The sequence below is a fragment of the Canis lupus genome, chromosome 27 (genome assembly GCF_003254725.2).
Source record: "Canis lupus dingo isolate Sandy chromosome 27, ASM325472v2, whole genome shotgun sequence".
Lineage (NCBI taxonomy): Eukaryota > Metazoa > Chordata > Mammalia > Carnivora > Canidae > Canis > Canis lupus.
Window position 1 is genome coordinate 8,314,555 of NC_064269.1, and position 114,397 is coordinate 8,428,951.

Consider the following 114,397-nt stretch of genomic DNA (forward strand, 5'->3'; position numbering starts at 1 on the left):
GCCTCTCTCTCTCTCTCTGTGTGACTATCATAAATAAATAAAAAATTTTTTAAAAATTAAAAAAAAAAGACTATTACTTGCCTGATGAATTGCTTTTGTACCTTTGTTACTCAGTTGACTATATTTGTGATATTCTATTTTTGAATTCTCTATTCTGCTTCATTGAGTTATGTGTCTATTATTTTGCTAATGCCATCCTGCTTGATTATTATAGCTTTATAGTAAAGTGTTGCAATATGGTAGTTTGAGTTCTCTAATTTTATCTTGCTTTTCAGTTTTGTGTTGTTTATTTTATATACTCAGATCTGTATCTTTGTCCTTAATTATCTTTTTAAAACACACCATAACAAAACAGCTGCCAGGCATGGTGAACTTTAAAGTATGTAATATTAGGTAAATGTATTTGAGAAAAAGGAATAGAGATGTTCCAAGGATCTTTTGTTACACAATCATGAAAAGCAGCACAACAGTATATTGAAAAGACGTGAGGAAGGACAGAAAATTTATGAGGATTACTACTCTACACCATTGGAAAATGTACAGTTATTAACACTATGATCCTAGATCCCCAAGTTGCATATACTATTATCAGTCAATGTCTCAATTTGTGAATCTACTCTCTATCACCAAAACCATTTATAACACCTTGATCATGACAGAGATCTAATTTTACTAGAATTAACATACAAAATCTTCCAAATAAGCCTATCCTTTAAAAATAGAATGAGTGTTGGGATTTTTATCTAAAAGTAATGTATGTGACAAAAAGCATGTAAGAGATAATCTGTCATATTCCATTCTAATTTTTCCAGTGAAGAAATTTTAAAGTGAATTCGTTGCTAAGATGAACAAATGCCCTATACTTACTACTGATGTCTCTGGAAAACTTGAGTAAATCTGAGAAAAAGAGCCAATGTGATAGAAGATTCTTCTAAAGGATTGTAAAAGGTTCTTGAGCTTAAGGGGCAATTCAAGACTGCCACAGAATTAATGTTCCTGATTCCAAATTAGTCCAAGTACTCAGAATGATGGATTTTCAAACAAGCAAGAAAGCTCAGGAAATTTTATTTTTATCACCATTTAAAAAGAAGAAATGCTCATTTCTTCCCTTGAGTAATATAAATTTTAGTGTCTTCTCTTTAGTACTAAGTGTTTCAGAATCTTCAGGAAATGTTAAATGTTAGAACTAAAACAATGTGATATTAAAATAATCAGTGGGGATTCCACTTGAAATCGCTTGGTCTCTACTTAAGGAAAACCATGTAGCCAATATCTTCCTCAGGAGAAAATATGGCAAAATAGCATTACATGGTCAATTATCTAACATCTCATTTCACTGTTCCTCCAAAACACAGGAACTCTTTGTTATAGGTTCTATAATGAGATAACTTCTTTCCGTTGAATGCTATTAAATTTTCCTTTGTGTGTTTTAATTTGAAAGGAACAGTGTTAATGTTGGTGGTCTCTAAATTAAGATTGCATTTATTTTAAAATGTGTTTGCAAGTGGAATGAGTCATTCTTCAATTTGTTTTAAAAAGTTAGAATATGTCTTTTCTTTAATATGTATTAATATAAAACTCATTTTGAAAATGGTATATTGTGATTTATGGATAATAAATACTGGCTTGCCTTATCCCTTTTGACACTATATGTAAGCCAAAATGAGTTTTACTTTATCCTCTTAGCAGTTGAGTGCATTTTAGCAGAGGTTCTTTTATTTATTCACTTCATATACTCACTGTTAACAACTTGAAGACTACGAAAAAAATCTGCTGCTTCTCACTAATGGTAATAAGGGTAGAAAAGGCTATGTGTCAAGATATTGAATGGATATTAGTATAATATAGCCAAATTTCACTTGGCACCAAAAATTATGCCACACTTTTCTTAAGGTCCAAATTTTACTTCCCAGTGGCTTCCTAGTGATGATATAGTATCTCTGATCCCTTCCAAGGTATCCCCTAAGTATTCCTACAATGTCTCGCTTGCCCTAAACTCCCACCATATTTGTTCTACCATATTTGACTGCAAAAAAACTCTCTTACAGTTACATCTAACAAAGCAATTCTTCACTGATGACTACTGCTGCTCTGTTGAGCAATGGTGGGAACTTAACACCATCACATGCTGTTCCTCTGCATGTCATAGTCCCTCCTGAAGACTTGCCAAGCAGAATAGTTTTCCAAAGACAATGACACTTTTTCTCAAGGTACCCAAACTGCATTGTTGTCTATAACAGGGGTGGGCAGATGGCTCCTCAGATTTCTAACTCTGAGTGCAATACCAAAACTTGGGGCCTACTGGGTTAAAGATTTTATTGAAACAGCCCTTTTGATTTTTTACTTAAAGCCATTTAGTTTTTTCTCCCTAGGACTCAGAAATGTCTTTAGGAGGCTAGACCTAATACAGATTGAGTAATAATGAACTGAACTATACTCAGAATCCTTATTCTACCAGCAGAAAATATGGCCAAATATAAAGCTGAGAATCTACTACACTTAAGTAGAGAGAAGCAGTAACAGATTGCTTTTTCTTACTAAATATACAGGGGAATAATATTTGAGCTAAATATAGATGACATTTGAATTGAAATGTACAGAGAGACAATATTTGAACTTTAAACTATTTTATTTTTCATTCAACAATTCTTTGTTACTCCCTTGGTTTTTTTTTTCATCATTAAAATGATATGGTTCTTCTAGTTTCCAGTCTGGCATATAAGCAACATAGAAGTCATCACTCAGTTCTGACAAGTAAAAGCTGAACAAATCGAAAAACCAAAACCTTTTCTTATGATTGTCAGAGAAGTGAAATCATGAGGCAAATACCCATTCCCCCCAAATTGGAGAGACACAGATGTGAATACAAAGAATCATGACTTACCAGAGAAGAAACACAAGCAGAAACAAGGAGAGCCAGGGCCAAAGTAGGAAAGCCTAAACTGTCACTGATGAATTTCTGGAAACTCAGTACGGACAATTCTGATAGTTAAAAACTCCAGGAAGACCCACTCATAGAAGGGCTCCCGTATTTTGGTGTTTTAATTCCTGGAGCTCTACAGTTCTCATATCAGAGAAAAATACACTCAAGCTTCAAATAAGCCAGAGCATTCTGTTCTTAACAAGACCTATCCTTAAGAGAAACTATTTTAGCACAGCATGAACTATTGGAGTTTCATCAGAGACTAACTGGCCTAGAGGAAAGGAAATACCTAACTCCAGCCCATTCTTCCCACCTAAAGAGGAAATGGGAGCACTGAGAAGCACTTGTGAGGTCCACAGTTGAGACATGCAATCTTCACTAAAAGACCAAGACTTAACTGGGGTGCCTGGCTGGGATCAGTTAGTAGAGCACGTGGCTCTTAAGCTCAGGATTAGAAGTTTTAGCCCCACGTTGGGTGTCAAGATTACTTAAAAATAAAATCTTAAAAAAATATATTGAGATATAACCATAGGATTATCAAACATTTCCTACTCACCCCTCCCCCCATAACTTACTATCATATTCTATTCCTAAAGACCTACTTAAGGCAGTTACTTTCACCTAGTATGCCTCCGTCCATTGAGGCTACTATATATTTTTTTGTAGGAGCTTATAAACTGGGTGGATTCTAAACCAACAAAAATTATTTCTCACAGTTCTAGAGGCTGGATAGTTAAAGATCAAGGTACCTTGTAGGTGCCTACTTCCTGGTTTATAGACAGCTATCTTCTAGCTGTGTCCTCAAATGGTAGAAGGGGCAAGGGAGCTCTCTGGGGTGTCTTTTATAAGTGTTGTAGTCCCCTTTGTAAGCATTCCACCCTCATGAACTAATCACCTTCCAAAACCCTACTGCTAAATATCATCCCATTGGGAATAGGTTTCAACATTTTGGGGGGAATTTTAAAGTTGGGGACGATACAAATATTCAGTCTATAGAGAGTACATCATGAATGGCTAACAAGAAAAATATCACAAGGCATACTAATACTAAAAGGCAAAAAACACACTTTGAAAAGACAAAGCAGGGCAGCCCTGGTGGCTCAGTGGTTGAGCACCGCCTTCAGCCCAAGGCCTGATCCTGGAGACCCAGGATCGAGTCCCACGTCGGGCTCCCTGCATGGAACCTGCTTCTCTGCCTGTGTCTCTGCCTCTCTCTCTCTGTGTCTCTCAATGAATAAATAAAAAAAATCTTAAAAAAAAAAAAAGACAAAGCATTAGGACAAGACTCAAATATGGCAAAGATAATGGAATAATCTGACCAGGTATTTAAAACAACTACAATTAGCATGCTAAAGGCTCTACTGCATAAAATAGACACATGCAAGAAGAAACGGATGATGTAAGCAAAGAGATGAAAGTTCTAAGAAAAAAATCAAAAGAAATGCTAGAGGTCAAAAACATTGTAATAGAAATGAAAATATAGCTGAGAAAAGGATAGCTGAGATTGAAGATATCACAACAGGAACTTCCAAAAATGAAAGGAAAAGAAAAAAAGAATACCGAAAAAAACAAAACAAAACAAAGCAAAACAAAACAACCAGAACAGACTTTCCAAGAACTGTGGGACAATTATTGTGACCTAATAGAAAATATATGTATATTGGTCTTTGCCCCTAGTTCCTGGTACCTTGTAAATCTTGTAATTTTCTAAGTGATAAGAACGTTCGGAACATCTTCCTTTTAATATTTAGTCTTTGATCCCAGTCAATAACATAAAGGTCCTAAATTCCCTGGAATTCCTGGGTGACAGCTGTGTCTTTTGCTCTAAGGAGGTGACTCTTGATGGGCTCCTGGACAGCTTTAGGATGGGAGTTGTTCAGCAGAAATGGACAAGGAAATTCCAACCCACTCCCTATCCTCCAGGTAGGGATGAGGTACTAGAGACTGAGTTACTGACTGATCATACCTATATGATGAAGCCTCCATAAAACCCCTCAAAGAGAGCTTCCAGGTTGGTGAATACATCCAGGTACCAGGAAGGTGGTGCACTCAACTCCATGGTGACAGAAGTTCTTGCACTCAAGACTCTTCAGGACCTCACCCAATGTATCTCTTCATGTGACTGTTCATCTGTACCCTTTTTCATATCCTTTATTGTATAACAGACACATAAGTAACTGTTTCTGTGAGTTCAGTGAGCTGTTCTACCAAAGACTGAATCCAAGTGGTACGGGGCATCAAACCATACAATTTATAGCTGGGAAGAAGAAGAAGAAAAGATGACAAACTAGGACTTACAAATGACAGCTAAAGCTGCAAGGGCAGTCTTCTGGGACCAAGTCCTTAACCTGTGGGATCTACACTAACTCCAGATAGTGTCAATATTAAATTGGACTATAGGACTCCCAGCTGGTATTGCTGAAAATTGTTTGGTTTTGTGGGTGTGTAGGGGGGAAGTCCATCAGGATCCATCACCATACACCAAAAGACCTGAGAGGAGTATCACCACCTCATTCCTTCAGTAGTAGACATACTGACCTTTGTCTTGGCTATGGCCTCTCCAATGGTCCATAAACCAGCTCCAGTCCCTCTTGGCTGTGGTCTGGAAGACCACTGAACTTGGCCTTAGAAAATCACCTGCAGAGCCTTTGTGAAAGTCCAGGAGTTTAGGAGAGAAGTTCCAGCACACTGCTAGTACAAAAAAATACAAGTTTGGGGACACCTGGGTGGCTCAGCAGTTGAGCACCTGCCTTCAGTTCAGGGCATGAAACTGGAGTCATGGGATCAAGTCCCACATCAGGCTCCCTGCTTGGAGCCTGCTTCTCCCTCTGCCTGTCTCTGCCTCTCTCTGTGTGTCTCTCATGAATAAATAAATAAAATCTTTTTAAAAATACAAATTTGGACACATTAGAGAGGGTAAGAAAAAGTGACTTTACTCATGTCATCCTTCATCTGAGGTGGCACAGTTCAGTGTCAAGGGAGAACTAACTGGCATATGATTTCTCCTACAGGGGAAAGTGAGTGTGTGTGACTGTGCAGGATGCAGCCCAAGAGGTTTATACCTTTCTCATCCCACCTAAAGTAGTACTGAGTCTTAAGCTGCACAACTGGCAGGTGGCTAAAGGCTTGAAGGGCAGCAGATAGGACTCTCTGAGGGCATTAAAGGGACATGGATCCTACTAACAGCATCATCAACTCCATCAAGAAGCCTGCCCACAAGCCACTGAGGACACTACTTACAAATCACCTCAACTGCACATAGGTACCCCCAGCACTCAACTTGCCTCACCCACGTACCCCACTCTGTGGTTGGCTCCCTATGTGAACTCTCAATGGCAATGAGAGTAATTTAGTGAGTATACACAGAAAACCAGACTGAATCCATGAGTCAAAGAGAGACTACAAATTTGAGCTTTAGCATTATCCTAAGAAAAGCAAAATGTAGGCTATTGGCACCTGGCCTGGTATGTTGCAGGATTGAAAGAAAGCAAAGAAGCTTAAGAATTCTGTCACAAGATGAAGTAAGAAATGTTCAGCAGGCATATCCATAAAAGGTCTGAGAATGCCTCAGAATCTGTAGCAAGGCTGAAGGAAGATTTTCTTTCCCAAAGTCACCCAACAAAGACTGAAGGAAGTATGCGAAGACAATGGTGCAAGACATCAAGGAACATGAAAAATCAAGGAAACAAGACACTATCAAATGATCACAAAACTCATTTGTCATCAACACAAAGACATGGAAATCTGTAATTTACCCAATACAGAATTCAAAATGGCTGTTTTAAGAAATCTCAATTAACTACAAGAAAACAAAGGAGGAGAATGCAATGAAATGGTGAAAAGAATACATGACTAAAATGAGTAGTTTAGCAAAGAGATATAAATAAAAAGAACAAAACAGAGATTCTGGAGCTGATTAATACAATGAATGAAATGAAAAAATGCAACAGATTACATCAACATCAGAATGAAGCAAAAAATCGGAATCAGAAGATAGGACCTTTATATTATCCAGTCAGAGAATAGAGAAACAAAATGAAAAAGAATGAAGAAATCCTATGTGATCTATGAGTAACACTAAAAGACATGATCTGTGAATTATTGGAGTCCAAGAAATAGAGGGGGGCAGAAAACTTATTTAAAGAAATAATGGCTGAGAACTTTCCAAATCAGGGGAGAGATCCGGGCATCTAAGTTCATGAACATGAAGGAAGTTTATCGCCACTAGAACTGCCTTACAGGATATGCTGAAAGGAGTTTTTCAAACTGAAATGAAAGAACACTAGTAACACGAAAACATGTGAAAATATACAACACATAGGTAAAGGTAAAGTTATAATCAAATTTAGAATACTTTAATACTCGATTATGGTGGGGTGTTAACCATTTGATGCTAATAAAGCTTAAGCAACAAAAATATAAAAATACACAGGGTGCCTGCGTACATCTCTAGTCAGTTAAGCATCTGCCTTTGGCGAAGGTCATGATCCCAGGGTCCTAGGATCAAGCCCCACGTTGGGTTCTCAGCTCAGTGAGGAGCCTGCTTGTCCTTCTCCCCCCAGTTCATTCTCTCTCTTGCTCTCTCTCAAATAAATAAATCTTAAAAAGAAATACATGTAACTACCTTACACTATTAATGAATACATAATACAAAGGAGATATATTGTGACATCAGAAGCATAAACAGAGAAGGAGTGAAAGGGTTGGGTTTTTTATGCAATCAAAATTAAGTTTCAGGGCAGCCCCGATAGTGCAGCGGTTTAGCTCCGCCTGCAGCCCTGGGTTTGATCCTGGATCTCCAGGATCGGGTCCCACATCGGGCTCTCTGTGTGGAGCCTGTTTCTCCCTCTGCCTGTGTCTCTGCCTCTCTCTCTCTCTCTCTCTCTGTGTTTCTCATGAATAAATAAATAAAATATTAAAAAAAATAAGTTTCAGCACTGTGGAGAACAGTATGGAAAGTCCTCAAAAAATTAAATATAGAACTATCTCATTATTCATTAATTCCTTTCCTGGGTATATATCAGAAGGAAATTAATTCACCATTTTGGAGAGATAGCTGCACCCCTATATTCATTGCAGCATTATTTACAATAGTCAAAACATATATTCATATTCAGAATATAATACCCAGAATGAAATGTGCTGGCATTGTGTTTAAACAAACTGGTAGATCTCAGGAAAAAGTGTCATATCTCTGGAAGAGAGCTAAAGCTTTATATGATCAAAAGAAAAAATAAATGTGTTATAAAGATCTCAACTGATGTTAGGTTTAGTAAAATTTATTCCTTGAGCTCTTCAAGTGACAACATGATTAGATAGGCATCAGATAAGATTGTTTTATAATTTGCAGCTAACTATTCCATAAATGGCTATAAAATCATCTGGATTTTAAAAATCTGTCCTATTATTCTTAGTATCCTATTTTATCGTGGAACTACTCTTAGTTGACTCTAATGACGCCACCATCCAAGGGAAAGAGAGAATTATATAAAGCTTTAGAGTGTTGTCATGAAAAGTGCTTCATCTGTTGTTTTAATAATGTAAAATTCTCTGTGTTTTGCTCTGATTATTTATAATACTCTCAGGAAATTCTCTTTGCATGAAGAAGACACACTATACAATTTCCATCTGTAGTGATTCTAATCTGCTGTAGAAAGAGACCTCCATCTTCTTTAACCCAGAAAGATTCTAAAACTAGTATTGAGGTTGCTGGGTCTTCCTCTCTGCTAATCCAGACTGGGGCTGGGCTCTGAGCTCACACGGATTGATGGGAAATATTACTTCTACCTTCAAGACATTATTTGCTAATGTTCTATATGGACAGTCAAAAATCTAGACTTTTGGGGCACCAGGGTGCCTCAGTGGTTGAGCATTTGCCTTTGGCTCAGGTTGTGACCCCAGTGTCCTGGGATCGAGTTCCACATCAGGCTCCCCAAGAGGAGTCTGCTTCTCCCTCTGCCTGTCTCTGCCTCTCTGTCTTTCATTAATAAATAAATAAATAAAATCTTTTAAAAAAATCTAGACTTCTGAAGTTATTGAAAATGTATTAGATATGTATGTTAACCTATAAATCTGTTCAAGACACACTAAAAAAAGCTACATAGTAATAAGTATAGTTTGATTCTTTTTTTAAAAAGGGAAAATCCTTTATATCTTAATATAAGTTTGTGAGTCTAGGGATGAGTAAGGAGGGAGATAATAATGGATACTTACAAGTGGGTGGGAGTTGATTAGGAGAGAAAAAAGGGAGTAATTTTTCCTTGGCAAATTGACCATGTTCTTTTCCAGTTTGTAGAGGGCACTTGTGAGAATTTTTTATACATCTTTTCAAAAGAAAAGAACTGAATAGAGAACTAGATGGCAGAGTCAGCTCCTAAAATACTAACTCTTCTAAGGATAATAAACTTTGGACAAAAGACAAAAATTACTTGAAGTTTCTGGAGAGTAAGCAAAAAAAACAAGACGCAGTTTTGAGAGAAAAACTGAAAAACTGGAAGAAGAGAGTGACACAAGGTACTTCACATTTTGGGTGGAAGACCATTAAGCCTGAGGTTAGGCCAAAGTTGTGGCACAGTGTGGGGCTCCAATAATCTGTAGTTTTTCTGGTGCGAAGATCCAAAATACAGAGTTCAGGGCAACCTGCATCATTATAAGGTGAGATTGGAAACTTAGAAAAGAAAGAACCAAAGAAGAATGTTGAGGCTCCTTCTACAGTTTGGCTATTGCGGACATTGCTGCTATAAACATTGGGGTGCAGGTGTCCTGGTGTTTCACTATATGTGTATCTTTGGGGTAAAAACCCAGTAGTGCAATTGCTGGGTCATAGGGTAGCTCTATTTTTAACTCTTTGAAGAACCTCCCCACTGTTTTCCAGAGTGGCTGCACCAGTTTGCATTCCCACCAATAGTGTAAGAGAGACTCCTAACTCTAGGAAACAAACAAAAGGTAGTGGAAGGGGAGGCGGGCTGGAGGGATGGGGAAACTGGGTGATGGGCACTGAGGAGGGCACTTGATGGGGTGAGCACTGGGTGTTATACGTTAGCAAATTGAATTTCAATTAAAAAATTGTAAACAGGGATCCCTGGGTGGCGCAGCGGTTTGGCGCCTGCCTTTGGCCCAGGGCGCGATCCTGGAGACCCGGGATCGAATCCCACATCGGGCTCCCGGTGCATGGAGCCTGCTTCTCCCTCTGCCTGTGTCGCTGCCTCTCTCTCTCTCTCTCTGTGACTATCATGAATAAATAAATAAAATCTTTAAAAAAAAATTGTAAACACAATATTAGCAAAACCCAATAAATGAAATGAAGTAAAATAAAGTATGCTTGTATAAATGATTTTATATGTATTATATATAAAATAGGGATAAAGATTATATGTAAAAAAAAAAAAAAAGAACCAAAGAGAGATCCCTAAATTCTGTTTCTAAAATATAACTTTCTAGTTGATCCTTAAACTATGAACACCCTGCAAATAGCTCAGTATAAAAAAACTAAACTGGAATTAGAGCTGTCGCCAAAAAGAGTTTGCTGTATATTGCATGCTCAAAGAAAAAGATACGCACTCTTTGGAGGACTATAACACAGAACAAAATCTCCAAAATATTAAATTCAAAATACTCAAGATAATATCTAAAATTATATGACATGCAAAGGATCAGGAAACTGTAATGTATTCTCTAAAGAAAAGATAATAATGGAGGCTAATCTAAAGATGACTCAGATGTTGGTATTAGCAGACTGAAGCTAGCAGACAAGCACTTAATCAAGCTATTATAGTTATGCTTAATGAGGTAAAGAAAAATGCACTGTAATAAATTAAAAATAGAAAGGCTCAGAAAAGAAATGAAAATTATAAAAAAGAACCAAATGTAAACTACCACACAAAAAATAATAAATGAAATAAAAAATTTACTGGATGGTCTAAACAGTAGAATGGCGATAACAGGAGAAAAAAAATATCAGTAAACTTGAAAATAAATCAATAGAAATGCTCCAATCTGCAAAATAGAGAAAGAATGACTGAAAGAAAATAAACAGATATTCATGAATCAGTGTAACAAGGTCCAAAATTTAAGAAATTGAAGTTACAGAAGGAAAATAAGGAAAGGATGAAGCAGAAAAAAAAAGTTTGGAAAAAATGTCTGCAAATGCACTCAATTTGTTGATACAAACAAAAAAACAGATAGAAGAAACTCAGCAAATCCCAAGGATAATAAATATGAGGAAAATGATGACTCGGCATAACACAGTCAAATTGATGAAAACAAAAGATAAAGAGAAATCTTGAAAGCAACAACAGAAAAATGATATGTAACATATAGATGATATGGTTAATGGTTGACTTTTTAAAAGATTTTATTTATTTATTTTAGAGACAGAAAGAATAAGGGGATGGGCAAAAAGAGAGGGAGAAAGAGAATCCCAAGCAGACTTTCCGTTGAGCATGGAGCTTGATGCAGCACTCAATCTCATGACCTGAGCCAAAATCATGAGTTGGATGCTCAGTTGAGCTACCCAGTTGCCCCAAATGGATTACTTCTCATCAGAAATAATGGAAGCCAAAAGATATTGGAACCACACAGTCAAACAGTAAAAAACTCGTTAAAACTGAATTCTCCATCCAGTGAAAATACCCTTCAAGAAGGCAAAATAAAAACACAGATAAAAGAGAACTCGTGGAATCCCTGGGTGGTTCAGTGGTTTAGCACCTGCCTTCAGCCCAGGGTGTGATCCTGGAGACCTGGGATCGAGTCCCACGTTGGGCTCCCTGCATGGAGCCTGCTTCTCCCTCTGCCTGTGTCTCTGCCTCTCTCTCTGTGTGTGTATCTTTCATGAAAAATAAATAAAATCTTTAAAAAAGAAAGATAACTCAGAAAATTTATCTCCATCAGATTTTCAATATAAGAAATGCTGAAGGAAGATTTTTACATTGAAGAAAAATGGTACCAGAGAATCTTGGATCTTCAGGAAAGAATGAAGATCATCAGAAATGCTAAGTATCTAGATACATATAAAGGGCTATTTTCCTCTTAATTCCTTTAAAATACATAGGATGATTCAAAGCAAAAATTATAACATTTTCTTACGAAATTTTTAATATATATAAATAAAATACATGACAATTATAGCCAAAAGAACAGTAGGGAGAAGAAAAATGGACCAATACAATTTCAAGGTTTTTACATTTTATGTGAAGTGATATACTATTAATTCAAGGTAGACTGAAAAACTAAAAGTATATATTGTAATCCCCAGAGTAACTACTAAAAAAAAAAAAAAAAAAAAGGCAAAAAGGTAAAAATTCTAAAGAGACTACACAAAAAAAGTCTAGCTAAAATTTCCTAAAATGCTAGATAGAATTAAGTGAAATTTTAAAAAATAACTAAATAAACCAAAATAAGTCAAAAAAGGAGAAAGAGAAGAACCAAAAATGGGGAGGACAAGTAGTAAACAAAATAATAAAATAGTAGACCTAAATCCAATCACATCAATAATTGTATTATATGTTAATTGACTAAACCCAATTAAAGACAGAGATTATCAGAATAGATTTTTGTAACAGAATACCCAACCAGGGACACCTGGGTGGCTCAGTGGTTGAGTGTCTGCCTTTGGCTCAGGGTATAATCCTGGGGTCGTGGGATTGAGTCCCACATCAGGCTCCTTTCAGGGAGCCTGCTTCTTCCTCTGCCTATGTCTTTGCCTTTCTGTCTCTCATAAATCAATAAATAAAATCTTAAAAAAAAAAAAAACCCAGAAGATCCAACCATATGCTCTCTATAAGATATTTTAAATATAAATATACAGATGAGTTGAAAGTAAATGGGAAAAAAAAAACCATGAAAATTGCAAGTATAAGAAAGATGGAATAGCCAAATTAGTATGTTAAATACTAATAAATAGCTTCAAACAGAGTATTTCCAGAGGCCAAAGGGGGCATTTCATACTGATGAAAATGGGCCAGTTCACAGGAAGATAAAACAATCATAATTGCATACCCATTCAATAACCAAGCTTCAAATTCATGAGGCAAAATTGACAGAATTAAAGAAAGAGAAAGATAATACCCTAAATATATTTGGAGGTATTAATATCTCTCTCTTACAAATTTATGGAATACATAGGTAAAATATCAGTAAGAATACGGATGACCTGAATAACATGATCAACCATCTGGCCTAATACAGAACACTACACCCAACAACTGCAGAATAGATGTTCTTTTTAAGTGCACAGGATACTTTATATCAAGACAGACAAGTATACTTGGCTATAAAAAATGTCTCAAATGCTGTATGATTGACATCACACAAATTATGCTCTTGGAAAACAGTGAAATTAAATTGGGAATAAATAGCAATAAGATACGTATATTATTGAAGAAACTTCCAAATATTTGGAAATTAAATAACACCTTTATAAATACATGGGTCAAAGCGAAATGACAAAGGAAATCAGAAAACATTTAGAACTGAGTAAAAATTAAAGCACAATATATCAAAATTTGTGGGATGCAGCTAAAGCAATGCTCAGAGTAAAGTTTATAGCTTTAAAATGTTTATATTAGAAGAGAAGTTAAGGGGCCCCTGGGTGGCTAAGTCAATTAAGCACCCAACTCTTGATTTCAGCTCAGGTCATGTTCTCAGGGTCATGAGATAGAGCCCTGCATCAGGCTCCACTCTTAGTGGGGATTCTGCTTGAGATTCTCCTTGGCCCCTTCCCCTGCTCATGCACATTCTCTCTCAGTAAGCAAATAAAATCATTTAAAAGAGAGAGAAAGATACAGAAGTTAAAATCAATGACTTAAGGATCCCTCTTCAAAAGTTTTTTTTTTTTTTAAGAGCCAATGAAACCTAAAGAAGGAAATAAAAATAAGCAGAAATCAGTAAAATAGAAAATAGACAAAATTCATAGAGGCAAATGCTGGTTCTTTGAAAAGATCAACTAAATCACTTAAAGTCCTACTTACCCTGATCAAGATAGAAAGACAGCACAAATTACCAATATAAGACATAAAAGAGGGATCCTCACCACAAACTTCACAGATATCAAAAGGAAAATAAGAGAATATTTTTAAAAAACATTTTGCCAACAGGGGCATCCCGGGTGGCTAGTGGTTTAGCGCCGCCTTCAGCCCAGGGTGTGGTCCTGGAGACCAGGGATGGAGTCCCATGTCCGGCTCCCTGCATGGGGCCTGCTTCTCCCCCCGCCCCTCTCGAATAAATAGATAAAAATTTTTAAAAAACATTTTGCCAACAATTTCAACCACTTAGCCAAAATGGACAGATTCCTTAAGAAATCCTACTTACCAAATTTGACTCAAAACAAAAAGAAATATCTATTATCTATTTGTTCAAAGAAAATGCCAAGCTTATATGGATTCACTGGTGAATTTTATGAAATATTTAAGGAGGAAACAATACTAATAGTATACAAAACTTTCCAAAATTAGAGAATAAGGGAATACTTTCTCAACTCATTTCATGAGGCTAATATCACCAAAATAAAAAGTCTGGCCAAGATAGTATTAAACAAAATGAAGAAGCTTCATTTTTTTAAAGCAGCTGGAAGTAAGTATTTCTGTAAAAAAATTTACTTCCAAATGTTTGTAGGCTTACACTTTTCTACCTAGGTTGACTTATTATAGATACAGCTGTTTGAAAGTACTCTGGAATAAAATTTAAAGCTGTTTAATTAAATCACACAGATTTTTAACATATTTATTTATTAAATGCTTTATAAAGCTTTCTCTTTTTTTTAAGATTTATTTATTTTAGAGAGCTAGAGAAAAAGCATGCAAGTTGCGGGGGTCGGGGTAGGGAGAGGAAAGAGAATCTCAAGCAGATTCCACACTGAGTGGGATTCCTGATGTGGAGCTCGATCTTACAACCTTGAGACCAAGACCCGAGCAGAAATCAAGAGCTGGACATTCAACCAACTGAATCACCCAGGCGTCCCTACAAAGCATTCTTTATATCTACCTCAATTATCTATTTTCTACTTTTATACAGCCTCAAATTCTTTGTAAAGTATGTGTAATATAAACAACTGAAAATAATAAGCTCTAGGGAAATGGTACTTAAGAGAGTGGCTGTTTTATTAGGCTGATGCAAATTTTCCTATATGTTTTTCCCCATATGTTTTAAAAAGGAATTTCTCAAGGGTGAGTATATATTTGTTTAATAAATCCTACTGTGTCTTTAGGATTATTAGTGTTTGAAAGAGTATTTTCTTTTTATTTCCTAAAAGAGCTTCTGGAAAATTGCCAGAATTTTTAAAGGGTGAAAATCTCATTTAACATAAAAAAAACTTTTAAAAATTAAACAAAGTACCACTCTTTAGAACTGCTTTGAGAAGGACTGCCATCTTTTCTGTAGACTATTCCTAACTTTAATTAGCTGTATGACTATGGGTAAGTCATTTTATCAATATGGACATTGGCTTCTTAATTTTTAATGAATTATGGGTGGAGAAGAAAAGACAGGTAAACATTTATATGATCTCAGGGCCAGAGGCAGTGAGTAGGAGAAGCTTTTCTAAGCATACCACAATATAGAAGTCATAAAAGAAAAGCCTAAAAGGTTTGATTTTATAAAAAATAAACCCAAAATTTCCACCAGGTGAAACAAAGAAAACTTCATCATAAACAATGATGATGACAGGGAAAGTGTTTGAAACAAACTTGATCATGTATATAAAGAGCTTCAAAGAATTTATAAAACAACAAGAAAAAGACAAATATTCCAGTAGAATAAAGGAGTAAAATCACAAGCAATTTCCAAAAGAACTCAGACTCCAAATTATTTTTTTAAAATGGAATAATCCAGGAGCACTTGGATGACACAGCTGGTTAAGCTTTGGTCTCTTGATTTTGGCCTAGATCAAGATCTCAGATTGTGAAATTGACCCCTACTTGGGTTGGGTTTCCCGCTGGGCATGAAGCTTGCTTAAGATTCTCTCTCTTCCTCTCCCCCTGCACCTCCACCACCACTGGACCACTGGTGTGCACCTGCACATACTATCTCTTAAAAAAAATCTGATGAGGGATCCCTGGGTGGCGCAGCGGTTTGGCGCCTGCCTTTGGTCCAGGGCGCGATCCTGGAGACCCGGAATCGAGTCCCACATCGGGCTCCCTGCATGGAGCCTGCTTCTCCCTCTGCCTGTGTCTCTGCCTCTCTCTCTCTCTCTCTCTCTCTGTGACTATCATAAATAAATAAAAATTTAAAAAAAAATCTGATGAATGCAAATGTTTACAAGTGTGATATCCTTTGTTAATTGTCAGATTGGTTATGACTAAACAATGTGGAATATCCAATGTGGGGGAATGAAAAAAATTGTAACTGGTTTATTTTAGGAAAAGAGTTATCTTTACTTACAAAAAGATCTTAATAACTTATTTGGGATTGGTAGGAAAAAACAGAATTAGATAAAAAATGAACAGGAATTTTGGATGGAGTAGGGGGAGGAATAAACAAAGAGACTGGAATAAAGCTACTGTGGAAAGCTGGAGCTTATTTTAGGAGAAATGGCCAAGGTTCTCTTAAATTTATTTTTATTATTTTTTAAAAAAGATTTATTTAGTTATTTTAGAGAGAGAGAGAGAGTGAGCCCATGAGCAGTAGGGACAGAGGGAAAGGAAGAGAATCTCAAGTAGACTCCCTGCTGAATATGGAGCCCAGCATTGGGCTCCATCTCAAGACTCTGAGATCATGATATGAGCTGAAATCAAGAGGAACACTTAATCAACTAAGCCACCCAGGCACCCCAGCCAAAGTTCTTTTTTAAAAGGAGAAGTCGGGATCCCTGGGTGGCGCAGCGGTTTGGCGCCTGCCTTTGGCCCAGGGCGCGATCCTGGAGACCTGGGATCGAGTCCCACATCGGGCTCCCAGTGCATGGAGCCTGCTTCTCCCTCTGCCTGCGTCTCTGCCTCTCTCTCTCTCCTCTCTGTGCATTCTCATAAATAAATAAAAAATCTTAAAAAAAAAAATAAATAAAAGGAGAAGTCAAGGGGATCCCTGGGTGGCTCAGTGGTTTAGTGCCTGTCCAGGGTGTGATCCTGGAGTCCTGGGATTGAGTCCTGCATTGGGCTCCCTGCATGGAGTCTGCTTCTCCCTCTGCCTGTGTCTCTGCCTCTGTGTGTGTGTCTCTCATGAATAAATAAATAAAATCTTTAAAAAATATAAAAGGAGGGCAGCCCAGGTGGCTCAGGGGTTTAGTGCTGCCTTCAGCCCAGGGCCTGATCCTGGAGACCCGGGATTGAGTGCCGCATTGGGCTCCCTGCATGAAGCCTGCTTCTCCTTCTGCCTGTGTCTCTGCCTTTCTTTCTGTATCTCTCATTAATAAGTAAATAAGATCTTAAAAAAAAAAAAAGGAGAAGTCAAATATTTAATTTTAAATTATTTCCTATATTAAATATTTAAATTATTTCTTTGAAGCATTATCTAACATAATCTCTTAAATCAGAAATACAAATAACAGTAACGCCTTGCCTATATCTGGCAAGGCTACTAGTTGCTGTTTATAAAAGTGGACTCTGGTTGAGTTAATCATAAGGGGATTTAACAGAAGGATATTGGGCAGCTTACCCAAGGAGAAGGAGAGCTAGAGAACTAGGCATGGGACTAAGCAGCTGGTTAAAACAACCAAATCATGTCCAAACCTGGTTTTGGCAGGGAAACACTTAACAGTCTGCAGAGAAAGAGAGAGAGCAAGAGAGAATTTTACCATACTATCAGTGTCATTAGATCCCAAATTATACACAAACTAAAGCGTTTCTGGCTGGTCATATTCCTCTGATGTAGCACCAAGGGAGGTTACAAAAGTGAACTGTTGTAATTCCTGTGGTGAGAATGGACTTTGACTCCTACCAAAACTCAGAGAGTTCAGATTCTAGGTACCAGAATAATGAGAAATGGTCACTGCTGTGATATTTGGAGAAAAATCAAGGAGAAGCAGTTGTGCCCCATATTTGGGCTAATGCCTGCACATTGATAAAGAATAAACTGCAAAAAAAAAAAAAAAAGAATAAACTGCTGGGCAGCCCGGGTGGTGCAGCGGTTTAGTGCTGCCTGCGGCCCAGGGCGTGATCCTGGAGACCCAGGATCAAGTCCCACGTCAGGCTCTCTGCATGGTGCCTGCTTCTCTCTCTGCCTGTGTGTGTCTGCGCCTCTCTCTCTCTCTGTGTCTCTATGAATAAATAAATTAAAATCTTAAAAAAAAAAAAAGAATAAACTTCAAAACACAGAGATGAATTAGTAAACTGAGTCCAGCAACATATAAAAAGGATGGCACACCACGACCACATGGAATTTATTCCACAAATGTAGGGTGGTTGATATCCAAAAAATCAATTCATATAATATACGATATCACTAGAATAAAGGGGAAAATAGCATGATTGTCTCAACAGAAAGAGTATTTGACAAAATTCAACACATGATAAAAACATTCAACAAACTAAGAATAGAAAGGAACTTCATCAAGGTAAAGGACTTCTATGAAAACCCGTGGTTAACATCATACTTAATGATGAAAGACTGAATGCTTTCGCCCCTAAGATCAAGGATAAGACGAGGATGTCAGCTCTTACCATTTTTATTCGACACTGTCCTGGCAATTCTAGCAAGGGCAATTAGGCAAGAAAAGGAAATACAAGGCATCAGATTGGAAGGGAAGAAGAAAAACTATTTCTATTCACATGTGACATGATCTTGTATGCCAAAAATCCTAAGGAATCCACCTAAAAACTATTAGAACTAAAATGTTTTCTGCAAAATTTAGAATACATGATCAATACACAAAAATAAATTTTACGTCTATGTACTTGTAATGAACAAACTGAAAATAAAAGAAAATTCCATTTGCAATAGCATCAAAAAGAATAAAATAGGAATAAACTCAACCAAAAGAAAAAAAAAAGAAAAGGAAAGAAAAACCTATGCTCTGGAAACTACAAAAACTTCATTGAAAAAAATTTAAAGAAGACCTAAACAAATAGAAAGGCATTTCATGTGCCATACTGGAAAACTTAATACTGTTAAGATGGCAATAATTCCCAAACTGATCTACAGATTCAATCTGATCACTATCAAAATCCTAGCTGCATCTTTTTTTCAGAAACTGACAAGCTGATATTAAAATTCATAAGAAAACTCAGGGATCCAGGATAACCAAAACAATTTGGAAAAAGAACAAAGTGGAAGGACCCATATTTTCCAATTTCAAAACTTACTACAAAGCTATTTGTAATCAAGACAAGAGATCAACTGGCACAAGGACAGACATAAAGATCAATGGAATAGGGATCCCTGGGTGGCGCAGTGGTTTGGCGCCTGCCTTTGGCCCAGGGCGCGATCCTGGAGACCCGGGATCGAATCCCACATCGGGCTCCCGGTGCATGGAGCCTGCTTCTCCCTCTGCCTGTGTCTCTGCCTCTCTTTCTCTCTCTCTGTGTGACTATCATAAAATGAAGAAAAAAAATAATTAAAAAAAATTAAAGAAAAAAAAAGATCAATGGAATAGAACTGAGGAGTCCAGAAATAAACCTTCAAATTTGTGGTCAATTGGTTTTCAACAACAATGTGATGACATTTTAATAAAGAAAGGAAGTCTTTCTGGACTGCAACTGGATATGCACATGCAAAAGACTGAAATTGCATATACACAAAATTTATGCATATACACATACAAAAAATGGATCAAAGGCCTAAATGTATGAGTTAAAACTTAAAATCTTACAGGATAAGATAGGCATATATCTTCGTGATGCTGGAATGGGCAACAGTTCATTAGATATGACACCAAATCACAAGCAACTAAAGAAAAGATAGATAAATTGGACATCATCAAAATTTAAAAATTTGTTCTTCAAAGAACACCATCAAGAAAGTGAAGATAATTCATAGAGTGGGAAAAATATTTACAAAGCAAATATATGATAAAGGTTTTTATCTAGAATATATAAAGAATTTACAACTCAATAATAAGAAAAATAGTCCAATTAAAAATGGGCAAATGATGGGATCCCTGGGTGGCGCAGCGGTTTGGCGCCTGCCTTTGGCCCAGGGCGCGATCCTGGAGACCCGGAATCGAGTCCCACGTCGGGCTCCCGGTGCATGGAGCCTGCTTCTCCCTCTGCCTGTGTCTCTGCCTCTCTCTCTCTCTCTCTCTCTCTCTCTCTCTCTGTGTGACTATCATAAATAAATAAAAATTTAAAAAAAAAATAAAAAAAAATAAAAATGGGCAAATGAGGGGCACCTGCGTGGCTCAGTTAGGTGTCCAACTCTTGACCTCGGCTCAGGTCTTGATCTCAGGGTAGTGAGCCCAAGCCCCTTCTTGGACTCCATACTGGATGCGGGGCCTACTTAAAAAAAAAAAAATGGGTAAATGATTTGAATGGCCATTTCTCCAAAGATATACAGACAAATTAACACATGAAAAGATGTTCAGCATCATTAGCTATGAGGGAAAGGCAAATTAAAATCACAATGAGATACAAATTCACACTCAATAGAATGGTTGTAATAAAAACACAGAAAGTTACAAGTGTTGTAGGGTGTGTAGAGAATTTGGAATCCTCATACATTACTGATGGGAATATAAAATAGTGCAGCTTCTTTGGTAAAGAATTTGGCAGTTCTTCAAATAGTTAAACAGAGTTACCATATGGACCTAGCAATTCCACTGATAAGTATACACCCAAGAGAAATAAAAACATATGTTCACACAAAAACTTGTACATGAATATTCATAACAGTATTATTCATAATAGCCAAAAAGTGGATACAACCGAAATGCCCATCAACTGATGAACAGATAAATAAAATGTGGTATATCCATAAGACAGAATATTATTCAACAAAATAAATTAAACAAGAATAAAAAAAGAAATGCTGTTACATGCTAGAACATGAATGAACCTTGAAAAACATTATGCTAAGTGAAAGCCAGTCACAAAAGCCCACATCTTTTATGATCCCATTTATAAAAACTATCCAGAATAGGCAAGTCCATAGACATAAAGTAGATTAGGGGTTGCCTCGGGCCAAAGGGTTGCAGCTAGGGAGATGAGGAGTGAATTCTAGTGGGTATAGGATTTAGGGGAAGAGGGTGATGAAAACAATGCTCTTAAAACATTGATTTTTGAAAGGGGCATCTAGGTAGCTCAATTGGTTGAGTGACCAACTCTTGATTTCAGCTCAGGTCATGATCTCAGGGTCCTGGGATTGAGCCCTATGTCAGGCTCTGTACTCAGCGCAGAGTTGGCTTGGTATTCTGTCTTCCTCACCTTCTCCCTCTGCCCCTCCTGCCCCACTCCCGCCGACACACTTTCTAAAGTAAATAAAATCTTTAAAAGAAACAAACATTGAGTAGCACCTGGGTGGCTCAGTGATTGAGCAACTGCCTTTGGCTCAGGTTGTGTTCCGGGGGTCTGTGGACTGGGTCCCACATTGAGCTCCCCACAGGGAGCCTGCTTATCCCTCTGCCTGTGTCTCTGCCTCTCTCTCTCTCTCTCTCTCTCTCTCTCTGTGTGTATGTGTGTGTGTCTCATGAATAAATAAATAAAATATTTAAAAATAAAAAAGAAACAAACATTGATTGCAAGGATGCTTGCCCAACTCTGAATACATCAAAAACCATTGCACTGTATACATTAAATGGGTGAATTGTATGGTGTGTAAAGTATATCTCAAAATAGCTGTTGCTAAAAACAAAACAAACAAAAACACAGAAGAGAAAGAGAAATTAGGTAAATCAGAAATTAAAATCAGAAGTGACTAGGAATAAAATAAATTACTGCAACTTTCAGAATCATGGGGAAGATTCTAGGTTTATCCTAGAGCATAAAATCTGAGTTTTGAGAAAGTTTTATCTAGCTTTTGTAGAAAGAGCAATCTCTTTAATGTAGCAAACCTACTCCAAAGGATGAATGTGTGTGTATATATATATATGTATATATATATGTATATATATATATATATATTCATTAGAGCCTGCTTTGTAATATTGAAAATTGGAAGTATTCTATGTCCATCTATAAGTAATGCTTCTCAATCCATCCTAGCTGACTCAGTCCCCTTTATATAATAAATATTTTGTTAAGACTTCCTTTACAGTCCTGAAATGGAAGTCATAGATATCTAAAACAAAATATACCTAATTGTAATATTAAAGAGAAATAAAAGGAAAGCAATTTGTAACAAAATTCGTATTTAAAAATGTAAATACTCTAAACACAAAACATACTCTAGAGGGCAGTACCATCCAGGTAAGAACTCATTATCTACAGCAAGCTGGTTAGATAATTTATGATATATCCAAACAAAGAAATGATGTATTTCTAGATCCACTGACATATTATTGAATCAAAAAGCAGAACAGCAATCACATTGATAGTTTTGTTTATGTAAATATACGGAAAAAGGTCTAAAGAGATGCTTACTAGGATGCTGATGACAAGAATTGTCTCTAATGATGAGATTCATAAAGATTTTTGCTTTCTCCATATATATTCAAACTTCTTTGTCTATAAATAAATTTAATAGTTTATGGCAAGTCCCAGTGGGACCATCACAACACAGATCCCATGGGTTCTGGAGTGAGGTCATATCATCTGCAATGGAGTCTTAAATATCTTTTGAATAATTTCTGGCCTTTTCCAGTCAGATGCCAAAGACAGTATTGGGGCTAGTCACAGTACATGGATAGCCATGGCCATCTTCGGTGTTGTCAGGTGAGCATCATGGCTAAGTAGTACTGCCCACCAGGAAGTTGGTAGTCATGCACTGTGAGGGCATCCACATTTCTGGCAATTTCTACAGAAACAAATTGTGGTACCTGGTCTTCTTCCACAAATGCATGAACACCAACTCATCCTGTGAGCCCTACCACTTCCAGTCCCCTGTTACTTCTGGGCCACTGGCTATATCTTTTGGTAGAATGGTACAAGGCATTTTGCTGATCAAGACCAGGTAAGGCCTAGCCACCTTGGACAGCCTCGTGGTATTTGATGGGATCCCACTCCTGCTCCTGTGACCCCTTCCCCATAAGAAGAAAAAGCAGATGGTGGTTTTTATTGCCCTCAAGGTTGTATATCTGAAGTTTACTCAGAAGTTTGCATACCTGGGGCACCTGGTTTGCAAGATTCCCTGGAGGTATAGGCCATGATAGCTATGCTAGAGGAGAAGAGAAAGAAGGTCAAGTTCCATTATGGGAAGAAATAGTAGCTCATGAGGTAGCAGAAACAGGCCAAGAATGTGGAGCAGACATTTAACAAATACAAAGAAGTCTTCAAGACCCATGGACTCTTTGTTTGGGTCCCCAAAAGACTATTTCTCATGCTTGGCTTGGCCTTTCCATCTTCCATTGGTATCTAGGATGTGACAGTCCCAATGTCCAGGTGCCACAGGCAGCCACTTATGAGTGGCCCTGAAAGTGAGGGAAATATCTCCGTCTGGGTAGAGATTTGACTTGTGCATCGGGTAGTTTGAGTGGAAAGTTATGGGCATTGGCAAAAAGCTTCTCTGCTTGGTCAGAGTCTGGAGGGAGAAAGACAGGAGATAAAGAGGTCTGGGAAAAAGGCGTGTGGTTCAATCTGTAAAAGTAGATATGAAATGTGAAGATCTTTGCTTCACACATTAAAGCCCAACAGAGCTTTCATCACAGAAGAGCACTAAACAACTACAAGAAATAGTAACTTGTCCAGATAACATCACCCAGTCTTTTGCCAGCTACTTGGTGGCAAGTTGTCTACCCTGGATTCATTCCATCCTGGAAGTAGTACGTATCTTGACTGGAATACAAAAAATATATTCCAAGTTAGACCTCTTGCCTGAATGGTCTTAACCAGTACCATTGAGGATTTAAAGTGTTTGGTCCAATGACCAGGGAGTTAATACAGTAGTGGACACATGACCATAGGATCCACTGATCTTTTCATAAACTATGCCACCTAGACCAACTATTAGTCTTACTTGTTGAAGATTCAGTTGAGGTGCTAGCTTGCAAAGGATACCTTCTGAGAAGGGACATCATCCTCTAGGACTCAAGGTAAACTCTAAATTGATATTCATTATATGGTACAGGTTCCTCAATAGGGAGAATATATGGGGGTCCAATAGCTGAAGGGTGGAAGTAGGATTATTTCTCTACATTGGTTATCACTGATCCACGTGGGGAATTTTTAACCTTTTTCTCCCAGAGGTTAGGGATGTTGGCTTCAGGAAGAGTCCCGTTAAACCCCCAGCTACTGCTAGGTCACTTTAGAATCTTCATTTCAAGAAACCAGCAGGAAAGAATAATTGACCCTGATCTTCACAGCTTATACAATGCAGACAGGAAAGAGTATGTTTGATAATCAAGTAATCCATTTGGGTGTCTTAGTTTCCACTTGACCAATGTAGATGGTACATGGGCAAGTGCAACAGCCACAACTTGAGAAGGACCTGGTGATGAAGGGCTAAGTTACTTCAGAGAAGATGGTCTAGGTCATTGCACTAAAAAAGCACTAAATAGGGACATCTGGGTGGCTCAGCTGTTGAGCGTCTGCCTTTGGCTCAGGACGTGATCCCAGGGTCTGGGATCGAGTCCCACATCGGGCTCCCTGCATGGAGCCTGCTTATCCCTCTACCTATGTTTCTGCCTCTCTCTGTGTGTCTCTCATGAATAAATAAATAAATAAAATGTTTAAAAATAAATAAATAAATAAGCACTAAATAAACAGCAGGCGAGGGGAATCTAGAACGGGTGGCAGAGAAAGGAGATACTAGCTTCAATTTGGGCCCCCAAAGCAGCTTCAAGGACTGTAGTTAATCCCACCAGCCCTTTTCTAGTGAATTTTTCCAGGAAAAGGGACCCAACAGAACTTCGGAAGAGCTGCTTCTAGAACTTATTATATGTAAAGGGGTGGATGGTCATAAATATTGTGGTGTACTGCAGAGATCACCCCATCCAGGACCAAGGTCATTCTATACCAGCTGCTAGAATTACTGGAGGCTGATAGCTTTCAACTGATCATACTCTAGAACTTACCTTTGGCTCAAGGAGGACCTCCTTACTTCTCTGGGTTCAGCCAAAATGATTGATCACTGAGGTAGCATAAAGTCTTCAAAGCTGTCTGTAGACAAGGCTGACACCTTTGCTGGACTGCATCATAGTTTGACTTCTTCCTGTGTCCAATCTTACTTCTTTCACTCATTCCAGAGGTGGATCCCAAGAGCAAGGCCAGTGAAATTTCTGCACCTGAATCTTCATGTCAAAGAGTATTTCCTGGGGAACTCGATCTGTGATGGATTCCCTTCCCTGTGTACCTCATAACTAAGACCTTTTGTATTGTAAGTTTTTTAAAAAAATAAAAGTTGCTTAAATGACAAAGGGGATTTATTGGCTCACATAACTGGGCAGGTATCAGGATTGATTTGATTCAGTAGCTGAATGATGTCAAGGCCCCAGTTTTGCTCCATTTCTCTGCTCTGCTTTAGAATCAGCATTATTCTAAAGCCAGCTTTGTTCACAATGACAGTAACTGCAGTAATTCCAGGGTTTATATTCTCAACCTTCACCATCCAAATGGAAAGAGAGCAGGCTTTTAGCAGCTTTATTTAAAGAATAAGGAAAAATCTTTCTCAGAGTCACTAGCAATTCAAGGTTCACAGACAAATTGGTCAAAGTCTGGGTTTCCTAATCCACTCACTGTGACAAGAGGTATGGGATTATCTTGAGTGCTGGAATTGTTGGTTTGTTTATATCTATGCCTTCCAAAATCACAGGGATGCTACACAAGGGGGAGGTATGAAAGATATGTTGTGGAGACAAACTATATTCATTTGCTAATGCTGCCATAACAAAGTACCACAGACTGGGTGCTTAAACAAGAGAAATATATTTTCTCACAGTTCTGGAGGCTACCAGTCTGAGATTAAGAGGTTGGTAGGGTTGTTTCTTCTGAGGCCTTTCTTCTTGGCTTGTAGATGACCATCCTCTCCCGCCTTTGCATGGTTTCCCCTCTGTGTGCACACATGTCTATGTCCTAATCTCCTCTTGCTGTAAGGATATCAGTCACATTGGGCTTGATACAGTAGCTGAATGATGCAGGCCTACCCTAAAGAACTTATTTTAACTTAATCACCTCTTTAAGAACCTTGTCTTCAAATACATTACGTCCTGAGGTATACTAAACACATGAACTTTTTTTGGGGGCATGATTCAGCCCATAACACAAACTCAACATCATCAATTACATACTGAAATATGTTCATTTGATTGACCGTTGCAATAAACTGTAAACTCTTTAAGGGCAAGAACAATATCTCATTTATACCACCAGTGCCCAGCACAGAGTTTGGTACACAGTAGGTAGTCAAAAGAAGACACAACTGCTTGCTAAGGACTATAAAGAGTTCGTCATACTTGGTAAGTATGAGGTCACTGGTGATTTTTTCCTAGAGCAGTTTCAATGGAATGGTGACCAAATAACCTAATTGTTGTGGGTTTAAGAGTGAATGGACAGGTTCGACGATACAAAAATTAAAACCTTCTTATGACAAAAGGCATCATGAGGAAAGTCAAAAGAGGATTATGAAAAAAATAGTATCTACATATATGGAACACCAGGAGTTAATAAGGCCTAATATAAAAAAGATCAGAAAAATATGAAGACAAACAACTTAATATAAAAACATAAAAAAGACCATGTACAGCCCAAAATATATGAAAACAAGTTCAGCCCTATTAGTCATCAGGGAAACACTAATTAAAATAATAGTGAGAGATCATTTAATGCACATTGTATGAACAAAAATGTTAGGATTTGTGCTTCAGTCCTGGTCAGAGAATAGACATTCTTCTACCTTTTGACTGGAATGTGAACTGCAATAATTCTACAGGTAATCTGGCAGTGTCTCACTCAAGACATCTTCGGTCAAAAGTAACAGAAAATCCAATTTACAGGGCAGCCCGGGGGTGGGGGGGGGGGGGGGGGGGGTGCGGCTCAGAGGTTTAGCGCCACCTTCAGTCCAGGGTGTGATCCTGGAGACCCTGGATGGAGTCTTGTTGGGCTCCCTGCATGGAGTCGGCTTCTCCCTCTGCCTGTGTCTCTGCCTCTCTCAGTCTCTCTCTCTCTGTGTCTCTCTGAATAAATAAATCTTAAAAAAAAAAAAAAAGAAAATCCAATTTACAACCCCTCTGAGCCAAAAGTTACTTATAGAGTCACATAACTGAAAATCTAGACATAGCTAGATGGAATCTATTTAAATGTTATTAGAATCTAATTTCTTTCCAAGTCTTAGTTCTATCTTCTTCTTCAGTCTGTCTTCATGAAGAGAGCTTACATCCTTACAGCAACAAGTCTAGCAAAGAAGAAAAGTCCTTGATCTCTTATTGTCCTGAAATTGAGTCATATGCTCATCCCTGAACTGCAGAATATTATACCTATGTGATATTATGCTCTTATTGACCAAATGTAGAAGCCAAAGGAGGAGTCAATACCATTGTAACTGCACAGAGTAATTAATAGAGGAGGACTAAATCATCTAAAGAAAATGAGGTGCTGTCACTAGAAGAAGAGGGATGGATGGATGTTGGGTGTCAAAACAAACAAGACAAACAAAATCCATATAGATCTTCTACTGGCAGTATCTATTCAAAATGTACACATATCTTTTGCTTCAACAATCTCACTCTAAGGATTTGAGTCTATAGAAAAAAACACACAATTTAAAGAAGCTACATGTATAAGGATACTCATTCTAGCAATGTTTATAATGGCACAAAATCTGGACAAATCTAAATGATCTATTAATAAAGAAATGGCTTAAAAATTATGGCACATTAATAGTATATTGTACAGCTAGTTAAAAGAAGGAGCTAGATAAGAGTATCCATGATAAACTTCAGGAAGAAAAAGTTGCAGAAAAATACATACGATGTAATTCATTATTTGCAAAAATCAAAATTTCTATTAATGTGTTTCTATTACCATTGGAAAAAGTATGGAGAGAGACATTGACCTTTTAACCTTGATTTTACCTAGGATTGAGATAGGGAAAGGAAAACTATCTTTTTCTTTATTTGCTTCTGAGGTATACTTTGTTATACTTCCGTGTTGTCTGAGTTGTTAAAATGAATGTTTGCTGCCTTTTAAACAAGTGAGTAGAAAGTGAAATGAGGAAGTAGTTTTAGATATAAACTATTTTTAGATTTGGAGAGAAGATAAATTAATCTTCAGTAAAGCAGAGATTGAAAATATTGAAGATAGAATAATCCATAGCATGGGCCCTGAGGGGATGGAGAGGATTCATTTCAGAGCAGTCCCCAAAGTACCAGTCCTGGGATGGCTTCACTGTTCCACAGGGAAATGCAAATAAACAGTAAAGTTCATAAAACTTTAGGGTTGAAAGCGCATTTTTAAAAAAGGAATTCAGAGTGATAGGAGATGGGAGGATTTTAAAAATATATATATACTGTTGTCAAGATTAAAAAGTTAGCAGCCCTATGTCAGTTCCTAAACTGTTGGAAATGCTGATGGTCTATAAATCCCAAAGTCTGTAAAAAAACAGATCTACAGAGCAAGTAGAAAGCTAAGGATTAAGCAAGAGAAGAGCTAGGGCTTCCTCTGTTGTAAAGGAAACAAGTGTGGGCAGACAGTTACAGACAGACTCGGCAGGTATAGGGGAAAGACGTAAATAAAAGACTATGGTGAGATCTTTTGCTGGGTTCAGGGTTGAATGGCTCTGCAGGAGTGATTGTGAGGTTGAAACTTGAGGGAAGTGGTAAAAAATGGTAAGAGGTGCTGTGGGGGATGGGAGACCAACCTGAGAGAAACTTGTAGAGTTTTTATATGGAATAATAATATCTGGCTATATTTTGTTCAGATTTGCTCTTTTATAAAATTGCCCTTGGTCCTTTTTGTATTCTCTCCCTCATTTGACACCCTCTTTCCCAACCAGCAGTTTTGGTTTTATTTCTTTGATGACACATTCTTCTTTAGATTGTTTTTGTACTTCTCTGTACTTACTAACTTGTCTCTGAGACCCTGTTCATTCATCTATAACCACCTGACACCACCTCCCAGATAGTAGACACCCAACTGATTGGTGCTGTAGTAAATTTAATTCCACACAGAAAATGATTGGGTAAAAATCAGTATCACCTTGATTAAAATTCTTCACAGTTGTGAAAATAGAGATAAATCATGGGCTTTTTTTTTAAATTTCTGCAAAACTAACTTTTCCCTATAGTATGTATTTTTCATTCCTTAAAAAGACACTATATATTTGGTCATATTTTCCTTATGAGTCTTAAACTGTACACCCTTGGAATTCATACACTCCTGTTATAAAAATGCCACAGAGATCATTAAAATAAAATTTTCCACTATAATGGATATGAAAACTGAGGACCAGAAAAATTAGGCAATTTGTTCAAAACTGCAAGGGTATCATGTGCAAGTCGATATGAGAATTGCTTCCAACTTAATTCAGAGTCTTTACATGGTGATTCCACCTCTTAATTTCAATTTTATTTTGTATTCAACTTATAGCAGTTAAATTAATAATAGTTATTTTTGGTAAAGCTCTCTTAAAACCAATAGACTATTACCCTTCCTTTTTTTTTTTTTTTTTTTTTAAAGATGCCAGTATGTGTTTCTGCTGCTGTGTGACATGTTTGATATTTTAAGTGCCTAGTAACGTACAATAAGCCAATTGGGCATTCAGTTGAAGGTTGTTTTATGATGCGTAACATTTGTGTTATTTATGATTATAATCAAATCTAAATGTTGACAGTGATGATTGCTATATATCAATCTTTACTCCTGCATTTTATAGTTCATCACTTATTTAAAACTGTATCTCTTTATTACCCTGTAAATAAAAAATATTGAAACCACAGAGAGAGTAACAAATCCTCACATGCAAACATAACTAGGAGGATGCTGCAGGTAAAGAAATACAGTGTTTTCCCCGGGGAGGCAAGAGATGACCTATTACAGATCACCACCCTCTTTTCTATTTGCACGTGAAAGTAGAAACCACTAGTACATTAGCGTTAAGAGCCTTTTTTTCGCTTAAAACATTCTCACATAATACCTAGGAGTCCAACTCTAAAAAAAGTGGAAAATTAATTATCCGCCAGAGAAAATATTTAAGAATTCATATTCTTCAGTATGGAGGTTCCTCCAAAAATTGAAAATAGAACCACCCTATGATCCAGTAAGCACACTATTGGGTATTCACCCCCAAAATACAAAAACAATAATTCAAAGGGACACAGGCACCCCTATGTTTATTACAACATTATTTACAATAGTCAAACTATGGAAGCAACCCAAGCGTCCATCAACAGACGAATGGATAAAGAGAATGTGGTCCATATACACGATGGAATATTATCCAGACCATAGAAAATAATGAAATTTTGCCATTTGAAACATGAATAGAGCTAGAGAGTATAAAACTAAATGAAATAGAAAAAGAGAAATAACATATGATCTCACTCATATGTGGCATTTAAGTAAGCAAAGGAGCAAAGGGAAAAAAAAAAAAAGAGACAAACCAGACTCTTTAACTATAGACAACTAATTGTTACCAAAGGGGACGTGGGTAGGGATTAAAAAGTATATTTATCATGATGAAAACAAAATAAAATAAAATGATAAAACAAGGGAGAAATGGCCTGGGGGGCGGGGGGTGGGGTGGGGGAAGTATTCCCATCGTTTAGTTTTGTGGAAATGGTATGTTGTGGTCCTTTTTAGAATTATAGTTTTTTTTTTTTTAAAGGATTTTATTTACTTATTCATGAGAGACACACAGAGAGAGGCAGGGACACAAGCAGAGAGAGAAGCAGGCTCCATGCAGGGAGCCCGATGGTCTCCAGGATCACGCCCTGGGCTGCAGGCGGCGCTAAACTGCTGGGCCACCCAGGGATCCCGAAATTATGTTTTTTTTTTTTAATTTATTTATGATAGTCACAGAGAGAGAGAAAGGGAGAGGCAGAGACATAGGCAGAGGGAGAAGCAAGCTCCATGCACCGGGAGCCCGACGTGGGATTCGATCCCGGGTCTCCAGGATCGCGCCCTGGGCCGAAGGCAGGCGCCAAACCGCTGCGCTACCCAGGGATCCCGAAATTATGGTTTTCTATTGGCAGATATGATCGTTTGACCTTTAATTGAATTTTAAGGACTACTTTTTTTAAACAAATAAATAGATTTTCACATAAAATACCTACAGGAGAACGTTGCCCCGTTAGCCTCCACCTGGAGCTACACTCCTGGAGGTCCTATCCTCTATACACGACAAAGCTACACTCATTCTGTTGGGAGGGCTCGTCACTGTCCTCGTTGACCTTGTAATTTTAGGGCATTCTTCCCTCTGAGAGTGACAGGGAAAGACGTTTCATAAAAATTTTGTTCTTCCAGGGGGGGGGGGAGGGGAGGGGGGGGAAGTGAACTCCTCTAGATCGCGATTCCTTCACATTTTCCAAACACAGCAAAGCCCATCGGAAGCCCCACACCTCGTATCAAAAAAACTGCACAACGTGAACCCCCCGAGACTTTGAGATAGGGACAAGGCTGCCGTTCACACACTCCTCCAGCAACTCCTTGTCGAGTTTTCATGGAGTGACAGGCCCTGGGCCAGGAGCGGTTGTTATCAAAGTGAGACGCTGTCCCCGAGCCCACAGTGGGGTGGTGAGGCGGGCAGCGAGACGTCCGCGGGGGGTGCGCGGGGGGAGGGCGGGGGAGGGCGCCTGCCGGGGGAGCGGCGCAGCGGAGCCGGGCAGCGAGCGAGCGGGGTTAGGGACGCGCGGCGCAGCTGGCCGGCCCGGCTCCTGGGCTCCGCCCCGCGGGGCTGCCGCCTGCGCCAAGAGGCGGCGGGCGCGGGGAGGGCGCGGGGAGGGCGCGGGGAGGGCGCGGGGAGGGCGCGGGGAGGGCGCGGGGAGGGCGCGGGGAGGGCGCTCGGGCGCGCGCAGACGCCGCCCGGAGGGACAACCACGAGGTTGAAGAGTCCGGAGCTTTGAAAATAGCCGCCGGTGCGAGGGTGAGGCCGCGGCTCCCAGGCCCCGGCGGGGGATCCACGAGGCGCACCTGCTCCCGTCGCGGCGGCCGACCTGTCGCCCTGCGGGGCCCGGAGCGCACGGCCCGCCTCCAAGTTAATCATCAGCAAGTTTCTTTGTTGTTGGAAATAAGACGCGCGGTCGCGCGTAGGCTCGGGGGGCCCAGGGGGCCCGGGGGGAACCTGTCCCCCCCGCACCTTTTAAACGCCCGCCGGGAGGGAAGGAGGAGGCCGGGGCAGGGGGGCTCCAAGTCTCCCGCACGCCCACCTCCCCGGAGGGCGTGTCTCAGGTGAGCAGGACTCGCCCCACCTCCCAGCAGCCGAAGGACGCTCTCCGCTACCCGGTTACCATAACGACAGGGCGGCAAGCGCCACGCAAACCACCTCGCGCCCAGGCCCCCAGGGGCCGCCTGCATTGTCCGCCGCCCGAGCAGCGCCTCCCTCACGGCGCCTGCGCACAGTCCGCAGCGGGGAGGGGGCGGGGGAGGGAGGATGACAGCGCGCGCGAGACGTTTCCCAGAAGCCCGCGCCGCTCGCCGCCCTTCTCCCTCCCGCTCACAGGCCGCGTGACGTCACTCCGCCCGCCACGTTCCTGAGACGCTAAGGGTGGTTTGCCGGCGCCCCCCAGTGGTCCGGTGGAGCGTTGCAGCGCCGCGCGCGGGGGCCCAGCGAGCGAGGCAGGGAGCGCGGCGGGTTGGGCCGCCGCCGCCGCCGCCGCCGCCGCCGCCGCGGCCGCCGTCGTCACCGTAGCGCGCCGACATGTGGCGGCGCGGCTGAGCGGAGGGGAGGGGGGAGGAGGGAGGAGGGGGAGGGCACGCGCGGGGAGGGGAGGGGAGGGGAGGGAGGAGGCCAGACAAGGCGGGGGGAGGGGGAGCAGCGGTGGCGCAAGTCGCGCGGAGCAGCGCAGCCCGGGGCCGCTCTCGCCGCCTCCCGACCCGGCGCCCCCGGCGACAACTCCGAGCGGGCCGCGGAGTCCATGTTGGGGAACTTGGCGTCGTGACGGGGACCCGCCGGAGCGAGCGCCTCCACCTCGGCCTGAGGTAAACGCGGGCCGGCCGCGGGGGCGGGCGGGCTCCGGCGGGCGGGGGGCGGGCGGGCGCGCGAAGTTTGCGGGTTGCGCGCGGCCCAGGCGGCGTCGCGCGCCGGGAGGAAAGTTGGAGCCGCCTGTGGAGGCGGGGGGGCCCCTTGGTCGCCGCCGCCCCGCCGGGAGGCCCCGCTCCGGCCGCCGCGCCGTCCGCACCCCGGGGCCGGGGCCTGGCCCGCGCCCGCCGCCCGAGCCCGCGGAGGCTGCCCGCGGCGCCGCGACGCCCGCCCCCCCGACTTGGGAGACTTGGGAGACTTGGCTTTTGTCAGCCGCGTCCCGGCCCGCGCGTGAGACCAAACTTCACGGCGCCGTGACCTCCGCGCGGACGGGCCGAGGCGGCGGGCGAGGCGGCCGCGCTCCCCCCCTCCCCTCCCCCCCCCCCGCCCCGAATTTCAAACTCTTCTCCCCCCACCCCCACCCCCACCCCCTCGACTTTTCAGCCCGTTTCCTGGGCTGACAACAAAAGGGCCGGATCTGAACTTCTCCGGATGCGTCGCCCTCCCTTCCTCGCTCGCACCTACCGGGATCCCGTTTCTTTGGGGATCGCGCGGGCCGTCCGGCCCCTCCCCCCCCCTCACGTATTTTGGAAAACCTGCTTTGGAAGTAAACGCCCGGTTGAAGTAGTCGGGTTAGAATACAGATGGAAGTGTTGAAATCGTGAGAGTTCCCCCCCACCCCCGCCCCCCCTCAGCGGGTTTCTGTGGAGGATTTTCGTAGCGTCCACACCGCGCGGTCTTCCTTAATCCCGGGCCGTGTTAGCAGCTAACGTCCCCGCACGCCCTCCGTGAGCCGAGGGGTTTAGGGGGAAACTGCTCAGGAGGTCCTTAAGGTTTGGCCGGTGGACGCTGGCCTTAGGTTTTCCCATTGTGGGGATTTTTTTTTTTTTTTTTTTTTTAAATCCCCCACTGGAAAATCAGGAAAAGCCTAATGAAGGAAGAGATGCAGTTTTCATTCTAGAAACTTAATTCAAGCATGTGGCTCCTTCCCTCAGAATATGGGACGCGAAACATTCTTCAGTAACTGGTGGTTTTTGTGTTGTTGTTTGTTTTTATTGGTAATTAATTGTATTACAATTTTGATAAGGTTCAAATCTCTAGACCGCCGCTTTCTCTTTCCTGTTTTTTTGGCAGTTGCCTTAAATCGTCCCCCCCCCCCTTTTTTTTTTTTCTTTTTTTTGGCCGTTGGTTAAAAGCTGCAGTAAAGAAGTTTGTGGGATTTTAATTTTTGTTGCTTTGATTGATTGAGCAGATAAAGATTTGGCATTGGCTTTGAGTTTGTTTTATACTCTTCTCTGGAAGATAATCTGAATTTACTTTTTATATGCTTAGTTTATGCCATAGGAGTTTTTAAAGTTATTCTCAACTGTAGCTGCACTTTTTCATTATAATTTTTTTTTTTGGTGCAAGTATATTAATCAGTGTACGTTCAGATGGTGACCTTTCTGCCTGAGAGTTTGAGTATGCTTTTTTTTTTTTTTTTTTTTTTTTAAAGGATTTTGAGTACATTTTAAGATTTTGGTCGGATAAGATTAGGATGTTTGCTTACTTCCAGTGTACTCACGCTGTAAAAACATTTTTCGATATGTCAAGGGGGAATAAAACTGTAGAGGCAAAGAGAAAATTGTTGGTAAATATATTGCCTGCCTGAAACGTGTAATGGAGAAAACTTTAAGCGTGATTTGTTTTGTCACGTCTTTAGGTAATGGCAGTGGGATCCATGAGTTAAGACTGAAACTCTTCAGGGGTCACCCAGCTTCCCCATTATTTTTTGGGCACTAGCCTGTGTTTAGGCAATTTTCCTGAAAAGCTGTGCTGTTATAGGAGGAAACCGTGCAGTTGGCTGATGTTGATTCACCATTAGTAGCATGTTTTAATAGTAGGAGAGTACACTACTACTCACCGACTTAACACTGAGCTTTTTAGATACACCAATGAGATAATTATAAAGCCTAACTAAAGAGAGTGGCAGAGATAGAGGTAATAAAATCTCAGCCTTAGAATGATTTTCATTTTAACTTCCCTTTTGCAAGCTCTACCATCATCATCTACCCTTACCTTTAAGTGATGTGTGTTGGATCTTGACTTACCTTGCCCACTGAAATAAAGAAGCTTCAAACCTAAATTCTTAGTTATACTCTCTATCTGAAAGAATAAATTAGCAGGTTTGCACCTTATCTTGCATCTGTATTCTAACTGGTAGTAGCACTGAGTAGGGCTCAGAGTTAAAATACCTAGTATTCTCTTGGTATTATTACCAAGACTCATTTTTGTATTGTCATTGTTGTCTTTCTTTAAAAGTCGTAGATTTGTTAATTCTAGTACTTAGGCAGATATGGTTCTACTGTAAAATGTGAAAACAGTACCATCCTCTCTTACTTGCAAAATAGTTTCCTAAAAAGTCTCACTATGACCTTTGCTTACCTATATGGTCTTTTACGCTCAACTGCCAGAGTGATCCTGATGAAATTTGTCAAATCATGTTACTTTTCTTCTTAACTGGCTTCCCTTCTCATAGTAAAATCCAAGTCCATGGTTTACCAGGCTGTGAGTGTTTTGAGTCTCGTCTTCCTCTCTCGACTTGATTACCTCATTCTTTGTCCAACTGACTTCTACTCTCCTACATAAGTTTTCTCTGACTGCTCTGTCAAAACCAAACCTTCCTCCCGCATTTCCTACCACTTTTTAAGCCACATTTTCTACATAGCATTTATCACTTTCTAACATACTGTATAATTTACTATCTTAAGTTTATTGTATTTCTTCTTCACTTTAATGAAAGTTCTGTGAGAACAGGGTTTGTCAGTTTGGGCCATTGTTTTGTCCCCAAATGCTGGCACAATGCCTAATACGTAGTAGGTGCTTAGTAAATATTTGATTAATCTCCTTTCTGCTGGAAACGTTAAAACTTTAAAGATAGTAATTATGGTTTGAAACATTACCCAGCTCTCACTCTTTTGCATAGTTACTTGGGTCTCTGCTTTATATTCAGTTCAGGGGACATTTTTAAAGAAGCATATATAGAATGTGAACTTGAAACTGATTTATCAGGATATAGTTGGAAATAAGAATACTTAGCTAAGGGTAGAGTGGTATAATTGTCTTTCTGTTTAAAATCCATTAAATATTTACTAAGCACCTACTACGTATTAGACATTGTGCCAGTATTTGGGGACAAAACAAGAGATCACCAGGCCTCTGTTGATGAATGGAAAGTGAAGGACAGAAATTTGAACCATCAACTCAAGGAAACAGCTGGATTGATGGTAATACCACATAGGGTTCAAGGTTCTTTTGATTCTGACATCTTGCATTTAAAGTACCTCTGGAACTTTTCAGATGGAAATTTCTGTAGGCAATTAGATAATATGGTTCTAAATTTCAGAGGAATTGTGCTTGGAATAGAAAATTGGTGTCACTTATGTAGGTAGTTGAAACTATAGGTGGAATTGCCTAAGGGAGGGACTATAACTGGAATGGAATCACAGTGGCCTATAACATTAAAAAAAAAAAAAAAAAGTTTGCTTGGGTGAATGGAAGTTCCCCAAAACTACTGTGAAGATCAGAGAAGTACAAGGTGAGTGTGATATTACAAAAACTAAAGGAAGAGAGTATTTCAAGGAAGAGTAATCAGTAGATTCCAGTGTTGATGAGAGTTGAGTAATGTAAGAGTTTTAAGATTTTGCTTTTTTTTTTTTTTTTTTCTTTTTTTAGAGACGAGAGAGAAAGAGGGGAGGTGCAGAGGGAGATAAAATGGTAAGCAGGTGCCATGCCCGGTGTGGAGCCTGGCGGTGGGCTTGATCTCACCTCCCTGAGATCATGACCTGATACGAAATCAAGAGTGGGGATGCTTAAGCACTTAAGCAGGACTCAGCCACCCAGGTGCCCCAAGAGCTAAAAGACTTTTCACTGAATTTAACAAGGAGCTCATTGGCCTTTGAATAAGCAAGGTAGTAAGTTTCTTATTTTCCAATTGATGCTCCTGTAATTGCTGAAGTAGATTAAAAAAAAAAAAACAACTGAGATCAAACATTAAGAAATTAGCTGTCTACATTACAGAAGAGACCTAATGTTTGTTGGATATTTCCTGTGTACCACCCTCTCTGTTTTAGACATTTTACATAAATTTTCATTTGACCTTTTCAGTAGCCTTGCTATGTTGGGTATGTTAATCCTTTTTATGGAAAGGAGTCTGAGGCTCTAGAGAAGTTATATGACTTGCTAAGTGTCAGAGCACTTGTTAAGAATATACACTCAAGTCCGTTTGACTCTTGGGCCTTTAGTCTTTAGTTATTCATTGTGTCTGTGGGTTGGCCTCTCAAACTCTAGGTCAGCGCTATCTAGTAGTAGACTTTTCTGTGATGATCGAAGTGTGTGTACTGCCAATACAGTAGTAGCTAATGTGGCTGTTGAGCATTTGAAATATGGCCAGCGCGACCAAGGAACTGAGTAGTCGTTATGGTGCAGATATAGATCAAAAGTCATTAAGAACCTCATAAATAATAAAGCAGAGTCATAATTAGAAGAGGTGGAAACATATTTATTTGGGAAGAGTACTGTTTTACTTATATGCTAGTTTTAGGTGCTATAAATGAACATTGTAAATTAACTTTTTCTTTTTTAAAAACAATTTCAAACTTTCAGAAAAGTTCAAGTAGAATACAAAAGACTTTTTTCCCCGTAGCCATTTGAGAATAAGTTTCAGACACCATCCCGCTAAGGCCCCAGTACAAGTACGAAGTTTTTTTCAAACCCTGAACCATTTGGGAGTAAGTTACGATGCCTTCTCATAGCCCCAAACCCAGGATAAGGACTTTCTTTTATATAAATATATCAAAATCAGGAAATTAACATCACTATATTATTACAATTTAACTCTCAGACCTCATTTAGGTTTTGCCAGTTTGCATAGTAGTTTCATTTAAGAAGAGGATCCAGTCTAGAGTCCTGCGTTGCATTTAATTGTAATGTCTTTTTACACTCCTTCAACCTAGAACAATCCCTTGTTTTTCCTTAAATTTCATGACCTTGACACGTCAAAGGATTACAGGTTAGTTTTGTTGTTAAATGTCTCTCAATTTAGATTTGCCTAGTATTTCCTTATGGCTGGGTTCAAATTGTGCAGGAGTGTCTCAGCAATGATGCTGTGTTCTCATTGCATCCTATTGGATGGCATACAATTTTCTTTTTGTGCCATTACTGATGTACACTTTGATCATTTGATTAAGATGAAGTTTCCCAAGCTTCTTCACCCAAGTTTTTTTTTTTTTTTTTCCTCTTAGTAATCAATAAGTATTTTGTGGGACGCATTTTCAGACTTTATAAATAGCCCATTCTTCATCAGATTTGCTATTTATTATCAAATTGTCCCAGCTTTGACCAGTGAAAGCCCCTTCAAATGCTTTCTTTGTTCTTTTGACTTGCTTTGAGCACTTCCTTACTGTTTGACACAAGAAAATGTTCCAGGGTTACCTTGTACGTACTTTCCCTGTTGTAACCCTAGAATCATCCATTTCTCCAAGGAGTGATTTCTTTTAGTGGAGAAAGATGTTTAGAAAGCCAAGATTTATTTCTGTATATATATAAAAAACCATGGGCTATTACCAATTTTTCCAGTTCCGGTGTTTTCATTTTCTCCCTTTCCAGATTTATTGCTTTCTTCTAAGGGGAAGCCTGACTTCCAGTATCCTTAGTGTGTTTACTTATGATCAGTCACCAAGGTGTAGCCAAATTCTATTGTCACTGTTGCTTCTTCTCCAGAGTTGGGTAATATTTTCATTCTTCTCAAGGCTCTGCTGCCTTGTGCCAAGATGCATTCCTCACTCTAGGCCCCTCACCATACCTCATATTGAGGATCTCACCATTCTTCTTGAGTTCCAGTACCTCTGGGCTCCCTCAACAATCTTCACATGGACACCTTGCTCAGTAACTTGGGCTCCAACACCTCCAGGCAGACTACCAACATGCAGACATATTTTTCTTAAAGATTGTGCTCATTTGTTTTTATAAAAGATTATCACACCAAAACTTGTGAAAATTATGATCAAATATGTCCTCACCTTTAAAATTTAAGTCCTCTTGAGACTCTCACATCTGTTAGTGATAATACTAATCTTCCTTATTTTCCCTTTTACCAGAGAGTTCTCAGATGTACTTTCAGGAGAGTCTTTTTAATATAATTTTGACAGTAAGGTAAAAATTAGTTCTTTGGGGTCAGTCAGACCTAGCTTTGCATTCTAGTTGTCCCATATACTGATTCTCATCTTTTATTGGTGACTTAATCAGTGTCCTCATCTATTTTAAGTAACATTTACCTAAATCTAGTGGTAATAGCTTAACTCCAATCTCGTTTTACAACTTTAAGTTAACTCTAGCAATTTTTAAACCTTTTCAATGCAGTGTTAGTTGTGCAATGTTGGTGGTATTTTAATTTTTAAAATTGTATGGTATCTTGAGGATTAAATGTACAAAAGCATGTCAGAGTTTATTGCCTAATATAAAACAGGCATTTCCCCTACCCATAATCTTCTGCTATAGGTTTGTTGATAGCTGTGTGTCTCAGAGGTCTGGGGATGAAACATGGCCTTTGCCCTTGAGGGGCTTAGTCCTAATCAGGCCTTCTTTATTGCTCCCAGTGTTCTTCATTTTTTCCTGACGAGTTTTCTATATCTTCCTCTCTTTCTCCACTTTCTGCTGCTGCATTATTTTCAAAACCTCCAGTTTAAACATGTCAAAGTAGATAAATGGGATAGAGGTGGACTTTTCCTTAGTGATTTCCTACTTTTTACAAAACACAATTTAAGTCCTACCTTGGACTTAAACTTTAAGTCCCTTTACATTCTGGCCTGTAATTAAGTCTGTACCTTTATCTCCTATTGCTGTTCTTTTTTTTTTTTTTTTTTTTAATTTTTTTATGATAGTCACAGAGAGAGAGAGAGAGAGAGAGGCAGAGACACAGGCAGAGGGAGAAGCAGGCTCCATGCACCGGGAGCCCGATGTGGGATTCGATCCCGGATCTCCAGGATCGCGCCCTGGGCCAAAGGCAGGCGCCAAACCACTGCGCCACCCAGGGATCCCTCTCCTATTGCTGTTCTAAATGAATTCTTTCTGACTAAATTAGTCCTGAAAAATGCCTGTAGCTCACATTTGGCACTTAGCGTGTTCATCACTTGTTCATCTTTTGTATGCTAGTACTCCAACTCTTTTTTGCAGCAGAAAAGGTTATAGTATCTTAGTCTGTTTTTCTATTATAGTATCTTAATCTGTTTTTGTATTCCAAGCCATTCTCAATACCCTGGCCAAAGTAGTAGTTCAGCAGCTTAAAGTAAACGAAAACAGAAATATAAATATTAAAGAGAGCAGCCACAGCAACATTGCTTTGAAAATTCTTTGGGATCATGGGATCCCTGGGTGGCGCAGCGGTTTGGTGCCTGCCTTTGGCCCAGGGCGCGATCCTGGAGACCCGGGATCGAATCCCACATCGGGCTCCCGGTGCATGGAGCCTGCTTCTCCCTCTGCCTGTGTCTCTGCGCCTCTCTCTCTCTCTGTGACTATCATAAATAAATAAAAATAAAAAATTTAAAAAAAAAAAAAAAAAAAAAAAAAGAAAATTCTTTGGGATCAGTGAAACAGTTTACAAATGATAAATTATCTGTTAAGGTACATATACTTGTTAACACTATTTTGTATGCCTGGATGACCTGTCAAGAAAATTGTTTCTTCAAATTATTGCTCTAATGGGGAATAAATATTAATAATGTAAAAATTTTGTAAGCTGTCTTGCACCTGAAAACCTTATCATGGAAGAGCCTTTAGATAGGACAGCTTTAATGCATTAAGGCTGTATTTCTTTAGGAATTGTGTATGTCCAGTTAACTTAGACATCAACATGAATAATATGAGGGAGATGCATGAAACGGAAATAGCTTTATTGTTTCAAAGCTGCTACAGAAGTAGATAAAATTAATAAAATTAAATGAAGGAGAAACAAATCTAGTCAAATTCTTAAGAGAAGTTTAAAATATATTTTAAATCAATATAGCCATCCCAACTTTCTTGGATTACTATTTGCATGGCATATCTTTTTCCAAACTTTCATTTTACCCTGTGTCTTTATATTTAAAGTGAGTTTCTTAAAAAGCAGAACCAGGGATCCCTGGGTGGCGCAGCGGTTTGTTGCCTGCCTTTGACCCAGGGCGCGATCCTGGAGACCCGGGATCGAATCCCACGTCGGGCTCCCAGTGCATGGAGCCTGCTTCTCCCTCTGCCTATGTCTCTGCCTCTCTCTCTCTCTCTCTCTCTCTCTCTCTCTGTGACTATCATAAATTAAAAAAAAAAAAAAAAGGGCAGAACCAGACTTACAAATACAGAGAACAAACTGATGGTTGCTGGCAGAAAGGAGAGGGTGGGAGGCTGGGAAAAATGGGTAAAGGGGAGTGGGAGGTACAAGCTTCCAGTTATATAATGAATAAATCACAACAATAAAAGATACAGCATAGAGAATATTGTCTTAATATTGTAGTAGCATTGTGTGATGAGCATAGCATAACCTACAGAGAAATTGAATCACTGTGTTGTACACCTGAAACTAACATTGTCAATTATACTAAAATAAAATTAAAAAAAAAATTGAGTTTCAGGACACCTGGGTGGCTCAGTGGTTGAGCATCTACCTTTGGCTCAGGGCGTGATCCTGGGGTCCTGGGATCAAGTCCTGCATCGGGCCTCCCATAGGGAGCCTACTTCTGCCTATGTCTCTGCCTTTCTTTTCTGTGTCTCTCATGAAGAAATAAATAAAATCTTAAAAAAAAAAAAAGAAGTTGGGTTTCTTGTAGACATTATGTAATCCAGTGTTTTTGTAAAATCCAATCTGACGATCTCTCTGTTAATTAGTGTGTTTAGGTTGTTTATATGTAATTATTGATATGATACACTGTTTTGTTTCCCATTTCCTGCCCCCTTTTTTGATTATGGGAATATATTTAATATTCTCTAAATTCACCTATTGACCTTTTGACTATATCTCTTTGGATTATGTTTTAGTGGTTGCTTTAGGACTACTCTTGACAACTAGAAATGTGTCTAGTTTGATTTGAGATATGCTGTAAATGTAAAATATACACCAGATTTCAAAGACAATTGCCACACAAGAAAGAATATAAAAGTCACATTTAATAAGTTTTTTACTGGTTAATGTTGAAATGTTAATATTTGGACATATTGGGTTAATAAAATATACTAGATTGATTTTAGCTTTCATAGTATGGCTACCCAAAACTTAAAGTTATGTATGTGGCTCACATTATATTTCTGTTGGACAGTGCTGCTCTAGGAATGATAATATATACACTGAAACATTAACAATCTATTCAGAGTTAATATTTACCACTTGAAGTGATGGTAAAAGCCAAACAACTCTTCCAGTGACCTTTATGTTAAAGTCGTATATATTACATGCATATGGAATGAAAACCCCACCAGACAATAATACAATTTTTGCTTACAGCAATCATGTATTTTTTAGAGAACTTAATAGTCTCATGTCTATACATAGCTGTTGACTATCTTCTTTGTTAAAGAAATTTCGAGTTTCTCTCCTATCATTTCTCCTTAGCTGGTAGAACTTCCTTTAGCATATCTTTTAAGGTAGCCTTGCTGGTGATAAATTCTTTGTTTTTCTGAACTGAAAACGCTTCTTTCCACTTTAATTTCTGATAGGTTTCTTTACCAGATACAGAATTCTGGTTTAACAGTTCTTTAGTACTGAAGATGTCCTACCTTCTTGAATCCCATTGTTTCTGATAAGCTTGCAGTAATTTGAATCATTGATTTCATCTTTATGTTTCTCAGTCTATTTTAAAGATTTTTTTTTCCTTTTTTGTGCTTGATTATGATTTGTCTGGGCATGTTTATCTTTATTTTGAGTTAATCTTATTACGTATCTTCCGAAATTTGTGAATTTTTAAATTACGAAAGGTTTTGAAGATTATTTCTTCAATACTTTTTATAATGTACCAGTCTCTTTCTCTTGTTTTCCTGGAACCCAGATGGCATAAATAGAACTTTGGATGTTGTCCACAGGACCCAGAGACTTCATTTTCTTTCAGTGTTCCCCTTCTCTCTTCTTCAGATTAGATCATTTCTTTGATGTATCCTCACATTTTCTGAATCATTCTTTTGTATTTCCAGTCTGTTATTGAGATCTTATTTCAGATACTGTATTTTTCAGTTTTAAAATTTCCATTTGTTTCTCTATTTTTTATAGCCACTATTTCTCTCCTGAGAATCTGTGCCTTTCCATTAATTTCCTTTAACATCTAGTGACCCGGATTAATATTTGTTTTCTGTTTTTGTTTTTGTTTTCTGGCAAAGGGCTAGTGAGTTCCTATCCTGATACTTAAAACTGGCTTTGTGACCTTAGGCAAGTTACTTAATTTCATTGTATATAGAATGGAGATGTCTTCACAAAATATTGTAAAAGTTAAGTGAGATAACATAGGAAATGTCAGAAAGTAATATCTAGAGATAGTATGGAATGCATACTCAATAGTCCAGCTCTTGGGGCATTTGAAGCATTTATAATAAGATTACGTTTAGGAAAGAATCCCAGTATCTTCTTGATGTCAGTGTAGAAGAATGTTCTTTTTTATATTTTAAGTTAAGTTTTCATAGTAAGTGATAACATATTTCCAGATTAGTAATGTTTTACAGAAGTAGGACTGTGAAATGTCTCTTTAAATGTGAAATATTGGGATCCCTGGGTGGCGCAGCGGTTTGGCGCCTGCCTTTGGCCCAGGGCGCGATCCTGGAGACCCGGGATCGAATCCCACATCAGGCTCCCGGTGCATGGAGCCTGCTTCTCCCTCTGCCTGTGTCTCTGCCTCTCTCTCTCTCTCTGTGACTATCATAAATAAAAAAAAAATTTAAAAAAAATAAAATAAAATAAAATAAATGTGAAATATTCATTTGGGAATACATTGATCATATACATTGTAACATAAAATTATATTTATCTGTGATAACTACCTAGGTGAGTTTAAGAAATTCAGATAATAGAGCTGCAATAGAGCACTTTTCTTGCTCACTACACAAAACAATTGCTTTTTTCTTTTCAATACTAGTTTCACTATAGCAATTTGTACCAATTTACAAAGAATTAGAGAATGACATTTCTTGAGGAACCAAAGAGTGACCTTTAGCATACGTGTAAAAAAGAGTCTAATTTCTGGAGTTGAAACTATAATTAATGTTTTTAAAATCTTTTTTAAACACAACACAGCAATATTTCAGAAGCAGTGTTTTAAATGTTGTCCTTTTTCCCCCCTCTTATAGATGAACTCCATTTCCATTCTCCTGTACCAGGCATTTGTGTATGGTCATTTATTGTCATTGATTCTTCTTCAATTCTTAGGATTTATTTGCAAGTGTTCCTATGCTATGTATGTTTTTGGGAGGTGGCCAGACTGGGATTGCCAGTTCAGGTTGGGCGTCTTTCTAAGGTAGAACAAAGGTTACATTAAAGATATAATTGACAATTTTTCTGTTTTGGATTACAAAAAAAGATGAAGAGATACCGGTTCCTCTACTTCCCACACTTCCATCCAAGATCACTTTCTTTGGGCCTTTCTGCTTGCTACGTAAGAGGTTATGGTGCTCTTAATCTCAAGGGCTCCTGTAGCTAGTCCTGAGAAGTTTGGTTTAGTTAGAGGAGTCTCTACCACCTCACTGTTCTTTTGAGAGTTGGTTTTTTTTTTTTGTCTTTAATAAGCATAACAATCTTCTGAATGTAAATTCTGCTTTTCCACACTTACAGCTCTTCTGTTCAAGGGACCTGTAACAGACATAGAGGAATTGCTGATGGAAAGAAACCCAAAAAGGAAGAGCTTTAGGTTTGCCTTTACCATTTGAATTAATTGTCATCTTGTTTTAGTAAATAGGGATGAGAAAATGGAGTTAAGAATCTTGAAGACAAGTGAAGATTGCACAATCAGCTCCTCCTTTCTGTTCCCTCCACCATACCTTAGGGTGGGGTTATTAGAGAAGAATTGCATAAAATATATATTGAAATTATTGAAGGACATATAACATGATACTGCTTTTTTATATTATTTCTCATTTGGAGAAATAGTGGAAGCCTTTCATATGATTTTCTTTCCTTATCAAACTCTTCATGAAAGTAGACAGGCACATAGAAGGCTCTCACCTTTTTATTTATTTTTTTTAAAAAGATTTTATTTATTCATGAGAGACACAAAGAAAAAGGCAGAGACATAGCTAGAGGGAGAAGCAGGCTCCCTGTGGGGAGCCAGATGCAGGACTCGATCCCAGGACCCCAGAATCATGAGCCAAAGGTAGACAGATGTGCAACTGCTGAGCCACCCAGATATCCCTCGTTCTGTGAATTTTAATACACGTGTGGATTTGTATTATCACCACCAGAGTCAGGATTCAGAATGGTTCTATGTATGACCTCTAAAAAGCTCCCTGATGGTATCTTTGTAGGTAAACCTTACCCAAACCCAAGTGACAACTGATGAGAATTCTTTGTTATTACAGTTTTAGCCTTTGAGAATGTCATTATATTCATTTGTGTAGGATGTAACCTTTTGATGTTGGCTTGAGTATATTGCCTTTAAGATTCATTCAGGTTGTTGAGTAAAGTGCTTTTTCTTTCTTTCTTTCTTTTTTTTTTTTGGCTGAGTAATATTCCATTATATGGCTGAATATACTGTAGTTTATTTTGATTAAATCTAATATTTTAATTTCTCGTACTGTCTTTGGCTTTTCTATCAAAATAAATCTAGGCTCAAAATGGATTAGGAAAGTATCTTCCATTTTTCTGGAGGAGATTGTGTTGAACTGGTGTTATTTCTTTAAATGTTTAGTAAAATTCACCAGGGAAATTATCTAGGCCTGGAGATTTCTTTTTTGGAAGACTACAGATTTAATTTCTTTATAAATAGTACTCATGCTATTCAGTGTTGTTTGCTAGAGGTTTAAATTTTACTGATTTGTCAAAGAACAGGCTTCTGGTTTCATTGATTTTTCTGTTTTTCTGCTTTCGATTTCATTGATTTCTGCTCTCTTTATTTCCTTCCTTCTGTCTGCTTTGTAGATCTTTTTCTTTTTTTTAGTGTAGGTTTTTTTTTTTTTTTTTTTTAAGGATTTTATTTTTTCATGAGAGACACCGAGAAAGGCAGATTCATAGGCAGAGGGAGAAGCAGGCTTCCCACAGGGAGCCCAGTGCGGGACTCGATTCCAGGACTCTGGGATCACAACCTGAGCCAAAGGCAGACTCTCAACCACTGAGCTACCCAGGTGCCCCTGTTTTTTAGTTTTATAATGTAAAAGTTAGATCATTGAGATCTTTTCTAATGTAAATACTTTGATGTAGTCATGCTTTTGCTGCATCTTACATATTCTAACTGTTGACATGTTTGGATTTAGTTTTACTATTTTTTTTTTTTAAGATTTTATTTATTCATGACACACATACACACACACACAGAGGCGGAGATGCAGGGAGCCTGACATGGGACTCGATCCCGGGTCTCCAGGATCAGGCCCTGGACTGAAGGTGGCGCTAAACCACTGAGCCACCCAGGCTGCCCTACTATTTTATTTTTTAGAGAGAGAGAGAGAGAGAGAGAGAGCATACATGGGAGCAGGGGTGGGGGCAGAGGGAGAGAATCTTAAGCAGGTTCCATGCCCTTGACCAGGGCTTGATCTCACCACCCTGGGATCACCACCTGAGCTGAAATCAAGAGTCAGATGCCCAGCTGACTGAGCCACCCAGGTGTTCCCATTTTATTTTTGTGATTCTCTCTTTGTTCTTATGTAACCTGTTTCTTTGGGTTATTTGAACAGTTTTTAGTAGTCCAGTTTATTCTCTTTTTGCCTAGATATCATTCTTTTTTTAGTGATTGCTCTAAGGATTATAATACATTTTTATTTTCACAGTTTCCTTAGAATCAATATTTTATTACTTCAAGTGAAATATAGAATTCTTATTACCATTTGGGGTCCCTTTACCCTTTATGTTGTAATTGTCTTCTGTTACATCTACATGTATTGGAAATCTTATTAGAAAGTTTTGTAATATTTCCTTTTAATTGCCAAACATATTTTAAAGAATTCAAGAGGAAGGTAGTTCATTATATTTATCCAGATATTTATCACTTGTGTTGCTCTTCCATCATTTCTTGTGTTCTTTTTAAGGATAATTTTACTAGATTGAGGATTCTAGGCTTACAGTTCTTTTCTATCTTAGCACTTCTTTAAGTGTGCTTTAAGTGTGAATAACTAATAATTTAGTTATTCAAGTCATTAGCCCACCTTCTCCTCGTAAGTAATGCACTGTTTCTTTCAGTCTGCTTGCAAGATTTTTTACTTTGTAATTTTCGGTAGGCATGGATTTCATTATCCTATTTGGGGTTTGTGAGCCTTTTGAATTTAGAGGTTGATATCTTCTACTAAATTTGGGAGTTTCTAGAACTCATTTTCTTCTCTTTGGGCACTTGACATGAATGTTAGGGTTTTAGTGTTGTTCCACAGGTCTCTGAGGCACTATTTTTGTTTTCAATATTTTTTTCCCAATATTTTTTCTATTTTTCAGATTGGGTAATTTCTGTTGATGTGAGTTTCCATTCTGCTATTGAGTCCAGTGTATTTTCTCTTTCAGGTATTGCATTTTTTAGTTCCGAAATTTCTATTTGATGATTCTTTATATCTTGTGTGTTTTGTGGGTGGTTTTTTTTTTTTTTTCCTGTGACTTTCTGGTTTTCCATTTGTTTCAAGAGTATTTGCTCTTATTTGTGGAACATTTTTATACCTGCTTTAAAGTCTTGTCAGGTAATTCACCCAGTGTTCTAATATCTGTGTTGTCTTGGTGTTGTTTTCTGTTGATTCTCTTTTCCCACAGGAGTTTGAGGGTTTTTTGTTCTCCCTGCCAAGTAATTTTGAGTTGTGTTTTGGAGATTTTAAACATATGAATTTTACTGTCTTGTTTAAATGCTATGGAGAATGTCGATATTTTTGTTTGGACACGTAGTTGATTCAGTTGGGTTTTAGACCACAAGTTCTAGCCACTTTTCTTTAGGTTCTAGTTTTAATCTCAGTTCTATTTTCAAAACCATTGTACTACATTTGGATTTTTCTCTTATTGTGTATTATCCAGTAGCCAATCTATGACCTGTATACGGAGGTTTAGTATTAAGTCTATGGTATGCTGCTTAAGGTTAAACCTATAAATGTACAGTTCAGGGGTGAGCTGGGAGTTCATAACTAACTTACAAGTTACTTAAATTTTCCCCTGTTATGCTCATGGTATTTTCTAGATCCCTGGGACACCCTCCTTGCTTTCTTCCCCTGGCTAGAAACCCCAGTCTTCATTTCATTTATTTCACTCTGGTGCATATTTTCTACAGTTGCATCTGGAAGCAAGTGACAGGAAGACAGGAGAAAAACGGAGATTAGTCCAGTTTCTTTACTCAGTGAGGATGGTACCTTTCCCTCAGAGTTTTAAGCTCCTGCTGACTATGCTGCTGCCACAGTTGCAACTCTCACCACAGGATTGCTTGGAAATTGGGTCATGGGGAATGAAAAACGGAAAAAGAAGAGATTCCCCTTACTCTTTCTGAGCAATTAGGAGACCCCCCTTTCCACTCTTTGGACAGAGATAGAGGGCTTTTCCTAGAGCTAGCTTTCTCCCTCTCTCTCTCTCTCTCTCTCTCTCTCTCTCTCTCTTTTACCAATAGCCACTTTTGGGTTTAGGTTCCAATTAAGCCCAGGGTGGGGGCAAAATAGGATGGAAAAATTATAAGTTCACCACCAACCTGATAATATATCAGATTCTGGGCTCTTCCCCAATTCACCTGTTGTTACTTACTTTCAAAATTTCAGTTAGCTGCTGCTTTTATTCTGTCTGGGTTTTATAGTTTCAGTCAATGAGATAAACAAGGTGGAATGTGCTTACTCCATTTTACCCAGAACCAGAACTCCCCAGATTACTTATTACCAGTTTTAGAATGTAATGATAATCTCCTTATTTAGATTTAGGATCTCCTTATTTCAGTTAAATATGGTCTCTCAGTTACATTTCTTTAAACATATGTGTGATCCTCTGTGTAACAGTGCAAGCCCTATTGCGGAGATGCTACATGTAATGTAAAACAGGAAAATTAATGTCTCTTTTAGAGCATAGTCTTGATGAACTCTCATTTTCTGTAATTATATTACATTTGAAAACCTGTTTTCCTATTTTCAATCTGTTTTCTCTCTAAGGATTTCCAGTTTCCCTTCACTTTGGAAATATTTTATTCTTTATGCATTCTAACCTTTTACAGTGATTTACTTCAGGGGCATCTGGTGGCTCACTCAGTTAAGTGTCTGCCTTTGGCTCAGATTATGATCTCAGGGTCCTGGGATTGAGCCTCACATTGGGCTCTCTGCTCAACTGAGAGTTTGCGTCCCTCCCCGCAGCTTGTACTCACATGCATGTATGCGTGCACATGCGCACTCTCCCTCCCTCTCTCAAAATGATTTGAGGGGCACCGGGGTGACTCAGTCAGTTGAGTGTCTACCTTTGACTTGGGTCATGATCCTGGGATTGAGCCCCGCATCAGGCTCCCCACTCACTGGGGAGTCTGCTTCTCCCTCTCCCTCTGCCCTTCCCTCCCCACTTGTGGTGTCCCTTTCTCAAGTAAAATCTTTTTAAAAAATGATTTTCTTTAAAAATTAGGCTATTGGTTATTGTAGAGTTAAGTATGAGGTGGTATGCTTCATATTAGTGGACTCTTGGCTCTCACGTGTTGTTGCAGACACTGCACAAAAATTATAGAGACGTTCTGAAGCATATCTTCACTTCTTTAATTGATATGGGAAGCTGATTTTATTATAAGACTGATAAGTCTGGATGACTTCACCTTTTTTATTTTCAGTTTGTTTGAAACAACAAGATATAAGATTATTTTGTTCATTGATGAATGGTGCTTGGAAAACAAGCTTTTTTTGGATATAGGTCCAGAGTGAAGGAATTGAATATGAAAGATTCTCAGAAATTCCTGTGGTTGATCAGTTGCTGATAAGCAACCACATCACTGAAAATCTTAGCCAACATTAAATATAGGAAGTATTTCCAGGGCCTGATGTGGAATAGTAACTGAAAGAAGAATATGTGTCTTATATGTTCAGGTTGCTATAACAGAAGTCACAAACCAAATGGCTTATAAGCAATAGAAGTGTATTTCTCACAGTTCTGGTGGCAGGATGGTTGAGTGAGGGCCCTCTTCCGGGTCACAGACTATCTTTTGCGTCCTCATGTGGTCGAAGAAGGGGCTTGGGATCTCTCTGGAGCTTCTTTTTATAAGGCACTAATCCCATTCTTGAGGGTTCTACTTATATGATTTAAGCACTTCCCAAAGGCCCCACTTACTAATAACATCATCACATACTCAGCATTTTAACATGTAAATTTTGGGAGATAAAAACATTCAGACCATTGCAACATATAAATGAGTCCGCAAAAACTAAAACTGATTGAAAGTCTTAAGTTTCATATCCATTTCAGTAGTTATAAAGTTGGGGTGAAATTGAAACTATTGGTAGAAATGAAAATTTTGTTGCTGTTTTTGTTACTACATATAATTTACTGGTTCTTCATTCTGAGTAAGAATTTTATATTTAGGGTTGCTGGGGGCTTAGTGGTTGAGTGTCTGCCTTGGCTTGCATTGTGATCCCGGGGTCCTGGGATCGAGTCCTGCATCAGGCTCCCCATGGGGGAGCCTGCTTCTTCCTCTGCCTGTCTCTGCCTCTCTCTGTCTCTCATGAATAAATAAAATCTTAAAAAAATTTTTTATTTTTTAAAAAAAAATGTGATGTTGAAAAAACATTGTGTTAAAGGGACATTTATTAAAGACCTATTAGTGTTTTTATATATTTTTTTAAAGATTTTATTTATTCATGAGAGACACACAGAGGCAGAGACATTGGCAGAGGGAGATGCAAGTTCCCTTCAAGGAGTCTGATGTGGGACTTGATTCCAGGACTCCAGGACCATGCCCTGAGCTGAAGGCAGTCGCTCAACCACTGAGCCACCCAAGCGTCGTCCCCTATTAGTTATTTTTAAAAAAAAATTATAAAGTAGGCTTCATCCAATGTGTGGCGCTTGAACTCATGACCTGAGATTAAGGTCTGAGGTGAAAAAGAAAGATCTGAGTTGAGATCAAGAGTTGGACAATTGACCAACTGAGTCACCCAGGCCCTCGGATTATTTTTTTTAATTGTGTGGCAGATAATTGTGTGAAATACACTATTTTATAAAATTTGTAGAAAGAGAAAAGATACTTCTATTTCTACAAAGTAGAATGTCCACAGGCAGTGTGAATGTCCATCCATTATCTGAAAACCTTTTTTGGAAGATAAACCTTCATGGTGTGGGGTCTGGCACAGTGTTATCTTTTATGTTTGCCTAATGGTCATTTCCATATAGGAAGTTGAACATAGAACATCAGTTTACCTGTGCTCTGATTTACATGTATCCTTCCTTTGTTTTGAAAATTAAAATTCTCACTGTCACGTTAAAATTGATAGTTCCAGCTCTGAGTCCTTTAAAGATGGAAATGTCACAGTGGTACAGAATGGTCAGGGAGTTAGAAAAATGCGTTTTTAATCTGTTTGGTCTCAGTTGGAAAGCCTTTTTTACAAATGCATATATGTTGCAAGGATTTTGTGCTCATTATGTGCTCCTGTTACATTTTGTGCTTAACCCCATTACAGCACCTGCTGTACTGTATTGTAATTTTTGATTTTTTTTTGTTTTTGTTATTGTCAGGTGTGTCAGTGTGTAAGGCCTAATGGCACCTAGGAAATAGGGGCACTGACTAAATATTGAGTGAATAAATAAAGATAGGCTGTAGCAAGGTAGAGAGTCTGGTATGGGTCCTATCTGAACAAAGAGGAAAAAAAAAGAAGTGACTGCTGGTTAAGCATATTTCAGGTCTGGAGTTCAGCAAGTAATTTAAATTCTAGTAGTTGTTGAATTTTCTGTATCTTTTTCAAAATTGTCTTCTTAGGTGATGAGACCAGTCTATTTGTTGAGGTAGATCTTTTTCTAATTCTCCATTACTTTGTTTTCAGTTGGTTTTTTCCTGTACGCTAAAATGTGACTTCTTGTGCTTTTTTTTTTTTTACTAAACAGAATGTTTTCATTGTTGTTTGCTTCCATTACCTGTGTGCATCTTCATATATGAAGGCATATAGTTACTCTGTCAAAAATGTCCTATATTGTAAATAAATTGTATTCACTATTCAGAGGCCTCTGCAATAAATCATCTTTTATGTTTTCCTGTTTTCTTTTTTTCTGAACCCAAGATAAATAGGGGAGTAGCTAGGTGAAAGTAAAGTAAAATAGGACTAATTTTCATAATTCCCTCCCCAGAATAGTTTGCTGGAAAACTGATTACGTGACCCCTTGTCTTCAAGAATCTTAAAGGTAAGAGGGCTTGTGAATATTTGTATACTTATGAAAAAATTAAAATGACACTTTTAGGTACTACCCTGGAAATTCTGGTTATAGCTTTACTTACATATAACCTCTTCTTTTTTTCTGAAGTTGCCGTGTTAAAACCATTTAGTGTTTTATTTCCTATACCTATATAAAGTAGGATAGGATGCAAAAATCCTAGGATTGTTTTCTTTTTGATTCCTAGATTTTTTTTCTTGCTTCAACATTTTTATCTCCAGATAAATAGGAATCTTGATAAGTACTATCAGTGTAGAATAGAGAGCATGTTTATTTTTGTATTATCTATTTGAAAAGCTATTTGACAGATTTAAATTTTGTGAATTCTTTACTCACATTCTTTATGTAGATATTCTTTGAAATACAGTAGTTTTTAAAATAATGGAAATCTCTTCTTAGTGAGAGTCCTAAAGATTTATCAATCTTCCATCCTGTGATATACTTAAGATCCTCTTAGGGTGGGATGGTGTTCATGTGTTTGTGCCTGTGCGTTAGTTGTTATTTCTTTTGTGCTAGTTTTGGTGCTAAGCACTTTAAAAGGATTATGTGATTATATAATTTAGTCTTCATAATGACCAAAGTGGTTATTAGTATTATCTCCATTAGCTAGGTGAGGAAACAAGCTTAAAGAGGTTAAGGTCACACAGCTAGTAAGTGGCAGACTAATTGCAGTTTGAACTTAGTTTTTTTTTCTAAAACCTGTGCTTAAAGGGACATTCTGTCTATATACTGAAGAGTACTAATATTAAAGCTTCAGCAACAAACATGCAGGTGAGGGATATTGTAAACAAAAACATGTCAGAACAGGCCATGTGAAGCAAAGAAATCTACTTACAAACTCCAATAAAACTGTTATACAGGTAGAAAAAACAAAAAACTTTGAGAGCCTTTTGTAAGGGTTTTACAGATCAACAGTTACAGAGCAGGACTGAGTTGATTATGTAGCAGAGACTTGGAAAGGAAATATTTATTAAACTGAAGGAGTTAATTGCCTTAACCTTACTCTGAAGTGAATTAGCTGAGGGCACTAGAGCAAATATCTGTGATAGTTTAAGCCAGATTGGTAAAATAAATGTAGATATAAATCAACAAAATCACATAGCCTTCAGGGGTGTTTTAAAAGGAACCCAAGGACAGGGTTGTAGAACCATGGACTTAAGATGTGTAGTAACTGTCATGCCAGAGTACAGGTTGAATATAGATGTAGGTAGATGCCTATACTTTAGAAAACTTGAAGAGCCTTCTGCTGTGAGAGACTGAAACACATCTGTAAACTTTTTCTGGAAAGGGCCAGGTCATAGGTATTTTTATTTAGGCTTTGCAGTGTATATGGTTTCTTTCAGCTACTCATCTTTGCCACTGTACTGTGAAAGAAGCCATAGGCAATATGTAAATGAATGAGCGTGGCTGTGTTCAACAAAATTTTATTTACAGAAAACCTTGGCCATTTTTTTGACCACTGGCTTATGATAATGCACACTATCCCTCCCGAGATATTAGTAAAAAATAGCTTTGCTATGGTTTCTCCCAATGAAAATAACATTCTTAAAGGGAGGATCAAATTTCTGAATAGGTAATTGGGAGGCAGTTAATGGCTTTATATAAGACTGGGATTGAGATGAAAAATTGTGCATTTAATTGTAATGGTTATTAACATTTGAGTGTTTATTACTGCTAGATAATATCATAAACACAGGTTTGCCTGACTGACACCAGTGCCCAAGTCATTAATCACTGAAATATACCACTCAGAGTACCTTACTGAGTGCCCCTTCTTTTTAAATTGAATTTTTTTGGACAGGGGATTGAATTTGGGAACAGTGTATCTTGGATAGAGGATTGGAAATGAAGGAGAAAGAATAGATTATCTGAGAGTGGTTCTGGGAGTCACTGGATACTCTGAAGACTTTAGCCATGTGAATCAGTATAGTATTTAGCATCTTCATGAAATATGCTTTGTCCTTGGCATAAGTATGTCCAACACAGGGATAGCTCTTAACTTTTTCCCAGTATCCCTTTCATTCAGCCTTGGCTCTCATTTATCCTATCTGTTCTCTTCTATGGTAGAATCTGTAATGGCAGGATTGGGTTTGGGAGTGGGGTGGGAAATAGAGTTAAACTTCCTCATGGCCTTTTATATGTCTTTGTGTGCACAAAAGATCTGAGGTACTCTTCTGACAGAATATTAGTGGACTTGATCAATTTAGTTGTTACTCAGAAATGTTGATTTGTATTTTTTCAGTTCGGTGTTTGTCTTTGTCTTTCCCTCGTGTCTAGGGAAAATAAAAAAAAAATGGGCAGTTAACACTTTTATTACCCTTCCCTATTTTTATATTCTTACTAGCACTAATAATAACAATAGGGGCACCTGGATGGTTCAGTTGCTTGAGCATGGGCTCTTGATTTCTGCTCAGGTAATGATCTCAGGGTCCTGGGACCAAGTCCCACATCAGGCTCCGTGCTCAGCAGGGAGTCAGGTTGAGGATTCTTTCTCCCTGCCCCTCTTCATGCATGGGTGTGCATGCTCTCTACAAATAAATCTTTTTTAAAAAGTAATGATAATAATAACAGCTATTTAATGCATGGCAGTGGAGCTGGGATTTGAAGTTAGGTCTGAGTCTTAACTAGGATGTTCATATCTTTAGATACAATGGACTTGGCCGGAAGGACAGTAGGAGGGAACAAGGAGAGCAAAGTTGAAAGTGTGAACTGGATGTCGATGGAAAGACTTTGGAAGAGAAAAGGAGAAAAGAAAAGGAGAAAAGAAAAAGAGAAAGGCTTTGGAAGGCTTTGGAAGAGAAAAGGATGGGGGGAAGGGAAGGATAGGAATTTTAAGTAGAGCCAGTCAAGGCTAAAATGTTTAATTTCTGTTACCAGGAACCTCTGTTCCCTTCTCTGATTCCTTGAAGCTTGAGGTGCTTCAGCAACCACTACAAGAGAAAATACATTATTAGCATCTTAGGTGTAACTTGAAACAGTTTTCTTTTATAGAGGATGGTAGTTATATCCTAGAATTTTGCTGTGACTGGAGCCAGTAACCACACTGAATTACTTAAATTTAATTAAAAACCTAAAGAAAATGAAAAACTTAGTTCCTCAGTTGTACTAGCTGCATTTCAAGTACTTGATAGAACAATTCCCTGTTGGACAGTCCTGTTCTAGAAAATTGAACTGTCTTCTACACTACTGTTAGTTGAATGCACTATAATGGCTGGCCTAGGATTCTCATTTCCATGTATTCCAGGGTTTGGGAGAATGAATTCTGAATTCTGAAAACTGATTTGTATTAGTGCTGTTTTTTGTTTCGTTTTGTTTTGTTTTAAATTCCACATCTAAAAGTTGATGGCTTTTATGATAAAGAAAATTTTTAAGTTAGGCCATTCTCCCCCAAACTGTTTTTATGAACATATTTGGAATAGTATTTCTAATACATAACAGAAGCAATTATATAATGAAATAAGAAGGGTAACTTGGAAGATACAAGTGCTTTAAGATCGTTCTGTTAGAGATAACAGACTTAAGAGATACTGTACCTTGGAAAGGTGGAGCCTGGGAAGAGATATTAAAAGATTGAAATCTGTAAATTAAAGTCATATGAAAAGTAAACAGAACTAACTTAAAGTCAAGAATGAAGAACCATTCTTCGAAATTTATTGAAGTAAACCAAAATTAAAAGAAAATTCGGTTTGGTTTATAGGTAATTACAGAACTCGGTTGAACTATTAAGTAGCATAGGTAGAATACGGCATGATTCAGAATCATAAATAGCATCATAAACTCAAGTTATATTTAACTTTTTGGATAACCACAGGAGGGATAGTCCTGCCCACCCACGGCTTATCTCTTAGGTTTTTTTTTTTTTATGACAAATATTGGCCTAGGACTAAGAGTCTGCATTGTATTCCTATGCTCCTGTTACTGGAAATTTAAAACAAAACTGATATTAAAAACTATGAATCCTTAGATTAAAAATTGGAATCGAGGCAGATAGAACAAATAAATGTGAACAAACTGTAAGTTTCTAAGTTGTTGAACTAAAATTTGTGACTTTTATCTAGTGAAATGCCTGAACCCTATCATTTTGAGCGAATAAACTGGCAATGTAGCCTAATTGTTTTAGATATGGCAGCAGTTAATACATGATGTACTCAAGAAGCATAGAACTTTTAAGAATTTGGAGCACTTAGTTTTTTAAGCAGATTTCTAACAAGGGCAGTCTGTAACTTGATTGAGGCTTCTTAGTTTCTAAGTGGTAAACTATTGCTTATGTACTTCATTGCATGAATTAAAATAGAGCAGTATTCACTGTAAAATATTAGTTATAAATTGTAATTTATATATTAATACAAGCTTAATATTCTTAAGGGAGGAAATGTGAAAACAGCATAAGGTTAGACTACCCAATGGGACATAAATTATTTAGCTACGTAAAGGAATGGTATATTGCACATTTTGATAACTTCCTAGATTTTTAAAATATGTTAATTTTCAAATTGATGTTTTATCACATTTAATATTTTTTATTCTTAGATACTTAGGATACCAGGGGAGTTGATGTGGTATGAATTTCCCCACATAAGGATTACACTCAATTATAGATCATATCAGGAACACAGTATGCCTCCAAAATCAATTAAGTTGGGAAGTTGCCTAGAGCAATGTTTCTCAGGTTTTAACGTAGGTAGGTATAAATCATGTCCAGATCTTTTTTTTTTTTTTAAGATTTATTTATTTATTTATGATAGAGAGCGAGGCAGAGACACAGGAGGAGGGAGAAGCAAGCAGACTTCATGAGAGAGCTAGAGAGAGAGAGAGAGAGAGAGAGAGAGGCAAAGACACAGGAGGAGGGAGAAGCAGGCTCCATGCCGGGAGCCTGACGCGGGACTCGATCCCGGGACTCCAGGATCGCGCCCCGGGCCAAAGGCAGGCGCTAAACCGCTGAGCCACCCAGGGATCCCATCATGTCCAGATCTTGATTAAATTCTTATTCACTAGGTCTGGAATGGTGCCTGTGGTATCCTGCGTTTGTAACAAGTTCCCATGTGACACTGATACTGTCCTAAGTGAATACCAAGTAGAGTAACCTATGACTGACAGAATATTTTAAAAGTAATCTTCTGTCTCAGTAATTCCGTTATTGTAGTCGCTCCGGTCAGAATACTTTGAAATTATCCTGGACTCTTGATACTTTGGAATTATCCTGGACTTCCGTTCTCTCTGCAAATCCTGACGGCTGTATTTTGAAAACACCTGGAATTTGAACCCTTTTCATCACCATTGCTGCTACTCTGGTACAAGCTGCTGTCATCTTCCTCCCTAGATGATTAGTGTCCTTGCTTTTTCCTTTGCCACCTCCTCTGCTTACAATCTGCTACTGGCCCATGTCATTCAAAGAAACAGGTGTGTTTACCTTAGCCCTTAAGGTGTTGCATGATCTTATTACCTTTCTGTCTTTTTTTATTACTTTTCCTCTTTTTCATTCTATTCTAACCACATTTACCTCCTTGTTTTTCCTTGAACACATCACACATGCTGCTCTTCTCTGCCTTTGGACTTTGATATTTACTGTTCTTTTCTGCCTAGAATATAGGTCCTCTCAGTATTCACATAATTCTCTCTTGATTGTTTCAGATTGCCATTTCAAATTTTACTTTATCAGAAAGTCTTTCACTAAATACTTTGTATACATAATGACTTCTTCATAATTGTGGGTTTATTTTATAATTATTTTTTTCAACATCTCAACATACTAGATATTTTAGTGTGTTCATTGTTTCTCCCCTACTAGAATGTAAAGTCAGGAATTTCTGTCTCTTATTCAGTGCTATATTTAGAGCATTGCCTAATTGTATACCTAAGGCACTTAGTAAATCTTTGAATTAAAAAAAAAAAAAAAAAAAGCCCACGGAAGTGATTGGATCTCTGTTTGAATGTCTTCATTGATAGGTTAGTTATTCTACCTCCCTTTAGTACAGCCCATTCCATTTGAAAGTAACTGCTAACCTCCTTAAGCTTTTCTGTTCTTCCAGGCTAAACATTCTTACTACTTTTTACCTTTTTTTATTTGATACGATCTCCAGGGCTGTCACCAGTTTGGTCATCTTCCCTGGACATTCATCATTTTGTTGTTTGTCCCCTAAAGGGGAATAGCATCAGAACTAAAGTTTTGCAAATGTAGGCTGAAGGGAAGTTTTCTTTTTGTTTTTGACAATCTTTTTATTAAGGGAGACTGATTAAATTAACTTTTTAAAGTAACTCTAATCCTTACTGATTTTGACTTTTTAATGTACGAAAACCTTTAAATCCTTTATCTTTGTGCTGCTAAGTTTCTTATCTGCTTTACATTTGGTTTTTGAACCAAATTATGGGTCTTTGCATTTCTCCTTATTTAGCTTAAAAAAATTTTCCTAGGCAATACGTACTTTAAATGTAGAAACTAGTATGTTTAAATTATTTAAGAAACTAATAGAAAAATTCCTTTGTATAATTGCGGGAGCATTATAACTGATGAAAAAAAAAGAATTATAACTGATGAAATTGGGGATTTCTTGTGCCTAGATATTCCAGAATGTTTTTGAACAGCTCATTAGAATCATGTGTTTTGTATCAGTTCAAGAAAGAATTTTGGGTTAACTTACAAAATAATTTTACCTCAAAAACTTATTCCCCTTTACTAACAAATTAATTTTCTTTCCCACGTTTCTCTTTTTGCCTTTTGGAATCGCCATTTTCTTAGTCCTTTAGGCCAGAATAATCTTTGACTCCTTCCCCGTATTTATTTAGTTACCATATCTCAGAAATTCTTGTTAATTCCAAATCTGTCTGCTTCTCATCTCTCCCTGCTATAATCCATTTCTGTGCTTTGCTGGCAGATCATTCTTTTAAAAGATGCATTTATATTCCTTTTATCATTTCAGTCTTCTTCAGAGGAATCTGTAAGATTGCATCTGAACTTCTCCATCATTGGTGATCGATTTGTAATCTGTCCCTACTTGATTTACATTGCTCTGCTTATTGCTTTCCTTACTCATGACTATAGTCTTTCAGATGAACTTCTTGGCATATATCCCTCTACAGTACACACACACAACACTCACAACACATGCTCTTTCTTTCTTTCTCTCATACTTTTTACTCATTCTTGTCAGATTGGCCTAGTTAAATGTATTTATTACTTTATACTGTGTTGTCCCTTAAATGCCTTAAACTCCTCAACACACATAACCTATCACCTTCAGTGAAAACTCCAGTTCAAATTGATTTCTTTTCCCTAAACTCTAATTATTTTAAGCCTGTTCCATAAAATCTATCATTTAGTTTTTGTTGCTTAGTACCTATATAAGGCTTTCCCTTTCAGTAAGACTTGATGGCAAGGAGTATAAAAAACTACTGGATTATATGTAAAATTTACTGACTTGGCTTGTACTGTGTTCTTTTATGTATAAAATAATTTCTTATAGTTCTGGGGGTTTTCGTTTTTCATTGATACTGGGAGAAAGCAAACATAAAAATTCTCTGTTATAATTCATCCTATAGGAAACCCTTTCTCAAGGAGAAATGAAGAGGAAGACTGTATATACCTTAAATGTGGGAGATCGGGAGTATGAAGATATGGAAGGTAACTTTTTATTTTTTATAAAGCTTGTGTGTTGAAAGCAAAACTTAGTGTTTCTGAACTGTTCATTTGAATATATTTCAAAATACCAGAGTGGTTTTTTGTTTTGTTTTGTTTTCACTTCTTTTTATTGTTCTACCTGAATATGCTACCTGAATAAGATGTGTACACATTTTTTGTTCCTCCTCCCATGTCTTATTTTTGCTTTTCACATTGTTAATAGCATATCTATAGGATAAATTCCTAAAAAAGGAATTATATAAAAATGGTCAGCCGAAATGCAAACAATATACACCAAGCAAATGGAAAAGTGGGGATCATCCTGGGAGGTTTTGGTTTGTTTGAAGTTTCTTTTTCTTCTTAAATTTTTATTTCCTAATGTTTTCTGAATATACTTTTCTGTTTTTGTTGTTGTTGTAATCTTCTGTTAGGGTTTTTAAAAATATTTGGCATTGATTTTTTTCTTCTGTTTCTAAAGTTAACTCTGATCATCCTACTCTTGATTTATGGGTTATAGTCACCCTTTCTTTTTGAAACACCACAAATTAATTGGTATTTTAATATAAATAGTGGTTGGGGGAAATTTCTTCTCCCATTTCTTCTTTTCTTCCTGAAAAACACTTTAAGTTCCTTTAGTGAAAGTCTATTAGTGGTAGATTCTTAAGTTTTTGTATTCAAAATTATTCGGAGATACACAATTCTGGATTGATAGGGTTCCCCTCCCCCCCTTAGCACTTTGGAGACATTATAACCATTTTCTGGTTTTCTTTTGCTATCAAGAAATCTCTTTTCAGCCTAATTGTCAATCCCCTATAAATGATCTGTCTTTTCTGTCATTTTTCTTCTTAGATCTTATTTTTATCTTTGATGCCTTGATGTTGTACAGATCTGCTATGTTGGGGATGCCTGGGTGGCTCAGCAGTTGAGCATCTGCCTTTGGCTCAGGGCATGATCCTGGGTCCTGGGATCGAGTGCTGCATCGGGCTCCCTCTGCCTGCCTCTGCCCCTCTCTCTCTCTCTCTCTCTCTCTCTCTCATGAATAAATAAATAAATCTTTAAAAAAAATAAAAAGATCTGCTACATTGTTTCTGGCATGGATAATTGTCATTTCTCTTGGTTACTATCCCTTGTGTATGTCCTTTATCTTTTGGATCTTTTTTGTTTGTTTTCTCATTTCTCAGCCATTACTGTTTTAACTAGTGTGTATTCTTTATTTTCTTCTTCTGGGCTTCAATTAGTATGTTAGACTTTGTTCTGACCTCATTTCCCACTCTCCTTTCCCAGGTTACATTTCCTTGTATGTCTCTTACAGTCTAGGTAGTTTTCTCAGATCTGTCTTCCACTTCACAAATATTCTTTTCATCTGGGTCTAATATGCTAATTATTCTCTGTAGTGTTTACAAATTCTGATATTTGAAGCCAGTGGGCATCTAAATAAATTTATGGTTAACATGTGTAATATATAAAATGAAAAAATCTAAGTCCTTGTTTCTGCTGATTCTTACTCAAGGCAGCTTATTTTCTTAGATTTGGTAATGTTTGATTATGAATGCATGTTTGTTAAACTTAATCTATAGAATTCTCAGGGTCCATATAAGGGATGTTTTCCTTCAGAGGATTTATATTTGCTGTTTCCTGAACCCATGCTTTACTTTAGCCTCATTTGGGGTCTTTGACTTAGTAGGGAAGTCTCTTAGGATCAGTTCTGCTTCCTGAGTTGGTTGTAAGGGTTAGTCTCTAGATGTGAGCACTAATACAGACATTTGCTCCCAGGATGATCCCCACTTTTCCATTTGCTTGGTGTGTATTGTTTGCATTTCGGCTGACCATTTTTATATAATTCCTTTTTTAGGAATTTATCCTATAGATATGCTATTAACAATGTGAAATGACTTTTTTTAATACATAATTTTTTTTAAGATTTTATTTATTTATTCATGAGAGACACACAGAGAGAAGGAGGCAGAGACACAGGCAGAGGGAGAAGCAGGCTCCATGCAGGGAGCCTGACATGGGACTCCATCCTGGGTCTCCAGGATCATGCCCTGGGCTGAAGGTGGCGCTAAACCGCTGAGCCACCTGGGCTGCCCGAAATGACAGTTTTTCATTGTAACATGTTTGTAATAGCCAAAAGTTGGAAATAAGTGAATGTCCATCAATAAGTTAAAAAAAAAAAAAAAAAAAGCAGACTTAGTGTGTATAGAGTTCTAGTATTTATGTGAAGAAGGAGCTTTAAAAGGGTGTGTTTTAAGAGATGCTTATGCATTAAAAAATCTTTGGAAGAACACAGAAGAAACTTAATAGTTGTTATACGTTGCATTGGGTGGATGGGTGTTATGCGTTGACTGGATGGATGGGAGTAGGTTTGAGTGGGAGATTTGTCACTGTAATCTTTTTTTGCTTTTAACATTTTTGAACCATCTGGCTATTATTTAATTCTTTTTACTTCCCTACTAAAAAATATAGATGAGTAAACGTTGTGCTCAAGGCATTGTACTCAAGGAGTAAGTTTGTTACACTGTAAAATCTAATACTTTTGTAGTAGGGAGTCTCTTTAGAATATCTTATTCATGATACTGCCACAAACATGTCATTTGGTTTCGAAAACTTGAAAGCATATATGGCTGCTCTATTTTATAGGTGAAGAAAACAAAGATAATACTGCTACCACTGGTCTGTTGTACAGTGAAGCTGACAGATGTCCGATATGTCTTAATTGCCTATTAGAGAAAGAAGTTGGTTTTCCAGAAAGCTGTAATCATGTCTTCTGCATGACCTGTATTCTTAAATGGGCAGAGGTGAGTCTGAGTATAAATTAAATATTGTATTTTAATTCCTTAGCCATGATATCATTCTACCTAAAGATTTGATAATGCCTTTTGTAAGTTATTTCACAGTAACAACTTTTTTCCTTACTCTGGACAAATTTCCCTGTATTACTCAAATGCTGTCAGTATATTTTCTTCTGTATTTTTTTTTTAACACATCTTTTTTGTTCTTTTATAATTAAACATTTTTAAGTGCATATCTTTAAAAAAAAAAAAAAAAAGGCAAAACAAAAAAAACAACCTTACAGGAATAACAGATTTGGCGGGGGGGAGGGTGGGGGTGGGTAGTAGAAATGCAGTAATTCATCTTTGGTGTACTTGACCCTCTTGGGATAATATCTGTTTACTACTAATAACACCTTCTGTCTGTTTTGTGTTTTATATTTTTCAGAGTAGTATTACATAGATTATTTGATTTCTTTTTACATCAGCCTTGTGGTATAATAAGAGCAGATGTAGTATAGTAGTGTTCTTCAATTTTATAAATGAAGAGCTTGGATTTGTGTTTTAGAACTTGACCAAGACTTCATAGCTTAAAGAGGCAGAAGTGAATATTGAACTACCTTTTCTAATTCCTGTTTTTAATGTAATGTGAACTAATTTCAGAGTCCGAGTTAAAGATATTACTGAGATTCTTCATAGGTAGTAAGGATATTTTAGATTTTTAATGTATTATATTGACTTAGTTCAGGCCAAGTAGATCATGGTACTGGTACATTGAATCATTGAGTATGCATTATAAGCCCGATTGTTATGAATTATGAAATAAAAACTCATCATAGGAGTCATGCTGTATTTTCTGAGTTAGTAGTCTTTCAGTGTGTAAAAATAAATAAAGGAGATAAATCACAAAAATATTTTTAACAGCTGCATTCAGATTGTTTGATGTCCTTAAGCACATTGGAATTAATTGCTTGTTACATAATTGGGGTTTTCAAAGTTCTGTGTTTTATTTACATTTTCATTAACAATGTAGAAAGGAGAATATAACTGTATACTGACTTTTTGGCTGAGTTCTGGAAGGAGGAAAAAGTTCTGATTCACTACTATGAATCAAATTCATAGTAGTATACTTGGAAACAGTTGTAATTAGATTAAAGCCTAAACTGATCTTGGCAAGAAGGGACTAAGCAGAAGTAAAAATGTATTTTGGGAAAAAATATGTTGAGTTTAATTTAATTATTTAATATAATTATAAATCTTGATGTGTTTGCAGGAGCATTGACTAATGAATGCATATTTTTCAATGCCATCCAATTAAAGATTTCATCTGTGTTGAATTTAACGCACCTTAGTTTGCTTTGTGATTAAATATTTTAAAAATAGAGATTTTGCTTCCGTAGAGAGGCAGTGTTATTAGATGGGTAGAGGGTTTCAATTCAGTGCCTTTATAAGATTAGTGATCACATAATTGTAAGGTTCAGCAGCATAGTCTGAGCATATGCTTTTCTCTGAAATTAGAATGTATAGAATAGACATGATTCTCCATCCTTGTGCTCTACATGCAACTTCAATACAATCATCTACTTTATCATGGTGTACATGTTCCAGGTTTCTCTAGGGTATGTACCTAGAAGTGGAACTACTAGTTGATTGTGTACTATGCACATTTTCAACTCTATCAGACAGTTCTAAACTTACCTTTTTTTTTAAACTCTTGCTGAGAATTTTTTTTTCATGATTCTATTTGAGGGAGAATGGCAGTGCAGGGGGGGAGGGGGGAGGACAAAAAGAAGGAGAGAGAATCTCAAGCCAGCTCCCAGCTGAGTGTAAAACTCCATGTAGGTCTTGATCTCATGAGCCTGAGATCATGACCTGAGTTGAAATCGAGTTGAAGGCTTTATTGAGCCACCTAGTAATTTTTTTTAAGTTAGAAATACTTGATAACATTAAGTGTTGAAATCAATACCTGTCTTGTATGTAATATTTTCTCTTTGTGTTATTCCTTTGGATATAAACATTTATTGAAGCCAAACTGCTTTTAAAAGAAAGTAGGTAGGGCATTGTAATATTGTTTAAACAGAAGTAATTAACCTTGAAAGCAGAGAATAACCAGAGGTTATTCTGAATTATTTCATTGTCCCTAATCAGGATAGCAGCCATCATTAAATTGAACAGTAACAAGAGCACAATCCAATAAATTGTTCATTATAAATAATAAATGAATATTGGTTAACAGAATCACTTAGGCTTTGAATTAAATTTTCCATTTAAATCTTTTATTGGTAAGATAAAAATTTGGATGTGTTTTGAAGCATATATGTGCTTTGACAAATAGAATCAGATTTCAGATTCACTGGTGGGTTTTTTTTTTTCATTAGTTGTCATTGGCCTCTCATTTTCCTTAGCAACCTTTTGTTTTCTTTTTTCTTTTTCCTGTTTTTTTTTTTTTTTTTTTTTTTTTTTTTTTCTTTACAGATTTTACTTATTTGAGAGAGAAAACATGAGTCAGGGAAGGACTGAGGGAGAGGGAGAAGCAGACTTCCTGTTGAGCAGGATCCTGATGTGGGGCTAGATCCCAGACCCTGGATCATGACCTGAGCCAAAGGCAGACACTTAATGGACTTAGCCACTTTCTGTTTTCTAAAGAGGGACTTGCAGTTTATGTTGGATTTCATGATTAGGATATACATCTGTATTTAGAGGCTCCTAACCAGCCAGGTCCTATACTAAGGCTTTTTAAAATATTCTTTCATTTAAATCAGTGTTTATTTAATATTCAAGTCAAGGATTCTGAAACCGTGTTTGTTGCTAAATACTTCAAGGAATAGCCTGAAATTAAAATAATTTTTAAAAATTGATCCATAGTAAAAAAAAAAAAAAAAAAATTGATCCATAGTTCAAAATTTTACCAATGTTTAACTTTTAGTAGGAAGGTAGAAATCAAAGTGAGATTTATAGTGACTAGAAATCTACATAATAAGAAAATAGTGCAAAATGGGTTGAGAATTATCTTCCTAGTGTATATGTCTTTCAGAAATTCAGCTAGGCTATCTGAGATTTTTAATGAACTCCAAGTTCATTAAAATATGATTCAGAATAGATATCAAGAACCAAAAAGAAGTACTTATTTATTTTCACCTTAATATTTGAGGCCTTGTAGAAATTCTCTGTAAGAAAAAAGTAAACTTGGGCATATAGTAGCACAGTATATTTATTTCAGACACCCTCCTGAAATTTTTCATGCTCCTAAAATACCTATATCCAAAGTCAAGGCCGTGTAGATGATCAAGTAACTGAGCTTTAGTCTGCAGGTATTCTATACAATTCACCTTACCCAGGGCAGAAAGATTCAGGGTAATGGAACCCGTAGTGGCCTTCATGGCCCATATCGTAATTTCTTGCCCTTGGGGACATTAGAACAAATGAAGCATGTCCACTAATTTCAAGAAATTCTTGCATGATAGGCCTGTATTGAAATAAACAGTAATTGACACTTTCAACTTAAGGAAAGTTGAAATTTTTATTAAAGCATTAATATTAGAGCTGAGAATCTATACCAAACAAGGAAGACCTTTGTACTGATGAAATATGTACAGAGCAATACACTGAAGTTTATCAGACACTCAAAAAGTTAATTTTACTTATATATATGTACCTATATTTTACTTATATTACTTATATAAATTTTATCTCTTATTATACCTTTATAGTCTAAGCATATTGACAGTTTTTACTTTGCCCATAAGTTTAATCTTCATCCTCTGAGTTTGCACATTTTAAAGTAGATAATCAGAAAGGTGAAGGCTACAGAAGTCTGACACACAGCTGCAGTCATGTCAGCTGATCATAATTGTGATTCCCTTTAGATACTGCTTTCACACACACACAGGTTGAGAAAATAGGGTTTATGATTTGACAGATTGCCAAGAAGTGGTTAAAATTTTGGCCCTAATACAGTTAAAGTTTAAAGCCTTGGAAGCATTTTTATGTGTGAAGTATTTAAGAGTTATTATTTTGTTTAAAGGGACATACAATATATGTGATCAGGAGGTTTTGATAATCCACTAGAGTTTTTTTTATCTTAAAGTAAGATATTTCCCTTGTAAGTAACTTTTAAAATGTGATTAACTTTTCTGCTATAAGCAAATTATCCTCCTTCAACTTATTTATCTCAGCCCTCCATTTTATATCAAATGCTCACAGCTTCAGTTTGAGAAAGTAAGGTTAAAGAAATCAAAATTGAACAGCTGGCAAAGGTATGTTTTCTCTTCTGAGACTAGAAATGAAGAGGGTCTTACTATGATGAGTACAGTTCTTGAAGAAGTCAAACAACAGTGCCCAATGCAGACAGGTGAGGAATATATTTTTGAATTAATATAAACCAAGAAATTAGAATTTGACTAGTTGACTTACATCTTGACTACTGATGTGTTTTATGTACAGATATTCTTTTATACAGCGATTAGAAATTTATACATTCTGGTGATTAGAATGCTTTTAAAAGCTGTATTGTCTGGATTTCTTAAATTTTTCCTGGAATTTTAATTTTTATTCCTGAATTAAACTAAACCTCTCTGTTATATAGTTCTCCATAAACAAAAATTTAAACATCTATGGAACAATACTATTAGTCCTTATCTTTAAAACTTATAAAGCATGGTCAGATACATTTCATTTAATTATTACAACTTGTGCAATAGGTGATTCAGCACTGTCTTCATCCTTAAAAGTGAGAGAGGTTGCTAGTTCTGGGTCCTCCAGAACTTAAATTTGTGACTAATTATTCCAAATCCCCTGTTGTTTTCACCTCATGAATTAAGCCTTTGGTAAAACCTTTAGTAGAGCAAAGAATATTTTTAATTGTGAACATTCATTGAAGCATAAATGTAATAGATTTTTATTTAATACTGCTTTTACCCATTGGGTAAATTAATGCATATCGTATATAGCCTAGTTTTAAATGTCAGAATTTTAAAATGATTTGTACAGGTAGTTTGTGGAATTTTCTTTTTTTATTTTACTAGGAAAAGAAAATATAAACTATTAAATGTAAAAATAAATTAGAATTAAATGTAATTCTTACCCAACTGTTGTATCTTCAAGAACATGAAAGGGTTCTTGAGTAGTTAGATAAAATACTTTCTTGATGTTAATTTTATCACTGACAGTCATTTGTCCTTTAGGAATACATTCTTAAAAGCTGTTATAAAAAACTCAGGAGTTTCATTAATGTGGATTGATAAGGACTGTCTTGAAAGAATTGGTTTAAGTGTGATAGGGAACATGTAGTCTGAATACAGGTGAGCAGTTTCTTTGGAGGTCCAGGCTAGGTATCTTGGAACCATCAACAAGAAAAATAGGTTCTTGTAAATAGTTTTTAAAAATAGCCTCTAATGATATGCATTCTAAATCCTTTTTATTTGTTTTAGAACTGTAGTTATATATAATGTGCTCTGTTTGTTAGTAGGAAAGATAGATGTTCTAGAGATTCCCATAAACAGACAAACCTACTTATGAGCATAGGTACTGAGATTTAGTCTTTAAGCACTTACCTTTAACACTTGCTTCTCTCTCTCTAGGAGGGGCTATCTGTAGGCAGCCTTTGTGATTGAGGATAGAGCAGCAACAGGAAGCAAGAAATATTAGAAATCAAGAATCCTGAATTCCAAATAAGGAAGGTTTCCTGTTCTTACATTTAAATATGGGTTTATCTGAGCTGGGAATTTACAACGCTTCAGAATACTAGGGTATGTTTTACTGAAATCATTAGGAAGATTTTTTTTTTCCTATCAAAATTGCCACCTTAAATGATACAACCTTAGTACAGAGCTTTCACAATAAAATATATGCTCTACTTTTTAATACATGTTACATTGTAAAGCAGTGATCAAATTCTATTAATTTTGTAGTTGTATCAAGTTGAATGGTGATATTGAACTACCTCGATTATGAAACTACTTTACAAATTACTTAAATGAAAGCCATATTGGTTTAAATAGGTGATTAATTAAAGAGTATTTTTGTTGTATATAAGGAATCAAAATGGTGAATAATCAAGGGGTATTTTTTTGTTGTATATAAGGAAAACAATTTGGGACAGTTTTCAAAACTAAAATCACATTTTTAAGCATGATAAGTATATTCAAAATTTTCTACATTGGTTTTAAATATGCAGTTTTAAAACAATTTAAAAATTATAAATCAATTATATTAGTAACACAAACTATGAAAAGTAAGATTAAAATATCTGACATTTTCTGAATGGGTATCTCTTGGATTTATAAGGGTGAAGTACCCTTGGGAATGCCTTAAAATTAGGCCAACGCAAACCATTTTTAATTTGATCATCGCATTATGTGTAATTTTATGCATTAGTTCCTGCTAATGATGATGTCTTTCAATTCTGCCATGTGTTAATGTAGCCTTGTACTTTTCTTACGATATACATTAATACAAAATTAATGATCCATTTAATTTTTAAGAATCTGTTTTTGATTTTTTTTATTCTTTAGTCAATCTTAATTTACTGAAGTATGCAATGAAGACTTAACTCAGGATACCGAAATTCTTTTCTATTTCCCCTTTGAAATGTTTGTTAAACTGTTGTAAGGTCAGAAATGGATGTTCTCATTTCTGAGTAGCCATAGCAAAGATAGTTTATTCTATCTACTATAGGTAGCTCATTTTCTTCCCTATGCTTTCCTTAACTGGAGAGGATAACTTGGTTCTCAGCATTTTTTCTGATGACTGAGTCTGAGCTAAAGAAAACCTATTAACTTAATTTTCTAGTACTAACTAGATTTAGAAAATGTAAGTATACACAGATTGTGAGAATATATAGCAGTGGTTTTCCAACTATTTTTTTGTTTTCTTTTTGTTTTTGTAGTAGCAGTTGCAACCTTTTTTTCAAATGAAACCTTAAACAAATCTGTGGCAATTATGCTTACGGAGAAGAGAACAAAACCAAAATCTTACTCAGAACCCTATTATTTGAAACAGATCAAAATGGAATGGCTCAGGTTAAAACTGTCAGTTTTAAAGGAAGGAGTACCATTTAGCTGGTGTCAACCAAGGAAATTTAATAAGGAAGAAAATAAGGTTATGTAATTTCAGAGGTTTTGAAAGATTCAGTGCACCTGATATAGAGTAAATTTCTTGAACACTCTGGCTTTATCATTAGATCTTAAGTGTTACAAATTGAAATAGATACAATGAAATATATTAATTTCCATATGTGTCATGAGCTTTGCAAATTCCAACAAAAAATCTTTAGGAACTTCTCTCCCCTGGGTGTAAAACAACATATTGTGGGTTGTCTTTTTCTTAACAAACTAAGCTTTTTGTTTGTTTGTTTGTTTGTATAGTGGAGTTAGTTGATATTTGGAAGACTTTACACAATGCTTAGTATATGCGATACACTCTTAGAGTAATTCCATTCATTCCCATAAGAACCATAGAGAGAGGTTCTATTATCTGTATATTCACAAATGAGGTAGCCAAGACACACAGTCTAATTTGCTCAAGGTTACTTATCAGGACAAGATATGAAAGTAGGTAATAAATTCAGAACTTCCCTTTGTTAGTAGTTCTTTAAAAAACCTTGACAGAGACAAAGTTTACATCTATCATTGTTTTTTCTTTTTTTGAATGTCTATCTAAATTTACCTTTAAAATAGAAATAGGTATATTCTGAAATTTTAGTTATTTGTAAGAACTTGAAAATTTTTATTTTTTTAAATTAAAAAAAAATTTAAACTAGAGAGAGGTAGAAAGAAAATCTTAAGCAGGCTCAACACCCAGTGCAGAGCCCAACATGGGGCTTGACCCCACAACCATGAGATCATGACCTGAGCTGAATCAAGAGTTGAGCACTTAACCATGCAGACGCCCCGAAAGTTTTTACTTTTAAATATTATTTTGAATTATAAATATATTAATACAACTTCTAGTTTAAGAAATTTCATATAGTAAAATGCTAATGTGGTAAACAACAATCACATAGTTGAGTTCCTTGAACTTAGAATTGCTATTTGCAATGCATTATTAAAAAGATATGGACAGCTTTGTCACTACTTGTCGCAAAGCTTCTTAAGGTCAAGTTTTCTGTAGGGAAAGTAATAGCATCCTAAATCTATAAAACTTGGAAGTAAGCTGAGCTGGCTTTTACCAGTCAGAACCAATTTAATACAGGAAGGTGACATTTCCTAATTCAGATGTGGTAAAGCATTTTATTAAGACCTATTTACTTAACAGGAAAAGAAAAATTACTTTTTAGCAGAGTAGTGAAAAGTAACTCAATTTATATTTTGACTTCTCTCATAGGCTTTGTGAAAATGTATTTTATGATCAAAGTCTACATATGGTCTGGTCTTCCTTTGCTTGTATAAACATATCTTGATATGTTCCAAAGTCCAGAAAGGCAAAAATGACATTTTTTCCACTAAGGAATATAAGATAATTTTATCAAAATTCCATTTACTATCTTGTGGTCTTTTAGACTGTTGCTATTATGTTGTTAAAATCCTGTTTTACTTTTATAACTGTAAGTATTAATAATATCATCTTTTGGCATTTTTATATGGTACACAATCTTCCCTCCTACTCTAGTGGACAACACACTCCATCTCAAATTATTTAAATATAGACCTATTCCTGTATAAATAGTTAAATATATAATGAGAGAAACTCCTGTAGTTGATCACATTAGTTTTGAAAGTACAGGAAATAATTTTATCAGAATAAAGTTCATTTAGAACCAATTAGTGATCAAAAGATGATTTTCCTTAATCTATAAAGAATGCCTGCAATTCAGTTTTCTTAAAGAGACCAGCAACCTAATAAAAAAGTTAGGCAAAGGGCATGAATAAACAATTTAAAGAAAAAGAACTTTGAAGAGCTCTTAAAGATAAGAAAATATGCCCACTTTTACTTATTTGAAAGAAAGTGTAAATTAAAACTCTTAGGCATACCATGGTATTAATTAAGAATAGGGCCTACTTAGAAATAGTAATATAAACCAATCTAAGATACATAATTAAAAGAAAAACAAAATTCAGTTCAGCATATGAATTAATTATCTTGTATGTTAAAAAGATATACCATATATATATGTATATGCATTGGATATTCTCTGAAGGATATATAAGAAACTTTCCGGAGAAGTTATTGCTGATATAACTGTTTATTCAAAATAATTGATTTGGAGAGAATTATTAAGTCATAGAATATTGAAATCTGTACAGGACCTGTCTCAGCCATTCCTTCTATAGCTGATTTAGAGTTGCCCAAGTGCTTTAGATCACAGAGCTGTAGTGATCTAAAGGAGTGTAGTTCTCCTTTCAATATACCAGTAGTTCTCAGCTGTGTAAGCAGGTCTTTTTTTTTTTTTTTTTAAAGATTTTATTTATTCATGAGAGATGGAGAGAGAGAGAGAGAGAGGGGCAGAGACACAGGCAGAGGGAGAAGCAGGCTCCATGCAGGGAGCCCGATGTAGGACTCAATCCCGGGACTCCAGGATCAGGCCCTGGGCCCAAGACAGGTGGCTAAACTGCTGAGCCACCCAGGGATCCCCATAAGCAGGTCTTAATAGATATTATCTTGATAACAGATTTTTATCTCTCATTGATTGTTATAGTGCACTTATCTAGCATATAGTAGGTGCTTAATAAGTGTTTGAATGAATTTAACAAATTTAAGATATTTATTACTCTCTGACATGGTACAGATGGAAAGTATTTTTATATTTGAAAGAAGAAAAAAGTTATTTTTCTATTTCCTTTTCCAGTAGAAAACTTATTATAAATGCATTTGTTATAGTTTAATTTTGATCTTTCCTAAAGAAACACTTGTAAAGTTATAATTTGCTAATCATTTTTCAGATACTGGCTTCATGTCCTGTTGACCGAAAACCGTTTCAGGCAGTGTTTAAATTGAGTGCATTGGAAGGTTGTGTTAAGGTAAGACTCAAGTTTTATTTTGTAGCATGAATTGCATAAACTTAGTTGAGATGATTTTGCCTTCATAGATTGCCAGTTTGAGTATATTTATGAATTGTTCCACTTTAGATTTAATATATGATTTATCATTTCTCTTTAGCATGGCAAGCCCAGACTTACCTACAAGGATACAAAAATTCTGAACCTTTTATTTCTTTGCCCTCTTAAAGAAGACATATCCATGTTAGTTACCTTATGATTTTCCACAAAATACTTCTTCTGTTGCTCTAAAAGAAGTTTTACATTTAGTCTTATATTGCAGGAGGTTTAAATTTAAAAATTTTTTAGTGTGAGGACTTTTGTATGTTAGGAACACTTATTGATTAATTGGATAGTGCTTTGGATACATTTTTCCATTGAGAAGGGGTTTGAAATGAAATAGGAGATTCAAAGACCAAGTGCACTGAAACTTAAGTTTGAAATACCCCAAAATTGTCTTTCATGAAAAGCATTATTATGTTAGGAAAATTAAGCTAATAAAACTAAATATAAAATGGTGTCTTTAAGTGCTGGTGCTTGAAAGAAAGTGAGCAGTTGGAGGAGAATGCAGGGATTGATAGAGATCTTGAGAGATTTCTCATAGTTTCCAGGTTGGCATGGGCAGATGACTTTTATTCTTTTATTAAGTATGATTTTATTATAATGCTTAATCCTAATAACTTTCATGAGATGCACATTTAAATACATATCTCATTGATGTTATTTATGATTATGAATCATGATTATGATTTATAGTTAGATTCATTTTTACAAATAAAAGAATAAAAAGAAATAGGAACATATTCCTGAGTTAATGAGTAAAAGGCAAAAAGACAAAAGGAGAGTAAGTAGTTATGTAAAATGTATGAGACGATTTCTTGAGGTATCATTTACAAGTCAGGAATGATGTATAGCCAAAAATACTTTTAAGAATTAGCAATTCTGGCTCCATTGGTGGAGTGAGCAACTCCTTCTTTTCTTTTCTTTCTTTTTCTCTTTCTCTTTCTTTCTTTCTTCCTTTCTTCCTTTTCTTTCTTTTCTTCCTTTTCTTTCTTTCTTTCACACAGAGAGAGAGGCAGAGACATAGGCAGAGGGAGAAACAGGCTCCCTATGAGGAGCCCAGTGCAGGATTCGATCCCGGGATCACAACCTGAGCCAAAGGCAGATAGATGCTCAACCACTGAGCCACCCAGGTGCCCCTGAGTATGCAGCTCTTGATCTCAGGTAGTGAATTTGAGCCCCCGTTGCAGGTAGAGTTTACTTTAAAAAAAAAAAAAAAGAATTCTTACTATATACATACCTGATGCCCTTGATGGTTGGTTGGGGGGATGTTCCCAAGTATCAGGATAAGTCAAAAACAGCTTGGTTCCTGTCTTTATGAGTAGGAAGAGGTATGGAAGTGACCTAAAACTATTTAAGCAAAGATATTCGCAGTGTAGGTATTTATAATTTGTTTTGATATATTTTTACCAGATGAATCTCAGTGACAAGGAACAAATGAGACTGCAATTGAAATAACATGACATATGTAAAAAATGATTTTGCTGGTTGTAATTGTGTAATTATAAATCTGTATAAATTAGTATTCTTGGAGAAAAGATACGTTATATAAATGTGTAATATTATGATCAAAATTAAGACAGGGCTTCTTTGAAAGACAGCTTCTCTGTTTTTCCAGACTATGTATATATTATGTTGCTGAAGATGTATTAGCATGAACTAGCTTCCAAAGACATTTTCCTCTAAAACTTTTTTTGTTGCTTTATGTGAAATAAAGTTTTGTTGCTTGGAATAACAGTTTATGTTTTATATTTAATATGGTGTATGTTTTACTTCAATTAAAATTTTGGTGCAGTGTTGCCTGGGTGGGTTGAGTATCTCACTCTTGCTTTCCACTCAGATTGTGATCTCAGGGTTGTGAGATTGGGCCCAGGTCAGGCACCACACTGAGCGCAGAGTCTGCTTGGGACTTTCTCTCTTTCTCTCTCTCTCTCTCCCCCCGCCCCTCCCCCTCTCAAGTCAATCAATCTATCATCTATCTATCTATCTATCTATCTATCTATCTATCTATCATCTATCTAATCTATCTATCTATCTATATTTCAAAAAAGTTTGGTGCAGGGCACCTGGGTGGCTCAGTGGTTAAGTGTCTGCCTTTGGCTCATGTCGTGACCCTTCGGGTCCTGGGATTGAGTTCTGCATCAGGCTCCTGGCAGGGAGCCTGCTTCTCCACTCTGCCTATGTCTTTGCCTCTCTCTGTGTGTCTCTCATGAATAAGTAAATAAAATCTTTAAAAAATAAATAGAAAATAGTAATAAAAAAGTTTGGTGCAGTGGTAACCTAATTTAGTTAGACTTAAAAAGTATTTCCTATTATGTGACATTACTTATATGTTCTTAATATTTTCTTTTGACCTTTACTTCTGAATCTTCACTTTATCATCCTTATTCCTTTCCAATTATCTATAGTTGCTTACTATAGAGACATCTATACTTGCTTACTTACTCCCTTTTCATAATTCCTTTTCAACTTACATTGAACATTTACCTCTATCATGTTATTTTACTAAAACTGTCCTCACTAAGGTTGGAATAGTTTTTGTTTTCTGCATGTGATGCTCTTGACTACCCTTTATTTTCTTGGGCTTACGGTAAAATCCTTTTATGAATTTTGTATATATGTTTGTCTTACTAATCTGACCTTTTACAATCTTTGCTCTCTGCCTACCTTAACCTTTTTAAAAATAATTTCTAAAATTTTAAGTTCCTCTCAATTTTCTGGGGGTACTTTCTACATCTTCTCGAGTACTCCAGTAGCTTTAAGCTCTTACGTGTATTTGCATGGCTTCTAAAACTCTAACACTAGCCCAGATCTCTTTCCTCAGAACCAGATTTATATCTTCATCTAACATTAATAAATCAAGAACTCATCTGAGACTTTTCCATTTTTTCTTTCTCTGTCATCTTTGGGTAGAGAAATGTCTTAAATGTGTTTCTTCTTCATTCCTCTCGTCACTTTTTTGTAAGCCCTCATATTGTCGTCTAGACTGGTTCTGCCGATAGAAATATACTACAAGCTATGATAATTTAAAAATTTTAGTAGTCACATTAGAAGAGTAAAAAGAAACAATCTTTATAATTAATTTAATCCAACATATCTAATATGTCAACATACAGTATTTTTAAAAAATTATTATTGAGATATTTTACCTTGTGTTTTGTTGTTCTGTATCTTTGAAATCCAGTGTATATTTTACACTTAGAGTACATCTCAATTCAACCAAGCCACATTTCAGTGCTCACTAGTCACATATGGCTAATGACTATTGTCTCACACACAGTGTAGATCGACATGACTATAAGACATGACTATAAGAATTTTCTTTTGGTTTCCCAGCCTTAATAGTCTCTTCCTTAACTGGTTCATTTTCCATATCACTGGCAAAGTTTATCTTGAAAAGGAGATTTGATCATTTCATTCATTTGCTTTAGTAGCTCCATTTATTCTTTGGTTCCCTTGGAGTTATTTTCTTATTTGAGGCCCTTTATAATCTGGTCCTAATATATTACATCGACTTCATATCCTGCTAATACACTCTTCCCTGTCTTCATTGGCTTCTCATTGTTGCTTGCAACCGTATCCTTTGTTCCATTCAGAATATTTTTTCCTTAGACAAATTCCTGCCATTAAGACCGTGTCATTAAAGTCTTCTTTGTTATCCTCAAATAGAGTTAATTTCTCAGTCCTATGTATATACATATATTTATGCTCATGAGCACTTTCTGTTTACACGCCTCTCACTATTTTTTTTTCCACAGAGCTTTAGCATACTTACCCAGTCTTAACGGTTTAGCATGCTTGAATAAATAAGCATATGTATATGGGCTACTCTTTCATTCAGACAATTTTGTTTCTTTTTTATCCTTTCAAAGGAGAATTGATAAGTTATCATTTGTGATGCTGGATTATCACTCTAAATAAATGATTTTGCTTTTCTTCTAGGTTCAAGTAAGAAGACAGTTGAGAGAAACAAAAGACAAAACTGAAAGTTCTTTTAAGAAACAGCTCTCCTGTTGTGAAAATTCTAAAAGCTATATGAGGTTAGTGATAAACTTTAGAACCTGGAATCCAAATGTTTAGAACCAGAAGAGAGCTAGTATGAAGAAGAATACTTTTTCTTCTTTTTTTTAATGATGTGGAGTTTAAATGTATTCAGTTACCTCTTTTAAAGCACACACTTGGTAATTTAAGAAAAGACCAGCTGAAATCTGAAAATAGAATTTTAACTGTATCTTTGATGATTTTTTTTAGTTTTTTTTCTGTAATCTGTTTAGATGGATATTTTTGTAAAATAAAAACGTTATAGCAGTGTAAGTTAAAGCTTACTCATTTTTGTATATGACAAATAATGAATAAGCCCTACTCCACTGACCACATTTTGCATAGCACTGCTTTAATATTTATGGGCAAAAAGTAGAAAGTAACTAATGATGTATAGCACAGCATTCTTCATAAGACAGTTGTAATTGAAACTGCTTATTATTGATGGTTTTCTTTCTTTATATTGTAGCAGGTACTTGGTACCTACCGTAACAACCATTTGTGTTTTAACAAGTTTGGATTTGTTTCTTTAATTGCTGCTGTTAAAACATAAATGCCTAGAAATACATTGTTTAGTACATAAGTATAATAGATGTTTAATATATTTTTTTAACTAAATTGAGTTAATAGTGTACTGGAAATTAATTTATTAATATGTGAATTGTTCTAATACATTTAAAAGTTAAGCCCATTTTGATCTGACATATATTCAGAACTGTCCAAAAGTTGTATTCCTAAGACAATATATATTGCCAATTCATACTTAAATCTATGATTGATTAATACATTAAATCAGGGTACTAATTACTTTTTTTTCTTCTTCTTTTAAAGATTCATTTATTTTAGGCAAGGGGGCAGCAGAGGGAGAGAGAGTCTTAAGCAGACTCCATGCTGAGCATGTAGCCTCACATGGAGCTTGATCTCAGTTGAGATCAAGACCCAAGCTGAAACCAAGAGTTGGACACCTCTCAGGCACCCCCCCAGACTACTTATTTATTAACAGAGTAGATTTATTTAGTTGCTAAAACATTTGACAGTAGTTCTTAAGGTTTATTAAATTATGCCACAATTTATAGTACTGTAGCTCTTAATCTTTTTGGACGTTATAGACTTTGAGAATCTGAAGAAGGCTACAGACACCTTCTACTGGAAAAGCAGTTCATAAAACATACTTACAGACAAAACTTTGTATGTGATTTTAAGGGATTTATGGAACACAGCATTCCAAGAACCCAGTCATAAACCCAAGTTAGTAAATGCATTAGAGCAAATTTTATTAATGTTTTAACTGTATGAGTCAGTTTTGATTCTTGCATTTTATGTTTACATAGAAGATAGTTGCACACTTCTCCCAGCACACTGAAGAACTTCTGCTAGCTTCATCTCCTATCACTAGGTGTAGCTGTGTCATGGATATGGATTTTATGCTTTCTCTGAATTTTTTCTGGCCCTTACTGAGAGTGCAGTGGTTGTCACTGTCTGACCTATAACAGGGCCATTCAGTGGGTCTAACACAGCTGAAATAGTCCATATGCTTAACTGCTTTTTCCTCAGGGATTTGTGGTAGTGGGATGGTATAGAGAAATAACAGATGCAAAATAATAATTTGCTTTTGCCTACCAAGTCAGTTCCTTCATGATTTCTCCCAAGGTGGAAAATCTGTCAGCTATTGAATATTTATATTCAATATTTCAATATCTTTGTAGGCTCTGAATGTTTTTAGCATTCCTCTCATTCAATCTTACATTTACTGCACATAGGCTAGTCTCTACAACACTTAGATATCCATTCAGTGTTGGCCTCCCTTCTAAAGCAGTTGAAGAAAAAAAAAAAAAACTGACATCTCTCCCTATCTGATACTTTATACTAATTTACTGAGTGAATTGGGAAATTTTTTTTTTCTTGGTAGATTTTTTTTTTCTTGGTAATGAACCTCATTTATAAGTCATTGGAGTGGAAAGTGGCAACTGAATGGGGAGTGACAACTAGTCATGCTTTCTTTGCTAGAATTTAAAATCCAGTGCATTATCAGTCTTATTTTGCTTAGCAGCAAATTGAAAATAAATGGGCAGAGTAATAACTTAGTTATTTCACCTCTTTATTAATGTTTACAGGAAAAAAGTAAAAGAAGATCTATTAAGTGCAAAACTTAATGACTTGAAGATGACACATAGTAAGTGACTTTCTTGTGTTTTCTATCTTATTTGTTTTTTAACTTCAATGCTTGTGTTAAAGTTCTAATAAGAATTATTAGTTATGTTTTGGTTTGGAAAATAGTCATGTCCAAAACTCTACTGAGCTCTGCCTCTTGTGATCAGTCCTATATAAACTGTTTTCCTGGAGTCACCTATGCTGTCTTCTCCCCTTTATGCTCAGCTTGGAGGGATGGAAGAGATGGCCTGTGAGTGTATGTGCACACACGTGCTGTTTGTGTTAGAAAAGGGAAGGAGAGAAGAGTTTTCTAATTATTTGGTGGTTAGCAGCCTGCATGTGGTCTTAACTGCACTCTGCACAAGTCCTTAGGGGGGTGAGGTAAAACAGTTTGTGGGCCAGAAACTAAGCAGTAGCTTCATGGTTACTAGGAGAAGTCTGTGGCAGTAGGAAGTTAAGTCACAGTTCCCAGGAGAAGTTGTGGTTTGGCCTCTAGCCACACTTTTAATTTGAAACTTTTGTTTGGAAATGAAGCACCTCTTATAGATTTATCTACATGAGCAGTTAAATATTCCTGTCTTTTGTTCTTGTCTGGTGTGTGGTTCTCTAATTCAGGAAAGCCTGCAACAGGGCCTGAGAAAAATGGCACCATTTTTGTGCTTTGTGACTCCTCCTCAGGGTTCAAGCCGTTTATTCTGTTCCAAAGAAAAATTTACTATGAGCTGTTTGTAAGCAAGGGGATGAACATTTATTTTCCAGGTTAGGTTACAATGAATTTCTATTTATAGATTCAAAGAATTAATGAATTCATTGGTCTTAAAAATAAATGATAATCAGCTTCATTTTTTATGTTATGAAGTTTGGGTGTTGTTACTTTTTCTGAGTGGAATTAACATGATCTTTCAGGTTTATAGGTCCCCACATTTACTGCCGTTGAATTTACTATTAACATGAAAGTAGTAGTATAAGGGCTTCTGTGGTTATATAGCATTTTTCTTTTGTTAAAAAGTTTAGGTGTCAAAACTTTGTTTTTCTGTCATTGCTATAGATTAGCATCCTTTTTTATGGATAACCTTTGCTCAGTAACTCTAAGATCTGATATGAAATTTAATGCTGAGGAAGATAAATGAGTTAGATTTTCTTTAGTAACTTGGCATGTTCTCCCTATATTAATCTTAATTTTAGGACTACTAAAAATTCCTTTAGTATATGTCTTCTGCATGGACTTCTTTTTAGGGAGAGAAAACTCTTCCTGCCAGAAGGTTAACACTGTCCAAGCCCTGTAACACAGTGTCTACTTAAGTGAAGATGCCTTAATTAATTTGTGTGGCTTAGAATAGTTAGAAATACTCATTATGCTTTATGAGTGGATACTACAGGAGTACTAACTAATACCTAGGTAGTTATGAGCAAATGTCTTTACAAACCTGGATTCATTGAGGGTACTTGATTTTCCTTTTAGTTTTTCCTATGATGTTGCTTTTTACTTGAAGGAGTTTAATATATGTGAAATGGCCAGTTTTATTTATTTCATTAAAATAGATTATGTACCTGATGACACAGTTAACATGTATTTAGTTATTTAATGAAAATTACTCAGATTTAAATTCTAAATCCGTATACAGCACGTACTCAGTATAAGATGTTTATTTATGGGGATCCCTGGGTGGCGCAGCGGTTTAGCGCCTGCCTTTGGCCCAGGGCGCGATCCTGGAGACCCAGGATCGAATCCCACGTCGGGCTCCCGGTGCATGGAGCCTGCTTCTTCCTCTGCCTGTGTCTCTGCCTCCCTCTTTCTCTCTGTGTGACTATCATAAATAAATAAAAAAAAAATTTAAAAAAAGAAAAAGATGTTTATTTATACTAGTAGAGCCAAAGGGAATTGGGATCAACTCTTCCCATTCAACAAACCATACTAAGCACTGTTCTAGACTCTTAGGAGTATAGTAGTATACAAAAGAGATAAAGTACTTGCTAATAGTGTATCTTCTGTGGACAATAAAAAGATAAATGTATAATATGACAGGTAGTGATAAGTGCTTTTAAAGAAGAACAGGGTAAAGTGATAAAGGGTGATGACATTGTGGATATGATATTTTATATAAGGGATCAGGGAAATCCTCTTGGATAAAATTGGATATTTTATCCTCTTGGATATTTAAATTAGCAACCTAAAAGAATTAAGGGATGGAAGCGATAAAGATATCCCAGGGAAGAGTGTTCTAGTTTGTGAGGCAATAGCAAATACAAAAGCCCTGAGCAAGAGCAACCTTGATATGTTCAAGGAATAGCACATTGATCAGTATAACTAAAATGATTGAGTTAGGTAGAGGAGGAAGAGTAGGACATTGGTAGGCAGGTCCTTTAGGGCCTGTGTGAAATGAGAGGAATTTTCTAGGGTAACGTGATCTGACATGTTATTAAAGGGTAAATTTCCTGTTATGGGGAGAATAGATCATAGGAGGTCTGAGAGACTAGTTAGGTGGCCATTTTCTAAGCTACGGATCATGGTAGATTGAGCCAAGAAGGTATTGGTGGAAATAGTGAGAAGTGGTTCAATTCTGAATATATTTCAGAGGTGAAATTAACAGAATTTGCTGATGGATTGAATGTTGCATATAAGGCTGATTCTAAGGTCTTGGCCTGATGAACTGTTAAAATGGTGTTGCTAATTACTGAAATGGTGAATGCTGATAGAATGTTTAGGAGTATTATCAAGAATTCTCACACTTAAGAAGCCTACACTACAACCACTAGAGGTGCTCTGAAGAAACATGGATATTTGCATGTCATATGTAAATAAGATCTATTTATTTTCAGATTACAGATGGTCCCCAATTTATGATGTTTAGACTTAGGATTTCTGACTTTCTGTTGGTGAGAAAGTGACACACATTCAGTAGAAAGTACACTTTGAATTTTGATCTTTTCTTGGGCCAGTGATACGTATACATAGTACATACAGTACTCTTGTGATGCTGGGCCATGCAATCATGAGAGTAAAAAGCTAATATACTTCTACTAATATAACCAATCTGTACCCATACAGCCTATCTGTTTTTCACTTTCAGTACAGTATTCAGTAAATTCTATCTATGAGATATTCAACACTATTATAAAATAGGTTTTGTATTAGATGATTTTGCCCAACTGTAGGCTAATGGCAGTGTTCTGAGTGTGTTTAAGGTAGGGTAGGCTAAGCTGTGATGTTTGGTAGCTCAGGTGTATTAAATGTAAGTATTTTCAACTTACAGTGTAGTGTGTTTGTTGAAACATAATCCCATCGTAAGTCCAGAAAGGTGTGTAATTAGAAAAAGTTTGATTCTGCATGTAAGGAAGTTTTACGATTTATTATGCCTGTATTACTAATTTTTATTTATGATTTGATTTAAAAACAAAAGAAAGCTATGCCTAGGTCTATATTAGTTCGCTAGAGCTGTTGTAACAAATTAACCACAAACTTGGTGGCCTAAAACAACAGAAATTTGTTTTCTCACCATTCTGGAGGTTAGAATTCTGAAGTCCAGATGTTGGCAGGCCCATGCTCCCTCTGAAGGTTCTAGGGAAGAATCCTTCCTTGCTTCTTCCTTTTTTTTTTTTTATAATAAATTTATTTTTTATTGGTGTTCAATTTACCAACATACAGAATAACACCCAGTGCTCATCCCGTCAAGTGCCCCCCTCAGTGCCCGTCACCCATTTACCCCCACCCCCGCCCTCCTCCCCTTCCACCACCCCTAGTTCGTTTCCCAGACTTAGGAGTCTTTATGCTCTGTCTCCCTTTCTGATATTTCCCACACATTTCCTCTCCCTTCCCTTATATTCCCTTTCACTACTATTTATATTCCCCAAATGAATGAGAACACATAATGTTTGTCCTTCTCCGATTGACTTACTTCACTCAGCATAATACCCTCCAGCTCCAGTTCCATCCGCGTTGAAGCAAATGGTGGGTATTTGTCGTTTCTAATGGCTGAGTAATATTCCATTGTATACATAAACCACATCTTCTTTATCCATTCATCTTTTGGTAGACACCGAGGCTCCTTCCACAGTTTGGCTATTGTGGACATTGCTGCTATAAACATCGGGGTGCAGGTGTCCCGGCGTTTCATTGCATCTGTATCTTTGGGGTAAATCCCCAACAGTTCCTTGCTTCTTCCTAACTTCTGGTGGCTCCTGGCAATCTTTGGCATTCTTTGGCTTGTAGCTGCATCTTTGGCATCTCCATCTCCACATGTCCTTTCATTGTCTCCCTATATATCCTTCTCTTTGTCTCTCTATATAATTTTCTGTGTCTGATAAGGACACTCTCATTGTATTTAGTTAGCGTCCACCCTAATCCAGTATGATCTTCTATCAATCTTACCTTAATTGCATCTACCAAGACCCTATTTCTAAATGGCAGTATTCTGAGGTTTCCAGGTAGACATGAATTGGGGGAGAAGGGTTCTTTTCATTACAAGGTAACTAAAGAGCTGTTTTAGGATTTATAAAATAAAATTTGTAAATGATACGAAAACACTGTAACCCAGCCCTGGTGCCTGGATTTCTTCAAATACTATTTCCCAATAAAAGTACCAGGGCACCTTGAAGTAAACAACTGATTCTGGGTTTGAGGTAGTAAATAAGATGTTCCTAGAACATTTTTCTAAAATCAAGGAAGTTTTTTAGGCTATTGGCATCATAACATAAAGTCTTAGGGATCAATTTGATTGGGCTCCCTCTAGCCAAAAAATGGGACAATATGAGCACCAAAAAGAGTAATTGCTAGAGTTATTGAAACCTGTCACATAGGTGTGTGGGTTGTTTGTTTTTTTTTTTCTTTTTTCTTCTATAAGATTTTAAGTTTCTTGTGGGTATTTTCTGAATAGCATTTTCAAGGATATCATGCAAAGTGGTAGTGGCTATTAAGTACTTACTCTTTGATTGTCCTTGGCTGCAACTACTTATGATAATAAAAGATAATTGACCTATAGAGTAACAAATAGAAAACCAAGACTCAGGAAGCTTAAGTAATAAAAACATGCATGAGAACATACTACCAATTTCAGGTAAGTAGTTTCCTTTAATGAAGGAAGGAGACAGATTAATGTTAAATAAAAATGGCTAAATGTTAACATTAGTCAAATCTGTTCTGTAGGTATCCTGTTTTTGTATGTTGTAGAATGTTCAGAGACGTTCATAATTGTAAACTTTAAGGCAGTTTTAAAAGGCTCCGTGTCTTGACCAAGACCACATAGCTAACATTCGGAGCAGCCAGGATTTGACCAGTTTTCTGACTCTGGATCTGGGGTCTCTTCCCACTACAGGTAATATGAAAGCATGATATTAGTAATTTTAGCCATCTTAAACCTTTCATCTTTATAACTCAAATTATTATCTTATTTTGATAGCTCTTGTTTGGATGTACTTTTGAGCTAAAAAAATAATTAGTATAGAATTAACTATCATTTTGATAGCATCATGTCTGTTCCCTACTTACAGATCAATTATCTAATTATTTTGCCTTGCCTTTCAGAAATGTAATAAGTCTCTTTTTTTTTTTTTTTTTTTCAGAGTAAAGTTCATAAATCACAGTTATAGGAATAGGACCTTTAAGAGTTTTTACTTTTCATGTTCCTCCCTTTTACAATGCTAGTGGGAACACAAGCTGGTACAGCCACTCTGGAAAACAGTATGGTGGTTCCTCAGAAAGTTAAAAATAGAGCTACCCTATAATCCAGCAATTGGCACTACTAGGTATTTACCCCAAAGATACAAAGGTAGGGCTCGGAAGGGGCACCTAAGTCCCAATGTTTATAGCAGCAATGTCCACGAAAGCCAAACTATGGAAAGAGCCCGGAGTCCCTCAGCAGATGTGTTATTTATATATATATATATATATATATATATATATATATATATATATATTTATAAAATGGAATATTACCCAGCCACCAAAAACAAATGAAATCTTGCCATTTGCAATGATATGGATGGAACTAGAAGGTGTTATGCTAAGCAAAATAAATCAGAGGAAGACTGTTATCATGATTTCACTCGTGAAATTTAAGAAACAAAACAGAGGGAGCATAGGGGAAGGAAAAATAAAGACGAAATCAGAGAGGAAAACAAAACCATATAAGAGACTCTTAATAATCATAGGAAACAAACTGAGGGTCCTTGGAGGGGAAGGGTGGGGGGGATGAAGCAATTGAGTGACAGGCATTAAGGAAGGCACATGATGTAATGAGCACTGGGTGTTATATATAATTGATGAACCATTGAACTCTACCTCTGAAACTTAATATAATACACTATATGTTAATTGAATTAAAATCTGAAAAAAGGCAAGTCACTCAGCAGCCCCTTCCTTCATTTCAGTGTGAAGTGGTGGCAGGGAGAGTTGCTAGCATCTAATGGTGCTCATGGTCTGACCTCTGCCCTTTGGTGGGAACATTTCTTCTGATGTTTGTTTTCATTGGTTCTACTACATTAAACTGTTTCTCCTTTTTAAAAAAATTCATGTTTCTTATATTTCTTCAATACTATTTATTAACAAATTGCCTCTTTAGAAGACACGAAGAGAACCTATAAATGTCACTTGTAATTGTCTCAAAGTTTGAGGGCAGTAATGTCTCAAAGTTATACCAGAGAAAAGCAACCTTAGGTGCTTAAATGTAGGCATTTGATGACTGAGCAAAGAATTAAGAGATTAAGATGAAGGTAGAGTTAGCAGCAAGTTATGCATATTAAATACATCTTTATTTACCTAGTTACACTGAATAAGAGCCATTGTGTCCTAAGGGTAATTTAAATTTCTTTTTATAAAAGAACTTCTTGAGAAAACCTTGTCTTTCCCCTAGGACTGCTTGAGTAGATTTTGGAAGCAACTCGTTTAGCTTCTTTCATTTCTTTCTCTTTTTTTTAAGATTTTATTTATTTATTCATGAGATATACAGAGAGAGACACAGGCAGAGACACAGGCAGAGGGAGAAACAGGCTCCATGCAGGAAGCCCGATGTGGGACTCGATCCCGGGTCTCCAGGATCACACCCTGGGCTGAAGGCAGCGCTAAACCGCTGAGCCACCCAGGCTGCCCAGCTTCTTTCATTTCTTAACATTTTTTGAAGTAGGGAGGGGCTGTTATTTGAACATTCATGTGTGACTTTATGCCTGAAGTTATTTATATGTTATACACTACTCAAACTAATGAATAAAGTATATGAAATTGTGAAATTCATTCATCTGGATTAGAAATTATTGGCATAATGTTAGTTAAAATTGTAAAATTGTAATAGGCAATTTTATTGGACGTAGGGCCACTTGGGTTCTGTACTGGTTTTTCCATTAAATTGTCTGTGACTGAAGTAAAATTATGTAAATTGTTTAGTTTCTTCATTTGATGATGATACTGGTGCCTTACTGAAGATACTGGCAAAGGTTAGATTGCATACCTTTGGCAAATTTGTTAAGGAGATGTCACTTTCATTCTTTATGTATGCTAGACAACTGAGTTGTCTTACTTTTTTTATTTTGAAGTCCTTTACTTTGTACTTAGAATGAACATTAATCTTTGGTTTGGGCTAATAGTTTATAAATGATATAGTTTATAAAAAGTATCCCCTTTTCAGGCATTTCTTAATGGAGTACTGTAAGTACATGCTAGGTCCATTTAATTATGGGTTTATTAACTTTGGAATCAAACAGGCTGTAGTTGGCTACCTGCCAAGTACTGGGCTGTAAGCTAAGAGCCTTTTTCGTAATAGTTTGTGTTGTAGAAAAGATGTTTTAATGAAACATCTTTCAGGATGAGTATTTCATGAAGCATGTTTTAGGATGTGCTGAACTCCAGTAAGACAAGCTTTCAGCTAAGCATAGCAGATTGATAAGCATAGCACCTGTTTAATTCCCTACTCCTTCCCAGGACCCTACTAAAATGACAACAAAAGAATGAAAGAAAAATGTAAAGCCACAAGACCAGAGAACTAGGGAGAAGAGACAGCAGATAAGAGATGTCCACAAAACTTGAAAGTGATTGTGTGAAGTGAATGGTAAATTGTCTTAACAGATAGGGCGTCTGGCCGGCTCAGTTGATATAGCATGTGATTCTTGATCTTGGGGGCATGAGTTCAAGCCCTATGTTGAAGGTACAGTTTTTTTTTTTTTTTAATTGTCTTAGCAGAAAGCTGAACCTTTCATGGGGAAAGTGGAGCTAAGAAGAAATCAGTTAACATACCATAGAATCTTAGTCTGTCTTGGGTCTGAAGTCCTCCATTATCTTTGAAGGCAGGGATATGGGTGGTGCCAAAACCCAGAATTGGTTAAAATGTTTTAAAGAACTTTATCCTGGGGCACCTGGATGACTCAGTGGTTGAGCATCTGCCTTTTGGCTTAGGATGTCATCCTGGGGTCCTGGGATGGAGTTCTGCATCAGGCTCCCCTCTTGGGAGCCTGCTTCTCCATCTGTCTATGTTATGTCTCTGCCTCTGTCTGTGTCTCTCATGAGTAAATAAATAAAATCTTAAAAAAAAAAAAAAAAAGATCTTTATCCTGCAGAGTCTTGGCTGAACAGGGTAGGGGAAGGAGTCTACCCAGGCTGACTGGAGGCTAACTCTCTAGAGTGAGTGGTTAAACCAGATTAAACTCTGGCACAAATGAGTATAGATGAAACAACAGAGTAAAGAGAGGGAAATTAAGTCAAAAAATTAAGGCCTCTAGTTCTCTACCTATAGCACTGGCAGTCTTGTTTATTCCCAGAGTGGGAAATAGGAGGCATCTTCTGGGATACTATCTTGCCTAAGAGAAAAGACTTAAGTTACTGATGTTTGGGAGTCTCCAAATGAAATAGCCAGATCTCTGCTTGATCACCCTGCATTAAAACCTGTTAGTTGAAATGCTCTGACCACCCATTCTCACCATTTTTCAATCAGTATTTTAGTGTCTTACAAATCAAGGATCACCAGATATTTGAGGGAAACCTCCAATATAATAGAGGTCAAAACAGAGACAAAAGGAACCTGAAAGAATAAACCAAGTTCTGGGAAACACAAAACAACTTAAAAGTTAGTATTCTCACAGATAAAAGAAAGGATAGCTCATCATTGAAACAAAGACTAAAAAAGGAAAACTTTTGGAAATCAAAAATGTTATAGTAGAAATTTTAAAAATTCAACAGGCATAGAGGATAAGCTGAAAAATCCGAGAAAGTGAGATGAAAAGTTAATGAGACAATAAACTATTAGTCTGTGAGATTCAGTATCAAATAATAGAATTTTAGAAAGAAGAAAGTCAAAAGGCAGAAACTTATCAAGAAAAGGTACTACAAAGGAAATTTTCCCAGAATAGCAGAGAGGAAAGAACTCATATGCTTCATAAAATTCTAGAACTCTGCAGATAACAAGATCCTAAGAGGTTCCAGAGAGAGAAAACAGACCCATGTATAAAAGAATGTTATCAACAATGGATGCAGCACTGGAGCGATGCCTTGAAAATTCTGGGGAAAATAATTACTAACGTAGGACGTTGTAAACCCTGTTAAACTGTCAGCCAAGTATTAGGGTAGAATAAAGACATTGTCAAACACGTAAGAGCTCAAAAATCAATTATCACACACCCTTTCTCAGTATTCAGCTGGAGGATGTGCATGCTTCACTAAATGAGAAAGTAAATGAAGGAACAATGTGAGATTCAGAAAATGAGTTCTGACCTAGAGAAAAGATAAATGGGATTACTGGGATAATAATGATAGAGGATAGTTGAGAATGACTGCTAAACAGCTTTTAGAGAGTTACCAGTTCAGACTGGAGCAGGACAAAGAAATAGCATTTCCGAGAGAGTAGGAAATAGATTTTGTGGGTGAGTTGATGTGTTTGAGTGTATTAATAGGAGATTTATACTTTTGTTGTAGAGTTAGCTAATATAGAGAAAAAGGAAAAGAGAAAACAGTAGTTAATTAACCCTAGAAAAAGCAAACAGTGTACAAGAAAAATAATCATAAGTTAGTACATGGTTGTGAATAATGTTTATATAGTTATATTAATGTAATATTGCTTATCAAATGTTGATATATCAAAAAGAACATTCAGTGGAAGCAGCTAAGGGAGTGGGTAGGGCAGTAGTGTTTAAAGTCTTATCTTCTGTAGTTAAAAAAAAAAAAAATCACTAGAAAATGTCTGAAACCAAAAAATCAAGGTGGAGTAGCATAGACCTATTATTTAGAAGTAAAGAGGCAAATATTTAGAAGAAATAGGTAAGAGATTTGATGAGTGCTTACAGGGAGTGGGAAATTTCTGTAGTTTTTCTCTATAAATCTAGAAGTCCTGTTTACATTCATTCCTTTAATAAAAAATGAAATGTAAAAAAAAAAAAAAAAAAAAGAAAGGTAAAGGCCTATCATTGCTGTCCAGAGGCAGATAGATTATTAGTAGGGTGGATTTGTGAAATTGTCTCTTGGAGACCACAGTTCAGACAAATCCACCAGTATTGAATATTTTTGAGATTGTTATTGGAGCTGCTCAGTAATTACCTGAGAAATACCCAGATAGGTGAAATACCTTTTGAATTTTCACATGTAGCATTGGCCATAAAACAGTTCTTCACATAGAGCGCATTCTTTTTAATATGTCTTCCTGAGATGGGTTTCCAAGGGGAGTGCTATATAAGCTTTACATACTCAGTAAGTATTAAGTGAATGAAACTTGAGTGAAAACAACTCAGTACCCTTAGGGTATAAAAGACTCCGTATAGCTACAACACAGCAATTCTGTTTAGCTGAAGGAGATAGTTACTTCTAGAATGTGGTTGAGTGCCTATGATTTTTTATTCCTGACTTCTTTACACTCAGTTTTTAAAAATCAGTATCAGGGCACCTGGGTGGCTCAGTCGGTTAAGTGTCTGACTTTGGTTCAGGCCATGATCTCGGGGTCCTGGAATTGAGGCCTCTGTCAGGCTTCTCACTCAGTGGGAAGTCTGCTTTCCCTCTCTATTTGCCCCTCCCCCTGCTTGCCCCCCCTCAAATAAAATCTTCTTATAACAAAAGTATCTTTTAAATAAACATTGAAGAGCAAGAAATTAAATTCCTGGAACTCAGCCAGTACTCCTTTCCCCAATGTTGAAATTACATTTGTTAGAACAGTTCTGGGTGGGACATGTGTGAAGGATGGATAATAGCAGGAAACCAAACAGCTGTTGTATGGTAACGTGAAAGGAAATTAGTATGTTATTAAGTAGAAAGTAGCCTATTACCAACTGGACTAACAGAAGAAACTCCAAATACATATGGTCTTATAGGTAGCAGGAAACAGGCCTCCTCATTAGTGTGATTTATTTTTAACTAAGTCACGAGGCCCTTTGTGAGGCAAGCAAGGCAGAAGGTTGAAAGATCTGTTGTCACTTGCACTGTGTACTTTCTAGGGTTCTGAGGTGAGAGCAGTGACAACAGTACCAACAGCGGTTTATTGCGGACAACAAATGCATTGAGATTACTAATAACATAGGCTTTGTGGTAAAGAAAAACTAGAGCAGTAATTTGTAAAGGTGTTAACACAATTTTAGTGGTTAGCAGAAAGTATCCTTTATCTGGAAGTGTGTATCCATAGAAATAAATTTCCTGATATGACAAGTAAGACCACAAAAAACACAATCATAAGCAGTGCAGCCAAAAACATTGCTATAACAGAAAGCTATTTTAATCAACACTTCTGCTCTTCCTAATTTTAAAGTTTGAGAAGGAAGGAAGGTACTTGACATTGCTGCCAGTAGCTAAATGGTAATTTATGGTTGACAAGGGCTGATGGCCTCAGTTCCTCTGGTCAGCTGCTACTTGAGGTGAATTAGCAATGCCTGTTTTTAGGTTATAGCAGAAAAAGACCTATTCATTGCATTACTGGTATTAAATAATTTGATATCGGGGCACTTGGGTGGCTCAGCAGTTGAGCATCTGCCTTCAGCTCAGGGTGTGATCCCGGGGTCCTGGGATCAAATCCTGCATCGGGCTCCCCGCAGGGAGACTGCCTCTCTCTGTGTGTCTCTCATGAATAAGTAAATAAAATCTTTAAAAAATAATAGTAATTTGATATCTTGCATATATTTCTTGTAACATGGTGGTTTAAGGTTTGCATAGGCTACCAGAAAATGTTGACTAGAATTTGATTATTCATGCTCTGAGCACAGCACTTTACCAGTGCTTCTACCAGTTTTCTGTGTTGTGGCTTTTTAAATTTTCTTTGTATTTCCAGCTTAACAAGATAAAAAAGGCATTTGGAAAAATTATACAAATACAAGTATTATTTTAAACACAGCTTTTCTGCATATTTAACTTTCAGTATCAGTACTGGTTTACAAACTTTTTAATTTTTAATTTTAATTTTAATTTTAATTAATTTTTTTGGAGAGTGACAGAGAGTGAGTGAGTAGGGGTAGGGAGGGGGAGGATCAGAAGGAGAGAGACTCTGAAGCAGGCCCCCATGTCCAGCATGGAGCCCAACAAGGGGTTCTATTCAACTACCCTTAGATCATGACCTGAGCCAAAATCAGGAGTCAGATACTTAACGGACTGAACCACCCAGGCATCCCTTTTTGGTTTTTTGCATGCATGCATTTATTCATTCATTCATTCATTCATTATTTATATTTATTTATATTTATTTATTTATTTGTTTGTTTGTTTGTTTATGAGGGGATCCACTGGTGGGGTATAACCTTTTAAAATAAAAATGGGCACCTGGGTGGCTCAGTCTGTAAGCATTCAACTCTTAGTTTCGGCTTAGGTCATGATCTCAGGATCGTGAGATTGAGCCCAGTTGTAGGGCTCAGTGAGAATTGGCCCTCTCTCTTCCTGTGCCCCTCCCCCTGCACACACTCTCTTTCTCTAAAATAAATAAAATCTTCTTAAAAAAATAAAAAATATTTTAAGACAAGGTAATTGAGTCTTTTTGTGTCTTTATACAGGAAACTCTTCACACAGTGAAATGGAAGGAAAGAAAAATGGAACATTAAAGATAAATAAGGTTTGTTCAAATACAGAAAAGTCTTCTAGATAATAACACTCTATGGTTGTTTAGTACATAACTCCATAACTCATATTTCAAAATATTTAAGTATAACTATTACTTGTCATGGAGGTCTGTTTGCTGTTTCACTAACTTCTTTTTACTTTTCTAGCCTCAAAGAGCAAATCAGTGTACCAGTCAGTGCTTCAGAAATTTTTTCTCCAATATGTTTTCTTCTAGTAATCACACTGGAGAATCTTCTTTTACCTGTAGAACTTACTGGTTAGTATTTTCTACTTTTAATTTTCTACTTTTAATTTATGTCTTTGTACTTGGTGGTTTAATTATTATAATTAACTTTTGGTAAAAATTTAAATTGTCTCAAACATAAAAGCCTACCTTGTTTTTTATTTTTGTTTTAGAAAATAAACTAGTTCTAGTAAAGAGAAACCCTGTTATTTTGTGACACTCTGTAGTGTGTAGTAACTACCTCTGATCTAGTGGGTTTTGTTTCATTAATAAATTGTTCTACACAGGTTTTTTATGTGCTGGAGGGGTAGGCTACTTGTTAAATTGTAATCCAGCCAAAACTTTTAGAGTAGACCCAGTCATCTTTGAATCTATAGTGAGTGACTGGTGTGTGGATACTAAGTAAATATTTGTGGAGTTTGAAGATTAAGTTGGGATTTTAAAGTCACCTAGCTTTGGTTGAACAAGCAAGACAGGTTAAGATTGTGTGATTTAATTTTAGAGCTTGGCTCAAGTTACCAAAGACAACAATTACGTCTTAGTAGCCTTTTGAAAAGCTGAACTATACCCATTTTTGGTTACAGTAACTATAGCTTCCTTTATTTTTTCCTTTTGTCTTACACTTAGTTTCAGAGGGGAAACTTGAAGGTACAGTTTCTGCTGGGACTGCTTGCTGCAGCTTTGATTCATGAGATGGAAAATGGTGTTGCTTTTTTTTCTCTCAGTAATAAGGATATTATTCTGAACTGACTTTTAAAAAATTTTGTCACTTAAGATATAAATTCAAGCATTATTTTAATGAATCATATAAATACGATTTTGATTTGTAATAAAAAACTTTACATTAGGAATGAGTTTATATCAAAAGTATTTAGAAAAAGGTTCATAGTCTTTTAAATGTGATTTACAGTGCTAGGTACAAAAATTTCTGCTATGATAATAACCTACTTGTTCGGCTGAAAAGTTCTTCGAGTTCTGTCTGATAAGGCCTAAATCTGTCTTTTAGTACAGAACTTGGTGAGGTCAGCGAAATGAGTGCCTTGATTAGGCAGAAGAGACAGGAATTGGAACTGTCCTGGTTTCCTCATATGTCACCTGGAGCTGGGAGGTAAAAACGACATTTCTTTTAAAGATGTTATCTATTTATTCATGAGAGACTGAGAGAGAGAGAGAGGCTGAGATGCAGACTCCTCCCACGGGGAGCCCCATGTGGGACTCGATCCCAGGACCCTGGGATCACCCCCTGGGCTGAAGGCAGACGCCCAACCTCTGAGCCACCCAGGTGGCCCCCCCCAATTTTTTTCTTTTCTTAAGATTTTATTTATTTATTCATGATAGTCACAGAGAGAGAGAGAGAGGCAGAGGGAGAAGCAGGCTCCATGCAGGGAGCCCAACGCGGGATTCGATCCTGGGTCTCCAGGATCGCGCCCTGGGCCAAAGGCAGGCGCCAAACCGCTGCGCCACCCAGGGATCCCCCCCCCCCCAAATTTTTTTGTACCAAAGTGTTTACAGGCTAACATGAGCAGAAGATGTCATTAATACCAGAGGTATTTTAATCAATAGTTACATTTTTAAGAAAGTTTTGTGTAAATTAAATTTGGTGTTTCAGTGCCTAAAGAAGATTGCTGTTTAAAGAATCCCTTGAAAAGTACCTTTATGTGTTTAGTAAATGTAGATATACGGGTATTTTAAAAGGGAGAGCACCCAAATGACAAGATTCATTATTAGTAATACCATTCAGCTCTGTTATACTTCTACTGTTTCACCCATTCGAATCTTACCTGTGTGCTGTTAGCTGACGCGCTACTTTTGTCATGACATTTCCCCTCCCCAAAAGATCTCAGTGACTATTTGACCAAGTCTTTGTACTCTAACCCTGGCATTCATGACTTTTTATAATGTAGTCCTTTCTTTCTTAGTTTAAGTTCTAAAACTACTGTCACATTGCTAGAAGTGTATTATATATATACTTAAATCAAGTTCCTACATAAAGATTAAGGTCCTTGCCACTGTCATCCCTGTAACATTTTAATTTTATCTTATATAACGTTGTAATATAGTTCTGCCTAGGGCCTTCACCCTGTAGGAATGAGAGTGGAACATAAATAGAAGTGAAATTAGGAAGTCCAGATACGTATAATATGAAATCTTAGAGTTCTCTGTTTTTGTGTATGTATAAGCTGCACATTGTTTTTGAAGTTTTTCTCTTCCTACTCCGAAACCTCACCTTATATGGGATAAAGTAGTTTTTTTTAGGAGATCTCAATTAAACAAATACAAATCAGAAAGAAAGAAGCTGAGAGTGGATTGGGTTTGAATGCAGAAACTTAACAGGGACACTGGGAGTTTTGAAGAGCCATTGTTTTTAGATTGAGGAACTTTACAATGTAACAGGAAAAGAAATCATGTTTTTTTTTTTAATGTATTTGATGTTTTTGCTTTGGATAAGTGCTTATAAAACAAATTAAGGAAAAACATGATAATCGTGTGTGAATAATATGCTTCAAATTCAAGTGATGTTCTGTTTCCAAGTTTTAAGTTATTTTTTCAAGGACGGATTCTCTTTAACCTTGCTGATTTCTTTAAAACCATGATTTGATTAACCTGGCTAAATTATTTTTTGGTTGCCCAGAAAGGGAGGGGAGGGTGCAAGAGGCATAAAGGCATTTTCTGGTAGGAGGCGGTAGTGATTACACAGGTATAGATATACATCAGTCAAAAGTCATCAAACTGTACACTTTGAAAATCTGTGCATTTTATATACATTTTATTATACAAATTGACTTTAGTATAGAGAAAGCAGAAGCTAAAAAAGTTATTGACAAAGTATTATATTAAATTATTTAAAAGATAAACATGTGAAGTTGCCCTTGATCTCCTTTTGCTATTAATTTTATCAGAACAACATGCTTCTCGGGGTTCTTTGCAGCCAGCTGCTAGCCATCTTTGAATAATGAGTAACCTTGAATTTATATTTTTAGTCTTTTGGCAAAAAATAATTTAAGTACACTGATTTTAAAATTGCTAACCTGACTTGGGAAATTAATAATTTTAAATGTTGGTGTAATTTTTTAAAACCATTTAAACAAAAATGTCTTTATTTTGTTTTGAATTTTCAGAATTGGTTTTATACCCTGGAATATTGAAACACAAGTGCTTCCTCTCATCTCTCCTGTGTTGCCAAGAACTATTTTTCCAACCAGTACCATATCTTTAGAAAATCTTGGTAAAGTTTGTGTAATGCTTTTCTAGTTTTTTAAAAAAAATTTGTTAGTTTCTTTCACTATCCTACAAAGTAAGTGTTAATGACTTAGGAAAGCTTATAAAATGAGGTAAAAATAGTAAATCCTAGATGTTCCTGTAAATATTTGGGCAGTGACTTTTAAATTGTTCTAAGTAGATCTTTTTTACTTTAAGAAATTACATCTTCAAATCTTTGAGGAACTGGTTAGAATTCTCTTCTGTTTAGGACTTTAGTGTCCAAAATGTAGATCTTTAGAAGTTACATCTCCTACTAATTATGAACAAATAGTTTCAATCTATATATTTGTGGATAGCTTGTTTTCTCTTGTTTTTTTGCCTAGTTAATATCAATTCATAAAGCAGTGGTAGTTATCAAGCCAAACATATTTTCTTTGGTTTTTTCCTCCCCTATAGATTGCCCACAGGAATTCAAATCTTATAACTCATTTTGGTAGCATTAAAAGAACCTGAAAAATACATGCTGTTACTTAGATGTTAATAGCTATGCATTTATTCATAACGTGATTCATAAGTATATTTGGTTTCATTCTTAGACATTTATTTTATGCTAACATAACCTGAAGCCAGACTATTCTTATTTATTGAAACATGTATTTACTTTTTACTTTAAAAAAAAAACATATTACTAGGTACCTCTTGCAAGGGATATGCATTAGCACATACTCAAGAAGGAGAGGAGAAGAAGCAAACTTCTGGCACATCAAACACCAGAGGAACAAGACGAAAACCTGCAGCAACAACTCCTACCAGGAGATCGACACGTAACGTGAGAGCTGAAGCAGCCGGTCAGTCTCAGAGGTCCCCAGTATCAAATAATTCTGGGTGTGATGCTCCAGATAACAGCAGTCCATCTGTAAGCATTCCCTCTTCAGCTGCATCAGAAAAGCAAACAAGACAGGCTCCAAAACGGAAGTCTGTAAGAAGAGGAAGGAAACCACCTTTATTGAAAAAGAAACTTCGGAGCTCTATACCTGCCCCTGAAAAATCATCTTCCAGTGATTCAGTAGATGAAGAAACAGCAGAATCTGACACACCACCTGTGATAGAGAAAGAGCACCAATCAGATGTAGAAAGTGGTAACAGTTGTACTGTACAGGCAAGTGTAGAAAATGTGTCTGCTGATAACTTGAAAAGTTGCAATGAACAGGTAGAAGAAAGTGAGGAACATACTGAGAACCATGATCCAGAGGAAGCAGTGGAATCTTCATATTCTGAGTCTCATACCCAAGATCCTCCTGAACTAGTTGAAGAGGAAGAGGAAACTCAAAAAGTTGAGAATACAAGTATAGAGGCTAATGTTTTATGTTTAGTAAGTGAGACTCCTGAAGATATTTCTGGAAAAGGAGGTGATCTATTGGAAAATCAAGACCAAACATCTGGACCTTCAGAATCAGAGGTAAAGGCAGATAAATGCACAGATGATCATTCAAATGATTTTCTTACATGTTCAGGGTCTGAAATTGAATTACATGAACCTGTACCAAGCTTAGGTGAGTTCCCAGAGAATGCAGTCTCTGTGGTTAATGAAGAAAAAGTTATGGAGAATCCTGTAGTAGAAGTTATTGATCATAAAGATTCAATAGTAAAAACAGAACAGCTTGTAGACAGCCCCACATTAGAATCTTCTGAGAGTAAAATTATACAGACAGTGGACAAAAAATCCATAGAGAGTTCAGAGGTTCAATTGCTTGGGCACGTTGAAACTGAAGATGTAGAAATAACTACAGCCTGTGATACTTCAGAGAATGAAAATTTCAATAGTATGCAAGACTCTAGAAGTAATTTATTACAAAATAATCTTAACACAAAATTAGACAAATGTTCAGGAGAAAAGACTGAATCTCCTAATGAACATTCCAGATCTGCAGAATTGCCTCACACACACATTGAACAAATTCAGAAGCATTTTAGTGAGGACAATAATGAAATGATACCGATGGAATGTGATTCGTTTTGCAGTGACCAGAATGAATCTGAAATTGAACCTTCTGTAAATGCTGATACTAAACAATTGAATGAAAATTCTGTGGAGCAGAGTTCTCAAAATAATATGCTGTCTTCTGATCCTGCAAATGAAAAAGTTGAAACTGCATCTCAACCATCTGAAAGCCCAGTAGATGTGATAGAGAAAGCCAAAAAGCCTCGTACCCGAAGATCTAGATTTCACTCCCCATCTACAACTTGGTCTCCCAACAAAGATACTGCACGAGAAAAGAAGCGGTCTCAGTCTCCATCTCCCAAAAGAGAAACTGGAAAAGAAAGTAGGAAGTCTCAATCACCATCTCCCAAGAAAGAATCTTCAAGAGGACGTAGAAAATCTCGTTCTCAGTCCCCGAAACAGGATATCGTAAGAGAAAGGAGACGATCCCAGTCTCGATCTCCAAAAAGAGATAGTATGAGGGAAGGCAAGAGATCTGTATCACTCTCCCCCAAAAGAGACACTTCTAGAGAAAACAGAAGATCTCAGTCAAGAGTGAAAGATTCCTCTCCAAGGGAAAAGTCCAGGTCTCGGAGCAGAGAAAGAGAAAGTGATAGAGATGGGTCAAGGAGAGATCGAGATAGAGAAAGGAGAACCAGAAGATGGTCTAGATCCAGATCTCGTTCTCGGTCACCATCAAGATCTAGAACAAAAATTAAGAGTTCATCATTTGGTAGAAATGACAGAGACACTTATTCTCCTCGGTGGAAGGAAAGATGGGCAAATGATGGTTGGAGATGTCCACGAGGAAATGATCGGTACAGAAAGAATGACCCAGAGAAACAGAATGAAAATACAAGAAAAGAAAAAAATGACATCAGTTCAGATGCTGCTGATGATCCAAATTCTGCCGACAAACATAGAAATGACTGTCCCAGTTGGGTAACAGAAAAAATAAATTCTGGGCCCGATCCAAGGACCAGGAATCCAGAAAAGTTAAAAGATTCTCACTGGGAAGAAAACAGAAATGAAAATTCAGGGAATTCTTGGAATAAAAACTTTGGTTCAGGTTGGATGTCTAACCGTGGTAGAGGTAACCGTGGCAGAGGCACTTACAGAGGTGGTTTTGCCTACACAGATCAAAATGAAAATCGGTGGCAAAACCGAAAACCCCTCTCAGGGAATTCAAATAGTTCAGGGAATGAGTCTTTTAAGTTTGTGGAACAGCAACCCTATAAGCGGAAAAATGAGCAAGAGTTCTCATTTGATACACCGGCAGATAGATCTGGGTGGACATCTGCATCTAGTTGGGCGGTGAGAAAGACTCTACCAGCAGATGTACAAAATTATTATTCACGACGAGGGAGGAATTCTTCGGGTCCACAGTCTGGATGGATGAGACAAGAAGAGGAAACAACTGAACAAGGTAACATATCCTGTTTACTTAATAACAGTTTTATTTGAAGAAAGAGATTTTAAATTTAACATCTTATTTATATGAATTGTAACGATCCCTATTGATAGCTTTATAATGTTAAATCGAATCCCCATTTAACAAGTCCCTTTGCATTTATAGAGAGATATATACACATTCGTATTTACTGCCTTTTTCACCTCTCCCAAACCCTGCCAACGACTTAAATACTGTAAGTACAGTTTGCTACAAATAGAAGAATTCGGGATGTTGTGTAGGATTTAACTTCTATTTCATTTATCTCAGATGTGTGTAGTTGAATTTTTTGATTATTGTTCTATAAATAAGTTACTCTTCTAATAAGGATTTATCTTTCCTTGGCTTTTCTGGTTAAGAACATTGCAAGAAAAAGGCTGTTAAAGATTGAAAAGATGGTTAATCTTCTAATTTAGTAAACTAATTAAATTTTATAGGATTATTTCTTTAGTAAATGTCTTGAGGTACTGATTCTTTGCTAATGTTGACAAATGTTCCTATGTGAACTTATTCTTAAAAATAATTTTGGATGTTTTTTTAAGTTAGAAAGTCAGCCCACATTATTTAGAGATGACAGAATTAAACTAAATTCTGGAAGTTCATTTAGGTGTTCTGAGTCTGTTCATTGTTATTTAATCTTAGTCTATAACCAGTGGTTCTTTGCTGCTGTCCAAAGAAATTTGTAACACAATTTTTTTTCACAAGCCTTTTTTCTTTTGATAGATTCTAACCTAAAAGACCAAACCAACCAACATGGAGATGGTTCTCAGCTACCTATAAATATGATGCAACCACAGATGAATGTAATGCAGCAACAGATGAATGCACAACAACAGCCTATGAATATCTTCCCATATCCAGTGGGTGTTCATGCTCCTTTGATGAACATCCAGCGCAATCCATTTAACATTCATCCTCAGCTACCCTTGCATCTGCACACAGGAGTGCCTCTCATGCAGGTAGCTGCTCCTACCAGTGTATCTCAGGGACTCCCACCACCACCACCCCCTCCCCCACCATCCCAGCAAGTCAGCTACATTGCTTCACAGCCAGATGGAAAGCAATTGCAGGTATGTTTTTTAACAACTAAAGTTTAATCAACATAGCCATTGTAAGCATTTTTTAAACTGTTAGGGACAGATGTGCAAGAAGGGGCTTCTTGGCATCCAGAGACATTTATTTGATTAGGTTTATGATAAACTTTCATGGCCTCCCTTCACTGTCTTCCTTCAACTTCCCACCCCTCAAATAAGAAAATGAATGCATATTTATCAAATCTGACCTACTAGATACTGTGGTTGATGTCCAAACAGGTTTGCTTTTTCAAGTTAAGACTAAATTGGAATCAAGTGATGGGTGCTTTAAAATAATTCTCTAATTTATTGGACTTTTTAGGAGGTGGGAACTTGTGATGAAGCTTATATTGTCTGTTGGGACAAATGCCAGATAAAGCTGTTCATTATCCATTACCATCTGTGTTTCATTTTCACGAGTTTACCATGCTAAAAAGAAAGAAGTGCCTCTGAGGCATATAGAAAATTTGAATAATAGTTTGTAAACACTGTGTTCCTTATAGTTCTGTGCCTACGTTTCATAAATTCTAGCATCCTAAGAGTAGTGTATGGTTGGAAAGTACGGGGAATAGGATTCCAGAATTTGGGACTTCCTACCCCCCCCCCCGCTCAGCTCCCTGCAAGCTGTTTGACTTCACTATCTCCTTTTCTTCTGTCTTTAAAGTGGGGCATGTACTTTAGTTCGTTTTCATAAGGAGCTTTTGAAGAAGGCATTTACTTTTTAAATGCTGTTGTTTTTTGTTGTTTTAGTGTTGTTGGAACATTATAATTCACAAATGTAATTTAAAAGTCACTTGACGGGGGTGGTAGTGAATAGGTGATGGGCACTGGGGGTTATTCTGTATGTTGGTAAATTGAACACCAATAAAAAATAAATTAAAAAAAATTAAAAAAAAATAAAAGTCACTTGACATATTTACATAGGTTTCTGTTTAAGAAACCTCATTTTTCTTCAGAGTCCTTCATTTAAAATTTTTTTTATTTAAATTCAGTTTGCCAACATAGAATATAACACCCAGTGCTCATCTCATCAAGTGCCCTCCTCCGTGTTGGTCACCCAGTTACTCTATCCCCCTGCCCACCTCCCCTTCTGCAACCCTTTGTTTCCCAGAGTTAGGAGTCTCTCATTCTAACTTTTCACCACTCAGTTTCCCACCTTCCCTTATGGTCCCTTTCACTATTTCTTACATTCCACATATGAGTGAAACCATATGATGATTGTCTTTCTCCGATTAACTTATTTCAGCATAATACCCTCCAGTTCCATCCATGTCAGTGTAAATGGTAGGCACTCGTCCTTTCTAATGGCTGCGTAATATCCCATTGTGTATATATATATATACCACATCTTCTTTATCCATTCATCTGTTGAAGGACATCATGGTGCTATGAACATTTGGGGTACAGGTGTCCTGTTTCACTACATCTGTATCTTTGGGGTAAATACCCAGTAGTGCAATTGCTGGGTCATAGGGTAGCTCTATTTTTAACCTTTTGAGGAACCTCCACACAGTTTTCCAGAGTGGCTGTACCAGTTCACATTCTAACAGTGCAAGAGGGTTCCCCTTTCTCCACATCCTCTCCAACATTTGTTGTTTCCTGTCTTGTTAATTTTCCCCATTCTCACTGGTGTGAGGTGGTATCTCATTGTGGTTTTGATTTGTATTTCCGTGATGGCAAGGGATGTGGAGCATTTTCTCATGTGCTTGTTGGCCACGTATACGTTCTCTCTTCATGTCTTCTGTCCATTTCTTGACTGGATTGTTTGTTTCTTGGGTGTTGAGTTTAAATAAGTTCTTTCTAGATCTTGGATACTAGTCCTTTATCTGATAAGACATTTGCAGATATCTTCTCCCATTCTGTAGGTTGTCTTTTAGTTTTGTTGATGGTTTCTTTTGCTGTGCAGAAGCTTTTTATCCTGATTGATTAAGTCCCAGTAGTTCATTATTGCTTTTCCCTTGCCTTCATAGAGGCGTCTTGCAGGGAGTTGCTGTGGCCAAGTTCAAAAAGGGTGTTGCCTGTGTTCTCCTCTAGGATTTTGATGGATTCTTGTCTCACGTTTAGATCTTTCAGCCTTTTTATCTTAGAATATTCCAGTTTCATTCTTCTGCTTGTGGCTGTCCAGTTTTCACACCACCATTTTGGAGAGACTTTTTTCCAATGGATATTCTTTCCTGCTTTGTTGAAGATGAGTTGACCATAGAGTTGAGGGCCCGTTTCTGTGTTCTCTATTCTGTTCCACTGATCTATGTGTCTGTTTTTGTGCCAGTACCATACTGTCATCTTGATGCTTCTAGCTTTGTAATACAGCTTGAGGTCAGGCAATGTGATGCTCCCAGCATTGGTTTTCTTTTTCAACATGCCTCTGGCTATTCAGGGTCTTTTCAGGTTTAGGATTATTTGTTCCACCTCTGTGAAGAAAGCTTATGGTATTTTGATAGGGATTGCATTGAATGTATAGATTGCTCTAGGTAACATAGACATTTGAACAATATTTGTTCTTCCAATCCATAAGCATGGGATGTTTTTCTGTTTTTCCATCTCTTTGTGTCTTCTTCAATTTCTTTCATAACTGTTCTGTAGTTTTTAGAGTACAGATCCTTTACCTCTGTGGTTAGGTTTATTCCTAGGTATCTTAGGGTTTTGGGTGCAATTGTAAATGGGATGGATTCCTTAATTTCTCTCTCTTCTGTTTTATTGTTAGTGTATAGAAATGCAACTGATTTCTTCAGAGTCCTTTAGATATACATGACCTGAAATACAAATTTTCCTTAAGTACCAAGGTTGACTCACTTTGAATTTTTTTGTTATTGCTAATATATGACTTAAAAGACTTCTATCGAATACAAGTAATTCATTAACTGATACCTCTTTAAAACAGGGTATTCCTAGTGCTTCTCATGTAAGTAACAACATGAGTACACCAGTCTTGCCTGCTCCAACAGCAGCCCCAGGAAATTTGGGAACAGTTCAAGGACCAAGTTCTGGTAATACTTCGTCATCAAGTCACAGCAAATCCTCTAATGCTGCTGTAAAATTAACAGAAAGCAAAGTAAGTGTTACAGTGGAAGCCAGCGCAGATAGCTCGAAGACAGACAAGGCAAGTTCAAGGTTGAGAGCAACCTACATATTCTGTATATGCTAAAGATGAAAAAATAACAGTTTTGTTTTGTATAATTGGTAAAGGGAATTTACTGTTGATAGTCTTAAATTCTAATGCTATTTGAAGGGTTCTATATACATATGTTGATGTCCAGTGAGTTACTGGTAGTATTTCATGATTTTGTTTTTTGAAATGTTTGGGGTGTGTGTGTGTGTGTTAATAAATAACTTTTGTATTTATGACACTAATTGAAGAATTCTTGCAATAATGTAAAAGTGTGGTGTTTTCAATTTCATATTTTTAAAGAAACTTTTTAAAGTATGTGATTGGGCAAATAATAATTATACTTTTTCCTCTTGCCAGAAATTACAAATCCAAGAAAAAGCAGCACAGGAGGTAAAATTGGCCATTAAGCCATTTTACCAAAATAAAGATATCACCAAGGAAGAATATAAAGAGATTGTGCGGAAAGCAGTAGATAAAGTAAGTTCTAGCTTTAACAGAATTATGTATGTATTGTTTTGAATCCTATTCTAATAAAGGAATGCTTAAGCCTAATTAAAATAATAAACACTAACTTCTGATTCTTACTTGCTTTTTTTACCTTTCAAGTGAGTTCATATGAGAGAGATGAAGCATATAAAAATGTCTGCTTATCTTTTGGGGGTTGTTTTTCAAAAAGCTTTCCATTTTGCTGTAATCTTTGTAAGTATGAGAAAAATATTCCCGTCCTTTTTTCATAGGTTTGTCATAGTAAGAGTGGAGAAGTAAATTCTACTAAAGTGGCAAATCTGGTTAAAGCCTATGTAGACAAATACAAATATTCACGGAAAGGAAGCCAAAAGAAAACTCTGGAAGAACCTGTGTCTACCGAAAAAAACATAGGTTGAAATGGGGAGCAGTATAAAGGACACTATCAAGATGTCTGCAAAGTGCAATTTCAACATGTACCTTTAAATGAAAATCATACATAACTGTGATTGAAATTTGGTTTTGATAAAATTATTTTTTTTAATGTAGAATATAAAGTTTTGTTCTAAATAAATATAGTTCTGCACTGCAACTTCTTTATCCTTTCCTCCTCCCGAAAATAAAAGCAAATTCAAGGGAAAGTAAAGGGATTAAAGGAGTGTGCATTTTTACTAGGACTGTGTTATAGTGTGGATACTGGAAGATGTACAGCTTTTTGATTTGAACAATGGAGTGCATAAATTAGAGTCTTCTAAGTGCACTGGTTTTGAAAAAGATATATATAATACATTTATTCTGTCAGGCTAAAAATAAAGTATGATCTTTATGATTTTTCCCTCTAATTATAGAAAGTTAAATAATGTATTACCGTGAAAAATATTTCTAATAACAGAATATACCAATTGCAGGGTTCATAATGTGTATTTTTAAAGCACACATCTGAATAAATTGCTTAGATAGAAAACAAATTATCACATAAGTAAAATTCAGTGTTCAAAACTTTGGAACACTGTTATTGTATCACCAAATAAAGGTTATGCTGCTTGTTTTTCTTTTGTGCCTTTTTTCCCCCAAATGAGATGAAGCGGTTTGATTTGCTAGATTCACAACTTGGAAGTCTAAAATTCTGTTGAATTTAGAAGACCAGTTTGGGAAAAGTGTTTGTTGACTTTGTAAAAATTATGTTTTCATGAGATCTTCTACCTGTTAGAGAAATGATAAATTATTTGTGCAACTGGAGAATTGCTGTTGAGTGGTGATCCTCCCTTCCTTGGGATGAAGGTGGACTCACTTCAGTGGCTTTCAGTTGCTCATCTAATCACTAATGAAATTCTTTTCATACTTGAGAAATCTCCAAATGCTTTCCCGTGAATAAAGTGTTAATTAGGTGACCATATGGTAGCCATGAACCATGCTGCAAAACCTGTGTTTTGGAATTGAGAGGAATTAAATAAATGGAGTCTTGGTTAGACTTTCAGGGACTAGGGATTTGATTGTCTTTTTTTAAAATACTAATGTTAATTTTTACAAAAGGTAAGTTTGAAGTGTTAGAGAGCCACTATTTTAACTGGCATCTTAGAAGAAAAAATGAGTTATGTCCATGACAAATTTTCATTCCAGTAACAATTTTTAATAGATACCAAATAACTGGAAAGCGATTCGGATAAGATGTTATTAATGGCTCAGATAGATGTATGCCTCATTGAGACAGATTGATCCTTTTACTAGCTAAACTAGAGAGCAATACTCTGTAGGACTGTGCTTTTCTGAAGTAAAGATGATCTGTTTTTCAAGTTTATGTGCATAATACTTTCTTGGTGCTAGCTTTGATAAGGCAAATATTTTGAATTGTTGGCCCCAATAATGATTGTGCTAGTTCATAATCTTCATTAGATTATGAGTGTAATCCCAAAAAGTGTTAGAAGTATTTCCAAGCAGTTCTTGATCTTTATTCTGCATTTCTGGGCATTTGTAATATGGTATTCTACTGATTTATATATATATTTTTAATTAAAGTTTGTGTTTAGATACGAAGGGGAAAGAAGTTTGGAAGTATATTTCTTCTAATAAAATATTAAGACTGTTTTAAATATCAACACACACCTCCTCATTTGTTTGTTTTGAACTCTAGAAACAATTGTGTGAACTTTGAATCTATTTTCAGTTAAAGCAGGTTCACACTTTGAAAATTTTGTAGCAAATAGCCTGAGATGATTAATCACACAGTGCATATGTTTCCTATATTTTCTTTCAGTGTTGTTTGGGAGTAGGGTTACATTTTAAAATTTGCTTTATACCATTTAGCTTTGAGAACATGTTTAAAAATTTTGAAGGAAAACTAGGTGGTATGGTCAAGAGTTAAAGTCTCACATCTTTGGTATCAGTGCCATGAATTATTCCCACCTTTGAAAATTAGAAGTGTGTATTCCATATCTGCTTGGGGTACATGGTTAGACTGCATTTAAAATGCTAATGAATGTTACTGGATTAGAATTCAAACTTAGAAATACTTAAGAATGTATTAGAAAGTGCATGCTTTATGTTAAAAAACAACAACAATGCTTTAACATTCCCCATTCTTGCTTTTTTCAGAAATTTACATTAATTTTGCATGTGTACAAACTTAAACATTTTGTGGGGTTACAGATTTCTTGTTATTTATTAAGATTCAGTATTAAGTTGGCCTTTGAAATCTTGGTCCCATTAACTTACTAGTCACATTGACCAATGTTTTAGGCTATAGCGATGCCTAGAATTTTGAGACTAAAAGTAGTTACTTATTATTTTAACATTCCAAAAGTTTTGTGATTTTTTTTTTCTCTGGTAATTACCACATTTTCTCCATTTCGTCCTTTAAATGGCCACAGTGTGTACTGTTTGAATGTTCCATTCGAAAGATGTAGCTTCAGAAGCACAGTGGTTGCCCCATGGTCCATGAGACGTTGTTTGTAGTACGAGGATGGAGTGCTGTCTACTGAAACAATACTCTTAAACAGATATGTAGTATGTAATATTTTCTAATAAATTCTTTTGATAAACAAATAAGTGTCTTTAATGTTTTATTATTAAGATTCTTGGGATATAGGGACGCCTGGGTGACTCAGCGGTTGGGCATCTGCCTTCAGCTCAGATCCCACTCTGGATTGAGTCCCACATCGGGGTTCCTGCATGGAGCCTGCTTCTCCCTCTGCCTATGTCTCTGCCTCTCTCTGTGTCTCTCATGAATAAATAAAGGAAATATCTTAAAAAATATATAAAATTAAAAAAAAACTTTCTAAGGTTTTTTTAAAAAATGATTCTTCGAAAATAGTGACTTTTAACTCATTATAACTCTTTCCAAACCCATGTTGAAGTATTTCTTTGATTAGAGCCAAAAAAAAAAAAAAAAGAACCAAAATAAGCAGCACCACTGTAGGTACATTAATTCCAAGTTGTAAAGCAAGCTTAGAGTCCGCTAGAAGCATATATTTTAATAGCATTTTTTAAATTGCAAAATCATAGGAAATTAGGAGGAGGAAACTGAAAAACTTAAAGGAGAAAAATCACCTGTAATCCTACCATTTAAAGGTAACAATGCTAAACTGTCCATAACTCTGTTGTAACTTACCCTTTTCACTTAATGATGTGTTTAGAAGTTTTCATTTTAATAAAAACTCTACAGCATGATTTTGTAATGGCTCGATAGTACTCTGTTACATATTGTGCCATTACTTAAACCAATCCTCTGCTGTTGGATATTAAGTTGTTTTTACTAATATAAATAAATGTAAAGTAAAAATTGTACTAACACTGATGTGAACATTTTTGTATATAAATTGATGTATCCCATTTCAAATTATTCTCTGGGGATTAATTCCTAGAAGTAGACTCTCTTGGCCAATCAATTTTTATTTCCCCATAAAAGAATTTTTTTTTTCCCATAAAAGAATTTTAAGTGTGATTATATACACACTCAATGTATAATTTTACAAATTCAATTATATCTAATGTAAAACTATTATTTTCCTAAGCTGGTTTTTTTCTCCATATAGAACTGTCCGAAAGGTCTGTGTGTCTTTCCTAATCTTCAGTGCATTTACAAAAATGCTTATTAAGTTTCCAGGAATATAGGTTTCACAGCTTATCCCCCCAGCACATGAATTATATTCTTTAAACTGTTCTGCATCTCTAGGCTCCTTCATCAGTTGAAGGTACATCTGTCCTAATGTCCGTGTCCTGCCTGTTGTATAATGGCCATGTCATGTTCCCATGGTGATGGACATTGAAGTTATGTGCAGGTTTTGTCCTTAGAAACACTGTTTTACTGAGCACCCTTTGTCACTTTGCTCTACGAACCTCTTTGTTGCATATGCGCTTACATAGAGTTTCAGATATGCATGTTTTTAATTTGACTAGTGTTTGCCAAACTCCTCTCAGAAAAGGGTATACTATAGTCCCTTCACAGTGCCTGAACTTAGAGTGTAGGTCCCCCTTTGATATTGTTGACTGAACACGTAAAATTAAAATTGCTCTTGGTTATAGGCCTTAATGTTCACTGATTTCATCAAACAGTACATACCGATGTGTCAGGGACTTGCAGAGTCTTCACATACTGAGATTTCATCATACCCACAAACTTCTAAAAGCTGCATAGTAATATTATTTATTAACCTTATAATACGTGCCAGGCAATCTTGTGTTACCCCTTTTGATTAATAAAATCAATTCTAATAGTTCTTTGTTCTGATGAGAAAATTGAGATCTAGAAAACATGAACGGAGTTACCCAGCTATGTACTGATAGAGGATTCAGATAGGGGATCAGTAGACCCTGAATCAGTGCTTGACTTGGGGTGCGAGGTGTTACACGGAGTTCCCAGATGTAGATCGACACGTATAACACACGGGAGCTAGAGCTGAACTAAAAAGTGAAATACCGGGAGCACGGACCAGGACACAGCTGACGGGAAGAAGAGAGGCAGGGGGACAGTTCTGTGTCTCCGTTGTTTCGTTGCCTTTTTAACGTGACCGTGTTTCCTGTCCTGGAGGTCCGAAGCTTTTAGTATTGAAGCCGTCATCTTTCCTGCATTTTCCATTCTCCTCCCATCTCCATTCTCTCAACACTTCCTGTTCTCCTCCATAGCAACCTGGAATTCCTTTGCAGTAAAAATCCAGCTCCCTTAGTTCCCCGCAGTGTTACGATCTGGCCTCTTCTAATAGTCCCAACTAGGACTTAGGTTCCCTATGCATCAGTTCATCCTAGACACTACAGGCTACGCTGATAGCACAGCTTTGGTCACACTCTACATCATCTCAACATACAGGGCCAGCCTCGTGTGATCCACACTAGGGAAGAGGGAGCAAAACAGCACTGGCTTCGCTCTCCCAGAACTAACGCAATATGGTGGGAAAGCAGCCATATATTTATATAACTGATCAGGAATGCCAGGACTCCGCGTGATCCGAGAATCTGATAGGGCACTAGGACCTAAGGGCAGTCCTTGAGGGTCCCTGCGGGAAGTGGCATTTAAGAGCTGAAAGAGGGATCCCTGGGTGGCGCAGCGGTTTGGCGCCTGCCTTTGGCCCAGGGCGCGATCCTGGAGACCCGGGATCGAATCCCACATCAGGCTCCCGGTGCATGGAGCCTGCTTCTCCCTCTGCCTGTGTCTCTGCCTCCCTCTCTCTCTGTGTGACTATCATAAATAAATAAAAATTAAAAAAAAAAAAAGCTGAAAGATGAATAAGAACTAAGCAAAGAGGAAAAGACGAGCTGAAAAAGGAAATAGGTGCAAAAGGTCTGGGACTGGAAAAGCATGGCAACCCCCAAGCCCAAGTTGGCTGGAGTGAAGACTGGTGGAGCGTTCTTACGGCAATCGGTCTTGCAAAGAAAAGCTTTTGAAATCTTTCAAGCAGGAGGTGTTCGATAAGAGCAGATTTGCATTTTGAAAGATTGTTCTCATCTTTTAATGGCTTAATAAAAGTGGTTAGTTAATAAGCATGAAAAGGTTCACAGTTAATGGTATACACTTTCTTTTATCAAACTGATCAATTTAATTCTCTGCCGGGAGTGCCACGAGGAAATAGCGCTGGTGGGAATTTGTATGATTTTTCTGAAAGGCAGCTTGAAAATAAGTATAAAGAGCCTTAAAGGAGCCATATGCTCTTTCCATGATGATAAAACCTACTGACTCCTAGTCCTTTCTAGTATTTAATAGTGGGAAGTTGGAGGGGATGGTTAAACTATGGTTTAACCATAATATAAATAATATAAACTGGAGAAAAGAAAGTGTTAAAATCCTAAGGAAAATATGTTTATAGTACGCTAGCATATTTATAAAAAAAAAAAATCCGTGTGTAAGTGGACACGTGCAGACCAAACTTGAGGGGTAACTATACATAATAAGCCAACTTACTTTTTTTTAAGGCAAAAACATACAAATTATTAATGGGGGTTATTTCTGGGTAGCAGAGGATTTTTAATGCTTTTTAGCTTCCAGATTTATTACAGCGAACAAGACTTGTATGATCAGAAAAAACTTAAGAAAATGTAAGGCTGTCCTGGGCAGCCACCATGGCACAGCGGTTTAGCGCCACCTGCAGCCTGGGGCGCGATCCTGGAGGCCCGGGATCGAGTCCCACATGTCCGGCTCCCTGCATGGAGCCTGCTTCTCCCTCGGCCTGTGTCTCTGCCTCTCTCTCTCTCTCTCTCTTTCTCTCTCTGTCTCTCATAAATAAATAAAACCTTAAAAAAAGAAAATTGCAGTCCTCGCTGCTTGGGACCTGACGGTGGGGGAGCGGGCCCGAGGCTTGGCCTTAGGCTGGGCACTCGCAGCTCCCCACTGAACTGGCCTCAGGTTCCAGCTTGAGCTCCTGTGGCAGGTGCCTCCCGGAGGGCCCTCCGCGCGCAGCTCCCGGGGCACAGCGTCCTATGGTAGCCGGTGGGTGCTCGTCTGTAAGGGGTCAAGCCCCACTGGCTTTATGGGCGGAGATCCCTAGTCCTAAGGAAGTAGGTTTCCCTCCCGGTCCCTAACTGGTTTGGGCACACTGCCGCCGATCCTGTGCGCCCAGAGAAGATAGTCCACTTAAGGTAAGTAGGGGTCTTGGCTTTAAAGGCCCCAGAGAACTAAGGTACAGCTTGGAGCCCTGAGCATGTTCCATTACTTCTCTGAGCCAGTGGCACGTAAAAGCGGCTGCTGCCCGCCCTCCGCCTAGAGGTGAGAGCTCGGAGCCCCGATTTCCCGCATATTGACCAGGAGAGCCTCTGCCCTGTAATCCAGACCGGCTTCCCCACCATTTCCTCTTGGGCGATGATGGAAACACAACTTGCCCGACGGTTTGCAATCTAGCTGCATGTTTGGGGTCACACACCGCCTTCCAGGAAGCTCCCAGCCCCCCGTGGGTACAACGAGGTAACCCCCACGTCGGTGTAAGTAGCCCAGGAGAGGACCTGAGGCCGAGCAGCCTCCTGTGCAGGTAAGTGCGGAAGAGGCCACATGGGGGCCGGGGGGCGGGGGGGGGGGGTGCAGAGAAACCGTGGGGAGCTAAACTAGGAGGGCAGGGGCTGCCTTGGGGAGACTGACTCCTCCAGGAACGAGAGAGCGGCCCCGCGGGCACCTGGGGGAACCAGGGCAGCGACGCCTCCACCCAGCTTGTCCACGTGCACCTGCCCTGGGTTGTGTGGCCGCGACCCCTCCATCCCCCGCAGCAGCCCCGCGCCTAACGTAACCTTAGCAGCCGCGCGGCCCACCCCACCCCACCCCACCAGCTCCAGGCCCCCACTCCTGGGTTCGCCTGGGCACTTGCCCCCCCCATCGTGCCGTTGGCCAGAGCCCATCCAAAGTGGTGCCACTAGCCCGGCAGCGTGCAAGAAGCGCCCACAGGGCCCAGCACCACCCCAAAGTGACGCCTGTTCTGGGGAGAGGGGAAGGTAACCTCACACACGAGGGAGGCCCACTGTGGCCCCAACAGTGGGCTGGGGGCCAAGCTGCTTGGGGGACAGCGCAGAAGGCGTCCTGCAGTTTGGTGCCACTGCATCTGGCAAACACCTGGTCCGACTCGCTCAAGGCCGAGGCAGCCCCAGCCTGGCTCCCCAACAACACAGGGACCAAACCCTGCACACAGCAGCCAAGGGGGACCTTCCAGGGGGACCGGAGGCCGAAGTGGCCCAGCCGCAACACTAGGGTGCACGCGATACTTCGAGACACCTCTGACGCGCCAGGTTGTGGGGAGCAGGGGACACTACTGCAGGGCGCTCCGGGGCCTCTTCCGCAGCCCCCTACCTTCAAGAGCAGGAGACCCGGCTAACTCCGGACACAGACACAGACAGAGGTGTAGACGCAATGAGCCAGAGGACTGGGTCTCAAGTGAAAGAATCGGAGGAAATCCTAGCAAGAGAGCTCAAGGAAACGGAGATGAATAATCTGCATAAAGTAACGGTCATAAAGAGACCCGCTGGACTTCAGAGAAGGGAGGACCTCAGCGAGACCCTTAACAAAGAAAAAAAAAGAGCTCAAAAAATCAAACTAAAAGTAGACTAGTGGGAATAAATAGACTAGAGAAAGCCGAAAAATGGATCAGTAACCCGAGGGCAGAGGAATTGCAATCAAGCTCAACGGAAAGAGAAAAAAATAACAGGAGCAAAACTGACTTGGGGAGCTCAGCGCCCGTGGTGCGCAGTAACATTTCCCCATTGCGGAGAACCCAGAGGCGAAGGGAAAGAAAAGGGGGCGGAAAATGTAGTTTAAATACCCGAGTTTCCGGGCAGCCTTGGGTGGCCCAGTGGTTTAGCGCCGCCTTCAGGGTGTGATCCTGGAGACCCGGGGTCGAGTCCTGCGTCGGGCTCCCTGCATGGAGCCTGCTTGTGTCTCTGCCTCTCTCTCTCTCTCTCTCTCTGTGTCTCTCATGAATAAAATCAAGTAAGTAAGTAAGTAAGTAAGTAAGTAAGTAAGTAAATAAATAAATAAATAAATAAATAAATAAATAAATAAATAAATAAATAAATAAATAAATACCGGAGTGTCCTTAATCTGGGGAAAGAAACGAATCCAGATCCAGGAGGCACAGAAAGCCACCAACAAAATCAAGCCAAGGGGGTCACCAAGATACATAGTAATTAAAACGTCTACTTTTCAAAAAGTAGTGATAGACAAAAAAAATAAAAAAGTTACAGAGAATTTTAAAAGCGGCAAGAAAAAACAGTGACCTGGACGGCAACCCCATAAGGCTGCCAGGCTAAGCCGAGGCCGGGAGGGAGCGGCAGGGTATAGTCAAAGAGCTGAAGGGAAGCGACCTACAGCCAGGAGCGCCCTGCCCTGCCCTGCCCAGGCATCATTCACAATAGAAGGACCCAAAAAGAGTTTCCTAGACAGACAAGTTTGAGGAATTGATCAGCACTAAAGCAGCCCTACGAGAATTGTTAAAGGGGGCTTTTTGGGTGGAGAGGCCATTAGTAGGAGTGAGAAAAGTAGGAAGCGCAAAAGCAGTAAACTTAGGCGTTTGTGTAAAAATCAGTCAAGGGAAAAAAAAAAGTAAAAAAAAAAAGTAAAAAATAAAATAAAATAAAATAAAATAAAAAAATAAAAATCAGTCCACAAAATAAAAGGGTGTAAAGTAGGACACCATGGGCCTCGAACACGGGGCCCAGGGGGGGAAGTAAAGAATAGGTTCAAACTTGGGCCCCCCGGGGGGCTCAGCGGTGGAGCACTTGCCTTCGGCCCAGGGTGTGATCCTGAGGACCCGGGATCGAGTCCCACGTCCGGCTCCCTGCATGGGGCCTGCTTCTCCCTCTGCCGCTCGCTCTCTCTCATGAATAAATAAATAGAATCTTAAAAAAAAAAAGAAAAAAAAAGAATAGGTTCAAACTTAAGCCACCATAGATTTAATGTGGTAATAAGCCGCTCTGAGGGTGGGGACACGGATATTCCTGAGCACCGAGTGCCGTGCAGGCTGCTGAATCACCGTATCGCACACCTGAATCCCACAGAACACTGTTGGCAAACTATTAATTAATTAATTAAAAAGGCAATACACCAAAAAAAAAATAAAAATAAAAAAATAAAAAGGCAATACACCGACTCACCCCAGGCCGATTTAACCAGTCTTTGGATTTGGGATAGTTTAAAATCTCCCCAGGTGGAGGCTGATGTGCAGCCAAAAAACCAAACCGCATGGCAACGTTTTTAGATCCCCCGTAGATCCCAGCTGCTCTGTTAGAACAACATAATTAATTAGATCACAGCGTGTCTTTAAACCACGCAGATTCTTTCCTCCCTCTCGGGGGCAGCAATAGCACCTGACGGTTTATCGTCACTCTGGTTTAAACCTGGTTTTCAAAAGCCACTCTGTGGGGTTTGGACCTCATGAAGCGGAGAGAGAGAAGATCTGGAACATTCCCTGGGTGCTCACGGTTCCAGGGTGCGCTAGGACTCTTGAGGGAATCCAGCTGTCGGTAAGGCCAGGTTGTGTACGCTCAATTCAACAGGTTTTTATTGACACGCTTGCCTAGAGGAATTCTAGACATTTCTAACATTATGACTGTAACATGGCTTTTTTCCTAAATCAGCATTTCCAGAAGTCTTTCTTTTACATGTTAAACCGCCGGTAGCACGTCCTCCTTACTCCAGCCACGTCCTCCTTACTCCATCCAGCTTAGGATGGCCAGCCCCTGCAGCAGGGCCCACACGGAGGGGCTCTTTCTGCCTCTGTGCCCACACTGTATTTGCGTCACCTCCCTTTTCATAA

General features: G+C 37.4%; 1 protein-coding gene, 1 long non-coding RNA gene and 1 pseudogene across 12 annotated transcripts; 2 read left to right on the forward strand and 1 right to left on the reverse strand.

The window, feature by feature from the left end:
* The first annotated feature begins 22,620 nt into the window (after window positions 1-22,620).
* LOC118352599 (60S ribosomal protein L13a-like) lies at window positions 22,621-23,296 on the forward strand (annotated as a pseudogene).
* A 3,583-nt stretch (window positions 23,297-26,879) lies between these two features.
* On the reverse strand, window positions 26,880-32,406 carry LOC125753845 (uncharacterized). Its single transcript, XR_007406513.1, has 2 exons — window positions 31,999-32,406; window positions 26,880-31,285 (listed from the first exon to the last, which is right to left on the reverse strand). It is a non-coding gene; the product is annotated as an uncharacterized LOC125753845 (long non-coding RNA).
* A 300-nt stretch (window positions 32,407-32,706) lies between these two features.
* SCAF11 (SR-related CTD associated factor 11) lies at window positions 32,707-106,724 on the forward strand. Of its 11 annotated transcripts, XM_049102736.1 has the most exons (17): window positions 32,806-33,006; window positions 36,761-36,802; window positions 52,482-52,535; window positions 60,102-60,183; window positions 62,821-62,978; window positions 72,830-72,907; window positions 76,928-77,025; window positions 79,141-79,199; window positions 92,111-92,169; window positions 92,324-92,433; window positions 93,407-93,508; window positions 95,520-95,626; window positions 96,294-99,008; window positions 99,756-100,102; window positions 102,987-103,205; window positions 103,572-103,691; window positions 103,952-106,724. In XM_049102736.1, the coding sequence occupies exons 4-17, from the start codon at window positions 60,123-60,125 to the stop codon at window positions 104,096-104,098; spliced, it is 4,380 nt and encodes a 1,459-aa protein (XP_048958693.1). In that variant the 5' UTR covers window positions 32,806-33,006; window positions 36,761-36,802; window positions 52,482-52,535; window positions 60,102-60,122; the 3' UTR covers window positions 104,099-106,724. The 11 variants fall into 11 exon arrangements, with proteins under 11 accessions (XP_025333145.1, XP_025333143.1, XP_048958693.1 ...); XM_025477358.3 differs by lacking the exon at window positions 36,761-36,802 and having other exon boundaries at window positions 32,797-33,006; XM_025477361.3 differs by lacking the exon at window positions 36,761-36,802 and having other exon boundaries at window positions 102,987-103,157.
* The last annotated feature ends 7,673 nt before the right edge of the window (window positions 106,725-114,397 follow it).

Coding starts and splice junctions, on each gene's coding strand:
- SCAF11 (XM_025477360.3), top strand. CDS start 60,123: ATGAAGAGGAAGACTGTATATACCTTAAATGTGGGAGATCGGGAGTAT. Junction 92,170..92,323: donor GAACATTAAAGATAAATAAG/GTTTGTTCAAAT, acceptor TTACTTTTCTAG/CCTCAAAGAGCAAATCAGTG. Junction 103,692..103,951: donor TGCGGAAAGCAGTAGATAAA/GTAAGTTCTAGC, acceptor CTTTTTTCATAG/GTTTGTCATAGTAAGAGTGG.